Consider the following 119120-nt stretch of genomic DNA (forward strand, 5'->3'; position numbering starts at 1 on the left):
AGGTGTGGGGCTGATAATGGCTGCTCCTGGTGCAAGAGGAACCTAGAAGCTTGTACTCTGGCAGGCAGCGGACTCAAGTACACGGTGCATTGTGACGAGGCTACATTGATTAATGCCACAGTATTTCTTTTTTTTTTTTTAGTATAAATACCAAAATTGCAAGATTTCTCGTGAGGAGCTCACAAGCTCACCACCTTCTTCAACGACTATCACGCATTTCACTCCCTCTCAATTTGACTTTTCCTTCCACACCCAGATTCTTATATAGCTCGCTGATCACTCCGAGCTATCGCAGTTTTGGTGGGTTAGATCTTCAGATCACCTTTCTTCTTGTTTGTTGTTCTTGTTCTTTTTCTTTCTACTGTCAAAACTTGGTCTGGGTGCTAAGAATTTCCTTAGCATTCTCGTGGGCTTCCCGGATTAAGATTAGTTTTGATTCTGAAAGTTCATTGTAAGGTTGCTTAGTTTAACGTTTTTTTTCTATATAGGAGTATTTATTCTTAGTGTAACTTTGAACGTCTGCCACAACTGTCTTTCTGGTGTACCTTTATGTGATCTATACTTTACTTGGATTTAGAGTTCTACTTTACTTGAACCAGATCTTTAAAAAAATTAAAAAAAAAATATTTGTACTTTACTGAGATTTGGGTTCAGTATTTTGTGAGAGCGTCATTTCTCTGATCCACCATTCCATCTGGGGTTACTGATTTTCTGGGTCAGTCTTATCAGTGAGGCAACTGTAATGGATTCTTGCTGTTTGACCTTGAAACCCAATACTCATTTGGGAAAAGCAAGCAAAGGTTGTCTCAGTCTTGGAAATAATGGCTTTTGGGGGGAGAGGATCACAGGGAGCCTGAATAACAACGCTTGGGTTAATCAGTTGGCAAAAAGTTGTAGAACTGAGAAGAAGGTCACGACGCTCAAACCTGGTGTTGCTTTTGCTATTCTTACTTCAAATAATGCCAAAGAGGCTATGGTAAGTTAATTCCATTCTGTGATTTATTTCTAGACCTCCTTCAAATACTTGTAAATACTGTATGATCTTGGTCATTGTGTATGTCAGTTGAATTGAAAATTTAGTTCCATTGTCTTTGTAATTTCAATATGATGGAATAGTTTTATGAATGCTATCATTAATAATCTTGGGCTTGATCTCAGACCATACAAGCACCAACCTTTTATAGACGAAAGGTAGACCCAAAAAATGTCGCTTCAATCATATTGGGAGGAGGTGCAGGGGCTCAACTCTTTCCTCTTACCAGAAGAACAGCAACACCCGCTGTAAGAAAATAGATATACGTGTATACTTGATTAATTCAATGATGATTAAACTAATTGAGTTGTTTTTGTTGAGGAAGAGCCCTTTGCCTTTGTTTAATTATCCGCCCTGTCTAGTTTTTGCTATCATTATGTGATCATATGGCATGATCTGTAGGTTCCAGTGGGAGGGTGCTATAGGCTTATAGACATCCCTATGAGCAATTGCATCAATAGCGGCATAAACAAGATTTGTGTACTTACCCAGTTTAACTCTGCTTCCCTGAATCGACACATTTCGCGCACATATTTTGGAAATGGTATTAACTTTGGGGATGGATTTATAGAGGTAAGGAACCTGCCAAATGAATATTTAGACGTCATTTCTTTGATTTTTTTTTTTTTTCTGTTCTTTTTGTACTTAAAGCAACATGGATAACTTGCCAATTAAACCAGAGGAAAACAACTCGGGTCTGCTTGATTTCTTCCCTGATAACTATTTACCAAGCATTGGAAAGAATCTGCATTATTGGCAGCTAAGTCTGATGGGGAAGCCTAATGATCTCATCAGTGCCAAATAAAGTATTTGGTTATCAAGAGAGTGAGAGAGGTCTCAAAAACAATTGTCATGTGTTATCAGGGATTGGACCAAATTAATATGTGCCTTTGATATTAATATTGCAAGCCCTTGATTGTTGATGACTCAAAATGAACCGAACTTGGCAAATAGGTTCTGGCAGCCACTCAGACGCCTGGGGAATCCGGAATGAAGTGGTTCCAGGGAACAGCAGATGCTGTGAGGCAATTCATATGGGTATTTGAGGTGGGTATGAAAATTTATATTCCATATGTAATCCAAACACTGCCAGATATGAATAGATGGACCTTGCACCTTTTTTATTCGTCTGAATTGAAATGGTGTCTGATATTTTGCACTGATTATTGTAGGAAGCCAGGAACAGACACATTGAGAATATATTGATATTGTCAGGGGATCATCTCTACCGAATGGATTATATGGACTTCGTGCAGGTTTGCAACAAATTCCCTAATGAAATGGATGGATTTAATTTTTCTCATCTTTAAAAAAAAAAAAAAAACTAGCTTGTCTATCTTCAATGAATTAACAGAACCATATGGATCGAAATGCTGATATTACATTATCATGTGTAGCAGTGGATGACAGGTATTTTCACTCTTCTTTTTGTCTTGATCGTTTCATCCTTAAAAGTTTATCTTTATTGGTTTTTTTACTTTGGTCATATAGTGATTATAATATTTTCCCTGTATAATAACACAAATTTCTTCTGCTGAGGAAGTGGTAAAAAAAAAATCCTTATATTTTCTGAATTTATAGATTTCATCTAAAATTTAGTGGGTACTTTCCAGCCGTGCATCAGATTATGGATTGGTGAAGATAGACAGTAGAGGTCGTATTGTCCAGTTTGTTGAGAAACCAAAGGGAAATCATCTGAAAGCAATGGTAAGCACTAAGTAGATCCAATGTGTAGAATTGATTTGCATTTCCTATCCTCTGGATTTTTTTTTTTTTTTTTTACTGATAAGTTCCTCTAAATAATTACTATAGTTTATCACACCTAGGGAAAGATTAAAGCTCTGCTTTACTAATGATTTTATCCCAATAAAGCTCAAAAGAATTGCTCTTGCTTTGAACCTTTTGTAAGCTAACTGCAGATATCAAAACTATCTATCTCGAAGGTTTACCTTTGAACCTTAATTAACTTTAAGCATGCTTTATATACCTCGGATTCTTGTTTTCTCTTTTACCTACGACTGTACTTTTTAGCTGTGTAATTGGACTATCATGATCCCAAAAAGTACCAAAATTTTACTTCAGTTTAATCACTAGTTCTTATTTAATTCTATGCAGCAAGTAGATACGACTCTTCTGGGGTTGTCCCTGCAAGACTCCATAAAATCCCCTTATATTGCATCAATGGGAGTCTATGTCTTTAAGACAGATATTTTACTGAAGCTTTTAAAGTGGAGATATACTACAGCAAATGACTTTGGATCTGAAATCATTCCCGCAGCTGTGAAGGAGCACAATGTCCAAGTAAGAGAACCGTTAAAGTTGGGGGAAAAAAATGTCTTCAACCATTTCCCCCCCCCCCCCCAAACCCATTTTCTCAACTCTGTAGATCATAGATAGTAAAACGTTTTATTAGAGACAAGTACCATATGATTTCAGCCATTTGTTCATTCATATCTCATTCTTCATATTTTCTACCTACCCTGTGCATCTACTTACTAATAAATGCTTGTGAAGAAAAGGTAGTGTTATGTGACAGATGTCTCTTATTTTGACAGGCATACATATTTAGAGACTATTGGGAGGACATTGGAACAATAAAGTCCTTTTTTGATGCTAATTTGGCCCTTACTGAAGAGGTTTGTTTAATAGCTTTAAGACTGACATCTTTGGATTTCATATTCCTGTAGCCTCCATTCATAATTTATGAAAGGCACATTAATTTCATCCAAGAACTCAATAAGCTTTAACTCAAATGGCATTTCTTTCCTCCATAAGAATGGGGTAGAGGACAAGGTCCGCGTTTCAAGACCCATTGTTTAAAACAAAAAAGTTCTGTCTTATACAGGCCTGCCTTTTCACACCCTATTGTGGGCAACCTGTAATGCAAATCATACATGGAATCTGTATGTAATAAATCTGTATTATTGTAGTGAGTTCTAACACATTAAAAACCTTTGGAGTTTCAACTTTAAGCAACTTGTTCATATCCCATTACTACCATAAATCAAATCTTCCTTCCATCATATGAAACTTTCAAATTTGTCTTATTTCCTTGTAAATAGATTAATATATGTGTAGTGACATCTCATATTGGCAGATTCCAAAGTTCGAATTTTATGATCCAAAGACACCTTTTTACACATCTCCTCGATTCTTACCTCCAACCAAGATTGATAAATGCCGGGTATGCTAACAGACTCTGGCTCTTGTTTCTGGCTTCATTGAGGTACTTGCCATTCATGCTTCTATTGGGTTTTGCAGGTTGTGGATGCAATAATCTCACATGGATGTTTCTTGCGAGAATGTAGCATTGATCACTCAATAGTTGGCGAACGATCACGATTAGATTATGGTGTTGAGCTCAAAGTAAACTATTGTGATTTCTGGATTTTATCCTCAAGTACAAAGGAGCCTAATTGACTAGAGCATTTTGTTTCGGTTTTCTCTGATGACTTATTTGAGTGGCTATTTCTTTTTTCAGGACACTGTGATGATGGGAGCAGACTATTACCAAACTGAATCTGAAATTGCATCTCTCTTGGCAGAAGGGAAGGTCCCAATTGGGGTAGGACGGAATACAAAAATTAGGTAACTGGTGTTGAAAATTGAGAATTCTTAGATTTAGATGGAATTTTAGAATGTCTAGTCTGACTGTGTCATTATTTTCCTTTGAAGGAATTGTATAATCGACAAGAATGTGAAGATTGGGAAAGATGTTATCATCATGAATAAAGATGTAAGCAAAAGCCTTTTCAGCTAAAGTGCATAGACTTCCTTTTCCCTTTAGAGATAATAAACTTTTGATAGAAGTAGAGTTTATATTAGCATTTTTCATCCTAAGTATCCATCTGAATGCTCTGTGTTCATAGGGTGTTCAAGAAGCAGATAGGCCAGAAGATGGATTTTACATTCGGTCAGGAATCACCATTATCCTGGAGAAGGCAACAATAGAAGATGGCACAGTTATATAAGTGTATCTCAAGTACTTTCACAGGCTGTTTAGGCGTTGGCCGTTGGGAAAGGAATACTGCAAACCAAATTGCCAGTGCTACTGGGGCAAATGAGAGGAAATGCATGTGCGGCATTTTCTCACAGAAAGAAGCAAGCAGCAGCTTTTTTTACTGTATGTAAACTAGAAGTTCCTTGCATGTATAAAAAGAGAGTTTATTAGCCTTATAGCCTATAAGAGTTCACAGATGCGAGAAGGTCATAAATAATCAGAGGGCTGGCGGGCGGGTGGGCGGGCTGGCGGCCTTTTTTCTTTGTATTATTGCCTTTGTATTGGGTTTTCATGAATACCAGACAGATACTTTCTATGTCAATATTGGTTAAGAATAATGGTAACGAGTTGGACTCGTACTTGGATGAAAATCTATTCTCTAGGATTAGAAAGATTCATTGGTGATACTGTTTGTTTGTTTGTTTTGTTGGTTTGTCTTTTTTTCAAGGAAAGGGTTACAAGCGACGTTTGTTTTTCCCTTAAATCTCTTGTTTGCAGATTCTGAACTCATGACCATTATTGTTTGCTTAGAAAGTTTAAGCCTATACAAGACAAATTTGGGTACTGATCGATGTAAGACGGAACCGAAGCACCGGTCGAGCGGTGCCTGAAGAATGGTCAAGCAGTGCCCCACATTCAGAGCAACAGCTCACACTGCTCGAGCGCCACTTAATGGGCACTCGAGTTGTGGCTCAAAATAGGGCTGGCAGTGTGCTCCGCTTGAGCGCCCCTCGAGCAGAGTCACCTAGAACAAACCTCGAGCGGTTGCTGCAGATGGTCAACATGGAGATCCAGTCTTTGATTCTCATGGACAAACATGGAAACTCAGCCTTCAAAACATGGAAAAATCAATCTTTGAGTCTTGTGTTTATTGACATTTTTCATTTCAGTATTTCCTTTCCTATGTTAGCTTGCAATTTACCTTTGTATTGCATACTTTTCTTTTTAAGACGTTAGTTTCCTATTTTTTTAAGTCAAGTCATGTAATAAGTACCGGAGAACTAGGTTTGTTTAGGCCGTTTTTAAATGAGGAATACAATTGAAATTTTATACTCTTTAGATTTTTGTCAAATACACGTATAGCTCCTTGTGATTATCCTCTCATTATATAACTTATGTTACTTAACTGTTAAAATATTAATTAAATGATTAAATTTATTATTTTTTATTAATTTAAATTTTTGGAATAATTACTTAATTTTTGGAATAGCAGCTCCATGGATAATTTTGATACTTAATTATTCATTCTTCTCGAAAATGGATGACCTTTTAAGAAATGTATTAATTACTCGAACTATTAACAGTCATCTAATGTTTCAAAAACAGAACATTTGTAAATGGAACTGATTCCCTAACATCCCTATTAGATAAGAATGCATGTTGTTAACCCAATAAGGAGCTTGGACATACGAGAAATGCTACATGTATTTAAATTTTTACAAATGAAACTTTACTAATTGATGTGGAGCTTATTCATTGGAGCTGATCAAAACAATTAATAAAAATAAATACTACGGATATCAATGAATAAGCTTTACGTCATCTTAGTAAGGTTTATTTTATAAAAGTTTAAGTAAATGTAGTTTTTCTCTAAACATAATTAGTGTATTTATTCATGAATTATACACTACCCATTCTGATTTCCCTTTTCTGGAGATTGTGAAATTGTCAAGAGGAAGCCCACTAAGGAGGTCTGGTAATATATAAAAGTAGAAGCCTAGACAATGTAAAGTGTAAACCCATGTGTCTAAAATTGTGACAAGTAATTCTAAAAATTTTATTTTTATTTCACAATGCCAATTTGACAGTTTTAAACAAGCCTTGAATTAGTCCTTAAAAAGAGAAAAAAGAAAATCCAAAAGTTTGTCAAAACTAACACATCAATATTGTGAGATAATTATGAGATAAAAATGTTATATATAACATTCCTCGTAATAATAATAATAAAAAAAAATAAAAAACTCAGTGTCCTCAGTTAGTAATACACAATACTCAAACAGAAGCTTTGTTGGATAAAACTTTTTCTTTTTTTCTTTTCTTTTCTTTCTTTAATACAAAATATTAGCAAACAACTCAAAATAGTACACTCAAAACTATGTTCGCCTTTATATCACATCAAAATACTTTTCAAACAAAAACACACCTTCGAATAAGGACTAACAAGCTCTACATCTCTCTAATCACAATCATACATACAAGTTTGTCTTTGTGTATTTTCGTGTGCGCCAGCAGCATGCCAGATGCTTTCAAATTTATCATGACAGCAATTATGGCTGCCTCTCTAATCCTCCCTTCCAAGTTGCCATGTTCAAGAAACAAATACTCTGGAGTTCTTCCCACTGCACGTCAAGAAAACCCTTTCCTTTTAAGAGAAGTAAAAGTCACAGATAACCCAAAAAGAAAAACACTCCACGTCTCTTCCCTCTGATTTGATTGTGATGAATGGCCTAGGCATTTCTTTCCCTTTTCAATATCTGGAATGGGCGCACTATTCCATGGGTCTGTTTGCTTCTCATAATGAACACATATTACTCAGAAAGAGTTATCTCGAGACCCCTTTGGTATCCCAAACTACAAAGGACCCTCCTTTCTTAAATTCACATGGATGGAAACCACACATGGCCTTCCCCATCAGTGCCATAGCAGCAATGCTTGGAAATTGCTTCTTTTGAAACTCATCTACTGCTTTTGAACTCTGTGGCTCACAAACCACCACTGCTTCAGGATTCTTTTGTGGAGATGCAGACTGATTATGACACCACCTCCGAATCCAAGGATGTGAGAGCGTTACACATTGGCTTTTCTTCACTGATTCAATAGAAGAGGACTCTTTGTTCCTTAACAACATTTCCTTTTGATCTTCCATCTGTTCTTTACCATGGGATCTACCCTCTGTGGGTTCTGAACTGGTTATGCCACACCTCAAAAATTTGCTGAAGAACTTATTGACTTTTTCATGGGAAGACGCTCGTCCCATTTTTGAGCTCTTGGTACCATGAGCAGAATTTGAACCACTCAACTTGAGGCGTTTAACCCATCTGCTGCTTGGGTCTGGTCCCAGAGAGTTATCAGGACAACCATTGGGTTTGAGAATAATGGCTTGCTCAGCATGGGAAAGAAGGTGTTCAACATCCAAACTCTGCGTTCTTGATGTGCTTGTCTCCCCACATCCCAATGGGCTTGCCAAAGCAGGAAGATCAGGAAGCGCTTGATTCATATCACACAACTCCCTATTCAGGAGTCTGCCCCACATTTCTTCACTAGCTGAAGCATCTGCATCTTGAGACGTTGGTGACATCCACTTGAGGTACTAGGAAATTCAAAAGAGATAATAATGGCTTCAGTATAGCACCAAATCAAGTTTAAAATGCTAGCAGATTCATTCTAGTATAGAATGATTACTACAAGCCCAATTTACTCCGAAGATAAATAGGAGCATGGTCTAGTCAATTCAAAAAAAAAAATAAGAGGACACTATCCAAAAGATCAAAACACAGCAAGAGTCACCTTATTAGATGGGGATGAAGCAACACCTGCAACAGACAGGTAGCACCGTCAGCCTAAAAAGGGAACAGAATAGCTTACGTACAAAATGCCATTCAATTAAAACCAGAATATCCAAGATCGAGGATACACATACCTGAATGATAGTTCTCCTGGAAAGCATCCATGTCCATAGAATAAGTTTCAGCGGATGATTCATTCTTCAATCCAACAGAAACGTTTACATCTCTAAAATTTTCTTTTCTGTCACTGTCTGTGGAGCTTTCTAGAGGATGCAGTTTCACTCCTTGCTGAACATGGAACTGAAGATCTGGAGATAAACCAAGAAGCTCACTGAAAGGTTTTGCTTTGAATTTGGTTGATACTGTTGACTCTCGACATCCATCAGATAAGTCAACATCAGTCTTTTTCGTGATCAGAAAATGGCGAGTTGTTTGGGAGAACTTGGAAGGAACTCTAGATGGTCCTTCCATGGAGTCGACGGTGGTGTATATTCTCATAGTCTCCACATCATGAACTGAACATGGCAGTCTCGGCACTGCATAGCATCCGTGATGTAATTTTCCTGACTTGCTCACCTCTGGTGGGCTACTCTGGCTTGGAAACAATTCCATACCAGAATGATTTTGCATATTCAGGCACTTTTTGCCAGCAAAATCTGCTTGCTGATGACTGCTTGTCGAGGGATCATGTGGTAACAGAGCTGCATCTTTCTGCACCAACAATGACTTCCCATGTGTCCTGGAGTCTAATAATTTACTGGTTTTATTCTCATGAACCAAAAAACGGGAATGAAGATAATTAGTATCCTGAACACGTTCTTTGGATGCTATAACGCAGTTTGATTGATTTCTTTCTTCTTGTCTAGACATGAAGGACTGGAATGGAGTCCTACTGCTGTTAAACACATATGGCACAATTTTTAAACTTGATCTCTTTAAATCATCCTGAAGAGATGTTGAAACAGGTAAGCTGTTCGTTTCAAGATTTTTATGAGATTTCACCTGCTGCTCTGAGTACGGTAAGATGTGTCCAGGCTGAAAACAACATTCAAGAGTATCTGTTTCAGGAGGAGCCTGTGCACATTTCAAAGGTAAATGGCTCTCGCTTCTATAGAGAGAAACAGTATTGCGTCCAGACTTGGAATCATTTCGACAACTTGGTACTTCCCCATGAAAACTGGCTTTGGCATTCTTTGAAGCCAGAACCCCCTCTTTTTTTTGAGAAAGACTAAACATTGGAAAGGGCTGGCAATCTAATCTTTCTCTCCTTAATCTTGTTGAACTCGTTGTGTGACTCTCGCTGATAGTATCAACTGCCTTCACTTTGGTTACCTCTCTGAACCCTTTAGCATAAATGTCTGTTGCTATCTCTGACCCAAAAGGCTTGGGGGGCTGCTTAGCATCATGAACTTCTTCCTTGGATTCGTATCGAACTGATAAGTTACTGCAACCCTGAGTAGCTGACTTACAGCTGGTGCTCATCCAATGAGCCATCCAAACAGATTCGCAACGATGCACTGGTTCAGCAGCCATTGTGCCACTACCATGATAGGATTGTGTAACATGATCAGACATGGTACTTAATTATGTTTCCCAATCAATAAATATCCCTCAGCAGCTCGTCAAAAGCCACCTGAACATACAATTCAGTAAAAGGTGTTTAGAGACTCCATGTTGTTATGACATATATGATTGCTCCACTTCAATAATATTACACAAACGAATGAAGAGATCTAAAGCTCAAAAGAGTATACATGCCTAGAGCATAAAATCTACAGGAAATGAAGGATATATGAAAAATTCCGTAATGGGTGGTTTTGTTTCGTGATTATGCAAAGCAGGCACCAATTGCAAATTTCTCTTGTTTCATCAAAATTTAGCTCGGAATCACTGAGCCTCCAACTCATTTCCAAAAACTCCTTTCACTAACAATAATCTGCAAAACCCAAAAGTATTTTGGTCAATTGCAGGACTCATGGTTGTGCGTTTCTAGAAAGTTCTTGCGAAAGCGAGACTTCTTATGATTTTTTAGATTCACCCTCTACACAGAAAGTTCTTCTTTTGTCAACAATACAATTAAGTATCAAGAAAATATAGAAATATATAATTTGCTAGACAAGCAAAATAGTCTCTTATCTCCCCAACATCTCTCACCTCGCCTCACCTTCACAAACCCAGATATCTGGCATACAAATTCTACAACAGAAGTCTTCTGGGTCTTACCAAATATTATTTGTTATGTATCAAACAAGGCGCAGTCGAAGCTAATTCTTTGAGATTAAGAGTTCCTTCCATTTCCACACTATCGATTCGGAAACACGTACAAATTCTTCAAAACTGTAATAAAAACTAGTAAATAAACAGAAAAATGAATAACTTACTCGCGGGTGACAAAGGCAGCGAAGACAGAGGTATAAAAGTTCAGAAGCGGCAGTAGATCCAGAGGGAGAGATCGAAGCCAGAGCCCAGATAGAAAGAGAGGAATTTTTGCACATAAAGAAAGATGGGAATTTTGTGGACTGGGGGTGATTGGAAGTGCACAAATAGGATTGGAGGATGAAGAGAAAAGTGTAAAAGGAAACAGGGGAATATGAAGCCGAGCTTGGCTTTGCTTTGGTTTGCTTTCCGCTCAGCCACGTACAGCCGGCGAGAGAAAGCGACAGCCGAGAGATGTGGTGTGGGGCCTGTGGGCCGACCCCACCCACCTGCACTTTTCCAATTGGTCGTTTCTCTTTCTTGTCTTTTTTGCGTTCCCCTGTGTCGTCGGATCAGGATACACAATACATGTGTTTTATTTATTTATACCTACGAGAGGGAAAAAGTTAAACAAAACTGGCGTGACCTGATTAAATTATTATTCAAATGCATGTGTTTTTCCTTTTTCTTTTTTTTCTTTTTTTCTTTTTTTTTAATGAAAAAGTTTCACTTATTACTTCGAATCTTTCATCACTTTTATAATTATACTCATAAACTTTAAAAATTGTCAATATAAAATATTTATCTTTCAATTTTTTTCAATTTCATCCATACATTATAGGCTTATTTGGTAAAAGAAATAAAATTCTCCCTCCCCCTCTTCACTTTTCTCAAAAACAATCAACTTCAAAACATTCTAACTTTATATCACATTAATAATTTTTTATTACTATTTAAATAAAAAAAAATTTACTTCGATACAAAACTTTTTCACTTTTCCATACAAATTATTTTTACTTTATATTACATCTAAAAAAGAGTGTCAAAATTTCTAAAATATTCCTCAATTTTTTTAGAACAAAAAAAAAAAAAAAATTGCAAGGATTTAGGCGTAGATTAAAATTTAACGGAATTTACAAAAATATTCATACTTAAATCTTTGAATTATTTTATATTTTTTAAACAAAAAATATGGTATTTTATTAATTTTGACAGAATTTAATGAAAAATTCTAACGAAATTTGTGAAATTGCAAAAAAATGATTCAAGTGACGTCTAAATTATTGAAAGAATCTGCAACCATTGGTATGCTGCTAGGGCTTCTTCTTTTTCTTTTTTCTTTTTGTGATTCCTCATTTTATATCTTTTTTTATTTTCTTTTTTTTAGGTCTCTCTTTATATCTTCAATACACCAATATTGTGAAATTGGTTTTAGTTTGAAAAGGCATTGTGGCGTGACATAAAAGTGAGAAGTCCTATTAATATCGGCGACATTATAGTCCTTGAAAATTAGGATAAAACAATACCATTGACGACTTTGACCGTTGATAACACGTCACCTTTAAATACAATGAATATATGCAATCTCTCCACACATATATATATATATATATATATATATATATATATATATATATATATATGGAGTAATGTTTTTTAAATTTGAGAATATGATTATAAAAGTGATAAAATATCAAGGGTGATAAATAAAGTTTTTCTAAATAAAAAATATGAATTGCAAGTAATTAATACTAGGAATTTTTCGTTGCTCTCTCTCTCCCAAAAAAGCCACTCCCTGAAAATATCCTTTATGTCCTAAGCTAGGGAGGAGGGAACCATTATTCACTTCTCTCCTCCTCCCAACACGATGTCTCCACCATCGACTTCCTTAGACTGGTGTTTATCTTTTATTGTTTTTATCTTTTTTGGCTTTTTATTTAGGGTTTTGAAAGTTATATGTACATCAATCCATTTACCTCTACCTTCCACGGACCTCTCCACCACCTTTACTGGTCTGCTCTCTTCTACCCTATGACCTTTATCCTCACGTGTGTACTATACTCGCTACCATGGCGCAAGTGGGCTACACGCGCCATCGTTACCATGAATCTTTTACAGCAAATCTATGGCCTCCTGACTCTTCTCCGAAGAGCTCTTTTGATCATTCAAATTTCTCATACCTAGATCTTAGTTTTAACAAAATATGTTATTGATGGGCTTCTGACTCACCGCTCTAAAAGAAGCCCATCAATAACATATTTTGCTCTTATCTCTTGAAAAATATCTTTGCCCTCCACCTCCGGGCATCCACTTCTGTTTGTGCTGCTTATCTCGTATACTATGAACGGATAGCAAGTCTAATTTTCATATAGTTAAATAATATATATTTAATTTTATATATATATAATAATTGAAGCACAACATGACAAATATTTAATTAAACAAGGGATAGGAACTTATTATAGCACTAGTAGCATATACCTTATAGGGTGATTTTATTTCCTAATTATAAGAAAAATGTCAAAAAAAATCACAAAAAATCACCTACAGCAAATTTGTTATAGGTTTTATAAACTCAATTCTCTTTCATCTCACTTCTCTCCTCTCTTCTCCTCGTAATAATAAAATAAAAATAAAAAATAAAGTAACAGTTAAAAAAAAGTATATTTTTTAATAGTTTAGGAAAAAAAATTAAGGAAAGCTATATATTATTAAGTGTTTTTAAGTAAAGCAAAAAGTAGTTTTGTTCCTTAAATTTAAAGAAGATAGTTGGTATTTGCTGCTAATGCTTAAGCCTAAATTTGAATTTAGGGTCTTCAAGGAGTAGTTCAAATTTTCAATGGGCTGGAGACTATGCCTTATGAAGCGGAGATCACTAGTTCCAATACTCTTCCTTTTTTGTATGGACATGTAAAAAAAAAAAAAAAAAAATTGAATTTAGGACATCTGTAATTATTCTAAAAACTTGGGTTAATTGTTAACTGTACACAAAACCTTAGCTGTGGTGCGGTGGTTTCGGCTGGTGCTTGAGTCGAGCTGAGTAAGCAAAGGCTGAGGGCGAGCCGGATGGAAGATGAACGATCCATAGCTAGGCCACGAAACTCTTGAATTTTTTGTTGGCTACTGCGATGGCCACGCACCGTGTTTCCAGCACAAACACGTTCGGTTTTGGTCGTCGTTTTTCCACGTCATTTTATCCGTACCGAATGAAACAGTTCTAGCATAGTTGCAACTTGGACAGTTGGACTTTCATGAATTTAGTATTTTTTTATTTTTTATTTTTAACAAAATAACCATCTTCATTACTAAAAAAATAGACCCCAAAAGTTTACATAAATCTAAAACACCAGGTACAAGAACAAAGTAACGAAGGCCGCTACAAATGCTCATTGGCGAATAACAACAACGCCCGAAAGCCATAGGAGTGATTAGAGAAAAAGATTATTTACCCACAAAGCTAGGAAAACCTAGCTTTGAAGCAGCTACCAAATTGGTAGACTGTGAATCAAGATAAAAATATACAAACAAAAAACCCAAAAATATAGGCTCTAAAAAAAAACCATTGGAACCGGCGCTTGTAGAGTACTCGCCTTCTCTGGGAGCCCCCCAACAATAGCCGACCTTCCAGATCCCAGATCGACACCTTCCGAAACTGGAAAAGCAAGCCGTGACTCACATGCGCGAGAGTAGAAAGAGAAACCCCCGGCGCGTGCAGGTTACGTACCGAACAGGAATGCACCATACAGTCTCATCAGGCATCCATCGTGACCGAAGAGGGTCGAAGACCGCGATATGAGGGTTCATGTTGAAGAAAAATTAGCCGAGTTTACAAGATCTAGCTTTGAACAACGTCTCTACCATAAATCCTCCAACACCCGCTGTTCTCCACAAACCAGTACTTGAAGTCCTTTGCTTGCCCAAGAAAAACAAACATAACAACAAACCTCCACCGGTACAAACCCGAGATGACCAAAACTCCACCAGCCCTAAAGGCTTGGAGAAGACAACCACCACTGGAAACTAGTCAGGGGAAACAAAAACCTTAGCCCAAAAGGCCAAGGGGACAAAAAAAATAAGAACAGCACCGAGAGGAGAAGGCATGAGGCCTCCCCACCCACCCCCCCCCCCCCCCCCCCCAGCGAACGAAAATATCATACTTTTTTCTCTCTCCAAAACTCTTAAGACGTTCTCTCTCTAGAACTTTCTGTATCATGAACATTGTATTGAGAAGTGAGAACATTATTTGGAAAGGATGAGAGGTGATACACAGAGGATGGGAAACCATCCCCTAAAAATCATTTTCTAGAAAGGATATTCAGAGTTTGTGACATCGTTTGAAAAGGAAACTTAGACTTTGGAACTTCGTGTGGGAGATAATTAACGTGTTGTCGTGTTTATTTCTTGAAAAAATTGTATATAATGTTTGGAGTATTATAGTTTTTATTATAAACATTGATAAACTCACGTGATGGAAATGAAATGAACAGTTTATATTTTAGTGGCTAATGTAGTAAGTGTCACGTGAATTGTCAGGTTAGTTTGTAAACTTGATAAATGTTATGTGTATTAATTACCATGTAACAATCCATGTTTTAGTTATTAACGTAATAAGTGTCATGTCAACTACTACGTCAATTTATAAGGGATTTTTGATAAAAAAAAAAAAAAAAAAAAAACCTATAGTACCCACGTCATTGTCAACACTTTGTTATTGGTCGATTTATAAGAAACTTATAATAAGTCACTCTACAAAATCATACATGAGATTTTCACCTCATACAACTTATTGTTCGATTCTTTTGATTCGTCGAAGGTGTTGGATCATTTTCCTCGTTCGAGAATCTCCTCACACTTAACAATTTTAATCCTCCCATATAACAGTCCTATCTTTTACATAATCTTTTTAGACCATACCATGCACATTTGTTCATGGAATTTTTTGTAGATACAAGTATTGATTTTTTGCATGGTATGATCTTCGATTTGTCAACATGAAGTAGAAGTTTTACCAATGGTGTTGATATAGTGACTGCACACAAGCACCAGAGGAAGGCTGCAAACAGAACAATTAGTGAGAGAGGTCCATCAAGGGTTCGATAGAACCACATTCAATGATTAAGTTAAAATGGGTAAGTAGAAAGGAAAGCAAATTGAGAGAGTGATGATGTAAGAAATGACGACATACCTGATGAAGGGCCTTACGTTTTTTATATAGATTGGACCTGGCTGATCGTTCTCCCCTTCTTTCATTAGAGTTTTGAGGCTTTCAGCTAGTATTTTTTTTGTTGGTTAAGGGAATCTCAGTCTGGTTAGGTCACGCAATCAAGGTGTGAATATTCACTTATGCAAACATTGAGAGAAATTTTATGGTGAGGGAATGTCGTTGTTTGACTTAGCGAGAGGGAAGATCGGCTGTGGTGGGCTTCATCAGGATGCAAGTGCATTCGAGTCTCGGAGTAGGACTAACCTTGGGCCTTCTCCTGGCCCTTTGAACTTGGTCCAAGATGACAACTCTTCAAGCTATTTAGCAAACGAGCCCTATGAGATCTCCGTAAACGAAGACTTTGGCTATATATTGGGTTGTGTTTGGGCCTAAGAAACCTTGGGCTAGGCAAGTCTTATAAACCTATTGGAGCAGGGTACAACTGTAGCCCCCAATTACATGGGCCAACTTGTTTATAACTTGGCCCATGAAAATCCTAAGTAGGTCAGGGGATGACTTTATTAATATTTGGGCCTTTAAGACTTGTTGGGCTGAAGTGTGACCCATAGAGACTGGGTACACCAAATGGTAATATCAGTAATAAGAAGAATTAAGATAGTAGAAAACAAAGTTAATTTACAAAAGCAGAGGTGTACATTTACTGTATTTTCTAGTTTTGCCTTGGGTGTTAAATGTTGTTTTAATATTCATTTATTTGAGGACAATGGGAAAAGTAAAACCAATATACACACACACACACACACAAAAGATGGTTGTAATTTATTTATTTTTTATATGTAATAAGATGGTTGTGTTAGCTATCTTCAAGAAATGTTTTAAGTATGTATTAAGGTGTAATATGCTATTCCATTCAAGAAATACCAGTTTTTACGTAATGCAGTATATTATAGAAAATGTTTAGAGTACTACATTTTTTATTATAATATTTTTTATAAACTGACATGATAATTTATAATTGATGAAATGAAAAGTATAAATTGATAAGTCTAATTTTTTAGACAAAATAATTAAATATAACTCAGTCTATTAAAGTAATATTTATCCTTAAAAAATTTAAATACCTGATTCTTAGATATATTTTTAAATCCTCAAAAAAAAATTTCACTTGTCATTTTAGCAATAATTATTTCATAATGTTTTGTCAAAATATCTTAAGATGCATACGACAAATTTAGGAGAGAAAGATAAATTAACACATTTTTTTTTCGAGAAATGCTTGAGATCCTAACATTTTTTTCTAGAATTTGGTTTTAACCTGATTTATTACAATCCTATGAGACTATGGCATATTTTTCAAAATGATAGATCTCATGTAATTGTGACACATCAGGTTAGAACCAAATTCTGGAAAAAAAAAAAAAAAAAAAAAAAAGTTTGGATGTCTAGCATTCTTCTTTTTTTTCTTATTTCCTTTTGGTGCCTCGTTTTACCATTGCAAGATTATCTCTACTGTTTTTTTTTTTTTGAACAACAACGAGAACCTTCATTGCAAAGAAAGAAACCCCAGAGGGGATTACACAAGGTCAATACAAATACTGAAATATAGAAGGTGAACTCATTGCTCGAAGGCTAAATCAATGCCCGTAGGCCAATTTAGTGAATAGAAATGAAGAACCTCTAACCACTAAATCATGAAAGATCCTGGCTTGAAGCAGCTACTACAAGGTAGACTATGATACAAAGAGCAAGAATGAACAAAACAAACAGAAGAACACAGAAAACTCAAGCTCCGGAAAAACAGCCACCAAAGCCCAGCTCTAGTGGAGCATGCGCCTACTTCGGGAACCAATCCAGCATCAGACGACCTCCATGAGCCCCAGAACGACACTAACCGAGACCGGATATACAAGCTGTGACCCTCACGCGCGAGCCTAGGGAGGAAGCTCCCCAGCGCGTGCTGGCCACGCACCACGCAAGAACAAGCCACACAGCCCCGTCAAGTGACAACCATGACCGAAGGAGGCCGGTGACCACTGAAGAAAGGCTCCTGTTGACGAACACCCAGCCGAGGCTTGTAGATCTAGCGTCAAAGAACATCTCCACCGGAGACCTACCAACATCCACCATTCCCCACAAGCCAAAGCCTGAAAATCCTTATGCTTGCACAAAAAACAGAAAAACAAAGACAAAACAACTAAAGAAAACAAACTCAACCGGATCAAACACCGGAAGGGACCAAAAGCTCCACAACCTAAAGGCTAGGAGAAACACAGCACCAACCACTGGAGACCAGTGAGGTGAACAAAAGCCACCCTAGCCTGAGGACTAGGGAGAAGACCAACGCCGAGAGGGGAGGCATAAAGCCTACCCCCGACGAACAAACTGTCAGAAAGGCTCTCTCTCTCTATAAATTTAAGATGTAGTTTTTGAGTGATTGAAAATTAATTGGGACCCGCAAGATTATCTCTATTGTTATAATTTAATGGTAATTTTTAGCCGATGAAATGATGAAAGTTGTTTTACTTTTACCACTGCAAGATGACCGCCTCCCTCTCCCTCTCTCAAAGGCAGAAAGTTATTCTTCACCGACATTAGACAATCCCCTCAATTGATGAATTTGTTTGCTAAAAAAAGACATCATCATTCTGCTAAGACATTGAATTTCTTTCTTTCTCTTATCACTCAATTTAAAAGTTTAATGCCATGAAAAATAAAAAATAAAAGTATATTTAATGATTTAATTAATATTTTAACACGTTTCATTGTCAAATAAAGTCTAACACATGAAATAGTTAATTGAAATATAAGTTAATCATATAGTCAGAATTCGAACTCATGACTTTTGCCCTTATATAATGTTAAATCATTGCTCATCTTAAAAATTTAATTAAACTGATAAAAAAAAATTAATAATTTAATTAATATTTTAACACCAAACTCTTTCCACAATGAGGAAAAATAGTTGCATGTATCTAAGAAAATTGTTTACTTGGCAAAAAAAAATGAGAAAAATCAAATGTAGTACTTAGGTTTTCATGTGATTATAATTTAATCCCTAGGTTTTTAATTTTAAAAATTAGGTCTTTAGGTTTTTCTCTATTGTGACATCAGAGCCAACTTTTTAATAAAAAACATTTTTTTTGAGTAATGCTACACATCATCCCCTTGTCCTCCTTTTGTCCTCCCAAATTTGATGTGGTTCATTTTGTCATTCCAAATTGAGTAATGCTACACATCATCCCTTGTCCTCCTTTTGTCACCCCAAAATTGATGTGGCTCTTAAAATCGCCATTGGATCATCATAAATCCAATGGTAATTTTAAGAGCCACATCAATTTTGGGGTGACAAAAGGAGGACAAGGGGATGATGTGTAGCATTACTCTCCCAAATTTGATGTGGCTTGTAAAATCACTATTGAATTTATGATAGATCATTATTGAATTTTGATCTAATGGTGATTTTAAGAGCCACATCAATTTTGGAGGGATAAAAGGTGGACAAGAGGATGATGTGTAGCATTACTAAGATAAGTTTGTATACTTTTTCGAGTTGTTCTATACATGAACCCATCCACCGTCCCTCTTCCGTCTTTTTTCCACGTGTTATTTTTTATTTTTTTTAAAAAAAAGGTTGAAAACGCGGGGTCGACATTGAGATTCATTTCCCCCCATTTCCCAAATCACCCCTTCTCCACCGTCCCCTCCCCCGCCGACCGACTGCCGCCCAACGGCCGACATCGTCCGGCCCTCTCAGACCACCGCAGGCCACCAATCTCGACCCGCGACCAAGCAGACCGTCGACCCCAGACGAACGGCGCCCACGACCCATCTCCATCTCTACCGACCGACAGCGTCCCGGCGAGACTCTCTCTCGGACCGGCAACCTCAGATCTGGTTTTCACCCAAAAATCCTTCTCGCCATCTCCATCTTCCGCCGCCATACGCCGGCCACAAACGGCGCGGACCACTGTCGCCCACGACCACGCCGACCAACCCGAGCAGGCCGCCGTTCCCGAATATCTCTACGGTCTGTCTCTCTCGCCGGATCTCTCTCTCTCTCTCTCTCTCTCTCGTTGCTTTCTGGGTCTGTGTTATTTTGGGTTCTGAGGTTGGCGGTTTTGTTAATTTATAACGGGTTTTTGTTGCTGTGTTACTCAGAGAGAGATTGTACAAAGTGTTTGTTGTAATGCTTATGTTAATTTTGCTATGACCTTGGTTTTTGTGTTGGTTTTTGGCATTGGAGATGGAGGTTTAGAGAGGTGAAAAATGCAGAGAAGGTGTTTAGTTAAATGCAGCTATAACGTGGGTTTTGGTATAGATGGGTTTGATGAAGTGCAGCTATAAAGTGGATTTTGGTAACGATGATGCAGTTTGGGTTATTTGAGTACTGACAAATTATGATGTCCCATGGATGGGCTAGACGTGTTCCATTCTAGACGAACACACACACACTTATGTATAACAGAGCAAATTTATGTAAATTAAAGGTAAGTTGAGTGATGTCTTAGTTTACAAGTTTCAGTGAGAGGTGTATTTCATTTTGCTTGAGATACTTGTATTCTGGCTGGTATTATGAACTTTCAGTTTCAGAAATTGTTGCCAATTTTTACAAACAGAGTATGCCTAATGTCATAATCGTTTGTCCTTTTGTTTTTATGAGAAAGAGTGTGTCTAATGATTTTCTTGTTGTTGCTATTCTCTCTGTTCTTCTTGTTACCATTACATGAACTCGGTCTTAATTAAGAGAGTTTTAACAAATAGAACTATAAGAGTGGTGCAAGAAAGGCGGTAATTGGCTTTCCATTTCAGTAATAACCAGAATTAGCATTTAATAATTTCAAGGGGTATAGAGAGGCGCTTGAATTTTTTGATATATCTACAAAGCTTTAGGAGAAAGAAACAGCCTACTAATTTTTCCACTGTGATTCATTACAAAAGGCATTTAACTGTGGTTCTGTGTTATTCCCTTGATTTGTAATGGAATTCTTCTAAATTCTAATTTATTGTTTGTTTATATTGCCTTTGTTTGGACACATAAATTCAAAAAATTTATGTTTTTCATCCTTTTGGTTCTCACAGCAGCTAGAGGGAGAATAATTGCATGGAAGAAGAGGCTTACGGCTGCTTGGCTTGTTGAGGCCTAACTGAACAAATTGGTAATTTTCACACGATATAAACTTTGCTTTTTAAGTTCCTTTCATATTTGTGGATATGATAATTTGTTGCTTAAAAATTCGGATGTCCTAGATATGGAATCATCTTAATTGACATATTGCTCTTTTTGACTGATGATTGATCTTGATGGCCTGTGGATTTTGGTGCAAGTAGATCAATGAAGTGCATATAATCGAACTATATATAAGAGTAAAGAATTAGAAGGAAAGAAAAGATGAGCGTTGTGCCAAAGGAGGCAATTGAGGTCGTTGCACAGAGCATTGGAATCACAAATTTGTCCCCAGATGTTGCTCTCGCTCTTGCTCCTGACGTCGAGTACCGGGTCCGCGAGATCATGCAGGTATGGTATTTGATGCTTGTTCTCCTAAATTTGTGCTCAATTTTGGTACAATTGTGAGTGTTATAGTGTATAGCATGGTGGTACTGGTTGGACATTGAAGTAGTCAAAAAATGCAAGAGCTAGTAGTTCACTTGCTGGTTCTTCAACCCAGGTCTTAAAACTTTAGTTTGTTTAATGCTAACACTTATATCTAACACCCGATTGCATTTTACACACACAGACACAAACAAAAATATGTAGACATGTTAAGTTGATTAGTACATAAAAAGGGTAAAATTGAAGGTGAGCAATTGAAGTGCATTCTATCATTGAAGATGGAAGTAGAGTAGTTAAGATGGTCTTACTGTTCCGATAGCAAGAATTGAGGTTGTAGTTATGCTTTCTATGCTTAGTAACGGGGGGAGAGTTTATTGGTAATGTAGCTTACATAATGTGGGTAACGAAATACATTGGAGGGATTTTGAGACTTTGAAGGAAACTGAAAAAGTCTGTGTTTTCTGAAAATGCAGGAGGCAATTAAATGCATGCGCCACTCGAGGCGGACTAGTCTGACATCCGATGATGTGGATAGTGCTCTTAAGTTAAGAAATGTGGATGTAAGTTAAGAGTATTATTATTCAGCTGGCATTTCTTTTGATGTGTCTGTTTTTGGTTCTCCCCTTGTTTCTTTTTACCCTCTTAGAACATTAAAAATGTTGTTCCTAAATAATTTAATCTTTTGTTGCTCTGTTATATTTTATATATCTCCATTAATTTGTGTTACTTGAGCTAGGGCTTTTTGGGCCATTTTGTAGAGGTGATCTTACTTATGTGGCGCCATACAGGTGATCTTGCTGACACTTGAGTGATCCAGTAAACATGTGGGATATTTTGAAATTTAGATGTTAATTTCTGTTTACGAGTCTCCCTTGTTATACACCCCATGTACTGGGGTTGCTTTTCTAATGAAATTCGTTCTTATCAAAAAAATCTATTGAACATGTGCGCATTCTCTCTAGCTGCCACGTGTTATACAAAATTGACCACCAAAAATGCTCTAGTTAAATTCAAAGAGGTTTATCTGTAATTTGCCACTTAGGTTTCCATTTTCTTACTTATGTCTTTTCTGCTTCAGCCAATATATGGCTTTACATCTGGAGATTCCCTGAGGTTCAAAAGGGCTGCTGGACACAAGGATTTATTCTATATTGATGACAAGGATGTGGAACTTAAAACCGTAAGAACGTTTTTACAAATAACATTGACTTTACTATTATAACTACAGTATTTAAATTACTTAATATCTCATAACTTTCCTGATTTATGCAGGTGATTGAAGCACCTTTGCCTAAAGCACCACTTGATACATCAGTTACTGCTCACTGGCTGGCAATTGAAGGTGTTCAGCCTGCAATTCCAGAAAATGCTCCAGTTGAAGGTGGCTAGCTAAACTTAGGTGCAATATAATTGATGAAATGAGGGATTTGTTCTGTAACAATCCACTCCCACATTGGGAAGATGAATAGCCCATATAGAGTGAGCCGATTATAAAAGGCGCTCATGGGTACTAAGTCCCATATTGGTTCCTTACCAAGTGAAATTAGGTTTTATAAGTGATTTGAGGGAGCTCTAAATTGACTAGTCATTTTGGAGTAATAGCGTGTAGATGTGACAAGAGCTTTCTCTGGGTCGTTACAAATGATATCAAAGCAACCTAGTAACGTCATGTGGTACCGGTGCACTGTATAAAGTGGCTCTATCGAGGATATCAGAGATTTAAGAGAGGAGACTATAACACTCCAGTCCTACATTAGGAAGATTAATAGCCCACATAAAGTGGGTGAATTATAAAAGGCACTCATGAGTGCTAAGTCTTACATTAGTTCCTTATTAGGTAAACTGAGCTTTATAAGTGATTTTAGAGAGTTCCAAATTGACTAATCTTTTTGGAGTAATAGCGCAAATATGGCCAACGTTTTCCCTGGGTCGTTACATATTCTCTACTAGATTGGTGTTGTTTAACCATAGAATCTCCTAGTCATTATCATGTTGAGGTAGGCATACACAGAGGCAATGAAAGGAATATCTCATGTTATGTCATATTAAACCTGCTAATCACACGTTTTGCTTGTATGTCATTTAACTTCTGATTGGAAAGCATTCGCTACCAAGAACATTATCTTTGATTGATTTCCCCATCCTTGGTGCTTTAGATTGACATTATGTTTGTTTGGTGTAGCACTTGCAGTGCCATCTGATGGCAAAAAATCTGAGAACACAGAAGATAGACTTCCCATTGACCTTAAATTACCTGTTAAGCATGTTCTATCCAGGGAGCTTCAGGTAGATTCCATATCTCTTACTACATGCATATCTTCTTTGTATTTCCATTCAAGGAACATTCTTATTCCAAGATTCTTTTGCTATTGCCTCTACAGCTATATTATGAAAAAATCAAAGAGTTGACTGTGAATAAGTCTGGTTCCGTCCTCTTCAAACAAGCATTAGTGAGCTTGGCAACAGATTCAGGACTGCATCCCTTAGTTCCTTACTTCACATACTTCGTCGCTGATGAGGTGATCTTGCAGCTATATCTTTCTTATTGTCTATTCTTAGCGTACTTCTGTTGAGATCACTTTTTTATTGCTAATTTTGAATTGATGTTTTTCCAAATTCCTCACAGGTTACACGTAATTTAAATAATTTCCCTCTCCTATTTGCTTTGATGCGTGTTGTTCGAAGGCTTCTTCAAAATCCACACATTCATATCGAACCTTATGTAAGTATAGAGTCACTTTATTGGCACAACTGTTAATTCATGTACATGCATAACCATCACAAACTTTGATACTGAACTATCAGTCCTCAACATAACGATCATAAGGATTTAGTAGTCATTTTTGTCTCATTTTAAATATGATCTAAAGCTGTGGGCTTACCACTAGAAAGTTTTAAGAGATAGGAAACCCCATAATGTTCTAGTTGGATGGTGATAACAAAGGATTTAGTAGACCTTTGATCTTGAATACATGACTAGATGAAAAAAATGGGATGGAAAGGAATTTCTTAATGGTTGATGTCTAACGAATTATCACGTTGTTGGGCCTTGTTAGGTCCTAAGCCATGGGCTTGGTAGTGGTGCTGCAATTTAACACTGCTGGTTTTGGAGAAGACCTAATCTGATATATATTATTTCAAGGGTTTATTTGCTGTCTATCTAATATTATGTTAATTTTATTCAGCTACAACAATTGATGCCATCTGTTATTACATGCCTTGTCGCAAAAAGATTAGGGAATAGATCTTCTGACAATCATTGGGAGCTTAGGAACTTCACAGCAAACCTAGTTGCTTCAATATGCAAAAGGTGATAATTTTCTTGCTGTTTATATTAATAATACAAAACTCATTGGGAGATTTGCTTGACCTAGAAATTTCAGCATTCCAGGGTCAACGATCCATCTTACAACACAATTATAGAAATTCAGAATGAACTTCTACCATTTTCTTTATTCAGTTGTTTGGAAGTTACTCGGCATGTTAGTTGAAATTTCACTATATAATGTGCTTTCTACATAAAATCATGTCCATAATGCCCTTATATTGTGATACATGTACTTTTGCTACTGTAGAATATAAGCAAGGGCACCTTTTTGTCTTTGAATTAAAAGCCATCTTTAAGCTAACCTAGCCTCTGTCCTTGGGACCTAGAATTATGTGCTCATGTTTTGAAATTGCATTGACTGCTCATTTTAAAAGACCTTTTAGTTTGCTTGACACATAAGTTATATTTGAAGAGATAGAGTAGTAGAAGATATGGAGCCTCTTTAATTTGTCTTCTCATTCGAGATAATATTTACATTCCTTGTAAAGCTTTTTCAGATATGGGCATGTTTATCACAATCTTCAGCCACGTGTCACAAGGACTCTGCTTCATGCATTCTTAGACCCGACCAAAGCATTGCCTCAACATTTTGGTGCTATTCAGGGACTAGCAGCCCTTGGACCCAATGTGGTAACCTCATATCTTTGCTTTTTTATGGCAAAATGAGATGCTAAATGTTTTGTGGGATAAAGTTGCAGTTTTTGAAATTGGAAATATTGTATAGTTCTTTCAAATCATTCTATAACTCAAGAAGAGAGTTTATAACTGACTTTTTTACTTTTGTGGTATTTTACTTTATTTGGTGTTCCCTCTTTCACACTGAACCACGTAAAGCATGTTATGCATTAAATTGCAGTTGTTGCCGTCATTATTGTGCTTTGGTTTGTAAAATCCTCTGTTATGGTGGTTTTGAGAAATTTGTTATACTCTTAAACTCTGAGCAGGTTCGTCTGCTCATATTACCAAATCTTGAGCCATATTTGCAACTGTTGGCACCAGAAATGCTACTTGAGAAGCAAAAGAACGAAATGAAGAGGCTTGAAGCTTGGCGTGTTTATGGGGCCTTGCTGGTGACTTCATATTTCAATATGATACTTTTTAATTTCAACTGATGGATATTTTTTTTTTATTCGACTTGGATGTGCTATGGAACTAACAAAGCCATCAACTTTCTAGTTTGCGGCTGGCCAATGCATGTACGATCGGCTCAAGATGTTCCGCAGTTTGTTCTTTCCACCAACTCGTGCCATCTGGAAGATCAATGGAAAAGTTGCAACTACCATGCTAAGTATGACTTGTCTCATCAAGATTTAGTATGCAATAGATACATAATGCATATTTGTGTGTTCTGCAGAGAACATCTCCATATTATGAGTTTAAAACTATTTGAATGAAGGAAGGCTAGCTTTAAGGGTATATTGCAAAGAAATTTCTAAGATTGAATTAAATGGAAAGTTGAATGGATTCTGGTGGATTGTTCTAAACATTTTTCTTTTAATTTTTTATTAATAAGTTACTCATGCACTCCATGGGACTTGAACCCAAGACCTCACCGACCACCCCATACTTATGGGGGTTCGAAGCAAGCACGTAAGGTGCCTGAGTCATTCAAGACCAGCTCTTAGGGTTGGTGGCAACTGGCAAGTTCAATGAAGAGAGAATTCTACTGGCCAAAGAATGAATTTTAATGGTTGGTTTTAAATATCATTGAGGGGGGGTCATATGCAAAATGGGTACCCAAACAGCCTGAATGTCATAAGGTCAAGTTTTAGGGTGTCTTTTGGAAGAAATTTTAATGGCCAGTATAAGCTTTTAGTTAATTGGATTTTTATGGCCAATTTAAGCTTTTTAGTAATTGGATTTTTATGTTCCTTCCTGGAGATGATTAAGAGGGAAAAAAAAAATGGGGTTACCTATGTTGTTTTGAAAGGAAATGTGGAATTGTAAAAGTGTTTAAATTTAATTCAATAAATTACATATATTCTCATGAATGGAACTTCTTAGAAGCGTCTCTGTTGTGTGCGCTTGTGTGTTGCTTGAATCTTTAGAATTGGAATATAATTAAATAATAATCTGACATATAGATTGATTGGAAGCCTGTCTTTTTCAAATCTTCTTTGAGATGTAACCACATTAATTATTTGCATGACTTGTTTTCAGATACAAATAACATCTTTTAACTGAAAGTTTTCAACCCTAGCCAAGGGGAAAAACCTTTTATTACCCCTTGGAGTTAAGGTTTACCTGATTTTTACAATAATGCTCTACCTCTACTTGTTCCTCTTTATCCACTCTGCTTCCTTATCAATCTAGATAAACGCAAGGCGAGCACGGACAACTTGATGCAGCAACCACCACACAAAAAAATAGCAACAGACGGCACAATGGGTGTAATACCAACGAACTCCATTCAAACTGACAGGCAAGGGGCTGCAGGTGGGTATTCAACTGCTGTAGGGGGCTCCAATGTTGGTTTATCATCAATGTCACGGCCGTTACCAACTGAAAACATGTCTGGAAAGGAGGTTGGTGGTAGAGTGGCAAAAGCGTCCACTGTTGTCTCTCAGGCTTGGAAGGAGGACATGGATGCAGGACATTTGTTGGCATCTTCGTCTGAATTTTTTGGTGAAAGTTTGTACTCCTTTGCCCCAAAACCTGAGTTGTCCTTCTTCTTGTGATTAATTCAATATCAACAGGAGTAATCATTCTCTAGAATGTGTAAATTATCTGTTAAATTCTTGTTTTGACATGAGGGTATAGATACTGAGCAAATATGTAAAATCTGTTGATAAATGTCGATTAGTCTAAAATTGGAAGTTGAACGCCAACTTTGTAGGAACCTCTCTTCTAATGATAATTTGTTTACAATAGTGTGATTCTTTATAGCCGTCTTCAAGCTTGTTTCGAGGTATACGCAACTCGCCTCCCCATTGACCCCGTAATGATTTCTCAAGCCCAATTTTATCAAAATTATCCCTAAAATGAATATTTAGTGCATGGTGGGCAACCTTTTGAACATTTGTTCTGATTGAACGGGCAAGTGTTGCCTGCCATACATCTTGACTTATCCGGTTCAACTACTCTTGTAACAATGGGTGATGGCCATTCCTATGCATGTCAATGGCATGAGGCGAGCTGAGATTGGAGGGCGATTTGACAGTTTGTGACCATTTTGACAGTTCAATGGTGCAATTAGTAATATGCTTTCTGTTTGCTTGTATATACTCTTCAGCAGACTTGCTGTTCAACATGTGAATGTTATACAACATAAAATATTTTGGGGATATAACAGATTGTATAAACATAACATGTACTAAAAAAATTAGTTTTTTTTTTTAGAAGTAATTCAATCTCATTAGAAAAGCGGAGGAACGCATCCCTAGTACATAGAAAGTATACAAGAGAACCCTCTAATCAGGAGAAAAAATGAACAAAAGTTCAAAAAATCATAATAAGAGTACTCCAATAATGTTATCTACATAAAAATTGAGCAACCCCTAAAACAAAATGACATTCTCATACATTTAGCTTCGAGATCATTACAGAGCCAAATAGCACGAGTTAAAGAAAAAAGAAAAAAGAAAAAAAAGAAGGCATTAGAAGAAAAATGTCATGGGTATATTAGTTAAATGGGCCTTTTGACCTTAATAGTTTAATGGGCTTTGAATGTAATAGGAACATTAGGCTAATGGGTTTATGGCCTTAATAGCTTAATGGGTTATGAGTAGGTTAGTAGTCTATATAAACAAGAGTTGTAATAGGTATTAGGTATGAAAATTGTAATCCAGGCCCCTTTAGCAACTCCCTCCTCGATCTCCCCCTTTCCTTATATTCATTTTTTTCAAAAAAGCATCGACTTCAAAACATTCTTAATTTTTGTACTTTTTATATCACATCAATAATTTTATATTATTATTTAAATAAAAAAATTCACTACAATACAAATTTTTTCCACTTTTCTATATAAATTATTTTCACTTTATATCACATCAATTATTTTTTACTACCACTCAAAAAGAATTCCCTCCATACTCGAGAGGAAGGAGGTTGCCAAACATGCCCCAGTCTTTAGACTAAATGGAAGGAGAACTCCTTGAAATGCTCATAAAGGTAGGCACCCTTGAAGTTGCCATATTTGTAATTTTCCATTGATTCAGTGTTTATTCCATTTCCAGATTCATCATCTATCTTTTTTTCCGTTACTTTCCTCAATTCATCATCAATTCAATCCCATTCCAATTTCATTTTACAATTCTGAAAGATAAACCCTAAATTCCTAAACAGATAATAAATCTGTTACACTTTTGTTGTGCCTTTCTTTGAAATTTTTGCTTAATAGTCTGTTTGGTTGATGGAGATATGTATTGTAGTGTTAGTTTATTGATTTTTCTTTCGTTTTCTTTGAATTTTCTCAGCAATCGAACAGAGTTTGCTTCTGTTCTGTTTCCCTTCAGGTGAACTTGCGATTTGACTGTTGGTTTCTGAAATTCAGTCACAACAAGCAACAAAAAATGTACATTGTGGTTTACATTTAACAAATTGGTGTCGTTTGTGTGCCTCTTAAGCGTCACTAATTTGCGTTGTTTGTGCAAGCGTCGCCAATTACAAACAACGCCAATTAGTGACGCTTGTTCAAGCGTCGCGAAAACGTTAGCGTAATTTCAACCTTAAGCGATGCCAATTCGCGTCGCTTTTATCAAAAGCGCCGCTAATTAATTTTCTCGACCACAATATAGCGGCAGAACACAAGCATCGCTAATTAATTAGCGACGTTTCATTCGAATAATAGATTGTGTCCCTAACCCTAACCCTAGCCCTACCTCCCTCCCTAGTCCCACACATGCACACACAAGGAATATTGTCTATATATAAGTAGAGAGAGAGCCACAATGCAGTAAATCATCCTTCACTTAGACACATAATTTATCATCTTAGAGTTTGTTTCCCTATTACATCGTCTCCAATCGTCTTCATTGTTAACAAAAATTGGGTTACTCCAAGACTTTTCTTCTCCTCGGCCTTATCTTTGCTGTTGTTCTCCTCATCTCCTCCGATGTCTCGGCTCGTGAGCTTGCTGATGCCGCTAAAATCAGTGAGTTTCTTACTTTCTTGAGTTACTATCTTCTGCATTTTGGTGGTGATCAAGTGCCCTCGTATTCTAGACAACGTGTAAATTCCTCATATAAATTGATAATATTAATATGTATTCCTCGGACAAACAAAACAAAGTACTTCGAAGTACACAACGTGCGAGATGCCTTAGCTTGCATCTCTACATTTGTTTTACAAAATTAGGGAACATCATTTTCATGTGTTTCACAGGATTTATTTTAAGTACTTTATGTTTTTTGAAATGCACAACTTAATTTCCAATATAATTATAGTTTACCTTAGCCATGTGCATATGATATATTTAACTTCTTTGATCAACTGATCATTTATGTCCAAACTGGTGCTAGCTGTATGTACGTGGAGGAGGCCAATTACTTCCATGCCCATGCCTATATATGGTCACCATAGCTGGCCTCCTCCCCAACGTTATAGAAGAAGATCGATGTCTACTGTCTCTAAAGGATAGTTCAATCGGTTAGAGACCACGCCTCATAAAGCGGAGGTCACTAGTTCGAATCCCCCCTCCCCCTCTTGTGTGGACATGTAAAAAAAAAAAAAAAAAAGATCGATGTCTACCTATCGATGAAAGCTAATATATATATATATATACTAGTTGGAATGGCACTTGCAATGCACGTGCTTGGTTCCAGATATTATGTATCACTATAATATATTATATATATATACAGTGACTTTATTTGATGGGGCGGAATTATGAATTTGTAAACAAGTCAAAGCTCCTATTCAATCACTACTCAAAACTAAGTCTTGACCTAAGAATTTAAACTCATCTTCAACACGTACACCCCCCTCAAATATTTTGATTTCTTTGGATCTTTAATGTATTCACAACAACGTACTATTGAAGTTTGAGTCGAACTCGATCTGCTGTCCTTAATTGTACTTTATCTTCAACACGTACACACTCCCCTCAATTAAGTTCAATGGCAACGAAGGAACGTTGAGTTTGGAGCTAGCATATATATATATATAACGTAGCAATATTTATTAATCAGCGAGCTCTAAAAAAATCTTTGCTTAGATCGAAGTTGGTGAAAATTGCCCTATATTTAATTTAGCCATTCCTTTTTTATATCTATTCTTTATTATGTTCAAATTTATTCATCCAAAAAAAATTAAATAAATAAAATAAAAATTGCTTATATATATTAGAAGTATATACGTTGGTGAAAATTGCACTATTAGTTGTATGAATACAACTATATATATATATATATATATATATATATATTTAATTTAGTAATTCCTTCTTTGTGTCTATATTTATAAGTATGTTAAAATATTAATTTAAATAATCAAATTTATTATTTTTTTTATCTGCTTAAATCTTTTAGACAATATTTGATTATTTAACGCGGTATATATATATATACTTAAATGTATTGGAAGAAAGCTTTCAATACAGAGAAGATCTTGTCGAAAAAGAGAAGATCATCAAATTCAATAAAGAGATTCGCATTCAAAGGAAAAAAGAAAGAAATAAAGCAATGAGATCGATCTCTTTCTCTTTCCGTTCTTTTTTTTTCTTCTTTTTTTCATTTCCTTACTTTTCAGGTCCACTTTATTATAGTTAATGAATTATAAACCTTATTACAGCAGAAAGTTTAACCTTTGCCATTGTACTTTCTTCACGTGTCTTCCACTTTATTAATTAGATACAAGTCATAGTATAAGACTAACTGGAAAAATAAAATAAAAAACTACTTCTAATGTGATAACATTCTATCTCTAAGTTACTAAATTATATATAATCCTAAAATTCCTCCTACTAGACCCGTAACACGTCACTACCCGTCCGTCTGATCAAAAGCTTGTATTAACAATATATACGATCTAATGTTAAAGTTCAAGCTTATATGAAGATATAAATTTAATTATTTAATCAATACTTTAACATTTTCCCTCACGTGTGGATTCAAACTCATTTTTAATAGATAACGCCCAACACGTAAAATATTTAATTGAAATGAGAGGTAAATGAAGGAGACGTGGTTCGAACTCAGGTTCTCTGCTCTAATACCATGTTAAATAATCATTTATCTCAAAAGTTTAAGCTGATAGAAAGAGATTAATTTAATAATTTAATCAATACTTTAACAGTTGACATATCCTATACTCTAGCTATAACATAGCATCACTTTTTTAATGACCACCTCTTTTGCTTGATGGATCAGAGCGAACCAACATGTTGCATTGCTTAAAAGTCACGTATTAAGTTGACATTATGTTAATACGTGATTTTTAGTGTCACGTCAAAAAGTATACACTTGAGAGTGTGAAAGCGAAAGTGTGTATAACATTTCTCACTTGTCTTATTATAAGGAATACCCACAAGATTTTATGAAACGGCTAGATTGAAAACCAAAACAATGAGGTTTTTTATTCGATCCGTCTCCGTCTCCGTCTCATATGTACCAATGAAAGAAAAGATATAATTGTACTAACTAAAAAATAGAACCCAAAAACTAGAGGCCTGAAGTGTCTGGTGAGTTTCTTCTCTTCTAGATCTCCTACTTCATATATAATTTTTGTTTGGTGAGTTACATTCTTTCTCAATAGGCCACATCAATAGCTAAACAATTGAATTTGTATGGTACTATTGATGCTACAACTTTTACTACAAAATTAGACTGTCACGGGAATTTACAAAGAGATCGTAGTAAAGACCTCGAGCATTTTTAGGCGGCACACACCACTAGAGCAAGACTTGAACAAATTCTGAGCAAATTCTTCAGATTGGCTGTCCAAAAAGCGCTAAGGGCCTGTAGTTTTAGCTTTAGCTTCTTCTTTTTGTGCTCTTTTATTTTCATGTATCTACCAACCCAAAAAAAAAAAAAAAAAAAAAAAAAAAACTTCCACCTCGATTCTCGAAGCCCAAATTTCGTAAGGCTTGAAAAACTAGGCATTACAAGCCAAAGAGCAAAATTCACAAGACGGACCGTGGAAAAAATGAAGTGTGAAGTGTTATAATTTATAAACGATGAAATTAACTTATTTTCTAAAATTTTCATGTACTGTGAACATTTAAACTATATTGAAATAAGATGTTTGAAAGTTTCAATCAAACAATTGTTGCTGAGGCTTTTTAACCAAAAGGTTAAAAAAAAAAAAAAAAAAAACAGTGAGGAAAGGGGTAACTCATCCCATAATTAGATTAGATGAACATCCTACACCAATTTTTCCGCCGGAGATTAAAAGAAATTGTGAATATCTTTAATGTAGAAAGATAAAACAAAGAGGAATTTCTTTTTCTTTCTTTCTTTCTTTTTTTTTTTTTTTTTTTGTTAGGCCAAGCTAGCATCAGAATCTGAAATCAGGATCCACATCCATTGCCCAACAGAACTTCGCCAGAAGAGACTTGTTGAATATCTGTTGAAGTTCAGGAAAAAAAAAAAAAGAAGAAAAAGCAATTAAGTCATAAGAAACAATTACACCTGTAGGTGTAACAAAATGAATGCAATTGCTTCAAAATCATACTCTCTTTTTTTTTTTTTTTTTTTAAGTATTGCTTCGGCTGTGGTGTGTGTTAGTACACATTAACACCAAGCCTACGACACCTGTTCTACCTTTGTAGCCCTGGCTGGAGAACGTAACTTTCAGTTTTTTAAGTATTGCTTCCAGTGAAACTGAAGCATGCATGCATGCTTGTCAGTAAGATATTTCATCTAAAATGGAAGAAGTTATGTTCACCTTCTCAATGGGAACTTCATGCCGTTTGCACCATGCAACTGTGATCCGAGGATCAAGGTAGTTGATCTTGGACGTGCCTAATGCCACAGTTTTCAGATCTTCTTTGGTCTGCATATCCCGTTCCATCTTCTCGATCTTTACATTGGTTTGAGCGATCTTTTTCTCTATACTGTGCAACATAGTTCCAAAAACGGATCAAGTGAAACAGCATATTCAAACAGGACAAATAATTGGCTTAAAAAAAAGCAAACAGGTGATATTACGCTTCCGGAGCCAAGTTTCTTCGTTTTCCATCAGCACTCTTTAATGGGGGCTTCCCTTTCTTTGCTCTGTCCAAATCTGTCTTCAACTCTTTCAGCAAGCCCTACCAAAAAAAGAAAAAGAAAAGATCAGCTACACGACTTAACAAACACCACAAGGCCCATGCAAATGCATGCACACACGTACATATTTTGCATCCCTGATAGAGATCGAAACAATAAGGAGTATTTTATACTGCCTTATCTAGCAAAATTCATCTTCCAAAACTGTTCAATCGGATAAAATTAAGTAGTGAAGCCCTCTGACACACCAACATTGATTAATCTATTGATAACTTTGTTCATTGGACCTTCGATATGATGGCCAATATTCATATTTTATTCCTTTAAACACATACAAACAGCATCACTGATAAGTCCATCAAGCAAGAACGTCACTCCCAAAGCCCAAAGTAGACCATCACTCTATACTTCATCTATGACCACCTATGCCTTTCAATAACATAAAGGTCATTACCTGAAGCTCACTAATCTTCTCAGTTAACCTTGACATTTGTTGACTGTGAGATTTTGAAACAGTGCGTTGATGATTACAAATGATCGCGACCTGCAACCAGAAAAGCCAGATTGTAGATGCCACAAGTAACTCAAAAGAAACAAAACATTAAATAAGGCAAAACATTTCACGAGGAACAGTCTTTACCTCCTTGTTTGCGTGCTGATAAACTACAATTTTCTCTGCAATATCTCCATCTTTGGTTCCCCTATTCAACTGTCATAACAAAATGAACCAATTTAGAGAGAGGGGGGGTTGGTCTTAACAGGAAGTTAAGACAAAAAAATCCCCTTGAACCAAAAATAAAACATTATAAGAAAATCAAACAAAGGACCAGTTAATTAAACGTTCATACAAGCAAAGGAATCATCTCATTTAATGCTGTTAATGCTAAACAATAAAGTTGAGGGTCCTCGTGCCTTGCATCAGTGCCTTGGCAAGCACCCTGCTTGCCTTCATATCAATGGCAAAAATACAAAGACACTGAGGTCCATATGGTATCTTACCATCTCATCCAACGTGATGGACGCATTATACGTTCGGAAAACTTTCGCAGTAAGGCCAGGCATGAGTTCCTTCAGATGAGCATTCAATTTACTGGTGTCCAGCTGATCAAAAAGATCATCAGAGCCAGATTTTCCTGGAGCAAACAGAGAATACATACTCATTGGCTCCACTCACAAACTACATATATGTGTAGAAAACCAAAAACCTAAAATGATGGGCCGAATTACTCACCATTTTGGAACTGCATAATTGCCTTGTAAACAGGAAGCTCAACTTCAACTGTATTTTCATATCTAATTGAATCTTTACCAAGGAAGTTAAACTGAATTTATCAAAAACAAAGTTCACTGGTTATCATTGGTAATAAATCTTAAGTTAGGAACAATGTGTGATAGTTTAAAAAGTTATAAAACTAGTTCCACGATACCTCCAACATGTTTGGGGTTACTGGTTTTACATTCTCTACTTTCAACGTGCAGCAACCAACAGTATCAGCCTCATCATCATCCTGCAGGAAAGCAACCAATAATATGATTATGAAGAAAACAATGATTTTTTGCTCGATAACAAATGCAAACAAGCAATTGAACAGCTGATTGCTACTCGGAATTTTAAGCTGCATAAAGCAAATAAAAAAGTAAAATGCATGCAAGACAGTCACCTTTGCAAGCCTGTTTAGAAACAAAAATAAAAAGGCAATTACTAGCGTAAAGGGAAACTAAAAGATGGTCCTGCCAATGCTTCCAATCCAAAGAGAAACCCAATTAAGTCATCAAAATGCCAGTCATCTTCTAAGCTAAAGATCTTTCATTGCTTTTTGCAGTGCCAAATATACGGCCTAGCATGGGATAAAAGAACTCAACTGAGCTTAAAAGCCTTATCCATAAACTTATGGCAGCTACACAGTTTCTTCTGTTTTGGTAACTCTGCTCTACACAGTGCTTATTGACAAACAGACAAATACCTATACCCATATCTGTGTGCGTGCACATGAGGAAGGCTGGATGTTTACAGAATATTAAATAGGCACAGCTGAAGTACATCTATACAAAATATACCTTCTCATTGCCAGCCCTCAGAGCTAGCTTATCAATAAGATAGGTAGCAACTGCAATTTGCCGCTTCGTTACATCTTTACTTGTAAAATTCTTTGTGTATGCAGCCCTGATGTTTTCTATGTAGTCCTGCGCTCAAAATAGCAGAGCTTTAGTAAAAAATGACAAGATCCTTAATATCATCGGAATCTACCAAAATGACAATTACTGAAAGCTTATTGGCAAAAATGGATGAAAAGAGCCTTAAGCATCATGATCAGTAATTTATTTCATGTAAAGAACCTTTAGCATCCTTGCTTTCTCATATTTTTCCTTGTCACTTTGCCCCTTCAAGGTACTACTAGCTGCTAGGAACACATACTTGAATTCCTTTGGATTGATTGGATCATTCCAGAAAGCTAACCATGTAACAGTATTATCGTGTCTTACTTCCTTCCAGCTGCCAAATATCACAAATTTCAAAATTTAAAATAGACGAAAAAATGAATAAAATATACTTTTCCTTTTTGGCCTAAATATAATACAATATATTTGACATCACAAACATAGACATATAATCATATACATTACAATAACCAAAGACAAAATAGTACTTCTATATCTTGCCCTTAAAAAATTCCTAATGACTTTTTTTCTTCCCAAGGAGATTGTGAAGAACAAAACCTTTCACCAGGGATAGGGCATTCTGGAACTGGAGCATCCTTTGCAATATTAATTGTAATGTCGCGAGGACGAATGCGCTTTTTCAGCTTTCCCATCTGACACCATATGAACAAATAATCAATGGAAAAATCAAATAATAAGCTCTAGAATTAAAGAAAACACTCCCACAAATAGCCACAGCAAATCCTAATATACAATTGCATACAAATCTAAATGATCGTAAGTACAAAAATGTCAACAGAACCTTTGGATGCTCTCCACGGCCTCGGAATAATCCAGGTGGTTCGACTCTGAAGTTTCCAACCTGAGATTGAGATTGTAATAAGAAATTAAATGCACACTTTAAGGATACCAACAAGATACATTGAGGCCCGAGAAAAGAAAATGAGATGGTATTTATCATCTAGAACTTATTTGTAATCAATGACAGAGATCCATATAATGAAAATAAACAACAACATAAATAGCAGTATAGGAAAACAGACACCGATATCTAAACATTGCAAAATAAGAGAAGAAATAAAGGCCAAAACTAACAAATTGAAAACTCATCCATTACTCTTAGGCATCATCAAGTTGATAAACCAATTACGAGGCACTATAATGGTGTACAGAGAATGAGCTTGAAATTGCGAACAGCAAACTCCAAGTGGAGTTGAGGGAGCTTTAAATCCAAGCACAGTTGAAGGAGCTTTCATCCTTCATATCCACTAAACAAGAGATACTTAGTGATATCACCTTTGCGGAATACCATTGGGGGTTATGAATGGTAGGGAGACAACCATACACAACTTTTCACAAAGGAACAGAATCCGGCAATATAACCACACGCATTGCCAATACAAGTTCTAACATCTTTCTAAACCGCCATACAGTATTCAATGCACCTAGGTAAGCAGTAAATCAAAAGGTGAACGTGATACTATCAGAAAATCCAACAAGTTCAAAGCTTGAAATGGTTTGTTTATTTTCTATTTACAAGTTAAAGCAATATGAAACAATAGGGGGTGATTGTATGAAGAATGAAAGAATTATCTATTCTGAAAGTGAACAACCAAAAAATCCCTTTCAAAGATTGAAGAAGAAAAAATTCACGGTAATTTTGAAGTGATCAAGAAAGGGTGATCGCAAATAAATGTAACACAATTGCTCTGCATAGTCATTTTAAGGTAAAAGGCCTTTACTATATGGTACGGTTAAAAGACTGAAATTTCTGATCCAATTTCAATATATGGAAAGTTTCACTAGTTACATGACTCATCACAGAAAATATCTTCTATAAAGTAGACACCATGGGTAACAGAATCATATTCAGATCCCTAAAGCTTGTTACTATAACGGTCTAATGCAATCTATTTTATAAGATAAGTTAGGAAATTGGAAAGAAGGGATAGCATCCACAATCCTCAAAAACATTACCAAACCACACCCTCCCCCCGCACCCCCCAAAGAAAAAAATAATAATATTACTAGAAGTAACCTTTTCTTTAACTCCATCCACAATGGCCCACATATACTTCTCCTCCTGTTTCAATTTCTCTTCCTTCAAGGCCTTCTTCTCCTGCATGAATAGAAAATCCTAAGTCAACATTTTTTATGCAGAAAGATATCAACTAGCATTCAAACTGGAGCATGTAACGCAAATTGACATATTGTCTTCACTGTAAAAGCACAGACAAAAACAGTTATGTGAGAAGCAATTGATCACATTCACATAATGCTTCGCGAGAACTTGTCTTCCATACCAGGAAGGGAATATAGTTCGAGATAAACACCATGATTAAAAATGGAATGCCTATTAATTTCAGTGCCATTTATAAGATCACTTGGCTCTTACTAACAATTGGGAATTGAAGTTCTAATCTAAACTGCGCTTAGACAGACACATGTGCTGAGGGAGTGATGTGGATAAAGGACAAAGACAACCATTGTGCAATAGAAGTTATTGAAAAATGTCTTTTAAATCATGTAAAATAATTTCTTAGCACAAATGTGGGTCAAAAGTTAATGGATCAAACATACGCTCAAATGCCTTTTAGGTACATCAAGTGTCTTTAGTGAGAAGTTTTCACGTGAACCAGTTGGAAGCCTTAATGAACTCCATAGAAGTTGTTTCTAATCATCCACAAAAGGCCCTCAATTAATGGGCAAGTCAGAAAAATGTCATAAGCATAACAAAAAAAATACTATTATTGGACACTACAGGAATCACACACCAAAGTATATTATGTTGAAAAAATGTCAAGTAGGCAAAGAAACCATAGTCTCTCGTTACTGGCATTGCTTATGATAAAAACTAGTCAATAAAATGCAGAACAAATTTGGAAGCGAAATCAACAAAAAGATGGAAAGGATGATTTGAATTCTAATCAAGCTCATCAAGTAAACTTCATTGTTTATCAAACCCAGAGCTACCAACTTACTTGTGCACTCAATTGCTTCTTCTTCTCCTTTTCCTGTTGGTACCAGTCATATATTGGGGTGAAATCACATTTCTCCAAGCTCTGAATCACATGGTTTCTCCCGAGTAACTTTCGCCAATCATTCCAGAAATTGTCTTTGAACTTATCCTTTTGCATGTAATCTGTATCTTTCATCACTGCAAACATTGTGGCAACCTGCAAAAAGAATTTGAAACTCATAGGAAATAATACGTGGAAAATGTTTCTCAATAAAACCTAATACAGAAAAAAAAAATATATATATATATATATATATATATATATATATATATATATATATATATATATATATATATATTCAAAAGATGATCGGAATAGAGAAGAAACAAAGTAGATCTACGAGAGAGAGAGAGAGAGAGAGAGAGAGAGAGAGAGAGACCCACCTCCTCTTGTTCAGGAGTCAAACCAACTGGCTTCCCATTATAAAGAATCTTCACACCGTGAGGCGTATATGAAGGTGGAAAAATGACACCACTGTGAACCAGGGTAGTCCATTTCTTCTGTCCATCACCAGAGCTAGGTGTCATTTTTGTCGACTTTATATATTTTGAATTTTTTGCTGCTTTCTTGGACATGATAGCTTTTTTCTTGAAAGCAGAAGAAACAATTTTTACTGGTTTTTGTTTTGTGGCAGAAGATTTATTATCTGAGGCGAATGACTTCTTCATTCTCTGGGAAATTGGAATATGGTCATCATCATCTGCCTTTGGATCTGCTTTGACTGATACTTGCTTAATCTTCATTGCTGCAGATGCTTCTGAGAGCTTCATCTTTTTAACTAAAGACTGTTCGGAGGAATTGGCCTTATCTAAGGGTCTCTTACTCGTTACCATGGAAGATTTCTGCTGTTTATCCCTCGAGGTGGAACCATTTTGCTGAATTTTTGAAGCCAAGGGTTTCTTTTCATCAGAACCATAAGCCTTGCTACCGGACGTACCCACATTGGATTTCAATGGGAATCTTGAAGACAAAGGAACTTCATCATCTGAATCTTCAGGAGATTTTTTTATAGTGATTTTTGACATTGGTGGTGGTGATGTATTGGGAACAGGTTTGCTGAACCCCTTGTGGGCATGATTGGAGTTCCCCTTGAGTCTAGCACTTAATGGTTTATCATCTTCAGAATCACTATTTTCTACAGAAGAATATTTGACAGAATTCTTTTCCACTTTAACAGAAGTTGGCATGTTCTGTTCAGATGAATGTTTTGCATGACCATCGAACGCGGTCAATGCTTTTGAATTTGCTACTGGTGACTTCGCAGTTGATGCCTTGATGGATGATGTCGACGCTTTTGGGCTGGGTGCAACAGATTTAACTGATGATGCCTTGTTAGATGTAACCATCTTACCCTTCTGCGAACTGGAGTTTTGACCATTGGATTGTCCATCGTGCCTTTCGGATAATGACTTCTTTACTTCCGAGTTTAATTGATTCTGCCTAGCCATTGGTTTACTCCTTTTGAAAATTGTAGGCCCATCTTCATCCTCAAAATCATCATCATATACAGATTTACTAGAAGTCTGAACAGCCATTATTCAACTATGTACTGTAACATCAGTTTCTGGCAAAAAGAAAAAGAAATTCTTCAGAAACGAAGGAATGGGGCCTCAAACAACAGTTAAAATCCAAAGCTTTGAGCCTTACATATTAACTATCAATAAAGATGTAGAAAAATAATATTTTTAGAATAAAGTTATGATTAAAATAGATGGTCAGCAAGAATCAGTTCGAAGGCAGGGATTACGATGAAGTCAGATTCTATTAGATAGCAATACCACTGGTGGAAGCATATACAAAACAAGAAACCAAACAGTAGAACACATTTTCCCATGGAATCCAAATCTGAAATGATACTTTTCTCAACTAGGATATTCAATACACCATAGAAAGATGAGAAAAGGGAAAGCACTCTTGGAACCTCCAGTCAGAGGTGGCAAAAACCTAACATAAATTCAACCAAATAGAAACTAAAGCTAACGTCAATACACAGACATAAAGACACACAACGGCCAAATCATTCTTCTACTAAAACAGGATTAATGCATGGTTCTGTTCATTCCATACTAAGTTCTTACAATTAGATTTAGCTTTCTCAACCCATTTATGCTAAATTTGAATTTTGATCATGCACCCTTAACCTAGCAAGTAGCTAGTTGCTATTCCTACCAAAGGACATGCATAGGCTTCTAATTCATCCAAATTTATTATGTAGCAGTACTATCCTTTCAGAACTGTTTCTTTGAACTCATAGTCCTATCCATGCTCAATTCAAATACAATTACGCAATCTAAACTCTTTCATAACCTCAACCTAGCTTCATCATTGACCTAATAATCCAAAGTTTACTTCTCTGTTACGCACAAAGATTTACATCTACCACAAATCCCATAGCCAACTGAATTCCTTACAATCCAGTAGCCAATTTTCCCTGAAACTTCTTATTATATTGTGCACAAAAGCATGTCTTAACCATTCATAGACCTGATCAAGTCAAGCCCAGCATTGATCAAGCAACCCAATACAAAACCTAACTGGAATTGAAACTTTAAGCTTGGCTCGTTGATTGCTCAACTTGGCTGAGCTCCCTCTAGCTTTCACCAAAGAGTAAAACTTCTTCGACCCTTTAATTACCATAAAAGGAATACAAATTATAAAGTCTTACATCTTCCAAGTCCCATTTCCTCAAACCCAAAAATAACCAATCGAATTCGGTTAATTAAGAGCATTCCTAGTGAACTAGTCAAAGTTCAAGCAAATTTTAGCTAGAAAATTCACTTTTGTTCTTTTAGCTGGCTACTTTTCAAAAGCTCTAAATACCAAACTCTCTAAATATTCTCTACTTTAAATAAATACTATTTTTTATTGGTTTTAAAGTAATCACTTCCAACCACTTTCAACTATAATGAAACCAAAATTAAATATCAACATCAACCACTTCAACATCTCAAAAAATTGAATACAAGTCGCCCATTAAATCGACTTCAACTGAGTACAAGTCACCCTTTTTTTTTTTGATAAGTAGCAAGTCACCCATTAAATTGAATACAAGTCGCCTATTTACTTCAACTTACAATAAATGGAAGCTATCAATTGAATACTTGAAGTCTGAATCGAAAAATGAAAGCTATCAATTGAATCTATCAACACTATCAGCAACCACTTTCACTATTTTAATGAAAGCTAAAGCATTTAATGAAAGCTATCAATTGAAGTCTGAACATGACTGGTTATAACAGAACAACTATTTCAAACGAACTTATTTCTGCCTTTTAAGTCAGGATTTCAAAGAAGTAAAACTATAAGAGGCAACCCGAAAACCATAACTGAAGAAGGCATAGTTACAAACTATTCAGTGAAATATCTAGATTTTACTATGAAAAATAGGCCAAAAAGATTATTTACTCCTTGGAGAAATTAAACATACCCCAAAGACATAAACAACTCCATGAGAACAGCAAGCTGAGTGCCCCCATCTCTCAGAAGGATGGGATCCCAAAACCTTTGGATAGAGCCACATTGCCGCCTTCTTTGTGGTGAAAAGAACATTTTTTTCCATAGTAAATTGTTCTTATAATATTCATTACAAAAGGGTTCTAAGATGTGTTAAAACAGTAGAAACATAACCTATGTCTCCTTTTTAAAAGCATGGGTTAGAGATATACAATGGGTCGTGGGAAATGATGGAGTGTGGGGGCATTGGGTCGTGGGAAATGATGAAGAAGGTGCTTGGGGTTTTGAGGTTTTTGACAGCATGGGTTAGAGGGTGAGGTTGCTTTCCTCTTTCTCCTTTTTAATACCATTGCAACAATTGCTGCAAAACCACAATGTTGAACTCTAAGGCAATTGCTGCTCTAATTGATTCAACTTTCAATTAGTTGAACAAGATACAAGATGTAGCCACAAAATTGGTTGGCTTTCTGCTTCTACCAGAACGTTATATCCTCTTTAGAATATAGTTCGGTTTTTACCCAAAATTCCCAAATAGACAGAAAATTGACAAATCATTCCATGGGTCTATCGATTGAACCACAAATTCCATGGGTATTACTACAAATCGAAAATCATCAACTATATTATCAACCAATCACAGATTAATCCAAAACCAGTATCAAAAGCCAACCAATTTCGTGAAGATTCAAGGGGTTTTCGGTTTTCACTCCAAGTTTCCAACATCAGCAGAAAATATATAGAATGGTCCTATGGGTGCATCAAATAAGCTACAAACTTCATGATTATCATCCAAAAATTCGAAACTAAGGAACCCCACAGCATCACTAGTCAATTCTTGAAGCAAGACGAGAGGAAGAAATTGAAAATAACATGAGAGATTGACGAGAGAGGGAGAGGAGAATTACCTCAATCTTCCTCCTCCTGATGAGCGCTGGCTTTGAGGAACCCACAAACTAAATCCAACACAAAGCAGAGACACGAGAAAAGAGAAACTCACAAACTAAATCTACAGAGAGCAACCCAAATCAAACCCACAAACCAAATCCAAACCAAATCAAATCAAACCCACAAACCAAATCATGTGCAAACCCAAAAACCAAATCAATCCTGGGATTTGGGCGGTGCTGCGCTGCGCGGACGAGGCAGTGCTGGAGAAGGAGAACGCAGGAGGCTGTGCGGCAGTGCTGTGCTGTGCTCCGGTTCTTGACAGGCAGTGCTGTGCTAGGAGAACGCGGGAGAACACGATTTTGATGAAACTCAGCTGATTTTGACGATTCCTCACTTTGACGAGCTCATTACCAATGCTCTAACTATCCAAACTTAGCATACCTAACGTGAACCCCAAAACAAAATTCCAAACTAGAAAATCTTTGTGTTCACCCACTTTCTCAGCTACCAAACAGAACGTACACACCGACAAAACCAAATAAAAAAAAATTTGCGCGAAAATCTAAGTCACCAGAAGTGGATACAGAAACCCTAATCCAAACTTTTCATTAATACACACAGAAACACCAATCAGAGACAAAACAAAGAACCTATAACAACATGCATAATGATCAATCCGAAGAAAAAGCATAGAGATTTTCACATACTTGTTGCGAACCAAAATAAATAAATTGCTCTCTGATCTGAAATTATCAACCTTCCTTGCAAATCTGAAAGTTACGGGAGCTGATTGGAAACAAATATTGGGAAAGAGGAAAATCAAAGAGTCTCACAGTTTGTGTGCCTTCGAGAGAAGGGTTTTGTTCTGTTATTTTTCTGATATGTAGGTGAGAATTGCTTGCCCTTGTTGGCTTCTGGTTCAAATGGGCTTTTCTGGTAATAAGAGAAAAGTGGATAATTCAAAAAGTGGCCCTGAAGTTAGAAAAAATTGTCATCTCTTTCGGATATATAAACGAAGCAACGGCCGATATTTAAGACACGTCATCAGGTACCGAACGAACAGTGTCCTTGTTCTCAGTTGGCCTTTCGGCTAAGATCTAGCTATGTTTTCAGACTTCAGTAGCGAAACGATGTCGGTTTACCGCGTCTGTGTCGGATTGGGAGGCTCCTAACTCCTAAGCCATGAAGGAGTGGCACCTTTTTGTATTTTAATGAATTAAAGAAAATTGGGGTGTGGATGTGCTCGAAGTATCAAACCCTAGCCTTTCTTTGTGGCAAAGATTCTTTTTGGCGTTAAAGGGTGTGATCTTTGAAGCTTTTAAACTCCATTCTTAATTTTTTTTTTTTTTTTTTTTTCTTATATATATATTTTGTTGAGCTAGCCTACAATAACGAACTCCTTGAATTAAGTCAGGTAAGCCTTCAAAAAATCAAAAACAAAACTTAAAAAAATAAAAAGTAAAGGAGTTACCGAACCACCCATTGAGTTAATTGACTATTTTTTTAGGAGTGATCAACCATCGTTTTACTCTTTGAGGGGGTAGTCAGTCACTTCAAGTGAGTATCTGACCACCTCCTCAAATGGTGAGTGGGTGAACAATCATCTTATGAGTATGATTATGATAGGCTGACCATCTACAAAAAAGTGATAAACTATCGAAAAGTAGTTACACCACCTTCTCGAGCCTTCGGGAGTGGTCCCTTTGGATTGCCGACCAACCCCCTAAGGGTGAGGGCTTAATCGAAAAGTAGTAAAAATGTAATGAGAAGTGTAAAAATTAGGGGTGTATAAGTAGTTATAACCGACGGTTATTAGCTAAAATCACTAATCGTTAACCGCTTATACGGTTATTACATTTTTACCAACCGCAGCCACTAACCGCCTAGGTGGAGGCAATTATTTTTATAATCACTGGTTAGCGATTATTGTGCTTATAACCGACGATTTTAAAACCGCTTTTCAATTTTGAGTTTTGGGCTGACTTTTGTGCAGGTTTAAATATTTTCAAAAAAGAATTTAATAATTTTTTGACTCTTTGCATTTTGGTACAAAATTAACAAATCTAAATACATATCCAAATCATTACAAATTCAAAATGAAACGTGAGATCGAATCCTCCATTTTATATATATATATATATATATATATATATATATATATATATAAGCGGTTAGCAGTCATTAACTGCTTTCCGCAAATCTTATAACTGCTTTCAAAAGCGGCTATAAACGATTAGCAGTTGTAAAGCGGTTATAACCGCTCCGTTTGTACACCCAAAGTAAAAATTAAAAACTTTAAAACATGTTGTTGGAGATAAATCCCACTCAACCCGATCCAAAGAGGGAATTCAAAAGTCATATAAGTTCCAAACAGATAAGAATAATGATCATATCAGAAGTCTAAGAAGATATCAGATCAGAAATCTAAGAATATATCAAATTAGAAGTTTAATAAAGGATTAAAAGTCAAATTAGAACTCTGACAGCAGCTCTAGATCAACAAGGAGTAGGAGTCCTAATCCAGGTTTGACTCCACCTCTTTGCCTATAAATAAGCACATACCTAGGTATAAACTAAGTCTCAGAATTTTATGCACAGAGCATTATTTTCTTACAGAAGCTAATTTAGGCATCGGAGAGGACTCCCAGAAGGGTCTCTTAGTTTTGTTGTTTTGCAGAGAAGCGTGAAGAACACCAGGAGAACGTGCAGATTCACACCATACCGAAAACTGTACCAACACATGCAAATATAACGGGGAGCAAGATATAATATTTTGCTTATCAAGATCTCAACAAGTTAAATTATTCATATAGGCATAGCTGGTTTTCATAGAAACCGCATAATTAAGTTACCATATATATCAAACTAAGATCAATTTTGTATACAAAGTTAAGTAATCTCCTATTATCAAATTAATGATATTTCTATTGTAAAGTTGAAGACTTTCACAATGTCGACATAATCACTGTATGAGTCAAGGTTTCTCTCATAAAAGCTGGACAAAGACTTAGAAAAAATAAATAAATAATCAACAAAAAGCAAAGGATCGACCCTTCACACTATACAACGACTTCCCCTATAAAAGTAGAAAGTAACACCTGTTATATAACACTTAATGATATAGCTAGAGCCAATATTTTAAACATTGTTACAATAAAGCCCACATAAAAATATATGACAATCTTTGTATAGATCATTGGATGGAAAGAAAAGAGATTGTCTTTAGATAAAACGTGCCTATTATCAGTTAATAACCATATACACAAATAATAATAACCTTTTTCAGATGTGATATTTTCCTATCTTGTATTATTCATATCCAATCAATTGGCCATCTGGAGCAAACAACTAAATAAATAGGAATCCATCTTATTTATTATCTAGAAGAACTATACAGTTGGAATAATTGGAAAACGAGTGCTTCTTGTCTCAACTGTCTCATAATGACTAGGAGCAAGAGCAAAATTATTCTTTTAGGCTTTGGTTTGTGTCATGCGGCGATTCTGGCAAAGCCTTAACTTTCTTATCACTTATCGACATTGCATGATTTAAGGTATTTTTATTGCTCTACGGTCTTTCCTTTTTTTTATAAACTATAGCTGATTCTAACAAAAAGGCATTTTTTTTTCTTTTTTTCTTTTTTTATTTATATTTTATGGGTGTTCCCAAACGGCGAAGCTTTAACTCAAAAGATAAAAACCAAGAAGCGATATGTAAACTTTAAGTGTAGAGGACACAAACTGTAAATATTATGTATCCTCAATTACTAATGTCACGCTTCTTATTTGCGTCGTCCTATGCACACAAAATGCAAGCCATATTCTTGCTTATAAGGATCATAATTTTCTCTTCAGGTCATCAAATGCATTGTATCTTCAAATTTGTTACTTAGAAAAAAGCAAATAAGAATCCATGTTGTGCACATGCATTTAAAAATTACAAAACAAATAAAAAATAAATAAAAGTAGGTCCATTACATCTTCCATTTTTCTCTTACAAAAACATCACAACTGTCTTCAAATGGTAGCTTAATCGACTAGGAACCACACCTCATAAAGCAGAGGTTACTAGTTAAAATCCCTCATTCCCCTCTTATATGGACATGTCAAAAAAATAAAAGAAAAAAAGAAAAAGGAAACTTCATCACAACCATACATTCCAAAATAGCCCTAGCATCCTCGTTGTTCCTCATCAATGGTGCAAATTAATAACAATCATTGATTCATTAGACAAAATGGATGTGGAGGAATTTGATGTATTTCGTGATTTGTGACTTTTGCCTTTTAATGGAAGGGTTAGCTATATATATATATATATCATTCCTTGATTCGAAAGTTATAGAATTCGTTTTATATATTAGTACTTATGCTTCAAAGAAAATAGAGAATCTATCGTTTATACGTAAAGGTTGGGGAAGCAAAAATGATTGCTACTTTCTTTTCTAACAAGTTGTGACCACTTCCTTCTAAAGTGCATAAAAAATTTGCATATCATAAAATACAAAATAACGTGCAAACAAAGAAAAATGCTATATACCATAGATTTATGTCAAAAAAAAAAAAAAACGTGTTATAGTTTATTTAACGGATCATATTTAATTTTACTCTCTTTATTTTTTCTAAAACCTTGATATTAATCTATACTATTGAAAAAACTAAAACACATATATTGTAATTTTTTTTTTTACAGCACCTAAACCAAATTCATATATCATATAAATATCTCACTTTTATCCCATTACAGAGTATAGTAATACGTGGTACAAATACCCTTTTTATCTAATAACAACTAAACTCTATCACGTTATCATAGTAAAATAAAAATGTGATAAAAATGATGACTATATCATTAATCTTTAAAGAATAACAAGTTACAACTTATGAAAGAGTAGGTTAGCTTTGACAAAATCAACCATAATTGGGTATTCCTGAATGGCCTTCTCATGCACACCATTCTTAATTATTTGTGGGAAGAACAGCCAAACGCCGGTCACCACCACGAACCCAACCGTCAACGGCCTTGAAATGGCCCGGTGCAACTGCCACCTATCAGTCACAGCCTTCTTCACCACAATCTCTATGGCCACGCACACGCCTTGTAGGACAAAGAACCACGTGACCTCCCACGTGGGATGAGCACAAGTGAAGTAATAAAAAATCACTTCGTGCATTAAACCAGAGACCAAGAAGGCCACGATCACCGCTGGCAGTAGGGCCCAGCGTGGCCCAATTACGTGCGTAGAGATACGGCGTACGGGTTTGTATACGATCAGGCATAGAATACTCGTTATCATGAGGTTCCACCTCCACCCCCAAAAGTCTTGTAGCGAGGTAGCGAGATAGGGCTCGTACTGTGGCTCGAGCTCAAACCCAAAGGCTCGAGCCGGAGCAGTAGACAGGGCTAGGCCGATCTCCACACCAAGGTAGAGATGTAAACAATAGAGAGCAAACTTATGGGTGCATATTTGGTCTATTTTCATATGATCGGATTATCATAGCAAGAAGCAAGGCTTTTATAACCAAGAAAATGGATTTGGAAACTTTTGTGGCATTTTGGGGAGATGGGTTTTGATTGATCTTGATGGGAAGGGAAGCTATGGATACGAAGTGAAAGAGCTTCAGCGGGAGTGGTGTTAAAGGGCCTTGATCAAAGGCGAAGAGGAGGAGCTTGAAGTTGCCAAGCCAAACCAGGAAGAAGATTATAAGGCCGCCGAAATGGAAGGAGTTGAGGTTCAAGGGGAGGATTATGAAGAGGTCAAAGATTGGGCAGAAGAGAGAGAAGCCGCATCATGCCTGGCCGGATTCGTGCAACTACGTAGTAACAATAACAGAGAGATGCAATGACTGTGATCCATACCTTGATGTATTAGAAACATTTAAGAAGATATAGAAAAAAAAAAAAAAAAATCTTACCCGCACCTTATCCCAGTCCTTCAACTTAGAATAAGCTCATACTTAATTGTCTGAAGTCAAATATGGCAATCAACATCAACAAAACATTGATTGTGAGCAGTCTCACCCAACAAAATTAAATAGGAAATAAAAGTATAACGATCAAATTGTAGTCCAAAAGTGTAATGACCAGACTTGAACCTCTACAACCACGGCCTTCTTTTTTCCTGTTTTTGGTAAATGAGATAATTTTATGCAAAAGAAACAAGTTTAATAAGCATAGAATTGCTGACTCACTTGAGAACCCACATGACAACAATGTCATTCCTGCTTTTGTGTAAAAACCACATGGGTGGCACTTCTAAGAACCCCATGTACATGCTTGTATAATTTGACATGCCTACATGGGTCTGTAATACTTGATAAATTGCGCTGACGATGAGAGTATTTCCAGAATTTTTCTATGAAGGTGTGCATTTTGTGCCTTGTTGACCTCCACAAGATATCAAGCACAGACGTTTAGGTCTGAATGTGACCGAAATAGAAGCAATCTAACAAAACAAATTTAAACAAAGAAAAGAAAAAAAAAATCTGAAACCGCAATGGAACATGGTTAAATCTTCATGGAAAACTTACAGCATTGAACAACTTGACCACTGAAACTCCAGCAATGCACATGGTAAATGTGAACTAAGTTAGCAATTTAGCATTACTGTAACGTAGGCAAAACAATCTGATAAAACCAGTGCCCTTGTGACATAAATCTCAAGTAACAAACATAAACGCATTGCCTCCTTTTGTAGCAACGCCTATTAGAAGCTTTTCATGCGAATTCAATAATTAGCATGTTTCACATCCTACAGCTAGTTTCTGACACCCAATCCATGATTAGAAGAATATCAACAAATGGGTACGGTTCAAGCAAGCCACGATAACAAAGAAAAGGTAAAGCAAAGGGCACAAAGCTAACAAAAACAAAAAACACAACACAATACACAAAGTCCATACAGAGATGTCTTCACTAATGTTAGAGAACTCTACGTTTGCTTTCTTTGTAATCCTTGTGCCTGAAAAAAAAACTTTCATGTCTGATAAGAAAACCGCAAAATTCATCAATTTTGTCATTTGAATCACATGGTTCCTAAAAACACAACCTGGCCATCACCAGTCAATTCCAAACCCAGCAGCCCTAAATCAAAAAATCGCAGCGGAAAATCATCAAACATATTGGCTACACAACGTGGAACACATCTCCCAGAAAGAGACCCACAAATCCAAACCAACAATCATTGTACAGAATTAAATCAAACGGAAAAAAGGAGAAAGAAAGAAACAAATCAAAAGGAAAGAGCTCTCATTTACCGGAAGTCTTAATACCGTGAAAAAAAAGGTGAGGTACGAGACCGGGTATTTTCTTCCGTTGACGTTGTTGTTTCTCAGCAACTATCCCACTCGATAGCGTGCGGTGGTTGTGAGCGAACGTCGATGGAGAACGGCCGGTGGTGTTGTGGTGGGTGAACCCAAGCAAAACCCAGATGAGTGAACCAAAAAAAAACAAAGAATCAAAACAAAAACAGACAGGTGGTGTCGTGGTGGGTGGGCGGAGGCGACCAAACCGCGTGAGGTTGAGAGAGATCGGCCGGATGGTGGGCGGCGGCACTGCTTGGTGGTGGGCGGAGGAACTGGACAGTGGCGGCGGCGGCGGCGGCTACGACACTGCTTGGTGGGAGAGGAGGGAGGGACAGAATTTTGGAGAGAGAGAAATGTGGGGGAAAATGAAAATTTGGGAGAGTTCAAAGTTCAAACGCTGTTATCTTTAATTTTTTAATTTTTTAGGTTAACCAGCAAAAATTCGAAAAAAGCTATTAAAATATGAAATGTTCCTCGATAAGACAAAAGACAACCGGAGCTTTTTAAACCTTTGGATGTAATCAACGGCCGCGATTTTTTAAAATCTGAGAAATTCAGATTTAGGGGAGCCGAATCCGTGATCCATACCCTGGTGTGTTGGAAATTACATAAATGGCCCTAATGGCACATCTGTAAATATGACTTAAGCTGATATTGTGCTGATTTTTCTCTTATTATTTACCTTGTTTTGCATTAATATTATTGTTTCTTTTATACATGAACTTAGGAATATATTTAATTTGTTAAATAAATTGCTTGATGCATAGACCTAAGAATAATTAATCGGCTGAGAACCACACCTTATGAAGCGGAGGTCACTAGTTCGAATCTCCCCTACCCCCATCTTGTGTGGACATGTCAAAATAATAATAATAATAATAATTAATATTACCAATACCGTATATGTTGATGTATGTTTACAATACTATCCAATAATATAATGTCTAAAAAAGTTTGTCTATTAAAGTTTTGAGATTTAACAGTGTCTTTGTCACACCCCTCATTTTTCTAGGAACTCATCTGGTTGTACCTTGGAGAATACTGTCTACCATATTATCATATTGGTTTGTTTTATTTCTGGCGCCATTTTTTGGACATTTATAAAGTGATTAGATGTTAATGAAATAGTAATTATTATAATAATTTTGAAAGAGCCACAACATCGAAATTTTAGAATAATAATTGCATCAAGATTATACACATGAACTTCATAAAGAAAAATCAACGTCGATTATGTAATTAATTCATAAATTTAATTACTTATTCTCATAGGGAGGTTTTTATTTTTATGACTTAATTAGAATAAGAAGACAAATTTATGATTAAAAGTAAAATTTCTCTTAAGCCCACAGGTACGGAGAATTTTATTTATTAATATTTAAATTTATTAGTCTTATTAATAAAGAGTAAATTTCATGCGTAATGTAACATTTGCCCACAGGGAGGTTGAAATTTACTATTAAATTAGCATTGATTAATTTAAAATAAAGTTAATTTCATAGCATTAAATTTTTTTTCTTTGATTATTGCAATATATTTCTACTACTACTGTTCTTGAAAGTACTATTCCAATGTTAAATAGAAATAATTTTTCTTAGTAGAAATAAAATTTACTTTTATATTTAGAGTGCATGGAACTTGATTTGGCACTCTGTGTGGACAAACTACCCGCTCTCACAGATACAAGTACACCATTAGAGATTACGAAACATGAGAGCTGAGAGCGATCTAATCGCTTAAGTCTTATATTTATGAAGTCTCACGTAACTAAGGACATTATTTTCAATGCTCATCACAATGCCCGAAAAATATCTCTACTCACAGTGTAATTTAATATTATTAATATTTTCATTATCTCTATTATTTTTAAGACTATAACGCTTATAGTTGAAAAATTAGTATTATTTAAGAATGTCTTTAATATTATTGATTCTCTTATTTAATACTATCAATTTTTTAAAGCTTATTTTAATAATGAAACATTGGAGAATTAAATGATATTAATGCCTTTTAATTGGTTATTACTATAATTAGGGGATTTAAGTCAAGAATATTGCCTATAATTAAACCTTCAAATATATATATATTTTTTTTAAAAAAAAATCTTATTAGTATTCATTAATTATGGACCTTAAGCTACCACCTAATTTTCATATGCTAGAGCCGGCACTGGTATTATGTATACTAATAGTCTAATACAAGGCTGTTACCAAAACATTGCCATTGCTAGTGTATGGTATATAATGAAGCAATTTTATAATCAAGCAAGCAATTGCGGGCTCATATGCATAATAGAAAACGTTGCTAATTTTTGGCCAAGGGGTGGCCGAGGTTTTTTTGTTGTGTTTTTTTTTTGGTTTTACTCTTTCTTTCTATATATATATATATATATATATATATATATATATATATATATAGGGGTATTTTTGTCTTATTGAAATAATTTTCGGGTTATTTTGTTTTTTTGCTAGTCTTGGTAAGAGCATTAACAATCTTTTGGTAGTTTGGAGGAGATACTGTCAATTAGACAATAAGGGAGTATAATTATTGACCTTTTTTTTTTCGTCAAACTCAAAATCATTATGAAATTATACATTTACACTTAGAAATATATATATATATATATATATATATATATAAACAAGAGCGTGGGGCGAAACAATGGTGGTTTGACCAAACCACCCCAAAAGCCATGGGGTCGCCACTCCCACTTGCCAAATTTGGAAGTAGCCAAACCACATTCAATGCCATAGGGTAGTCACCCTTGGTCAAATCTAGGGGTGCCAATCAACGCCTAAGCCCGCCCTTGGGGGTGGTAGAACCCCCCAAGTAGACAAAAAACAATGATCTAGGCTTACTTCTAGTCATATTTGTTCAAGCGTTTTCACGAAGATCTAAATAACAAAAAATATTATTTGAGGGATCTTTTAACCTATGTATTACTGTATTACCGTATTGATGGTGTACACAAGCTGTTTATTTATAGGTTATATCAGGGACCCTCAAATACGATAAATACCGTATTGTTCCTTACGCCAAATAAACAATATTATTAATTGATTTTAAATTCAATTAAACGATTCCATTACGATAATTTAAATTAATTGAAATTACCATAACCGTAATACCGTATATTATATTTATTAATTCAAATATAATAAATGCCATATATGTGGCATATAGGCCATGTATAGAGATAATATCTTACACTGTAAATAAGCAGAGGAATAAGAGAGTTGCTAGGCTTTGAAGATTCTGGTTATTGGCGGAGAAACAAAAGAGATGAGGATGATTCCTCTGGTTTTTCTGAACTGCTGAAGATGAAGAGGAGTTGCAGAGAATTTCTTTAAGCTTTAGAGAGAGCTTTTGGTTCGTGATTCACAATAGTTTACCTTTATTGGAACGAGCATGTAACCCGTGCAATGCACGGATTGTTTATTAATTGTTTATTATTATTATTATTATTATTATTATTATTTTCATATTTTATTAACAAAAAACAATTACTTAATAATAACCAACCTTTTTTCTAAATTATTAAGCAAATTAGACCATGATAAAATATTTGCATAGAATATTATATGGTTTCCCAAATCTTTTGTATGAGACTAAGAAATCTTTAAATGATTGTACATATGTTAAATTCTATGGTACCAAATTATTGTAAATGGATGATATGATTAATTTCATGAAGAACTTCCAAAGGTTTGGCATGGTGTCGGATAAAAAATTTCGAAGAATAAGACTTTAATAGAAATAAGCCTTATAGGTCTATTAGGTGGGTTTATGAATGTCATATAGCCTTAGGATTTTGGGAACTAAATAGCTTTGAGAGGAATTAGATTCTGAAAGTGTAAAGCCTCTAATTTGGTCTAAATTAAGATAAAACTCTATGTATTTTTACTTTTTAAACAATAATAAAATACAATATAATCACTTTATTTTAAACTATCACCATCATTTCCTAAATTCAGTGTAAATTAAACAAAAACAAAAAAAATGAAAAATAAGCAAGTTGAATTAAAAATAGTACATAAATTAAATGAGAAAATAAGGATAGAAAAGTAAATAGAAGAACAACATAACCACATAAAATAAAGACAAACAAAAAAAGAAAAAAACTAATATTATAAAAAAGAAATGCATTTTCTAATGAAATATTGAAAGCTAATGTCATTCGTCAATTAAGCACGTAAACAATTTGCATTACACAAAGTGAAAAAAAAAAAAAAAAAAACAAAAAATTACTCAATAAACAGTGTAAACTAAAAAATTATCATACCTCGTACAAAAAACAGCCATAAAAAACTCTCTCAACATCATTTTTCTGAATTTAGTTTAAAATTCACAAAAGGTTAAATAAGCAATTTGAATGAAAAATAATATATGAATTACATAAAAAAAAAAGAAAAAAGAAAAAGGAAGGACACAAAGCAGATAAAGAAGAGAGAATCATAGAAAATATAAAAAAAAAATGAAAAATACTAATATAATATAATAGAGTTATATTTTCTGTATACTTTTTTCTGGTTCACATGAAACCTTGAAAGTCAATGTTGTTTATCAATTAAGTACGTTAACAATGTGCATTACACAAGGGGAAAAAAAAAAAAAAAAACAATTCAATAAACAACATAAAATAAAGAATCGTCATACCTCGTACCAAAAACAACAATTAATATAAACGCTCTCTCACCATGGTTTCCTGGAATTCAATGTGAAATGTAGAAAAAAAAAAAGGAAAAAGGAAAAAAAGCAATTTGAACAAAATAAACTAATATAAATTAAGAAATATGGACAAAAAAAATGCAAACTAAAGAACAAAATCACAGGAAATAAAGTAAAAAAAAAAAATGCAAAATGATAACCACTAATTTTCCCAGTTCCAATGAAATTTATCGGTATAAGAAGAAGTCTGGTTAAATATAAAATTTTTCTTTCGGCCATCCTTCTTATCGATGATACTTTTTTAGTTAGGGATAATAATAGGGACAGTAGCGTAAAAGAAACTATTTTTTTGAAGATAAATTTAAATAATATATAAATTATCAATGTAAAAATAAGGACAAAAAATCGAATAAATAAAAACAAAGCACATAAAATAAATACAAACAAACATATTATTTACAATTATATTATTCGGTGCTTGAACACAGCCTCTGCAAACTTAAAAGCCAAACTGTAAAAGCAAATGCTACAGAAAATTTATATCTTTAAAAAAATAAAAGTTTTAATTCACACAGTTATATACACACACACACAAAAGTAGCTACTTTTAAAATAAAAATAAAAATTATATATAAATTAGAACTGAAAATTAGAACAAAGAGAAGAAACAAAGTAACAGAACCACGGTTAATAAAAGACAAATTGAAAATGAAAAAAATACTAATACAATAAAAAAAATTTGTCTTTTTGTATACTTTCTTCTATTTCAATAAAATTCATAGTATTTTTGAGATATGATTATATTGTGGGCATTGCCTATTCGATACATATATAATCCAATGCAATGCGAACCAAAGCAAACAAAAAACATCACATATGCGTGTATGGGTACCACAATTTTCGCTGTCGATCGGCACAAACAAAAACCACTATATGTTCATCAGAGTTGCAGATCAATTGCTGATTCATTGTTTCATGCATCATTTTAAGATTGAAATAAGATCAAGTAAAGTCAAAAATCAACACTTAAATACGTGAATTTTGAAAAATTGCAGAAATACATTCATTAACCTCTATTTTCTTTGGTTTCTACAGATGGTGCATAATATTTATTTAGAAACTGCTATTATTTTCTTGTTTGTAGACTTGCCTTAAAAATGGGATGCTAATATATCCGAGCCACAAAAAATTAATAAAAATAAAATAAAATGTACAAACGGTTATTTTGTTGTTTGCTAAAAATTGATTTCAACTTTTCATTAATGGCTTCAACGTTTCAATAAGAGCGACACATGGGAGGAGGGGAAAATGCCACGTGTGAAACAAAGTGTTTTTTCCTTAAAAAAAAAAACTTAATGTATACTTTTCAATTTTTTAAGCAGCCACTTGTCACAGTTACAGGCACTACTCTTATTGATTCGTCTCGTGAGCTAATTTGATGAAAACACTAAAAAATCATTCCGAGCAGTCTCACCACTTTAACCAAAAAGTTTTGGTGAGTAAAAATACTCACCAATTTTGATGAGTAATATTCACTCACCAACTCTCTCATCAATTTTGATTATCCTTTCTCTCTCATAAGACCAACACATTTTTTTTTTCTTCCTTTTTTTCTCCCATTTCACACAATGATGTCCTTATTTCATAGACATGAAGGTTTATTTGTCCATGACATAAACTTTGTGGTTATTTCATTTATTTATTTATTTTTCTTTTTTGAATTTGGTTGCGAAGCAAATGAAAACTTATGTGAATTTCTTAGCAATGATCTAATCTTAATATGAAGGTATATGGTAACTTGTTGTATAAAAAGATTAAATAGAGAAATAATAAAGAATTTTGAAAAAATATTATTTAAATGGAATAGTGATAGTGAATAGTTAAAATGGTGAGGTTATTGGGATAATTTTAAAAAAGTGGCTCACCAAAATAGAGAAAAGTGATTTTTAGTTACTTTGGTGAGTAAAATTTGATGAAGCTATTAAGAATGCTAAATGTTATTAAACGCACATTTTAACTTTAAAATGATACTTGGCTGCATTTTAAAAGACCACTTATCACAATATTATGTAATGCTCTAAGTGATTATCCTATTATATATATATATATATATATATATATATATATATATGATATGCTGCACATGTCGGGGCGGAGCGGGTGTGCGGATTGAGAAAAATCCGCCCCATTAGTCACGGGTATATATTTTGAAGACTTGCACAGTACCATGTCAATACAATATCCGTAAATTTCGGTGCAGAGCGGTGCGGGGCAGATCTGTGGGTGCGGACGGGTTTTATCCACCCCTACTTGAATGACCTTCTTTAATTTGTTTAAGGATATAAATTTTTTACAAACTGGTTTGTAGGAAATTTCTTAGAACCCATATATAAGATTAACCTGTATCCATTGTCATGTGAGAAACATATGTTATTTAAATAGCTGGTGCTTCTTACATGTTTTTTTTATAGCATTAATAAAAAAATATGTGCCTCTCACATATTTAAAGGACATGAATCATTTTTATATGTTTTTACAACCTAGCTTGTATGAAATTTTTGTCAATTTTTTTAAAGTAAAAATAAAATACAAACAAAGAAAAATAAAATAAAAAAGAAAAGAAAAAGAAAAAAAAACATTAGCCTCTCCCTCGCTGATCTGCTCGCTTTTTTCGCCTTCTCACATCAAATTCCTGTATTCACTCGCACCGCTCAAAAACAGTCATCCAAGGTCAGCTCTCTCCAACCTTCCCAACTATTTTTCTTACCAAAATGCCCTCTATTCGTGTCTGATAATCAATCTCTGGCCTCCTTTATGGCTGATAATTTTCGATTTTATTTCGGTCTATTTTTTTTTACCTTGCATTTAATCTCTCACTTTGAAACCTAGGATTTACTTTCTTTTTTGCTTGTGATATGTTTCCTTATAGATCTTGAAGAACATTGCCTGTTTATGTATGCGGAACCCTAACCCTAATCCTATGTTTGGTTTCCGAGAAAATGGTGGGGAAAATAATATGAAAGAATGGATCCTACCCCTTTTGTTGTTATGGGTTTTCGTTTTTGTGGGTTAATGAGAGCCGATTCGTTGCATTTGGCTAAGTTTGTTTGAGGTTACTGGGTTACCCTAGATTCCAAATTGTACATTCTGTACTTACATTTCTCACTAATTTAATTCAACATTAGGGTATTTTTTCTTCTTCTTCCTGTTTTGTATTTCAGCTTGGATCAGTCAAAATGGGAATTATGTGTTCCTCCATTTAAGTCCTGTTATCGTGGAAACACTAGTTGTAGCTGACATAGATGCATATGTATGTATATATATATGTGATGTACGTGTACACACAAAGGCACAAGCTTAATGATTGTATATTCATCGTAGTTCATGGTGTTTGCTTGATTTGATTGGAGCTTACTGCTACATTGTGAAGGTTGAATTGAATGGAGGGAGTTGGAGGAGATGGTGGGGCGGCAGCACCCATGAACCAATTTTGGCACGATGTGTGGAGGCAGTACCAGTATTTTCTGGATAAGACCACTCCACACGCGGTCTATAGATGGATTGGGAGTGTTGTCGTAGTGTTGATTTATGTTTTGCGGGTTTATTATCGTCAAGGGTTTTACATTGTCTCGTATGGTGTGGGCATTTATCTGCTGAATTTGTTGATTGGATTCTTGTCGCCTTTGGTTGATCCGGAGATGGAAGTTTCGGATGGGCCTTTGCTGCCGACAAAAGGTTCAGACGAATTTAAGCCGTTCATTCGCCGGCTTCCAGAGTTTAAGTTCTGGTAAGTGAAGATTTTTCTCGTTGCCTGGTTTTTGGTTGTTTTTTCGGCATTATTTGCTTAATTGCTTTGTGGTTTCTTTTATCAAAATGATCTAGTTCCAGCATTTTAAAGAGGATTGTGTGATTCTCATCCTCTTATACCTTCATAGGCTAGCTTGACTTAGTTAGGGTTTGTATATATATATATATATATATATTTAGTTTTATATCTTATGTTTGATTGGTTACTGCAGAAAACATGTTTTTACTTCCGTTGGTAAAAAAGGTATATCAGAAGGAACGAAAGACAATAAACTTTGGTATGAAAATTTTGAGAAAATATGGTTGTGCATAAACTATTTAATTGCTAAAAGTTCTAATTATGCTTGAAACTATATTCTCCATCTGTTGAAGAAATAATAATATCAATGAATTGTCAATGAGCTCTAGTTCAAATCCCCTTCCCCCGTTTTCCCTTATAAGGATGGGGTGGAGGGTAAGGTCTTGGTTCAAAGCTATTGGGTACGTTTGTAAAACTTGCTGATAAAAAAAATTAATAATTAATAATATCAGTGAATTTCAATTGATTAAGTTTGTTGTATGCCGTTGTTAATTCCTCATTAATGCTCCAGAGCTTGTGAGAAGTTGAAGCACTTATGCATCTGGTTCATCAGTATGCATGGCTAAAGATTTTTTCCTGAACAGGGTTCCTTTACTTCATTCATGATTGTGCTCTTCAAATTTTATGCATCTCCTTTCATTTTGCAAGTATAGAGATATCCTCTTTGTCTCACTACTGCGAAATTGCTGGTTGCCTTCTCTCACACTCTCTGATTTTCCTTGAAGAAGTGAGATGATATTTTGTGCCTTATCGTTCATTTCTACATCTTTACAATAGAGAAAATTATAAAAGAACTGGACAAAAGTTACTTACCTGTGTCAGACCTTGCTTCCGATCCTCATTTATTTCTTTAAAATGTCGTGTCCAGCAGAAAGAGATGTTGGATAGGTTAGTGCTATACAAGGGTTTATACATCCTTTTACCTCCGGGATCTTCCAATTTACTAGGATACAAGGGGTATGTTGGAATTTTAACTTTTACAGCGCATTATCCCTTATGTCAAGTCTGCAAACAGTTGTCAAGTCATAAGACCTGAAGTGTCATAGGTCACATGCTTAATATTGGGCCAGCTGATAATAATTTAATGCACAATTAGCAAGCATCACCTATGGTTAGGGTTAATTCTCTCTTCTGATTGTATACTTGGGTCTAAGCAACTCCATTCTATCTTCATTCGCCTGACTCACTTGTCAATTATGGCATGCCCTATTTCTATTTGCACCTAGATATACATTCTCTTCCTGTATTTTTGTTTTGGAAAGCCTTAATTTGATCAATCTGCTATGTTTATTAACAAGCTGGTCATGTTTCTAATCTATTTATGTTCAGAAACTCAACCTGTTATCTCTCTCTAGGTACTCAATCTCTAATCACCCAAACTGCTTTGATTCATTGTATCAGTCAAAATTTTCCTTTCACTTTTGTGGTTAATATGTTATTTTAAGATCCCTTTGGAAACTCAGTCATTCATGAATGTTCTCAAATTTGTTCATACCACTTCCTTTCGACTCATCAACCAGCTCTTTGACTTAAAGTATAAGAAGTCAATCTGCTGAATGATCAGAGTACAATGATTTATATTTATTACCTGAAGTTCATACTTTCCAGCTAGTTATTCTGGTAATCAATGCTTTCTTTTATTGTTATATGGTTACTTCCTAAATTTCGAGGTTGGTATATAAATGATGATTCAGTTTTCATTAAGGTTAAGTTCTTCCCCCTCTTTCTCTTATTTTGATGTTGTTATATTAGCTTTACCAATGATGGTGTTACATGATGGCTTTTCTGGTTACTTTTCCATGCAGAGTGCACACCCTGGAAAAGATAAAATTAGTGAGGGTGCCAAACTTAATGGGCAATTAGAATTTGAGCGTAGAATTGAATGAAAACTACTAAATAGATGAAGTTTATTGGATGTATGTCATTCCTACTTTCTTGGAAGTTGCAAAAGCTTGCAATTTGCATGAGTCATTCCTTTACGTGGCGTTTGGTTTGCGGAATCTGACATTCCCCTCAGCGTCTTCATTCCCAAGAATGTGATGCTTGGGAATCTGGATTTCTAGGAATTTGACAATTCCCACGTTTGGTTTACTCTAGGCATCTTATAGGAATTATTTATTCTTTCCAAAATATCCATATGTTTCTTCCTTCAAGTACATAAGGCTGTTTGGTAAAAAAATATTTAAAAAAAAAAAAACAAAAAATGTCAGGTAAGAAAAACTATGTATAAACCGCGATTTTTCTTTCATTTCGCAAATATATAAGTTGTCTATACTATTTGATCTATTTTCTTTATTTTTCATCTATAACCAAATAAAATATGTTCATTTCCATTTTTTTTTGTGGAATAAAATAGTTTCCTCACTTTTATATACATATTTTTACATTTGTTTTTTGTTTTTTGTGGAATAAAATAGTTCATCACTTTTCTATATAAATTTTACAAATGGTCATAATCAAACCCAATAAAAAAAATTACTATAACAAAATTATCACATAGTCTGACTTTTCTTTCTTTTTATTTTTATTTTTTATTTTTGATAAGGGAGCAAAATATCATTAAAAAACGCAAAGTGTAGTCAAGTACACAGGGAGTATACAAGAGGAGCGTCTAAGATGGAGAAGCAAAAAAACAAGAAAATCATGAAAGCTAATCACTAAGGGAGCTAGGAACGCAGCAATCCAAGGGAACAAAGAATAAGAAAAGAAAGTTCTGAGCTCCTCAAACGTTCTTTCTTTGTCATCGAAGTTTCTATCATTTCGTTCCCTCTAGTGTCTATAACCATAACATTATCCAATAAAAAACAAAAAACAAAAAGTAGCATAAAAAAAGTTTAGCGTCTTATTAATAAAAACGTATGGGATGTGGGCATGCTTGTCATATAAAAGAAAGAAACCATTCTCAATGCCAAGGGAATGTGGACTTCCATTTCTCTAGAAGGGAATCCCCATTCCCAGCCAAAGAGGTTGAGAGGGATTTCACATTCCTTTGGGTATCTAAATTCCCTTCATTCAAGTGCAACCAAATGGGGTAATCTGGGAATCCTAAAAGATTACTCCCATCCAAATGCCCGTTACTTCTTTAGCACTGGAATCATGTGAACTTGCTTGCTAGATTGATATGCATATATCTCAAGTTACCAAAACCTTTCCGGATGACCTCACAAATTTTTTCTTGATATGTACTCATGGGATGGTATTTTCTGTTTACTGACGTCGTTTCAGGTACTCCTTCACCAAAGCTTTTTGTATCGCATTTGTCATGACATTCTTTCCTGTGTTTGATGTTCCTGTCTTCTGGCCTATTTTACTTTGTTACTGGGTTGTTCTGTTTGTCCTGACAATGAGGCGCCAAATCGCACACATGATCAAATTCAAATATATTCCTTTCAACATCGGGAAGCAGGTGAGACTCGTATATTTCTTATTATCTTTGTGCATTTAGCAACAACTTCCAGAAGCAACTTTGTTTATGTTGTTAACTAGTGTTGCCATAGGAGCGACTTTTCCTGTAATTGATTTCTGGAGTTTGAAAAGTTGACTATTTATCTTTTGCAGAGGTATGGTGGCAAGAAATCTTCTGCAAGTAGCAGTGGTTCCCGTGGGGACTGAAGCTCGTCTAATTTCATTATTAGAGCAAATATAAATTTACCAGAAAAAAATTGGCTTTGTAGATTTAGGATAGTAGAATTTTTTGCTTTGGACATGTATCATGTTATGCATTTTAGTAGGCAGTCACAAGTGCAAAGTTCAATTGTCCTGTCTTTTTACGATGCCAGAAGAAGTGCTGATGTTGCAGGGAAACTTTGTTTATACACATTAAGATTCAATTCTGCCTTTGAAATTACTGTCAATGTATCTGCATGATGCAGAATATTTCACTCGCATGGTCTCCTATGTTATTGAGATTAGACTGCTGTGCCAATAAATGTTTTGCAAGTGAAAAGTTTCTCTTATGAAGTTTATCAATGGCAGCATATTGTCATCATTCCTGTGGCAGTTGCAAGAGTATGACATGGCATTTTGTCATCATTCCTGTGGAATGAACAATGTCAATGTGGTTTGCTGGTAGCTTAGACAGCTATCCTTAAAAGATTGCAAAGATAACTATCACTTATGCAGTTATGCTACGTTGAGGCCTTTGCTGAGCTTTGTACACTGCTGGACTTCAGGTTTGAAATTTGATTCTGTGTTATGATCTAATGAATGAAACTTGAGCTGGAGCAGAGAGTTGTTTACAAGAGTAATGTTATTCACTACACTTTTTATCTTATTTTTATCTATAGTTGGTTGAATTGCACGTAATTTAAGCATTTTATAGAGAGGAAGCTCGGTGGGCTTCACACTTCGAGCACCATAAGGCAAGTGGATGCTGTATCTCTCTCTCTCTATGAGCAAGTGATTGTACCCTATAAACGCATTTTTCTTTTTGTGCTCAACCTAAAGAACACAACCAAACAAGTAAAAAAAAAACGATATGTTTAAGCTGGTCCAGACGTAGTATTCCTCGAATCCATCAACACTGGTTATCAAATAAAATTGTTTAATTTAAACATTTAAACAGAAAAATGGTAGAAAGTGCAATTAAGAAATATATGTGATGGTGCAAATACTTAATATATATATTTTATTGAGTTTTCCTCTTAGCCTATCTATAAAATTGTCTTGTGTTATTATGTGTCTCTAAGCATATGAAAAATACATGTTTTTTTAATAGCATTAAAAAAGTTAGCAAAAAATTCTATTAAAAAAACATGTGTTTTTTTTTTTTACGTGCTATTAAAAAATTATACTTATATGTTAATAAGGAACACGGGCAGAATTATAATTTTAAGTGTGGACAAAACTAAAAAAAAAAAAAAGGACCTTTTAGAGATAAAAAATTAATTTTGGAGGGTCCATCACTATAGAGGAAATTTTAAAATTTGAGGCAATATAACTAATTTTGCCTACAGAATAATAGGGGATAATTTTATAAACTGAATTGAAAGAATTCTCTCTGATCCAGAATTCCAGATAAAAAAAAGAAAGCCCTGTCAATATTTTTTACTTGAACAATATTGTGTAATAAATACATTTTGTGCTTTTAATCCAATTAAATGAAAAAATGAAAAAAGCAAAACCCTTATAACTCGGCCCAGTCTCTCTTTTGTCTCTCCCTGGAGGCTGGAGTGGAGTCGGAGAGAGATTTGTCGTTAGTCGGAAGGGTGAACCTAAACAAACGAAAAACCCCTCAACAAAAACCCTAAACACCAAAAACTGAAAGAAAAGCATAACAGAAGGCAATGGGAAAGGTAAAGGGAAAGCACCGCTTGGACAAGTACTACCGCCTAGCCAAAGAGCATGGCTACCGCTCGCGTGCCTCATGGAAGCTGGTCCAGCTCGACTCCAAGTTCTCCATCCTACGCTCCGCCCACGCCGTCCTCGACCTCTGCGCCGCCCCCGGCGGATGGATGCAGGTCGCCGTCCAGCGCGTTCCTGTCAGCAGCCTCGTACTCGGCGTCGACCTCGTCCCCATCGCCCCCATCCGCGGCGCCCTCGCCATCGAGCAGGACATCACCAAGCCTGAGTGCCGCTCTCGCATCAAGCACATCATGGCCGAGCGCGGCTGCCCCGCCTTCGACCTGGTCCTGCACGACGGCTCGCCCAACGTCGGCGGAGCCTGGTCCCAGGAGGCCATGAGCCAGAATGCGCTTGTCATCGATGCGGTCAAGTTGGCCACGCAGTTCTTGGCTCCCAAAGGCACTTTTGTCACCAAAGTAATGATTTTGATCCTTTTTCTTTGGGGTGTTTGTTTTGGGTTGTTGGATTGGGTATTGGGTTTGATTGGGTTTTGGATAAATTTTTGATTTGTTGAAAATGTGGTTGCTTTTGTTTATGTTTGGTCTACAACTACAAGTAGGGGACTTCGATAATTGTGTGATTGGTTTGGTTGTCTTTATTGGATGAACATGTAATTAGAGTGTTTACTTGTCTGTTCTATATGGAATGCTTTATATATCTATCTTTGTTCCAGTCCTGTATTGGGTGAATGCTGAACGCTTATATGTTGTCCTGTGTTAGGTTTTCAGGTCACAAGACTACAGTTCCGTCGTATACTGCCTCAAGCAGGTGATCTTCTACTTCTTTATTGAGATATCTTTCTCATATTCGTATAGAAGGCTGAATTTGTTTTATCTGATATTGGCATTTGCTTTGCAGTTATTTGAAAAGGTTGAGGTGGATAAGCCAGCAGCTAGCCGTTCCGCGTCTGCAGAGATATATGTTTTGGGTCTTAAGTACAAGGCCCCTGCAAAGATTGATCCACGTCTTCTTGATGTGAAGTATTTATTTCAGGGATCCATAGAACCACAGCGGAAGGTAAATCAATATGGAGCTAATGGCAAAATGACTTCTCTCCATTTACATTTTCATTTTGCTAACTTCGAGTAATTTCATTGCGTCTGATTATTTTTCTCATTTGATGAATCCTTGATGTAGGTGGTGGATGTACTTAGAGGAACGAAGCAAAAGAGACACCGTGATGGGTAAGCCTTCTTTGTATTATGGTTCAATTTAATTTGCCATTTTATTATACATCCACATTAGCCATATCCTGGCACTGTTGGCTGTTGGCAAGTATCTCATTCATGTGCGGACATTGTTGGTTGTTTTTATGGGTGGAAATACATTTAAAGTGTCTCATAGAAAGAGCAGAAGTATAATTGCGGATTTGTGTTATAGTTGTTGCTAATTAGGTTCTAATTACAGGTACGAGGATGGAGATACAACTTTGAGGAAAGTGTCCTCAGCTGCAGATTTCATTTGGTCTGATACTCCTCTTGAGATCCTTGGTTCTGTTACTTCCATAACCTTTGATGATCCAGCTTGTTTGCCGATTAAGGATCATGAGTTAACAACGGAAGAGGTAATCTTTTTCTTGTCTTGTGATTCTATAAAAGCTTCAATGTAAAGGAATGCCGAATGCTCTTAGAAGTTTCAACAACGATGTAGAGCACTATCTGTAGTTTCAACTGTTTAAATGCTATTGTCTGGCAGGTTAAAACTCTTTGTGATGATCTGCGTGTTCTGGGGAAGCAAGACTTCAAGCATCTATTGAAGTAAGCTGTGCCCTTTATCTTTACTCATAAATTTATTCTTACTGATTATCTGCACGTTCTGCAGAATCTTGTTTTTAAGTTGGGCAAAACACACATAAAAGTAGTTTCTTCCTTACATTTTAAATTTGTAGCATATCTATATATGCTTTGCTAACATTGTTCCTGATGTGATTGGTTTTTATGGTTGTAGTCTAGTTTTGTTGTTTCAGAAAGCATTATTACCCTACATTGAATAGCATGTTGTCATGTTTGTTTCCTACTGTAGGTGGCGGCTGCAGATAAGAAAGGCCCTATCTCCTACACAAAAGGCTAATTCTACAACTACCACAAATATTGAAAATGAGAATAAGGAGGATGAAGATGATAGAATGCTTAATGAAATGGAGGAGCTGACATATGCTATGGAGCGTAAGAAGAAAAGAACAAAGAAGCTTCTTGCGAAAAGACGAGCTAAGGTCTGGTTTGAAGTTATCATTACTACTTTGGCAGTTATACCATGCTCTTAAAGCATCATGGTTGTAATATTTATTGTGATAATATGATATGTATATAAATCTATGCATTTCTCATTGCTTAACTTGTTGAAGAGATGGATATAGTAATCAGAGATTGATTTTACAGGTTCAATCTATTGTTGGAAATTAGTTTAAACGACATCAATTACAAAAGAAGTTAAATTTGATCTTGTTTGGTCGAGACCTGTTTTGGAATAAATTTTATCTTCTTAAGAACAAAAGACTATGTTTGGAGGTTGTTTGACAGCCTCTATCCGCTCTAGAATACTTCCATCTTGTCTTTTTTTCTTTCATTTGTCTTTTTTTTTTTTTTTTTCCCCTTCATTTTCTGAAGTTCATGAACTAGAAATCCCTACATGTGTTGTTCAAAATTCATCGATTAGTCTAATTATGCAATGTTAATATTTCATATTTCCATAGCCATTTTATTTTGGTTTGGAAAGATAACTAAGATTTTTGTGTTACAATTTTAAATTTCGAGTCATGGAATGCTCGGTCTTTTGCTTGTAGGCAATTTTCTAGCTGAGTTCTTGCTTCACTATTTTTGAATGTTGCAGGACAAGGCACGGAAGTCAACTGGGATGCAAATAGATGCAACGGAAGATGGTTATATTGATCATGAGTTGTTTTCTCTTTCTTCCATCAAGGTATGCTATCACTTTGAAACACCTCCTCTGCCCCTTCCTTCCTTTCTCTTCTTCTTTCCTTCTATTGTTTTAGAAGCAGGGAGTTAAATTCTGGTTTATTGACCATGAAAAAATTAATGAACATGAAATAAATAAAACTGAATACACAAACCTTAAAACTTGTCATTCTTCCCTAGTTTCTTTATTGTGGTTGTTCGATGGTTCTCAGGGTAAGAAAGATCTGGTAGCAGTAGACTCCACTGATTATGATGATGCAAATGGTGGCTTGAAGGATCGTGAAAAGGAAGATACCCATGATGCGGCACAAGAGCATTCATCCACCGATATTGACACTGATGAAGAACGCAGAAGGTTCTTTCTCGTATCCATTGCAACTGATATGTAGTTGAGGAATACAGTCAGGGATATTGTAATTATCTTTTTACTAAATGATGTATTCTGATGTTAGATATGATGAACAAATGGAAGAGTTTCTTGATCAGGCTTATGACCGATTTGTGGCAAGAAAGGAGGGAAGCACAAAGCAGCGTAAGCGTGCAAAACAAGCCTATTCCGAAAATTTGGAGGTATGGACCTCTCATATTGTGTGTAGATACAGTTGAGAATGCATTATTATGACTTGGTTTTGTCTGTTTCAGTTTCTGATTTCTGCAAGATCTTGTTCCCATCAAGTAGTCACAAATGTTGTTCAGTTGTGGAAGTGCAGATATTGGAGCATAGAGCCAGCTTTTGTTGCATGATTGTTTATGCTCATAGATTTAGTTCTCTTTTTGGCTGTGCAGGATGGTGATGGTGATGGTGATGATATTATTCAGTCTGATTATGATTCAGACAGAGATCAGGATGATCAGGAGAAGAACCCTCTCATGGTACCAATTGATGAAGAAGTACAAACACGAGAGGAAATTACAAACAAGTGGTTCAGTCAGGATATCTTTGCTGAAGCTGTAGAAGAGGGAGATTTGGGGGATGATAGTGATAATGAAATGAAGGTAGATAGGCAGGAGGAAAAACTTTCTATCCCACAAAAGTCCAAGGAAAAGGCAGCTAACCCCACTGCAGGGTCTGATCGCCCTAAACTAAAAGCTTCTAAGGCAGATGACGATTTTGAGGTAGTCCCTGCCCCGGATACAGATTCAAGTGACTCCTCCTCCTCAGATGAATCAGAGGATGAAGATGTTGGTAGAAAAGCCGAGATCTTGGCTTGTGCAAAGAAGATGCTGCGGAAAAAGCAAAGGGAGCAGTTACTGGATGATGCCTACAATAAGTACATGTTCCATGACGACAACATGTTGCCGAAATGGTTTTTGGATGAGGAAAGGAGGCACCGCCAACCAATTAAGCCTGTGACCAAGGAGGAGGTTGCTGCAATCAAAGCACAGTTCAAAGAAATTGATGCCCGGCCTGCAAAGAAAGTCGCGCAGGCCAAAGCCCGGAAGAAGCGTGTTGCTCAGAGGAAACTTGAGGGGGTTCGTAAGAAGGCAAACGTAATATCAGACCAAGCAGACATCAATGATCGCTCGAAGAGGAAGCAAATTGAACAATTATATAAGAAAGCTATGCCCAAAAGACCAAAAAAGGAAGTTGTGGTTGCGAAGAAAGGCGTTCAAGTGAAGGTTGGCAAGGGGAAAGTCATGGTTGATCCACGGATGAAAAAGGATGCGAGAACCCGCGGCATGGGTGGGAAGCCTGGAAAAGGCAGGAAGGGAAAGAACGTCAAAGCTCAGAAAGGTAAAGGAGCTCAGAAAGGTAAAGGTGCTCAGAAAGCGTCAGCGACGAAGGGTAAAAAGGGAAACAGAGGAAAAAAGATGGGCATGCATGACTGAGATTGCTAAATTCACAAAGAAGTCGGTTGCTGCACCTTACTGTTTTTTTTTTTTTAAAAAATTATTGTGATTCAGTTGGCAAAGGGCTTTCTTAGAGCTGTGGCAGGCTATGTTTCTTTAATAGAAATTGGGAATAATATTAATTTTTGGTTACTTTTTGCTCAGCTGTTAATCGTCCAACAATCGGTAATTGATTTAGATTTGAAGCATGTTTGGTTTTCTTAGTATTGCTGAGCTCCTCTTGCAGAAGTCTAAACAATTAATTGCTTTCAGTAGTTTGGACTTTGGGAGATGCTGAGATCTAATCCAGGTTTCTGTATAATATTATTGGCTCATTAACTGGCACCGGATTTTTGACAAAACTCCATAGGAAACAACGTTAACACAGGAGGAGACATAAGAACCCTTTACAAAAGCTGAGTGACGGATTGAAACATACGACGGTGACATACATCTAAAGTACATTAATTTTTATATGCATTTTTAAAAAACAACACATTAATGAGGTTTCTGCAAGTTCGGTTTAAAAGCAACCAATGTTGAGCTCTTCACATCCATGCCATCGTTCCGGGGATAATTAAGCTTTTTATAAGGTTCCAAGTTATGCAACTCAGTGAAGAAATGGCTAGATATCATTCAAAATTGAAAATTGTAATGGTTTATATTCAAACTCGAGAATAAAAAGACTTTTTGCAGTGTCTTCTGAGAAAAAAGAAAAAAGAAAAAAAAAAGGGAACATAATTCAAACACAATGTTTTCAAACCATAAACTCTAAAAAAGTTATTTTGGGTTCAAAACCACCGTTTGTTTTTTGCATTATACATGGATCGAAATATAACATGCAGGCTGGCCAAAGCTACGAGTCCATAAGATAAACTGTGATGACTTCACTCAAGATTGGAGCTCATTTGAATAGAAGGTACAGCACTATAGCTCTACATACTTGGAAGATGATAAATAATTTCATTGCTTTCAAGCTACAACTTATTGAACAACAATTTTGGAGCTTCTTACAGTAGGGTGTCTAGATATTCGCTGATTGTAGTGTATTTCAGTTGTGGATACAGTTTTGTCCCGTCAACACCACCTGAAGACTCGATATCAAAGTATGTTTGATCCCCCTTTATGAAAGCAGAATATATGAAAATCATCTTCAAGTTGTCAGGATATGGAGTCTCTGCAATGTAACAAATTAGTTTTGGTACAAAACTCTGAGCAATTAACTAAAGCAGAATCAATGTAAACCAGAAAACAGTTCAAGTAAATGAGTGATAAGGAAAATTTCATCTTACAATATCTGTCTAGAAATATCATTTATCTTCTAGATATGGTGATTTTATGGTAGTTTTCTATCTCGGATCTCACAAAGTAGCCAGTTACATGCCAAAGACATCCCGTACATGATAAATCTCTGATTTATGGGGATTTGACAGATCAAAATTAGTTTTTTCATCGCATTCCTATGATTTTCTCTCTCAACTTAGCATTACAATAATGGAAAATAGTATTTCAGGAATAATTTTTGCCAGTTATTTTTAGATCATTTTGGTAACATGATCTCTCTTGTTGAAGTGATTAGCAATTTATATAGATATCTTTCCTTTCTAATTCTCTTCAATTTTTTCTTCGTTCCACTTCTATCTCACTTTTTAGTAGGTTTTAGACGCCTCATGGAAGCCCATCAACTGTGGAAATTAGCACCCACCTAGAGCACAAAGAATTTTTTTGAATACTACTGAAGTACCTTTAATTTTCCTAAGAAGTTCTTCTTCTGGTACATATATCTTCTCGAGTTTCTTCCCAATCTTAGTCTCCCAAATCTCAATCAGCTCACTCAAGGAGTATACATTTCCTGGGGGCCTTAAATACAACACCTTATTCAACGTGCGTGGATCGTCCACTGCACTAATTGTGAAGGCAGCAACATCGCTTTCCTTCACAAAGACACCTTCAGAGAAGCCAAATAACAAAGCAGTAAATCAACAGAAGTCAGAGGTTATAGACAACAATTGCAATTAAGTGTCTGGCCAAAACCACATTTTGATCAACATACCTTTAGTATTTCCATCACCAAATATGGTCACCTTGTCCCTTGGAGGAGTCTCTAAGTCTAGTTGAACAAGTGAAGGAATAAGAAAGCTCATAAAAAAATTGCAGGAGATGCAAGTGTAGGGAATGCCTTCAGCTTCGACAAGACGTCGAATTTCAGCTTTACGTGAATAGAAATTGTAGTCCATGTCTGATATTTGAACCTTATCCGGGTCTAATCCAAATTCTGATGGAATGAATCTCTGGACCAGTCAACACTCATCAGTGATTCAATATCGTGTTAAAGTATTAATTAAATAATTAAATTCACATTTTTTTGTCAGCTTAAGCTTTTGGATTAATAGGTGATTTAACATATCGTATGAGAAATAAAATATGAGACTGTACATGTTCTGCATGATTGTAAAAGACCAACACACAGTTTACATAGAATGCAAGAGAATCAAGATAAGAAAATGAAATACAAAATCAGACTGGAAGATATACTAATATCATATGCCAAATAAATCCTACAGATATTATCTCTAAGATTGTGATGAAATACACAGGTAATGGAATGCACCTCATCCATCTAATTGCAATGCCTTGCCTCATCTAACAAAACCATGGGGGACCTGGGTATTTTTAGTTTTAATTTTTTGGTTACCTAGAAACAAATATGTACATTGAGAATAAAGAAACATTTCACAATTTTCTTTTGAACTTAACGAAAAAAAATGGTTCATATTTAATTATGAACGAAAATTGTTGTAGTTCTACAGTACATTATCAATGTTGCTGTCCAGAAAAGAATGGAAGTAAGCGTTTGTTTAGTTTAGCGGTTTCAAAACGTGCGATTGAGTGTTTAGTAAAATCGTGCATTTTTAAAAACGCACGTCCTTACCTGTGATACGTTTTCAAACCGCCATCTTTTTAAAAATGCACTTGCAAATGGGACACTTTCTGCAATTTTATTTAAAACACACTTTTGGCATGCTAAATAGGCTAAACGGACTCTAAATGTAAAAATAATTACTTTAATTCCTAAAAACCGTTTCTCCTGAAATTGTTCGATACATGGGATAATAAGTAGATTCATATTATTGATATCTTCAGTCTTGTTCAGTATTCAATCTCATCAGACTAATGTCTTCATTTTACCTAAAGAAAGTCATTCGAGTTTTAGAGCAAATTTTTAGTCGTTTTTTGTGGAATGGGGGGAGTGATGGTCCTGCTAGGGCTAAGGTGTCCTGGGAATCTATTTGTGTGCCTAAGTAAGAAGGAGGCTTGGGGCTGAGGAGGATTGAAGATTGGAATATAGCTGCTATCTTGAAGTTTATTTGGAATTTGTATACTAAGGCCGGTTCTTTGTAAGTGGCTTGGGTTAAGGCTAATTTGTTGAAGGGGAGATGCTTTTGGCAGGTTAAAGTTCCCCAAAGTTGTTCTTGGTGTTGGCAAATTTTTTTGAAGAGTAAGGATGTTGCCAAAAAATTCATTCGGTTTATGGTGGGGGATGGGCCTTCTATCTTTTTTTGGCTACCGTCTTATATATGATTGTGGCAGCTTTCTTGAAGCCAAGCTAGCTTCAGTTATACGGGGTAGAGGGTGGAATTGGAGCCCTGCTAGGTCTGAAGACCTGGTTCATATTCAGAGCCAACTTCCGAATTCAAATATTGGAGATGCAAATAAAGCCATTTGGGTTACTTCAAAAAAAAAAAAACCCAAAAGAAAAGAAGAGATGAAGACCTTGATGCAGCCAGCTTGTTTAATAGCTGGGATAAGAAGCTTCTGATCGAGAACTTGATTGGAAGAAACAGCACAGATAACCACATCCACTTGCTTTAACGCCTCCACCAGGCTCGCTTCATCTTGCAGCGAACCCTGCCATTCAAGAAAATGCACATATATATATATAACCTTAAAAAAAAAAACCCAAAAGACAAAAGACAAAAATGACGGAAACTCATAATGTGTGTGTGTGTGTGTGTGAGAGAGAGAGTGAGAGAGAGAGAGACCTTGAGAAGTGTGGCTCCGGCAGTGGAGAGGGAGTGAAGCTTGTGAGATTTTCTGGGGTCAGAGAAGGCGGAGTCTCTGACGAGAGCGAACGTTGGGTGGGAGAAATCGAGGCTGGCAATGGCCAAATGGTAACCCAGTTTTCCGGTCACTCCGATTATCAGTATTCTGCTCTTCCCCATCTCTCCGATTGACACTACTCGATCACAACTGCCAAACCTTAATAAAAAAAGTGCCTTTTGACACTAAATTTGTTTGGCACGATTTTAAATTCAGAAATGCTACCATCACATTTTTATTTTCAGTAATATTACATGTGCTCTCATTTTTCCGTATTTTTTTTTTTAAGTTACTTTTAAAATAATCATTGAATTAAAATTTAATAAAGATCCATATCAAAGCTAATTGTGATTTTAAAAGTTACTGGTGTGAAGAAAATGAGTGTAAAAAAAATGAGAGTGTGTGTAGCATTACTCTTTTATTTTTGGTAAAAATGTAAAAATAGTCATATTATTGGCTTCATTTATAAATTGCTCTTTACAGTGTAAAAAATAATTTTAAAATTCTTGAAATAGACCAAAATGATAATTCATTCCTACGGAATAAGGGTGAGTCGAAGGCCACCTCCTCTCCTAAAAGGGAAGTGTGCATCGTGCCCAACGACAATGCTGAAAAGAAGTAGTACGTCATTTGGTCGATTGCAATATTTTTTTAAAAATTAAAAATTAAAAATTAAAAATTTAGTTTTTAATTTTTATAAACAAAAATAATATTTTTTTTTTAAATTTTTTTTTGATTTTTTAATTGAAAAAATGACACATGACAGGAGTATTATGGGGATATTTCGCTAAAATGTGCATTTTTTTAAAGGTTTTAGTAGTTTGGGGAACTAGAATGCAAGCCTTGATAGTTTGGAAGGTCATTTGGAGAAAGAGTGGTAATTTAGAAGGTTAAATTGTATTTTTTCTTAAAAAATATTTAAAGGTAGGTTAGAACTGTCACACCAATGAAGTGAAGTAAAAGTGTGTGATGTACAACATTAGTAAATCTAAACAAAATGCGAAAAGTGTTGGCTGTTATCCTTTGTAATTTCTTTGTGATTTTGATTTCATATCTCTCTCTCTCTTTGATTGCCTAAAAAGTTTAGCGAAATAATAGAATTAAGAGTTTTCAAACCTATTTTGTTGTCAAATTTTGGTTTTGTTGTGGTTGAGAGTGAACCTTGCGATTTTGCTTTCATATACTTAACCTGTGTTTGATTGATAGGAAAATCCAAAACCGGATAAACAGGTTGAGCATAAAGGCCTACTGATTCACTGAACCAGAAGGTCTAAAAACCCTGAAATCAGATAAATGGGGCATATGATATCATGATCAAGGGCTCAAATCAGTAAATACAAAATCCAAAAACTTGGCTCGAATCTAATGCTCATTTTTTACAATTAACCACATAGGTTTGGCTATTAGAATTCAGTGACACTACTACACTAATAGGTTATCACCCCTAATTATTAAAGAAAAGACAGAGATAGAGAAAGAAAGGAGCGGGGTTTCCTCCGCGCCATCTATGTGGGGTGGGAACAGGTTGTCGGAGAATCCCGCTACTACCCACAAAGTGATATGAATCTTCAGCAATTTGTTGTCCAAATTATTAGCAATCCGGACATCAAATGTGATAGAACCCTTATGGGTCTCACTTAATCACTTATTCTAGTAAGGAGTAGCCTGCTCGATAACTATTCAGACAAGTGAATTTCATAGGAGATTTCTCATATTAGCTCTTAAAATTGCTAAAAATTCAAATAACAAAATTGTTGGAATCTCTATCCCCCCACAGATGGGATTTTTCCTCTTTTTTTTGTTTTGTTTTGTTTTGTTTTTTTTTTTTTTGTTTTGTTTTTTTTTTGTTTTTTTTTTAAATTTAAGAAATATGCTGATATGACAAAGATGTCAACGTAACAACATTTGATAGGCCTTGCATATTATTATTATTATTATTTTGTACAAATGAAAACAGGCTTGACGACATATGGACAGTAGAACCAATTTGATCACTTACAAAACCCAAAGAGGCAAAGAGCATTTTCATAAACATTTATGAATTTAACCCATAAATTAATAAAGAGGGAGTTAATAATTTCATGTTGCAACAATGTAAAATTTGGACATATGTATGATTAAGATCCGAGTTAGGTCAAGTGACATGACCCCTAATCTAATAATCCAATCCACCTAGTCAAGAGTACAAAAAAAAAAAAAAAAAAAAATCCAAATTGATCAATTTGGTTTGGACTTTTATACCCAACCACGGAGTTGGACTTGGACTGGACCTAGGGCCATCTAAAAGAGACAAGCACTGTTAAAAGGTAAACGGACCACAAGTACAACCTTACACGAAACGAAACGAAACGAAACGACATGATTTGAGATTCAAACTTTTAACGGCTCTTTAAGAAAATGCCTTGAAATTTCAAATTTTGAAAGCAGAAATTTCAAAACGTAACGGAAGCCATAGAAGGCATTGATGATGGTCTTTGTTTTAGGGGCATATATGTAAGCTGCAAAAGGCTTCAAAGATCTCACAAATCTTTTACTTGAATTTTCAAATCCTAAGGCACATTCCCAGAGAAAAAGATTCAAGCGCTTGAGCCTCTCTCCCTTCTTAGCATCGACTTCTTCTTCGAGGTTTTGTATTTTGTTTTTCATATTCATTATTGTTATTCCTGAATTTTGTATGTTGTATGAATCATTGCACTTTGGAAAAGATAGTCTTCTAGAATGGGAGATTGTACATCATTGAGGTCCTTGTTCATTTTCTTCAATTTGAATTACATAGGCTCTGTTTTGTTTGGTCGCTGAGAGAGCTTCTAAGTAAAAAAAGAGAAAAGAAACAACGAGATTGAACAACTCTGTATAATCTCTCAGTTAATAATTTTTCTGGGAATATAAGAGAATCCAATTTAGATAACATTGTACAGTTTTTTCCAGTTGAGTTTTTGTATTTGTCCCGGAACCAGAGCATTTTTATTTTCCTCTGTTTTCTCAGTAATCAAACAGTCGGCAAGTTTTACATCTTCTTATGATCCATTCTAAATTCATTTCAGATTTCTTGTTGGAGAGATAAGAATCCTGAGAAAGATAAGTTGATAGTTATCACAGCCTTATTTCTCACAGGATCATCCACTTTTTAAGGTTTGTAAATTTTTAGCTTTGTTTTCCTAATTGCTTTCTTAATCATAATTTTTTATGGATTCTTCTTTTCTTTTGGACCTTTGAGATTTTAATTTACTGGGACTTGTGGGTTTTGAACACCTACATTTCTCATTCTTGCTCATGGTTCTGTTGGGTTTTTGAGAAAATTGAGTGGAGAAAGAAAAGGAAGTAGCTTGAAAACTTTTAACTTCTATCTTTGGCTCAAACGAAAGAAGTTGGTTAATCTAATAAACATAATTTTACAGGTCCAGTGGAATGGAATTTTCCCATTTTCATGGAACCAAAGCAGACTCTTTTACTCAGTTTTCTCTTCTTTTTTTCTCTCTCTCTTTTGACCCAACCAATCTTTTCTTCTTCATTGTATTTGAGAAAACATTTTATTTATTTATTTATATAATATCATACTATTTTTCTTCTAATTTGAAGTTTTTCTTTCAGGTGGGTCTTTGATCGTCCCAAAGATGAATGATCTTATGACGAAGTCCTTTCTCAGTTACGTGGACCTCAAGAAACAGGCCATGAAAGATCTTGAAGCTGAGCCAGATATCGAGATGGGAAAACTCGACCCTGCTGATGAACAGAACCTCTCACAGTTTTTCGAAGAAGTGGCTGGAATCAAGGCTGACATGGAAGAGGTCACCAATCTTCTTCTCAACCTTCAAGACCTGAATGAAGAGACCAAGTCTGCTCACAGTGCTAAAGTTCTTCGAGGGCTAAGGGATAGGATTAACTCAGACATGGTCTCCGTTCTTCGAAAAGCAAAAAATATCAAAGCAAGATTGGAGTCGCTTGATCGGTCTAATATTGTTAATCGCAAGTTATCTGAGGAATACAAAGAAGGAAGTCCGGTAGATCGAACGAGGATTTCGGTGACAAATGGTTTGAGACTTAAATTGAGGGATATGATGAATGATTTTCAGTCCTTGAGAGAACATATTGTTAAAGATCACAAAGAGGGTCTAAAGAGGAGATATTATGCTGCCACAGGAGAGGAACCAAGCGAGGAAGATATTCAGAAGATGATTTTGGGAGGTGGGCAGGTCAATGTTTTTGAAGGGAGGGAAGATTTGCTAATAGAGAATAAGGAGCGGCATGAGGCGTTGAAGGATATACAGAGGAGCTTGACAGAGCTCCATCAAGTCTTTCTAGACATGGCTGTGTTAGTGGAAACACAAGGCGAAAAGATCAATGATATTGAGGAGAATGTGGCTAGCGCTGGGGCTTACATAAATGGTGGAACCAATGGACTCTTCCATGCTAAGCAGATGAAGAACAGGAGAGGAAAATGGGCTTGTTGGATAGGTGGTTTGGTGATACTTCTGTTGTTGATATGCCTAATTTCCATCTTAGCCTCTTGAAGTTTCTGAGTTCGATCATAGCTGTGGTTTTGATTGCTGCTATATAATGTGGGGGAGGTTTGGTTTGTTGGACTGGAGCTTTTTTCATGAAGGAGTTTCATACTGGCTGTTGGATTTCTAATGTCATTCGGGAGAGGGTAATCTGTGATGATATCTCTTCATCTTCGACTGTTTTGGTTCTTTGTAATTCAAATTCTATGAACAGAGTTTTTCTATTGAGCTTTCTAAGATTGTTACTTGCGTTTCTTCCCCCCTCCTTTCTTTTGCTATAATGAAAAGCACCTTTTGAATCTGCTAGAGTAATGCAAATCAAGGCCCCTTCATTAAAGGTTGATATTTTACTTGTCTTCCTTTTTTCTGTGATAGCAATTTTTAACAGTTAGATCCATGTAGTCTGTTGTTATCATCATTTAGAATGCAAATCAAGGCCCCAAAATTTAAGTAGGAAGCAGTGAGTAGTGCCATAGGTTTGTGCTTGAGACTTAATTTTTCATATCCTCTGGCCGGTTAGAATTGCATAACTTAGGGTACGTTTGGTACACCAAAGTGATAATTACCGAAGTTTTAATTAATATTATAAATGTCAAGGCCGAGGGGTTGTGTAATGGCCTTGCTGAGTCTTGTAGGTCTTAGTTGAATCATATTTTTGTTGAAATAGTTACTGTCTTGCCGAATTATTTTATAGTCGAGATTTTATTTTGTTTCATTTAACGGTGTATATGATGATGCTATTATTATCTGAGTTAAAAGAAAGAAAGCAAGAATTTTTCGTTTGACTCGAATTTAACAGTGTAATGACAAATTCTCAATATATAACTGTAAATTCATGAAGTATCACATAAAAATATAAATGCCATGTTGAATTCAGAAGATCTTGTGTGTTCTTGAAGTATCGGAAAAACAAATTTATGAGAAGTATTTTGTTATCCTAGTTGTTTCCATTAGCATTCGCTGGGATAATGGTAGAGCCTCTCTTGAAGTGAGTTGGTGTAGGTCTAAGCCAACTTGGCCCACCAATCATGTCCATAGTCAAGAGGGGTGCAACCTCCTCATTCGATAGACTCTTTGACCATTGAACCCTCTTGGTTACATTGGCTCCAGGACCATAACACTGGGACTCACCGAAGTACACAGTGCTGTTGTACCCCAAAAAAATGAACATAAAGAAAGAGAAAAAGAAGAGTGAAATATGTTAGAATAGTTTAAACAGATAAAAAAAAAAGGTGAATTTAATTATTTACATGGTTTGAAAGAAGAAGATGAGTTATTTGATGGGGTTAAAAAAGATCAACCGTGAATTGCCATGCCTTTTTCAATGTTACCCTTAAATTACGAAAATTTACAAAGTGGTTATCTGATGTATCAGCTCTTTTTAATCAGTCTCCTTTATTAAGGCTTTCGTTAACTCCCAACATAAGAAACAAAAATGATAAAAATATTACGTTTCCTAAAATTTATTTATTTATTTTTTTAAAAAAGGAAACAGAAAAAAAAGTGAAAAAAAAAACTGACTAATAGCCAAATCATTTCGCGGAATAGACCCATGAAATAGTCATTCTTTTGTTTGGTAGGGGTTTATTCCTTGGAATAGGTATTTCCATTGGAATACCTATTCCTTTACGAAGAGGAATACCTATTCCTCTAAAAAATGAAATGAATAGTTATTCTTTGGGGTAAATGTAATATTTTCCAAAAAAAATCATTTATTTTATATTTTATTTAATAATAATAAAAAAATACCAAACCCTTTGGGTGGCCGGCCAGTCAGTATATGGAGCCGGGGGTGGTCGCGCCACCCCCGATTCGCGGCCACCCCCGACAAGTATTTTGGGGGTGGCCGCGAGACCACTCCGGGGGTGGTTGCGGCCACCCCCGAAGCGAATCGGTGGGTGGGGTGGTCGGCCACCCATGGGTTTTCTTCTTCTTCTTTTTTATTTTTTTATTTTTATTTTTTTTATTTTAATAATTTGATTTTCTTTTCAATTTTTTTTTTTAAAAATAATGTGGGGTTTTTTTTAGTAATTTTGATTGAATTCCAATTAAAATCTATGTATTATTACCAAACTAAAGATTATGAATAGTCATTTTATTCTGTCACCTTCTATTCCTAGGAATGATTATTCATTTTCCTAATGGAATAGCCATTCTGCAAACCAAACGAGGCCTGAGTACGTAGGCGGTGATTAAAAGGGATTGACAAATTAACCATTTTTATTGCAAATTTTGATAGTTTGAGAGTGACAAACCGCATTGCAATTTTGGGAAAGTAAGTGAAGTTTTTATACCTGTGCTTGCTTTGATCTCCCCAGTCATCCCAGCCCTGCGGCACTATCACACTGGACATGTAAGTTAGGGAAAACACCACTCTAGAGTAAGCACCCCACGCTCTTCCAAGAAGAGCAGTTCCAACACCAGTGATCTTGCAACGCAAGAAGGTAAAGCCAGTGTCCTCCGATGGTGAATTCCTATGTTGAGCAGTAATGGCTCCATCTACTTTTGAAAGTGAATGCAAATGGCACCTCTACAAGGACACAAGCAAATTTAAATTGAAAGATGTTATATATGCCATCAGTTTTTTCTGTGTGACTCAAGGGAAATACTCACTTCAAATAGAGAAGCAGCATTTCCACATATGAAATCAGTGGCTCCTTCGATATAGCAGCGGCTGTAATAATGCCTCCCAGTGTCATCAAAGAGAGTATCTTGATAAGAAAGAATCCTGCAACCATAGAATGCAGCTCTGTCTCCTACTACCCTTAGAGCAACAGCTTTGCCTGATGTCCCAAACGTATTCTAGAAAAAAAAACATGATACACAGAAAAGTTATACACTAAACTGATTACCATGCAGAATAAATGCCAAGTTCATTGAGTTCACTTAGACAAAGGCATGTAGACATATAAGGCTAGGCATATACCTGAATTGTGAGAAATCTTCCAACAAAGTCGGAAGCAAATACAGAAAGTGTTGCAGAATCAATGATCTCCCCGGTGTCTCCCCATGTTATGATGGTGTTAGAGGTCTTTGTTCCACTCAAAGTTATGAAGGGCTTATCCGCAGGCACCACAACTTTTTCCCTGCTTAAGCATAAGAGAAGAGTCTAATTAAACATACATAGACAAACCAATAAAATTAAAACCATCACAATTAAGAATGAATTAATAGTTCTAACTAAATTCGAACAGCATAACCCCAAGAGTGAAAAGTCACTAGGCCTCGGTGCCTAATGAAACATCAGGTCTCCATGTACGGGTGAAAGCCCAAGCTTTATCCGACCCGTATAAAGAGAGCGCTTTGTATGGTGTCTAAAATATAGTAGGGTGAACCTCCAAATACCCGGTTATTAAAAGCAAAAAACAAAATCAAATAGCAAATATATTGCTAAGATTCTCCCTCTCTCTCACTCTCAAACACATACCTGTATGTCCCTGGTTTAACCCAAATGAAAACCAATTCTGAGTTATTAGATGGAACAGAATCGATGGCATCTTGTATCTTTTTGAAATCTCCATTGCCCGATGGATCCACCCTTACGAGAAGGGAGGTTGACATGTCCAGGAGGCCTGTGGCAGTTCTCACAGCCATGAAAGAACCAAACACAACTATTTCAACCAAGAGAAGTACTGCAAAACCATTATAAATCTTCATAGCTCCTGTACCCATGTGCGCATGTGATCAAATTTTTTTCCGTCTCGGTGGTGCCGCAGAGAATAAAAATTTCTATTAAGCTATGGTTTAGTGATGGAATGTCCAAGCAATGGTCTTATTATATATATATATGGCCATCCCATATTGAAGGTCAACACATAGGTGGCCAGCCCTGCGCCGATTTCTTACAGTTGAAGTTCAAACATCAAGATCTTCACGTAAACGTGTGTGTGTGTGTGTATATATATATATATATGTATATATGTATGTATATGTATGTATATGTATCTAACCAACCTGCCTTAGATTGTGCTTCAGACGTATGAATCAAGTGTTTGAGGAAGCACTCTACCTTTGAATTTCTCAAACTACGTTAAGTGAGCAGTAAACCGACCGCCGCCGGTGGCTCATATTATATTGCAGGGTTTCTTTCAGTTACACGGATTACGTGCAGAGTTTTGTGGTGCATTGCATACTATATATATATTAATTAGCTAGTAGCGTAAAAAGCTTCAATCTGACTCATTGCCACACTGTACGTTCGATCAAATAAAGAAAGCTAGAGTACGAATGCACGATAGCTTGAGTCAATGATTTTCTGATCGACATGGATACTAGTAAACAGGTAAGGAAGGCAAACCTAATCGACCAAATTCACTAATTCTGCGTTTGGTGTACGATTAATTAATTACCGGTTGATTTTACTATATATTCTTATGGAGTGGAAGGAGAATAAGGGCTATTAAACAAAGAGTATTGGTAAGGTTGTTTTTTTTTTTTTTTTCTAATTAAATAAGAGAAAGGGCTATAAGGGAGGATCTTTGCCACTCCTGATCCGGATGGAAGAGAGAATAGGGATCCTATGGAAATGCTTCCAAACACTTGATTGGAAGCGGCCCACTTAGTTAACACATGTGCACGATAGTTTGCACTTTTAGAAACTTTCGAAGCATACCAACTTTGAAAGGAAATTAAATCTAAACTAATATCCGAAATTACATTAGCAAAAGACCAAGAAGTAAAGAGGGAAGGCTGATTTATGGCCAGGATCACAAGAAGGGCGTCACCCTCAAGAAACAAGCTAGAAACACCCACTGAAAATGCAAGGCGTATGGCCAATTACTACGTGCTTTTACTACAAGTTTATTACAGATTAACATAATAGTGCATGGCAATTACCATGTCAAATACGTGAGTTTTAAGAGAGTTGTAATAAAAGTAGTAAGGTTAATTTGTTTGTTAATGTGTTTTGGAAGATTTTTTTAGTTTAAAAAAACATTATTTTGATGTGACATAAATGTGAATCATGTTTTGTGTTGTGATGTTTGTTCTTTTTTTTTTTTTGAGAAAAAAAAAAAAAAATATTAACAAACAATTATATCAACATTTATCACTTTTAAAATGAGATGAAATATAATAAGTACTATAATAAGTACTGTGGTGGCAAATGCTAAATTGATAAAAAAGACAAACGCTATGGTAATTAATGTCATAGGATCGATCTATTTCATAGTTTAAATATAATTTTACAAATCTAATGGTGTCTATGTTGACAGGTCATTTAAAATTAAATGATGTGGCACTACGTGCAGGTCCATAAATGCAACAAAAAAAAAAATTTGACCGTAAAATAAATCCTCACCATTTTACTTGAAATTGATAGGATTCTATTTTGTTATTTGTCGTAGCTATTGATGAAATTGATGATTTTTAAGATTTATTTTTTCACGTAATGTTACTTTTCACACAAATTAATGTGACGTGATTTAAATGGTTTTTTATGTCAAATATTTCAAAAAAAATAAATCACTTATAATACGCCATATTAATCACTGTAAAATTTGTGTAATAAATATGTGCGAAGAATATCATTATAATTTTTATTTTTATTTTTTGTGCGCCATAGTTGATAGAGGCTGATTGGCCCTTGGGCTGCTCAACATGGAATAAACCCTCTTCCTTGCTGTAGAGGTTGTGGACAAATGGATAAACTGGGCCAACAAATTAAATTGGGCCGAAAAGGGGTTGTATGCTTGGGCTCGCGTTAGCTTTTCGAAAGGGTATTCCCGTAGTTAGAAGATCGTCTTGGCTATAAATAACAGAGAGCAAACCCTAACCCTCAATCTCGTCGGCTCTCTCTCTCTCTCTCTCTTACATACACAAACACACGGAGGCCGGAGCGTTTGTTGATATACGAAATATGAAGGAGAAGGTGCGATGATGATGAGTTTACATAAGATCTCGTTAATCTGAATCTAACGTGAGGATTTTTGTCTCATCCATTCATACAAGATTCTGAGTACCTTCTCCGTCTTTGACACAGCGATTGATCTAATTTTTTTTTTGGCTTTGATTTTTTCCCTTTTTTTTTTTATTAATTGATTGTTTAGATTTTCAATATTAGTGCTTCTTTTGTGTGAAAGAAAAAGTTGAAATTTCAAATGTTCGGTAGAACGCACTAGATTAATAGTAAGGTAGTACCTGTCACATGTTCTTTGAAAACTGTGGGGCTTTTGAGTTTTGAGGACTTTGTTTTGAAAATTGTTTGCTCTGCTAGGTTACGATTTTTAGAGGTTCTTCTTTTCTTTAAAAGGTGTTTTGATGTAATAATTTTGAGTGCATTGTGTTTTAGGTTGATTATTAAAATATGTGTTGAAAACAAAATAAATTTTGAAAGGTTTTTATAATTAAATTTGATTTTGATAGATGGAATAAAATCAAGTCAACGATTAAATTTGATGATAGCAAAGTTATTCATATGTCCATTTTTTCTCATCACAAGGTTATTGGTGGGTTTGAGGTTAGGCAGAGTGTTGATATGTGATTGGAGATAAATTAGCTACTAAAAATACCTAATTTTAACTTTCTTCATTTTCATTTCCTAAAATTCAAATTTTACTTCCTCCCTCGAAGAATATAGGGATGCGTTATTCTTAAATCAAATTATCCTATATCAATCTTTTTACACTAAAGCATATCGGGTGTGAGATTTATGTATATGGAATTCACATGCATGTTTTTCACGTCCTATGTGTCTTGGTGTAAGATTGATGTATGGTAATGCGTAATGTAATAGAACATTAGGAACTTAAAAGTAATGCTATATGTAGTACATTTTAAATTTAAAAAAGAATAAAAAGAAAATAAGAATATTACCTATGTCATTAATCCAACTGATATGATATGTGATTTAGTTTATGAGACCTCAGGGTGTTGCGACCCTTCATTTGGAAAGAGATAAAAACATAAACATGGCACAAATAAGGGTTCGTTTGAGTTTGCGATTTCAAAAAGTGCGATTTAAAATAACGATTTTAAAATGTGCGATTTGAAAAAAGTGATTTTTAAAAATGCAGTTAAGCGTTTGGTAAAATCGCAGTTTAGCCTTTAAAATCGCGAATTTACCTTTAAAATTCTGCGTTTTCAAAAAAGCACTATCTTATCTGTGATTTAAAAAAGCAGATTTTCTGCGTTTTCAAATCGTAATTTTTAAAAACGCAGTTCCCAAACGATATATGTTCTGCGATTTAGTTTAAAATCGCACTTATTGTCTACGAAATCGCAATTTCAAACGCACCCTAAGCCCATAGGCTCATTCCTAGCCCGAAATGATACACTATTCAAAAAACTTTTCTAAAATTGGTCGCCCAACTTTGATATGATATGATGGTTGGAAGTCAAAAAAATAAGGGAGATATTTTTTTTTAAAAAAAATTGAGCTAGTGAAAATTATTTTACTTCAGTTTATTAGACTCGCATTTATCTATTGAATTTACTTGTTATATTAAAAATATATGTAGAATTCAAGGTCTCATACGAAAAGAAAGACATGGAGGTTGTAGATCTTGTGAGTTGTGATTGGCAAACTAGTATTTTTTTTTTTTTTTTGGCCTAAGCAATAAGAGGGGAAGGTGGGAAGTGACGATTACATCAAAATAAAACACAGAAAAAGGGTTGAGTGAACCAACAATAAACCTCCGTACAACAAAAGCAATGCAAAAAAATATAAATTAAAAGGGAATGTGTCAAATGAATGACACACATAAATTCTTGGCACAAATGCCTAGAAAATTGGCTGCCAGTTAAGGTGTTTTGAAATAGCGTACCATATACGCACAATCAAGAGGCGCAAGAAGGGGTACGAACCTCGAAAGATCTCTCAACTCTTTCCGAACCCCCACATGAAAATTGCAACAACCACAATAAAGAAGTTGTTGCGGAGGAGACACTTCCAACAATTGATCAAGATTCAAGACCCGTTGACAAGGAGTGATAAACTCCAATTGATAAAGTCTTTTTTAACTACTAGATGAAACCACGTTCCAACATGGAGACTAAAACCCACAAAAAAGAACAATAACAAAAAAAACCCAAAAAAGCAGCAACATCGACAGAGGAAGCAGCGAGGGGTGGCACTTGGAGATTATTGATGGACGTGTGAGATCCATGAGTCGGTGCGTGAGAACCACGCTTTGGTGCGTGGGAGACACAAGGAGGCGCGGAAGATAGTGGATAAGAGCGGAGAGCCGAAGGAATAAGATGGTGTATGCATCGGTGGATGAGACTGCTGGAGAGGGAATATATTTGGCTTGGAGGGAGAATAGATTTGGCTTGGAAAGGCAACAATCTGAGTTCCAATCTATCTTGAGTGTAGGCCACTTAAAGGGAGCAGAGTGGAGGTCGGAGGGGGTGGAGGGGCTGATGTTGCGATTTTTGGGAGAAGATGAGTAAAAAAAAATAGAAAATGCACAAAGAAAGAACACATAAAGAGGACTACAAAGGGGAGAAGTGAGAAGGGAGGGAGTATGATCTATCCCTCCTCCCTTGGAACACCCGCCAGAGGTGGTGGAAAACCTCACAAGGTGGATAAAAAGCTTATACTTTCTAGATAGAAGGAAGAGCTTCTCTTCCTCTAGAGAAACGGCTATGGTAAACTAACAATTGGAATAGGCACTGATTTGAAATATTAGCAACCATTTTACCTATGTATAGACAAGAGTATGTAGTCTTATACTAGACGGGAAATACCCTCTCTCCCAAAATTCTCTTCCTCAACAAAGCCTCCCTTGATCTCCTCCATAGATGAGGGAAGAACTCTCATATGCACCACCCCCACCTGAATAATTATTGTCCAACATCTTTTTATTTTCTCCTTTCCCTATATATATATATATATATATATATATATATATATATATATATATATTGCTCTTTGGTTTTGGTATTTGGAGGCTTGTTATGGGCTTAATTTCTCAAGCATATAACGGATAGATTAAGGGTAATTCGAGAAATTCTAACACTTTCCAAATCAACTCTAGAGTTGAATAATATTAATCTTTGCTTAATTTTTATTGATCAGGTTCCTCCTTATATATATTGAATACACATATTAGAGAAATGAAATAATACTGCTACTAAAATAGAGTCCTACTGAGATAACATGACTCTTATCCACCAGAACATACGTCCCTTAATACAATCCTATGAGAATCATACTAGAAGTGCAAGACTTTTATTCTACTACTAAAATAATTATGGGCAATAAGTCCTTATCTAATAAGTGCCTCGATCTCTTCTCTATAAAGTATTCTTATTCAACATAAAATCCTCATTCCATATAACTGTGGACCCATAACAATGCCATATTTACTACACTCCCTCCACCTACACTAGCCACACACCTCTCCTCAACCACACGATCACCCTTAGTCCCTCCGCCGGACCCCAACGCACGCCACACGCTGTAGTGGTTCTCATGGGTTTTACATGCGTTGTCGCTCATTTTGGTTCCATCCGGTAGATCTAGAAGTTTTCTATCCCTGCCTCTTTGACTCTCTCCTAGTGGAGCCATTTTGGTGCAAAGAAATTTCAATCCAAATCCTAATTATAAAATATATTATCCTTGTTTTTTTTGGTCTTAGAGTCCTCTAGAAGGAATAGAATTCATCTCTTAATTTCAAATTAAATAGATTTTATTAGCATGATTAAAATTAAATAATAAATACTATTTATTTTATAGTTAAAATTTAAAATTAGTATATTTAACGCAGTAAATTATGTTACGTTATTTATTGTTTTTAAATAAATACTTTAAAAAACAGTCAACAGACCAAGAGCCAAAGAAGAGGAAAAAAAAGGCAGTTTGCGCGGAATTTGAACACGGAACGGAAGTGCTTTGGCAGGTGGCACAAAAGCAATAGCCCACCACCAATCATTTCAACTTTCTCGAAGACCGGGAAGATTTAACAAAAACAAAAACAAGAAAAAAAAAAAAATAATCCGATTTTTTCTGAAACAAAAAACAGCCACCTTGTTGTACCGAGCTCTTTGGGTTTCGTTGGTAATGGAAACGGTTGTGGAGGATCGGGAAGAGTACGGCTGGAGAGACGTCAAGCTGCCTGTTTTGATACCGATAGTGCCAGAGGCGGAGCCAGAGCTGGAAAGAGAGACAGGGGAGAGGAGGCGAGGCCGGGACATACTGATAGCCGTGGATCACGGGCCCAAAAGCAAGCACGCCTTTGATTGGGCCATCATCCACCTCTGCAGGCTCGCTGATACCGTCCATCTCCTCCATGCTGTTTCCAGTTAGTTGATCTCTTTCTCCGATATTTATCTTCGAGATTGTAAAATTTTCAGGGATAATTTTTGTGGGCTTTGCTTTGTTTAGGCGTGAACAACGATGCCGTTTACAACACGAGCCAGGTGCTTATGGAGAAGCTTGCGGTTGAGGCTTTTGAAGTTGCCATGGTGAGTCGTCTTCTTTCGTTCATTTATTTTCTGCAATTAACTTTTCTAATTGAAGAAAAATAGAGAGCAACGATATCTATGTAAGGCTATTCTTTGGTTCAAGAAAAAATGGATATTATCAATTTGAATTTATGAAACAAGTAATGCATAAAGCATGTTAGAGTTCTCTTGAATATATCTAGGTACCGCTTTTTAATGATATTTCGATTACTTATAAAATAAAAAAGGATGTTAGAGTATTGATCAAGTGATTAAACTTATTATTTCCCATCAGCTTAGGTTTTTGGAGACGAGTAGTATGGGAATTTGAATTTGAATCTTACCTCCCCTCTACCTTCTGTTTTAAGTTAACAATTCCAACGCTGAACCAACACATGAGGATTCTGGCCCACAATTGAATTATGTGATGAAATTAACTTTGGCTTTATACTTGAGGGGAGAGGGTTAAAATGTTGATTAAGTGATCAAATTCACTATTTCTCATCAGCTTTGCGTTCTTAGACAAGTGGTAATTTATCTTGAGATACAATCGAAAAAAATCACAGAAAATAATCGTTCCCATTGTTTAAGGTCCATGTCATACACTCTGATTTCAGTATATTGCTGTGATGGCCGTATAACCTTAATCATCTTGCTTTGTTAATTAAATGAGGTTCATATTTTTATAATTAAGGTCATGCACCATCAAACTTGTTTTATTGGTTCATTTAGGATCCCTTCTTGGCATCCCTTGCTGTAGCGTGGGAGTTGGGACTCATGTGCAAGCTACTCAAAACTCAAACTGGATGCAGTTTCTAGTTTCAATCTAGAGGGTTTAAGTGGGACAGTTGTGTTAATGTGCTCAATTTGAGTCAAGAATATTGGATACTAAAAATTTGATTCTTTACATAACACTTAACATATTAGATTTATGCATTAGCAATTACTTGATATACACCGAAATCCACTGTTGTTGATTATATTGTTTCACAGAGCCTGCCTAAAATTATAATTATCTTTATTTGCTGTGCAATGGATCACAATCACAGTAAATAACACTAAACAAAAATACGCAAGATCAAAGGAAATTTATGTGATTCCCCCAATGTGAGACACATTAACGGGTAGAGACAATTAGGAAAAAATATGCTAACCAAAGGGAGTACAAAATAATGGTAAGAAAAATGCTCAAACCCAAAATCCCAATGCACTCAAATCTGACTATCCAATTCAAGGAAAAAAATTTTCTTTTGCTGTTGAATTCTCTAGTTGAGATATACAAAGAGAAAATTATATTTTTCTTCTGTAGGGCTGCCTCCCCTATCTTTGTTGATACGCTCCAAATCTCTCTTCTTTCCCTTGTGCGGCACACTCCAAAATTCAAAAAAGAGAATGCTTCGTCTGCCAAATTCCTTGTTGCGCACATCACATGCTCTAGGGCAACAACAAAATAATTGGTCCTATGTTATAATAGTGGAAAATCAGCTAACCATAAGATTGAGGTCGGTTTGGTCTTTTGTTGAGAAAAGGTGATGCATTAAATGTAGGGTTGTAAATGAACATAGTTGCTTGTTAGACAAGCTTGGGCTCGGATCGTATAAGCTTGTATAACTTCATTTTTTTTGAAATATTATTTTTAACTTTGTAATGAGAACATGTTAAGTATTTAAAAAGATAAAAATGAATTCTCTTCATAATATAATAGATATAGCTTGAATTATTGTAATTGTGAGTCTTGATATATATATATGTGTGTGTGTGTGTGTGTGTGTGTGTGTGTGTGTGTGTGTGTGTGTGTGTGTGTGTGTGTGTGTGTGTGTGTGTGTGTGTGTGTGTGTTTATGTATATATGGCTCAAGTGGTAAGGGCCTTGGTATTGGCGGCATTTCTATCAGGTTTAAGATTTGAATCCCTTTTTTGGGGCCAACCTGTGGGCGAAGTCGGAGTATTACCTAGTCCGTATGGAGGGGGCGCTTTGCATGGGTTTGAATTACCTAATTGAGTTGGGTATACGAAGTGGCCCTGCCTAGGAAGGGATCCTCGTCATAAAAAAAAAAAATGTTGTGTAATGAATATTATAAGATAAACATATAAATTTGAGATTAGATTGTTTAAGATTTGAGTTAATTTATCTAATCACTCAAATAACAAAACTTAACAATAATTAAATAACTTATAATCAATATGAATTGACAAAAAGATAAAAATAAAAAATCACGACATTTACTTTATATATGAAATGAATAAGTTAATTGAGTAGCTCGTGAACAAGCTCGAACTCGTTTGAAAAATAATGAATCAAACTTGAACAGATTATTTAGCTCGGTGATAAGCTTGAGTTAGAAAAAAAATTAAATGAACCGAGCTTAAACATTCAATATTCGGGTCGGCTTGGTTCGGCTCGATTACAACCCTAATTTAAATGCAACTTAGTGTCCATGAAGGAAAGGAAAACAATCCCTCTAAGGTAAGGTTTAATTGAGTGTGGTACATGAGTCTCGCCCCCTTTCTTATTATTGTTGAGATAGGTTGCCCCTGTTTGTTCATGTTCTCCTCAAATTCAAGCGACACATCAAGATGTTAATAATTGTTAAAATTTTATGTGTGATTTTCTTTGAAGCTTAAATTTATAGTTAATGCCTTAGTGACCTACATTCCTTGTTTCAGCTAATTTATTAAGTGGCACTTCTCTCTGCTCTACCAATATGATATGTTGTGACACTTTCACAGGAAGTTATTCACGTACTCAAGCTAAATGTTGCAGTTTAATTCACTCTTTTCTTCTATCTTCAAACAAGTTGTATCCAACCAGTTTGTAATTCAGCTTTTATATAATATATGAACAAGTGGGAACCTTGTATAAGCAGACTCTTCCATCCCCAATGTTTTTCTCTGTTTCTTGAGCACTTCATTTATCAAGTATGTAATTTCCTTAACTTCAGTTATCACTACGCTTAACCTAATGGGATATACTGTTGCCAAGTAAATATATGAATGCCCCCCCTTCCTTTTTCCCTCTATTTCCCAGATATATATATACCTCAACTTATCAGAAACTGGTTTTATAGATAAATTTTCCACTTTAAAAATCTGACCATTGCCCACTGTTGTTGCTTTAAGTATTTTTATCATCAAATTTAAATGGTCTATGTGGAATAGGTGAGGACTGTGGCTCGGATTGTGGAAGGGGATCCTCGTAAGGTAATTTGCAAGGAAGCAGAAAAGTTGAAGCCTGCAGCGGTGGTCATGGGTACCCGAGGCAGAGGCATTGTTCAAAGGTTCATTCCTCACCCCACCCCACCCCATCCACCCCCCTCTCTGCCTCTTTCTTTGCTGATTTCATTGTTGTTGGGACTTCAGTGTACTGCAGGGAAGTGTGAGTGAGTATTGCTTCCACCACTGTAAATCAGCACCTGTTATAATTGTTCCCGGGAAAGGTATAATTTCTTACTAATGAAATCATTTAATTTTCCTTTTAGTAAGTGATAGTTCTTAACGATTTGTATCTTGGATTGGCAGAAGCTGGAGATGAGTCGTTGATCTAGTGAATGGCACTGAAGATAGTCACAGGTTTTCTGTAAGTCCTGATTGTTGTGGTTTTCAATAATAGCTTGCTTGGTTGTAGATAGTTGCAGGTTTTCTTTGTGTGAAAGGTAGTGATTTTGTAATGAGAAGGAGCATTATATAATAGTGTGACCAATTTATATAGTTTATTAATGTTTTATTTGAATTAGCTGTTGTTATGCATATGCAATTTTTTGAGGTGATGGATTTGGTCTACATTATAGCAATATTTGTAGGGTATCATCCCAAAGCTCTCAAGCATGGAATTGTATGAGCTTTAATTTTTCCCTTTTTGTCACTACTACTTCTTAGTCTCTCCTTAACACCAACAGCTTGAAGAGCACTCTTCTAGAACCAAAGAAAATAGAAGAGCAACTCTTAAACCTCTGCTCTAGGTGGATCAGATCAAGCTTGAACATAAATGCACTCTTGTCTAGCTTATCCCGTGCAGTAGTCCATGTTATCTTTTATTCCAGTGAGCTTGGCCATCTAAAGTCCTTGCTTGATATTTGAAGTTTAAGATGCATAGACCAATACATATGCCCTCTCTGTTAGAATTGGTGAGAAAATAGGACGACAGTAGCATAAGAAACAATTTGGGAAAACTAAAAATATAATCCTAATGGAATGCTCATTTTAAAAAGCCCTACCATTTTAGCTTATCTATGATATTGCTTTTAGCTTTGTGAGGTTGGTAATTCATAATTTGCAACTATATTCTCCCTTTTTCTCTTGTCCATTATATGGATATCAATGTAATCCGAGTCATTCAGTTTATAAATTCTGCCCATGGGTTGGGGGTGTTTTCCCTTGTCTCATACTCCCATCCTCTCACCTCAATCAGTAGATCAAAATGAATAATAGATTCTGCTACTATAAAGTAGCCGTCCCAACTTTGCAGATACTGGAACTTGATCCTCACCCTCTTTCTCTCTATTTTTTTGGATGATGTGGAACATCACCGAGGCAAGGCCCTTTGGACCCATCCCTGAAGAGTAAACCCTGGATATACGACCTCACCCTCTAGAACCGTGTATCAGGTATGGGAACTCCTAGTGCAGAATCGTACTCAGAATATCTGAGTCTACAGCTCATTTCAAGCCTGCCCTTGAGTCGTTGACCACTAAGCTGCACCTTGATGGGTTTACGATCCTCACCCTCTCAATTGTATACATTCACGACATGAATACACCGATCTTAGCCCACGTTGGTTTCATTTGAATTGTTTCAGCACCATGATGTTCTTAGCAGAAGAACATCTGAAATTAGAGGAGAATGAATATTCCGCTTCAGTATGAGTGCAGGACTTTGCAGAAGAATGACATTCTTTAGCCTGAGAAAAGTGATCTCTGAAATCAAAGTTACCTGCCATATTTGCAATGGATGCATTTTTATGAAATAAATAAGCATTAAAAATCTTTCAAAAATGCCCGTAGGTTGGCCAAAAACATGCATTTTCTTCTTCTTCTTCTTCTTCTTCTTCTAAGCCAATAGGGAAAAGGTTACAAAGGGGGAAAAACATGCATTCTATTTATCACTATTTTGTTGGCATTGTTGTTGGGAAAGGAAAATAATGTAGGTTTAAAATTCGAAAATATGGTTTAAAATTTAAAGGTAAAACCTAATTGGGTAAATGTTTTCATTTTTGTGAGTATGTAAAAACAATCCAAAAATAGTACACTACATCTATTAATTATACTACCAATTAGAGGAAATTTCTCTAACTCAGTCTATTAAATTGACATGAGCATGTGATTTTCTCATGCATTTTTAAAACTATCCATTAATTTGGAGAGGAGAATAACTTCTATAAGGACCAGACATAAACCAAATCCTTTGAGCCATCTAATAATAGTAGGCCATGTAAGTTTGGAACACCATAACAATTTGAGACAAATACACTGAATCAACCAAGGAAAAGATATGAAACCCACCTAATCCTCTGTTCCTCGGTCTCTCTCCCACTCTCTCTTAATCTAATTATTTGCAGAAACCAAACATAGCAAATTACTTTACTCTTTCTGCATCCTTCATCCTCTTTCTAGGCCAAGAAAGTGGATCTACAAGCCCATCATCTTTAGGCCTTTTATCCTTCCTCTTTTTCTTCATCTTCTTAGGACTTCCAGTTGCATCTTCATTCGGCTTCTGTGCCTTTTTTTGGTTCAGAATTTCTTCTTATTCTTCTTCAATATTTATTTATTTAATGAAGAGGGTTTTTCTTCAACATCATTAATTATTTCTTTCGTTTGAGTAGTTTTTCTGGAAGAACTCTTTTTTGGAATGGAGGAGTGGGTGGGTTTCATCTCTTGATTCATGTTTTCGACTTTTCGGCTAAACTTGTTATGGTGAAATAGGCTGATGTGGCCTATTGTTATCGGAGGGCACAAAAAAACCTAGTTTATGCCATGTCTTTATAAAAGTTAATATCTTTTTAGAGTATGATTTTTACATTCATTTTTAAAATGCATATTAGAATTATATGCTTAATAAATTGGGTTGAAAGAAATTTTGCCCAACCAATTAAATCAAATATTAGCCTCCTAAGATTTTAATTGAGCCTGGCTGGCCTACGCTTGACAATGAAATTTAGGACCTAGCACGAGTCCTTGTACCAAGGCTTGGTGGGGCCTGGAATTCCAAGTTAGAAAAATCTATTTCAGATTGCCTAACCACAATGACTTGGAATTATTCTCCCACCCTAAATAATTCTTAAAATCTGCATTAGCTGAGAAATATAAACTATAGTACTATTCTGTTACTTATGAGTCCCGTGCATAGATATATAAGACGGGCAGAGCAAGAAGGGGTTGAATGCTTGAGTGGTTGAAAGAGTCAGTCTTTAAAATTTCAATTCTTCATGCACTTTCGCCTAGAGTTTGAAGACCACTAGAGGAAATCTCGTACTCTTTCTACTGAATATTTATCAAGAATCACCTTTAAATTCGAATGCCTAATGGGAAAGCAAAGAAAGAAAAAAAAAAAAAACCCAAAACACATTCACAAAAAAAAAACCCTTATCTTTTCTGCGGCTATTTAGAACCATAGAAAGATCTAACTCCTAGGGTTGCATAGATTATTTGTAGGATTCTCTCCTACAAGAAAGGGACACAACTTGAGGGGTCACTTGCAAGGAACAAATCTTGGGGAGTGACCCTTAACACATACACATTGCCAAGAGAATCTTTTTGTGGGTTTTAGCTTCCTATTCCTTAAAACTTGTACCTTGTGAGTGGAAGGTGGAGAGGAAAAAAAGAAAAACCCTAAAAGATTAGAAGAGAAAATTTAGACACAAAGCTGAAATGGACCCAAGAAAGGGAGATGACAATATCACAATCTAACAGGAACAAAGAGAATCAAAGAGATCTTGCCTATGAATGAGGCCAGGCCAGACCCACACCTCTCGCTATTACCTATGGCTTGAAAGTGAGGGAAAGCTGAGGCTCCTCTTCACTCCAAAAGCAAGAAGATGCAATGAACGTGTAGGCAACCTTTTTAGTGGTCCCTCAACCATTGCAGCAACCTAACCCTCTTTCCCTGTATACTGAAATTAAGATATAAGTTCCATAATTTTATGGAGTCTCTCCAACTGGTTGTCTGAATTGCGTGCACTGCAATTAATTGTTCAAATTGCGTGCAATTTCGGCAGCCCGATAGAGAGAACATGTGTCGGGCTCACCTGTTTCGGCTAGCTAGGTCTTGCATAGGAGTGGCAATTCATGTTCATGCTTTAGGTTCGAGTCTTGTTGAGGTTTGAGTATAAGATTATACAGTTTAATCTTAGCTCGACTTATTTATTTAAACGGGTCGGACCCTTTAATCCTAACCTATTAATTTTGTGTTGGGTTTACGAGTCATGTAGAAAATTGTCAGTCCTAAATGTTGAATATCGGGTTCTAGTCGTGTCGAAGCATGGGTATAATATTGGTTAATTCTAACCCGATTCATTTCATTAAATGGGTTAGACTCCTAAATTTTAACCCGCTAATTTCGTGTCGGATTCGCGAATCGTGTAAAAAATTGTCAATCTTAAAGTCCGACTTTTGCACCTCAAACTACTTAAGACAAGTGAACTCTATACATGCAATTCGGACAAGCGATTACGAATATCCTTATACTAAAAGTAAGGGAGGATGAAACTATTATTGGAGTCAAATTAAGGAATAGAGGTCCATCATTTCAGACTTTTTTGATTAAGATCTTTCCAGTTTAATTAAAGACTAATCATAGGAGCTATTATTGTTCTCTTTACTTGACCTGAAAAACGTGTATCTTCTGGAATCATAGACGAATGCAGAGGAGGTGTGAATGCATGATCTTTTGTACAAAAATGGGTCATACTTTTCTGAGTACTACCACTTTTTTTCTTCCCTTTTACTTGGGTTCTAAGAATCCTTTTGAAACAAGATAGAGACCACAAAACACTTTTGGATATTTCTATTTCTAAACCTAAATTAGTTCTTAATTAATATATATTCATATCTGCATAACATTCTTGTCGGAATTAACCTTGCTAGAATAAAGCGAGGTTAATTGCTCGTTTGGGTGTGTGATTTTTTTGAAAAATATTCAAAATTGCAAATACCGAGAGAATTTGCTTTTTGAAATTATGTTTAGATGGTTTAAAAAATCTGAGACAAAATTAGATAAAATCTGAGTAGAATTTGAACTTTGAAAAATAGTATTTGAAAAATACTTTTCACCCAAACATGCCATAAAACTTTCCACCAACCTTCATAGTCATGTCTTCACATATATATATATATATATATATATATATATTAACAAAAAAAGTTAAAAATAACACATTATTATTATTTTTTGGGGGGCAAGGGCCATTATTTCAATTTAGGGTTGATTACCTTTAGCCTCCTTTCAACTATCACTCATTTATACATTGACCCCACGAAATACCAACAGTCACACTCAAGCTCCTTAAACTACAATTTTTTTAGGCAAAAACTCTCATTCCATGAGTTAAGATTGTTAAATCTAACAAACAAAATCACACGTGACATTTATGTGCTCTTTTTGGCGAAATAACGAAAAGTCTATCAGGAGAGGATGTGGTGTGGTGGTAAACCCCGCAACTTCATCTAGAGTCGTAACAAACTACGCGAACCTCCCGACGAAGCCAACATAAGTCCTATCCGAAACATGGGAGGGGTGGCCAAGCACCCAGCCACATTTTGCTTCTTTGTTTTTGTTTTTGTTTTTGTATTTTGTATTTTTAAATTTGAGTTATTATTATTATCATTTTATTTTTTTATAACTTTGAGGCTAGCTAAGTAAATTTAGTTTTTCAATTCGGATTATTTTAGTATTTCACGTTTAAAAAAATCACGTGTATGACATATTCCGTCCCTTTTAACGATTTTGATTAATAGACCCTTTATTTATTTTTTTTTGTAAAGATAATATGTAAATGAGTGGTAGTTAAAATGAGCTAAATGTTATTAATCCTTCAGTTTACTATTGCTGAATTCATCACCACTTCGTCATATGGCTGGAAGCAAATGGTTAAATTAGTCTCAATGAGGGTCACTATCAATAGCTTAACCAGCATGATACACTACCAAAGTTCATATATATAATGACTAATGAGCAGAATTACATTTTTTAAAATTTGATATTTAACAAATTAATTTGGAAATATCTTAGATATTACTTTATATATATTATAATAAGCTAATTAGGATAGTACCTTGCATTTACTTGATTAGAAAAAGCAGAGCTTTACCTTCTATTTACCACTTAAATTTGAGATTTAATGTTGGTTAGTTAAATGTACAACACAATTACGAGAGACCATTTCAATAACTTAGTAGCAATTTTAATTTGTTTAGGGTCTTAATTAAGATTAAGCAAGTAATGTCAGTCCTAATTAAGCATTCAGTTTACCCTTTTTCTTTGAAACACTTCAAGTTCAAGGTATCCCTTCCTGGCCTTGCCACAAAAGAAAGGCAGTGACGTTTGAACCCTTTACTTAGGCAATCACAATTACCAAATCAAATAATTATTTCCTGAAGGAACCATTCAACCCCTATCTAATATGATACGGCAATGAGGTAACTCATTACTCACATACCGCCCCGTAATTCCCAACCAAACTAACATGACAATCTACATTTTATGAGCATCACGTGGACTACCACATAACAGTTCACATTTTAATTGTTGGAGGAGTAAGTATTACATGAACTATCTTGTTAGTTTGTAAACGTAGTAAGTGTCATATGAGTTGCCACGTGACAGCCTACATTTTAGTAGATAACACGAATACACGATAAGTGCTACGTAGATTGTCATATTAGTTTGTAAAAAACTTGTAGTAAAAACTATAATATCCATATAGCACTTAATAAGAATGCGAGATCATTATAACAAATTGACTGTATCTCTCTCTCTCTCTGTGTAATGGGTAGTGTATTCATTCTGCTGCATAATTATCAGCGTCTCAATCAACATTTGACACTGTCCAAAAGGGAACTCAGAAGGTCCACCAGTAGGCTCATGTCATCTGTCCTTCACAAGAGTGCTTGAAGTTGTCTCTCAGGATCATCCAACGGAGGGACAACTTGTACCACTGGATTACAGCGACGTATTGCCTTTTGATTTGTCAAAAATATATATAAAATACATAGTGAAGTACAGTTGACAGTTCTTCCATCCCAATCACAGCTTGGAGCACGATTTGCTTTTGAACTGTTTTCTCCTTCAATCGGAATGAAGGTTAATTAATTTACTTAATTAAGTTTAAACATGGGTGTCATCTTTATAGTGTTTTAATTAATCAGAATATCAAACAGTTGTAATTGCAGAGGATATGTAAGCCAGATGGGCCAAGTCTTTTTCTTTATTCGTGTCTGCCCCACCCTTGGCCCTTTCATCTATCGCCATCAACTTTTCTTAGTACCCTTAGCGTTATTAAATCTATTTATGTTATGATTACTACAGAAAGCAAACGAAGGAAGATTGCTGAAGTCAATAGGTGTTGATCTTATTCATACTATGGCACAAGTATACATACAAAATATATACGTTATGTAATTAAACTGGAAAAAAAAAAAAAGAAAAAAAAAAAGAAAAAGAAAAAAGAATATGGCTCAAAGGCATGTGGAGTAAACTTATCCAAGAAATTGTATGATGGATACTTTGATTCAGATCTCCATCTTTAGGTTGCTAGCTTCAACTGAACCTGCAAAAACAATTTAGGGGTTTAAGGGTCAACACTTAAAAGAGTAGCAAATGTGTTACTGTTTGCATGAGGGATGAGAAATGATGTTTCATGAAGCTTGGGAAAATTGATAGTGAAAGACGATTGAAGCCCATTTGGTGCTTTTGATTAAACAATCAAAAAAAGGCGTCATATCCTGGGTTTCGTTGACATAGAGTTTGTTTGGCACTGCAATTTCGTAGACCCAAAAGTACAATTTTAAACCAATCATTTTTAACGTAGAAAAGTCGGCGCTTTCAAATCCCAAGTTTTAAAATCGCAAACCCAAGCGAAATCTTAGCTCATCTAAGTAGGGAGACCCAATTCACTTTGAGCAAGTCTCTGTATGGTGTGTATTCACCACTAAATGGTGTGATAGCAATTTTGTGGTATGGAGTCAAAGCGCGCCACAACATTGATTGCCTCCTCTTTCTATCAGAACAGTTGTGGGTGTTATTGTGGTCACTGAATCAATATGTGGATTTAATCATTTTGGACGAAAAAGATTGAGAGATCCTTATAGGCAGCTTTTTCTCATTTCAATAAAAAGGGATACAATACTTTCTGACCAAAATCATTAACAGGGCACTATATGGTCTCTGTCATAGGTCAAAAATACCCACTTTACTTCATTTCCACCATAAACTGATGGAGAGATGAAAGCAAGCAAGAAAAATAAAAATTGAGATGCTAGCAAGCCCTATCTACCTGTAAATGGTTGGGATGGAAAGGATATCGATCTTCCTTGATGGAACTCCAGATCGAAAAGGTTTTGTGCATCAGCATCCCAGGTCGAAGAAGGCTGGAGTTGCTGCAGGCAAGTTTGATATAGTTTATATAAACTGACAGAGTTTGAAGAGACAGAGAGTAATGCATTGAAACAAGTGTAGAAGCAATTACAGCGAAGCAGGATGTATCAAGATATGTTTCTGGGATCGATGCAGGTGTACTGATGGTTCGTCTAAGTGCCATATCAGGTGTATTCATCCCCATATCCAACCCACAACATGCAACCACCTGCTGTACCGGATTAAACTGAAGATAGGCAGGATTAGTCATTTCAGATGACATTCCAATTGTTGGAAAACCAGTTGAGCAAGCAGGAAACATCTGTTGATATCAAATGAGAAATGTTAAAAGTATAAACGACATAATTAAATTATAATTTTTTTTTGACAGACAATGATTTAACACTGTATTAGAATATGTGTCTTGAATTCGAACTCTGACTCCACATTTTTCTCTCGCTTTAGTTATTTGAGCTCGCGCAAGGAAGAATGCTTTTGAGACAACTAGTGATTGAACAAACACCAGAAAATAGACACCTAAAGCTACACGAGGGAATGGAAGGATAGGAAAATCACTTTAAAAAAAAATTGACCGTTTCAAAATGAGTCAATTTCAGTCATTTTTACTCGTTCTTTATCAAAACCAAGTGGATGGTTAACATATTAATAGTGGATCTAAATTTTCAGCAATTTGCTGTTAGGATTGCCTATGGAGCCCACTCTTCCAAGTAAGTAGGCGCTAGGTGGGCAGCCCAAAACTTGCTTGGACAAGTAGACCCTATCAGCTTTCTCATATTTGTTATCCGAATTGCTACATGTCTTGACAACAAAATTGCTGAATCTCTATTCATGAATAGTGCATGGTTTGTTTTACTAAGTGAATGTTTCATTACCTCTTTTGCAAAGAAGTCTTCAATGTTAAAGTCAAGCCTCGGATTCACAGCAGCTAGTTTCATGGACAGGAACTGCATATTGCAATGATAAGAGGAAACGATTCAGAACACATTGAAATATTGAACATTTGAAGAATTATGAACAAAAGCAAAAAGACTATGAAGACTAGCGAGTAGGTGAAGCTTTACCTCTACTTGACGTTGAAGGGATTGCACATAGTTGATGATTTCATCGAGCATTCCAGCTTTCCCCGTGATCTTGTTACAACCTGGTACCAAATCTTGTAGATACTTCATTCTCTCACTGATCTTTTCCCTCCTCACCTGAATATCACATACATACAAACACCACTTAAATCACACAATTTGCAGAAAAGTTGTTTACCATGTCAGATGGTGCGCGCGCCTAAAGAAAGAAAACATCAGAGAACTCCCCCCACTCACTCTCTCGGCTAAGCTGTGGCTGTCAGTGGCCTGGCCGCGGCGTGCCCGGACGTGAATATAATCGAGCTTCTGAGCCTCAGAAGCTTTTGAATTCTCCTTTGAAGTATCAGCAGAAGTCTCTCTGTTGTTGTCTTTGACGCTGGTTTGCTCTGCGATCTTTGATTCCCCCTCTTCTGCGCATAATTTGCTCCTCTTGTCTTTGGAATCGTCTAAATCCCCAACAATCTAGAAATAAACAGAAGAGATCTTCATCACTAATTTCACCATAACTTGTCAAAAGGTCTCTAATTTGCAGGCCATAACTACTTATCTCAACAAAGTAGTGAAATAATTTCTACTGCAACAGAGCATTCTGTTGAAAACATAGGGAAATCAAGTGCCACGAATTACCCATGCAAAATCGCGAGAGTCAAGAGACAATAAAAGAATGGGCGCATTGAAAAACAAACGAGGCTTTTTCTTTTGTTTCTTTGCATAGTTTGACAGTCTCCATCGTAAAAGCTTCACACAATTACAATCCTGACAATAAAACACACAAACACACACACACACTCACCCACCTTGGCGTTCTGCATCTTATCTGCCTTCCTCTTCTTGAAGCTCTCTCTCCCAACCGCAGAACTCATCTTCTCCGCCGGCGCTGGCACTTTGCCTTTGGCTTCCGGCGCCGGTGGGCCCACCGTGGGTGGGCAGCTAGAAGTCCTTGAAATGGCACAATTCATCTCAAACTCTGTAAACCCCATATTGACCAACTGAGGCCACCCATTTTCCGAACCCGGGTCGGGTTTCACCGACCGGGTCACCACCTCCCCGAGCACCGTGTCACCACCACCCACCAAACCCTGAAAGCTCCCAACTTGACCCGGCTCCAAAAACAAACCACCAAACTCACTCCCCCCAAAATACCCCTGCTGCTCTTGGTGCTGCCACTTCATGCGAGCCCTCTGCCTCTCCAGCACCGTCACGTCCGTACCGTTCCCCGGCCCATTTAGACAGTGCAACATCTCCGGTGAGGCCCTGTTCATCACCCCCTGACCAAAACGAAACTACCCTTTTGAGAAACAAAGAAAGAGAAGCCAAAAAAAAAAAGGCACTGGTTTTCGCTCTGGTGCTCTTGGTGGATAAGAAGGCAGTGCGCAAGTACCGCAGATATTAAGGATTAGGCAAACTTGCACTTTCTCATGCCTAACACACACACCCACACACACGAGGCCTTTCAACTTTGTGACCAAGGCACTGTGTTGCTGACTATTGCTTAGTACGTGCGCGTAATGTATGTGTAATGTGTTTGCTGTACGTCGTATATAAGGTGAGGAGCAGGAGAGTGTAGGGTATATAAAGTGAAAAAAGGTGGTCGGGAAAGTCTGACGAGGAGCGCCGGAGTCTGACACTAACTGGCCGGGATTATAATGAGAGAGAGAGAGAGAGAATAGTGAGGCAACTGGGGCAGAGAGCCATCGAATGTATCCATAACCAGAGGCCGTGGGCGCTGGGCCCTACTGACATGACCTCCACGTGGGACTGTCCGAAGCAAAACGGAACTACAGATGATGTTCAAACGGGGTCAGCGGGATTTCGCAGCACAACAACGCTGTTATCACCTTCATTTTTTTTTTTCCCCCATTTTCATGTCTACGACGTCGTCGCAGCAAAATTCGAAACGAGTTTAACCTATCATCTTCATCAAAGTGCTTAATTGATTCATGTTTAATGATTATTATTACGTTTAGAGTATTACTATTATTAATTCACACTAATTTCACATGATTATTATGTGTTTTAAGTAACTTTTATAATAATTACTTGAAAGCTATATAAAAATAAATTACTTAAAACAAGATAAATATAATAATTAAATTAAATATAAAAAGTAGCTAGCATTGCTCTTACGTTAAAGTCAAAAATATCGGAGTAAGACTAAATAAATTTACATTACAGAAATTGATTGGTCATTTTCTTGCAAAAAATGGTCAAAAGAAACACATCACCCCTCATGTCCACGACTAGTGACATCTCCTATACATGTTACCGTGTCATGTTCACATTGATAATAAGATTATGACTAATATTAATATTTATAATAAATTCCTTAAAAACGGACATAATAATCCAAGTGACATTTTTCTTGTCAAACCCATATTCAACCGGCCGCACACCCACGTCTCTATATATAACGATTTACGATTTGATCGTTGGTCTTTTCAGATAAGTCGTAAACATTATCCAAACAAAATAAAACAGAAGATAAAGTGATTAACGTCGTTACTACGAAGACAATGACATAAAAGCACGTGAATTGTCACATGAATTGTAATGTTAGCATATTAGCGGAAGATCAAAAATTTCAAAACTCTAATTTTAAATTATAACAAGAAGTGGGGGTGTCGTTTGAAGAGACCAGTGGAGTTGGACTGACACACTTCTAAAGGATTTTGACAGACACCGATATTTCTGAAGATTTTTGTTGTTGTTGTTGTTTTTTTTTTTTTTTTTTTTATTATTATTTTTCAGGCAAATTATGAGGGGAGATGTAGGACAGTTATCGAAGTGGGTTTTTAATAGTAATTCCGTTTAGTTTTTTTGGGGCACCGTGAAGGATGGAGGGAAGCTCGGCCATGGTTACGTATTGACCCACATGGATTCCTACACGTGGCAAGCTCTGGTGCTTTCGATCAGACATGTCAGAACGGTGACGTGGGGACGAAACGGGTATTTGGTCATGTAATTGGTACTTGGTACCTGGGAATTTGTTAAGTGATATTAAAGACCAGAACGGCCGCAGAAGATATCTTCACCCCACTCTCACATATGGAGCGTGAGAAGCACCGGATTTCCGGATTGGTTCTTTGCATGCTTTTTAGCTGGAGATTCTGCGGGTGTTAAGGGGCTTGTCCCAATGCCCACTCCCTTCTAAAAATAGCAAAGACTCTCTTAAATAAGCTCTTCATTTGCCATTAATAGCATGGTTATGAAGCTAAACTTTCTAATTAAAGTCTCATGTCTCTCTTAAACAATCATTATTTTATGTGAAAAGAGGGGGAGAAAATTAGCCATCAATCAATTCTAGCTCTGTTTTGATTTTCATTTGGTTCTCAATTAGCAAAGCTCTTGTCTCCCTTTTGTCGTTAAAGAGTCTATTTCATCAAGTGATATGCTTGTTTAAGGCAATACAAACCATACAAGGTCTTAATTTGAGTTTACACCTCGAAAGTGATTGATGGATTATCAAATTTGTATAATCAAGAAAGGCAGTTAAAGCGACAACTAATGATCAGTTAGAAAATTTACCAACTTAAAATAATTCAGTTCCGAAGTTTTCCTTTGTATAGAGTTGGAAAATTTTTCACATCCAACCCAATTTATTAAATTAACATTTATCTTTAGGAGCGCATGGTTCTCACGTAATAAATATTAATCCGCCTTTAGATCAGTTCATGTTTAAAAGGAAAAAAGAAAAGAAAAGATTTATAGGCTAATTGCAAGTGCTGCATCAGCAAAGCGGGATAAAAGTGTGGTGTATATTATTACTCTTTTAATAATTCATGTGAGAATCACATGCTCTAAGAACAAATGTTAGTTTAATAGACCGAGTTGAAAGAATTTCCTCCTACCCAATTTAAACATGGAAATAAAAAGATATATATGTTTGTTGGCTAATTGTCACAACCCTAGATCTCCTTCCTCCTAGATATGTTTGAGGCTTTGCAGGTGAATCCCAACATAACTTTTGCATATTTATGCAGCGACTAGACATTACAGTCTATTGTCCAAATCATGCTTTGCTTGCAAAATTATAGAGCTATTTGAAGCTTGAAGCAATGGTGGATGGGGGTTGCATATATAATTTGGATTGGTGGGAACACATCCAGAGAGGATGAAGGCTACTTCCATTATCAATTTATCACCTACTGGGCCCTCTCAGCCCCCCCTTTTGCATCCCCCACACTACTGTTTAAGCCACTCTCTCTCTCTCTCTCTCTCTCTCTCTCATCCAGTTGCACACACACACTTACACATGACCTTATACCATGGCGAAAGGCAAATGGGGCCTCTCTTTCTCTATCTCATTTCTTCTGTCACTTTCTTTGGGTCTTTTTCAACATTGAACTAACCTGCTGCCTCTTGTATTTGTCTTTCTTTTTGCTCAAGTGCTTGCCATCTTTATACTTGGCTAGGCTACACCCCCAAAGTACATCCTTTTGTTGGGTAGACCATAGATTGTATATGCTCATCTAGTCCCTCTAGATAAATAAAAAGGCATCAAATTGAAAAGAGTGATGCTACTACTCTTCACACAGACAGACATGAAGTGTTCTAAGTGGTTGAAATCGAAAACCATTTAAAACACGTAACGTTAATTAATATAAAATAAGTGTGATAAATAGGTGTGAAGCAGAATATTACTCAATTGACAATATGAAAATAGGGCAAAATTAACAAGTTGAAATTTATTTTTCTTGTATTTTTGAGTTATAGCGCTATGTTTGTTTATGTTTTTGTTTTCTGTTATGAAGAAAAGTACATTAACAAACAACTCAAAACAAAAAATCTCATTTCAAAACATATTAACAAATATACCCTTCTAAAACAAATGTCTTCACAAACAAATACATGCCTACATGGATAGTATGAGTATGTTGAATAGTAAGATGATGTTAATTAGGGAAGCAATTCGTGTTCACGTGTCGGGATATGGATATAAAACTATGTAGGTCAACTCTAATCTGATCTATTTGATTAAACGGATCAGACTCCTCAACTTCAATCCGTCAATTAATCTTGTATTGGTTCATGTTCAATTCACAAATCGTGTCAAAAATTGTCAACCATAAATATTATCTCATTGGATGATTTTTCTCATAATAACAAACTAGCAACACTGCAAGCCAATCACACATGGAATGAGACAACCATAACCTGTTGTGTTGATCATATGCGTCGTGACGACTATATATGTGGTCCAATCAAATTCCGTGGTGACAAACAAGCTTCCATGGACAACGATATCGCAGCCAATCAGAAAAAAGAAAGAAAAAAACAGAGTTGCCAAAGGTTTGTGCCACAATTGATACACGTCCTTTTGTGATTGGTCCTTGTTTCTTCCAAAGTTTTATCACCTTATTGTAACTCATGAGAAAGCCTCGGATTATGATATCCGGGTCGGTAACGGTGAGAGAGTTCATATAAAATTCATCATTTGTCCGTATCGGTGGCTGGACGGACGGATTTCTTATAAAATCTCCCACAATTGTTGCAGAAAATCAAAATCCGAAGGCTGTGCTCATTGATATAATAAAATTTGTCAAAGGGTCCTCTTATCTTATCTATAGTGGATAAATGAATGAATATATTATATATTATATATATATATATATTTATATACTGATACAGGGGGAGGTATATGGGTGAGGGGGCAAAGAGATAAAGCAGCAGATCCGATATGTATGGGGAATCCTAGTTCTTGGAGGCCCGCTCTATTATAATGGCGAGAGAGGGAGAGAAGGAGAAGATCAAAGAAGTTGGGGGGGGGGGGTCTTTGGTGGCTCTGTTCTGTCTCTGGCTCCATTCATCTTACAGCTACTATTTCTAATCATATTCAGACGAATACTATGGGCTTCCTTCTCTTCTTTATTGCACCAAAGCGCCCTACTGTTCCCCCTATTTATTGAGAGTGATCTCTTTTTTTTTTTTTTTTTTTTTCATGTTTTACACGACTTCCAATGATACACTTACGACCCGTTTGGTATATTAAAATGATGGTTATTTAAAAATAAGAATTAACGTCTTAAAAAATTCATTTTTTCTTTTATCAAGCTATTTTCATTCACCCAGCCAGAATCTACAATCCTTGGCCCCATCCCCAACTCCACTTTAGGAACGGAGTCTTGAAACACGGACTATGCTCGGATGACTAACCCTAAACAAGAGGTAGCACCAGCCTAATGAGTTTTGAACTCGAGACCTCAAGAGAAAATCATTATTTTTGCAATAAAACACATTGCGAAGAAGTGTCTTAATACTATCATTTTTAGGGTGATTCAGTAGAGGCTGTTTCTTCCTTTATTAACTAGAATCTTCCTCTTGGTTAGAAGTTGGAACCCGTTATCTTTAAAACTTGCTAGCTTTTGAATCTTATCCCAATTTGATCTTTATGTAAAATTCATCGCAATAGGAACTGGCCTATTCATAATCTAACTAGCTAGATAGACTGCTTCAATTCTGGAAAAAAAAAAGAAAAGACAAGAAAAGTAGAAGCATTCCTATTTTGTTCCTGCATTGATTGTTTGTTGTCCTTAGGATTCCCCCTTTTCATTTTTTTCTTCTCCTTTGTTTGTTTATTTTTGTTTTCTTTGTTGGTGTTTTTCTGTTATGTTTGTGTCTTGTTTTGATGTCTTTGTACTATTTGCTCTGAAAAAGAAGAAGCAAGATTGACAATAAGAATTTTCTGGAAGTTTTTTTGTCATCAAATTGAACCACTCAAAAGAGACTAACGTCTTTGGTCCCGAGTTAGTTAAAAAAGCTACATTTCCACCCACCCCACCCCCATTTTTTTCCTCCTCTTTCAAATTTTTACAATTTCACCCCTCCTATTAGGGTTTGGGGTTAAATCAGACGGTTAAAGAGTAAAATAACCCTTATACCCCTATAAACTTTTTAAATTACAAACTTATCCTTAAATAACAATTAATTTTTTTAAAAAGAAAAAATGAGGGTATTATGAGAATTTCTCACTTTCTTCGTTAGGATTTAACGGAAAATCTCAATTAATGAATGAAATCGCAATTTTTTTAAAGTTTGATACATTAAATTGAGAGTTTTTAAACTTTGAGTGAGATATTACAAAAATAATAAAAATTCAAGGAGATTAAATGTAGTTTCACTTATTATTATTATTATTGTCATTATTGCAAATATATGTATCTCACAGTTTCTTAACGTGCAAGGTATCTTGGTGTCATGCACCGAACACTGCGTGGACATTATGAAAAATTAGCTTGTACGTACATTGTCGAATTATGTAAATTTTTGATATATTATTATTAATTTTCTCTTTCTTTCCTTTTTACTTAACAATCCTCAATAAAGTGTAAATCATGCACGCATCTGGTCTCTGAGTTAGGTAAAAAAGCATTCATTTTTTTTCCCCTTTTTGCCTTTAAGTTGGCAAAGGTACTCTTGAAGCTAGTCACCTTTTGGGGGGATATGAAAAAGAAGCTATAAACTCCACACTCATGTATGTGCTTTTCTGTATATATGAACGAACTTTGATATATGATGTTCCACCCATCTGACGTTTGATACCACCTTGTACAGAAACCTCCCCTTTGATATATATATATATATATATATATATATATATATATATATGGGTTTAATTAGTTTGCTTTCCAAAATTTTCAAGGCACAGTTGAGTTCAGTGTACTTTATTTATATTTTAACATTTAAAGATTATAATATCAAACAAGCTAGCAGCTTAAAATGTAATTTTTCCCAAATTATTCTCTTATTATATCGATTTACTTAATTTAACAAACCTTGTATATATAAAGATAGTAATTAAAATGAATTATATATATTTCACAAAAAAGAAGAAGCCTAATATTCTTAACAACACCTTCACCTCAACATTTTCTTCGATCCCATTCGATCTCTTTCATAAGTAAATTAACGAAGTATCAAGAAAGCAAGGCAAAGACGCTACCTAATTAAAGATAGTGGAAGCATGTAAAGATAAATATACTTAAGCTTTTATTATAAATTAATGTAATGCTTACACGTACGTAACAGTTTACATCATACTTAACAAATTTACAAACCAATTAACGTGAGAGCTAGTTAACATGCATAATTAACACTAATTTTTCGTAAAATATGAAATGACATGTGATTTGTAAGGAGTTGTAATAAAAGTGGGAACGTTTTTCTTGAATTAAATCATTCCTGGCCTGCACATCTGAATCAATGGGGAACAACCTAATTCAATGATTCAATCATTATCCTTAACACCCTAAATCTCTGTTTGGAGGTCCCTACAACAAATGAAAGGGAAAGTTTTGATTAAGAGAGCTGGGGGAGTTCTTTAAACAATAAACACGCAGGCCTCCATTCCTATATCCCCTGTTTCTCGATCGGCCCGTTACAGCTAGGGCTTGCTAGGGTTGAAGTGGGTCTCACTGGCGTTGGGGAATTTCCGAAAAGAAAGAAGCTCCAAACAGTAGCAGCCATTCGTACATACGAGCGTGGCGGAAAGGCGATGTGGGCATCTTTTTTATAATGGTAAACTGTTGAGCAAAAACAAAAGGAAAGCAACTCATCATCAAATCCAGCTTGCTTGTGTTGAAATTCTTCAGGTTGTTGGCCCATTTCGCGTAGATTGTCAAAAAGTATCAAAATCTCCACGTTTTCTTTTCCCTGAGAAATCAAAATCTCGATGTTATATACTCATATGCATTTATTTATGTCCCAAAGCAGTCACAGCTGTTGTTGCAGGTTTTTTAAAGCTGCAATATTCTCGATCATGTCTTTTTTTTTTTTTTTTTTTTTTTGAGAGAACATTAATTCTCATAATCTCATGTTATTTGTCGATAAGTTGTAACCTCAAATTTGAATTTAGCTAGTAATCAAACATGGAATAAAAACATTATGTGATAAACCGAATATGATATTGGGGGGTGAAGGGTCATAGAACATCACATGAATACAATGCATCAGCCCTTATGAGGCAACTCAATCGGCTGGGGGCCACGCCTAATGAAGCGGAGGTCACTAGCTCGAATTCTTCCTCTCCCTCTTGAGTGGACATGTCAAAAAAAAAAAAAAAAAATACAATGCATCAAATAAGGCAACGCAATCTACGTACGTACCATTTATTATCTTGCTAGTTTAGGGTTGGTTTTGTGGCCGGGGAAACTTACTGTTAATTGGGAAACCCTATAAAGTAAAAATCAATCACTTAGTGTGCTAATTTCTTGCCTTCGATACTCGCCAAATTGGCGCTCCGAATCCTTAATTCTACCACTTTTAGAAGAAGCCAGAATGGTAAGTTTATAAATGGAGGAAGGTAGTTTAATTTTTTTTCAAGTATGCTCACTTTTCGTTCTCTTTATCTATACTCCGCTAATTTATCTTCTTCGTTTTTCCTAACCTATTGACTTAGGCAATGGAGCCAAAGTGGTTTCGCTGCTATTTCCGACGAGCTACTCTGACCTTTTTTATTTTTCTTGTGAGTCTCCTCTTCTGAACATTAGGTGTGCGGTCACTATATATTTTAATCATATATTAACATTTTCTTTTTCCTTTTTTTTTAAACTCCTTTCCTCTTGTCATTTTCCTAGCTAAGAGGAGTAGCAAGATGTTGGTCGTGCAACAAGACCTTATTTTAAACATACCATTGCGATGTCTTGTCTGGAATTGAGTTCTATCGTTTGTTCCGCATCATGCAGCAAAGGGTAAAGATAGGTGGATCATCATGGATGCATGCTAGTTTTAAAGCCCAAACTTTTGCCAATCGGCTACCGTTCTTGGAAGTTTACAGGGAAACAATTAAACCCATGTGTTCAACTGAAAAGTATGCAGTAATATATATGAAAGCTTTCTTTAATTATAAGGAGAAATATATATATATATAATACATCGATGAACAGTGTGAGGATAAGAAGAGACATGGAGGGAAGGGGCTCTTGCTTTTCTTAAAGGCCATTTGCATGGATGCATGCATTGTGCATTGGATGAGTCAAAACTTAAAATCTTGGTCAAAGACAACATAGGCCAGCTGCAGTATCAAAGACAGCAATAAAGACAAGTTCCATAATGGCCAACACAACATGGCTCTGAGCCTCTGATACAAATAATTCCAACAGTCTTGTAGCAGAGGCTATTTCTCTTATTAATTGATGATCAGTCAATTCCAGTAATTAAGGATTCTTCTATTGTTTCTTAAAAAAACGTGTCATTCACAATCTCTGTTGATCCTTTTTTAACTCGATAGGGGATGAAGATATTACTATATATATAACACTATGGATTGGACTCAGAATTCTCCCAAAAAAACCTGCAGCTAAGTTTCTTCACCTATTTCTCTTCCTAGATATTGTACCTACATGCACCATTTGCTCATGTATATATGTTAATTTATAAATTCAATAAATTTTGAGTGTTTTGATGCGATAGAAAAGTATAACTAGTTTTGAGTATTTTGTGATTTGAGTTGTTTGTTAATATTTTTGTTTTGAAAAGAAAAAACAAAAGGAAGAAATAAAAAGTATTATCAAACAAAGCCTAATTACATGAATTATTTTAAAAAGGTCAACTCTAAGTCTCTAATGAGAATAACCAGTTATTCCAAAAAACCATTCATATAATTGGAAAGTTAAATGAATTGGTCTATGTCCCACCTAGCACCTCCTATGGTCATTATATAGCTTGATGGGTGTGGAAGATAAGGAATATTTGACTTAAAACAAAGATTTCCATTGGCTTATCTTAGTCAACAAATCACCCCTTGTTGTGACTAAGTGTTGCAAGCTGTATATAGATTATATCTGTCAATACAGATTCACCCAATAGGCCCTACGAGAAACCGTGTTAACTGTTAATGGGTGCTACCAAGACCCGAGACACAAAAACAAAAAGAAAGGAAACCCATTAATATTATTCGATCTTCTGAAAAATTAATCAGATTTGGGTGATATTTTAAAAGAAAATACCAAGGAATGAATGGGCGAGACATTATCACATGAAGGTTTTGGTATGGCCACTAGGAACAAAGACATGAAAAGGCCAAAGTGATCTCGTGTGGTTGAAAAAGAAGATTTTGTAGTGAAGAAATGGAGCAGTCTTTAATTAGGAATATATGCAGGTTAGGAGGATAAAGTAACTGTGGGGAGGCTGGGAAACAAATTAATGTTATAAGTCTCTCTTATGTTCGGCTCTTCAATATGTTGTAGTTTTTAAAATTACAACTGTGCTTGTGATTGGAAGACATTTATAGTAGTATTTTTGGCATTGTAAGCAAGGAATTTGTTGTCCCTAGACCCTGATTCTCGGATCATCTTTTTCCTCTTCGTTAATAAGATTGAATGAAATGTTTCAAAAGAAAAAAAAAATTTGGCTTATGTTTGATCATTATTGAATTTTGATCAAATAATGATTTTAAAAGTCATCTCATTGTTTGAGGGACACGAGAGAGACACAAGAAATTTGTAAAATTACTCAAAAAGCCATGGATTTGCAGAATGGTTTGGAGAGCTCTGCCACAAGCCCACATGCTTGTGTTCCCATTTCTTCTGGACAGAAACCATGCACCAAATATTTCTTTCTTTGCTTGTGTTCCCCTCCAAACCCCTTCTACCTAGCTAGTTATAGGGGTGGGCAAATTATCCGATTACCGCCTACCGATCGCTTACTGAACCGCAACCGATCCGACATCGATTGCCTATCGACTCTACCGACAAAGTTGACTTAACCGACTTAATCGAACCGACTTTACCGACTTAACAGAATCGACTTAACCGCCTACCGAACGTTTTGTAGGCAAATTATTAGACTACCGCCTACCAACTGCTTACCGAACCGCAACGGAACTAATATCGATTGCCTACTGACTCTACCGACAAAGTTGACTTAACCGAACCGACTTTACTGACTTAACCGTCTAATGAACCGACGCCCACCCTTAACTAGCTACTAGAGCCCTCTATAGGCTTCATTTCTTTTCGGTACAGTTTCTTAGTTTTTGTTAGAATATTTAAGATATTTTTCGTGTTAAGCCGCTTGATATACTATTTCTTTTCTTTTTTTTTTGATCTAAAATCTTTATAGAACAAACTCAATCCGTTACATCTCTCCAGTAAAAACTGGATACAATCTCCTTACAGAAAGCACAACAATCCAACCAAAACCAAGAAGGAATCTATACAGCGCGCAAGCAACCAATTAAAAGAACTACAAAACAGACTGTACATTCCACCTAGAAGCAAAAGCTTCATTTACAACCGACCATTAATTAAACCTCCCAAAATGCATGATTCTCATCCGAACTTGCCGGCCACCTAATTTGAGCAATGGTGCGTTCCTCTGATCTTGGAGTGTTTTCAGGACATAAGTCATTCCTTTTTTTCCACACATGATATGATACACAGTAGCAGCAAGGAACAGCTTACACAGGGTAGTCTTCAAACCTTTGCCTTTAAGAGAACCAATGCTCCATATATTCCATAATCTGATCCCAACAAACACACGAGTCAGAGATCGATCAAGCAATCTGCAACTTGATATATTATTTCTATAGGCCTATATAATCTTTTCCATCCTTTGTCACCTCCCACATCTTCCTCATAAATTGAGAAGGTAAAAGAGCTCTCACACTAGCTTTATGTATTTTAGAGTTATATGTAAAATGACTAACCAAAAGCCTGAAAAACGTGTTCATTCATTTCTCTAAGCTAAATGCATTTTTTTACTTTTCATTTCCCAGGCTCTCTTTTTTAATTATTTCTCTTTCTCTTTCTCTTTCTCTCTTTCTCATCAAAGAGAAAGTAAGTCTGAAAAATAAAAAAATATTTAAATAATCATATTGAAAAATAATAGATAATTCGACCGTATAGTGCATGCAATTGAAAAGTCATTATCTAAATTAGGAAATTAGTAACTTTAATTGTTATTTTAGATAAAAATATAGGGAAACCAATTATATGACTACTCTAACACTATATATATATATATATTTGGATGAATGAGTGAATTATATATACTTTGACTCATTATTTTTCAAGTTGGAAATTAATGGGTGAATATCTTTCGGCCTATATAGGTCCCACTTGATATCCAAGACCAAATGATTGATTAGTTGACCACTAAACCTATTTCCTAATCCTATTTAATGGCTTTTTAAAGCACTAGTTATAGTAAAGACACAGTAGATAGATGCCTTAACGCCCTCCGGCCAATAGGTATCTTCTTCGTTTTATTTGGAATAGAAATGAAATTATTTTATGGTCAATATTTTATTTTGTTGTGCTTTATATAAGAAGAATTTTACTTATAATTTTTGATTGATTTTTCATTAATTTTAAAAAAAGGTAGCTAAACTTTAAAAAGTGTCAATTTAAGGTATTTATCTTTTAATTTTTTCTTAATTTCAACATTCCGTTAGAATTTTTCGTTAAATCATGTCAAAATTCTCAAAAACCTTTTTTTAAGAAAACAAAAAAGAAAAAAATTGATAGGATTTAGGTGTTGATCAGAATTTAACGGAATTTGCAAAAATACTCATGCCTAAATTTTTGAAAAAATTTCTAATTTTTTTTAAAAAAAAATAAACACAAGAGTATTTTGAAATTTTTTATAGGATTTAACAGAAAGTTCTAATGGATGGTTGAAATTGAAAAACATTGAAAGATGGATAACCTAAATTGACACTTTTTAAAGTTTGGGTAATTTTTTTTCAAAAGTGATGAAAAATCATGAGTTATAACTTATATGTGAAGTTTTCCCTTTTATATATGTTTTGCATGGTGCCTTTAAACTTATTATCTAAGCAAATACAATGAAAACTGGGGAAGGGAGGAATATATTATTGGATAGAAAAAAAATTGGGTGAGACAACCCAATAAAGACCGGACAAATATTTTCTTCAAACTGGGTCGTTGAATAAACTTCTTCTAACTTAATCTATAAAAATAACATGTATTCATTAGCATGCTTTTTTAATAGCATGTGAGATGCATATTTTTTTTAATAAAATTTCTTTCAACTTTACCTTTACTATTAAAAAAATATGTGATTTTCATATGCACAACGGACAAATGTTATTTTTATAAATTGGGTTGTTGGAACTCCCTCTAACCCGATTTGGAGGAAAACTGATATGTCCATAAAAACCCTTCTACAATCAATTCAGAGTAAATAAATAAATAAAAACTATTAATAATAGGCCTAAAAGATAGCACGGCCCATGGGATTCTTGACTCACTAGCCAAGAAAGGGGTTGCCTGAAACGACAATTATAGAAGTAGTCTCGAGACGGATCTGCCTAAGACATCACCTATTGCAGCAACAATCAAACTTGAAAACCACCGCTGGGAAGGAGGGGAGCACTGATAATGACTGGACCGGAACCACTGAAGCGGAGCACTACTGCAATGTTCGGCAAGAAAGTACCTAGCTATGAAGACACAGAGAACACCACATCTAGATCTGTAATTGTAGATTCACCTCGAGAACTTAGGCTAATTGGATAATAATATCGGTATACATGAAACCAAGACATCCATTTATGTGACCATGATGAAGTATCATCTCCTTTTATAATTCCCTTCGGACTTCATTCATTATAAGATTATTGCCGGTTGTGACCAGGAAAAAAGTAGTGTGTTCATTACTTTGGGTTTCATAGAAGAAAGTCCTTGGGAATTTGATTGGACAGCAGACAATATTCAGATGTGGGTACCTCCAACTGTAAAGATGGTGGGGGGAATTAATCCTTGAAGATCATGATGGTGCTTGGTTGGATGTAAGGAAAGTCAATATGATTTTGAGAGAGCCAGCTGTAGTCATGAGTTATATAATTGTAATATGATACTCATACTAGTTTTAGAGATGGTCGATTTTCTTGTCCTTTTAGCCACTGATCTAGAGAAAGTAGGCTTCAGAGAGATGTTCACTCATATATATATAATGATTTCAAAGGACAGGTGAAAAAGAATAAGGATCAAAAGTGTTGGATCAAACTCGCAATCTTTCAAAGCCAGAATGAGAAACTTTGGTGACATATGATGGAGGAATTATGTTGCTTTGATTCTCCTCCGTTGTACCTTAAAAATGCCAATAAGGACCAATGTCCTAAATCATAGTCAACAACAACCATTATCAATTGAGCCCTAGAGTCTAGAGAGTAGAGGCTAGTAGGCTACACTCCTTTTCCCCGTAGTAAAAGGACAAAAAAGACTCTTCAAGACTAGGTTTAATTGAGACTTTGTACAACTCGAACACCCCCACCCCCCAAAAAAAAAAATAGATTTTCTCTTGTTCAAATAAATCGAAAAGTATTTAGTTTCTTCTAACTAATGAGTATTTTTGTCTTTTTACATTTTTTTTTGACTAAAATATCCATACACTACAAAGAATTGAATACTCTCCGCGCGGTTCAAATGATCTTACCCCCATAAAACGAAGATTATGGGCGTTTGTTTGAAAGTTTTGTCATTACTTAATTAGCTTACTTTTATTTCATGAACAAAAAGACTCTTAAAGAGTCTGGATCGAAATCCCATATAATTAAAATTCTAGAATTGCATGCAATTTGAAAACCACCCAAAAAAAAAAAAAAAAAGAAAAAAAGAAAGAAAGTTGCGAGGACTATTTATTAGAATTACATACAATTTAAACACCTCAATTGTGAAGAATCTACACTCTAAAAGTTCATTTATTATTATTATTAAAGTAGTAAGTAACATGCCCCATATTTTCATACTTGACCAATTCCCACTAAAGCAACCATTTATGAAACCCACCATCTTCTACTGACGACCCCATTAAAGCCTAGCCCAGGTTGGGTTTGAGGACGGAACTTTGGAGGGCTTAGACTAAAGAGGCTAAACAAGTTTGACACTTGGGAAAAAAAAGAAAAAGTTTAGCCCACTAAAAGAATAGGGCCATAAAGGTAGATTGGATGCTACTGAAATACTATATGGACGAGTAAATTGGGCTAGCTTAGCATACTATTACCTAAACCTTCATGGTTGGCCTTCAAATTTGTGTTCCATTTTGCCAGATTTTTTTTATTTTTTTATTTTTTAAAGATGACTATTAGGGTTGTTACTATATATATTACTACAAATTGATGTGACGACATGACACTTATCATCTCCGCTACAAAATAACTAAGGAAAATACTTGGGGTATTACATTTAATCCTTCTTACAAATTAAACTTTTATGAAAGTCTACGTGTCATTTACCACGTCAGCCACTAACTAATTAGCGGCTGAAAAAAATTAAGCAACAATAATTAACAAGTAAATTTAATTGTTTAGTGATTGACGTGGTTAATTATTAGTATATACCACGTAGATTGTTACTTCAATTTGTTAAAAAATAAAATTATAGTAAACTATGCAGTACCCCTAGTAGCACCCAATAATATATATTAAATTTACGTTTAAAATTTTGTTGCTTATTATTATTATTATTATTATTTTTCACCCATGTTAATTATGTCGTTTTGCAAGATCTTTTTATAAAGAGGATTGCTAGGGTTATCTTTTGAAATCAACTAAAGCCATAAATCCATTATCGACTTGTACGTTGCGCCTTTGATATCTCTTTTTGTGCTTCATAATTCACCATTTTTTCTTGTCACACAATATTAGAAATCCACAAAATATATATATATATATATATATATATATATATATATATCACCTATGAATTGAAGGGAATGTATATGATTCCCATTGGTTGGTACTCGATCAAAGACTTGTACGTCTATATATCTGCTTATCCTCAAAACACTTTTTTTTCTCAGAAAAATATAAATTATTCCCTAATCCCCTCTCTCACTTTCTTTCTCAAATCAGAGATTCCCTTTATACGTATCTTATGCTTTTTAGGCTCTTAAAAAGTCACAGTTTTCCTTTTTTCGATCCCTTGCTTTCTGGACCCATCGACATGGCCGGGGATTGGTTCTTGTTTCTTTGAAAAGCTAGCCATATATATGGTTCCATGACTCGATCGACCATGGTGATATATGATATATCATCGCTCATCCAAAACTTTTCAACTTTTTGAGGATCGGACCTTCCAACTTGTTGGGAAGGACCACTAGCTAGCTCTTGAAAAGGGAGTATGTATATATGGCCAATGAATCATTGAACTCTTCCGAGATTGGTCTAAGAAGTTGACGTCTTTGGATCGATCATATCAAAGTTGGACGAATTTGCTTCACCCAAGCTCTTCTAATTGATTGATCCACCATCAGATCTTTTCTCATCAATGTCTAATAATATAATGGACTATCTATATATAGTCCATTATATTTCGCATGCATGCATGATTGTCCTTCATTGGAATCTGATTTCAATACTTTCCAACAAAGCCCTCCAAATTATTAGGGTGGCAATTCGTTGTCGTGTCGGATTCGAGTCATGACAAGACAAGGGTACGTACGTATAAGAATATATATGTTAACTCTAACACAACCCATTTATTTAAACGGATTATACTACCCTTCAACTTTAATCTACTAATTTCGTGTTGGGTTCGCGACTTATGTAAAAAATTGTCACCCGTAGACGTCGGGTTCGGGCTCGGGTCATGTCAAAACATGGGTACAAAACTATATAAGTCAAACCTAATCCGACCAATTTATTTAAACGGGTTATACCTCTTGACCATAACCTGTTAATTAATACATTTTAGATTCGTGCTAGGTTTGTTCGTTGTGTAAAAAATTACTAGTCCTATAAATTAGGTTGGATTGAGAAAATTCTTTGACTCTAATTTGAAGGAAAATTTTGTCCACAGAATTCAATGGACAAAATATGTCAATCCTAGAACGTACAGTATGCCTAGCTTGCACCTCAGGACATCAAGGCATGATGTAAACGGATAGCATTTCTGAGAACAGCTCGATCTTGTCGGTTCAAAAGCAATTAATTGATGGATCGATCAAGGAAGAAAAGGAAGAGATAAGCACAAAATGATTCTAGTACATATCATTGGCTAGCTCCTTCACTAATCTATACAAATATTGCTTTTTCGGCCACTAAAATAATTAAAAAAAGAAAGAAATATTATTTAATCTACTTTTATGCGATTGTTATATAACTAGAATGACGTGACAACCA

General features: G+C 35.6%; 11 protein-coding genes, 1 long non-coding RNA gene, 1 other non-coding gene and 1 pseudogene across 21 annotated transcripts; 7 read left to right on the forward strand and 7 right to left on the reverse strand.

Annotated features, from left to right (window-relative positions):
* The first annotated feature begins 148 nt into the window (after positions 1–148).
* On the forward strand, positions 149–5404 carry LOC133882125 (glucose-1-phosphate adenylyltransferase large subunit 1-like). Of its 3 annotated transcripts, none has more exons than XM_062321234.1 (15): positions 149–300; positions 730–976; positions 1159–1281; positions 1436–1606; positions 1988–2080; positions 2206–2289; positions 2388–2443; positions 2647–2740; positions 3149–3334; positions 3589–3669; positions 4131–4217; positions 4295–4399; positions 4515–4621; positions 4709–4769; positions 4903–5404. In XM_062321234.1, exons 2-15 carry the CDS (start codon positions 743–745, stop codon positions 5002–5004), a joined length of 1584 nt encoding a protein of 527 aa, XP_062177218.1. In that variant the 5' UTR covers positions 149–300; positions 730–742; the 3' UTR covers positions 5005–5404. The 3 variants fall into 3 exon arrangements, with proteins under 3 accessions (XP_062177218.1, XP_062177217.1, XP_062177216.1); XM_062321233.1 differs by having other exon boundaries at positions 160–300; positions 721–976; XM_062321232.1 differs by having other exon boundaries at positions 173–976.
* Positions 5405–7112: 1708 nt separating this feature from the next.
* On the reverse strand, positions 7113–11101 carry LOC133881654 (uncharacterized). Of its 2 annotated transcripts, XM_062320632.1 has the most exons (5): positions 10921–11101; positions 10298–10475; positions 8674–10172; positions 8541–8566; positions 7113–8343 (listed from the first exon to the last, which is right to left on the reverse strand). In XM_062320632.1, the coding sequence occupies exons 3-5, from the start codon at positions 10112–10114 to the stop codon at positions 7576–7578; spliced, it is 2235 nt and encodes a 744-aa protein (XP_062176616.1). In that variant the 5' UTR covers positions 10115–10172; positions 10298–10475; positions 10921–11101; the 3' UTR covers positions 7113–7575. The 2 variants fall into 2 exon arrangements, with proteins under 2 accessions (XP_062176616.1, XP_062176617.1); XM_062320633.1 differs by lacking the exon at positions 10298–10475.
* An 8449-nt stretch (positions 11102–19550) lies between these two features.
* LOC133882363 (transcription initiation factor TFIID subunit 6-like) lies at positions 19551–27648 on the forward strand. Of its 3 annotated transcripts, none has more exons than XM_062321511.1 (14): positions 19551–19926; positions 20979–21055; positions 21228–21414; positions 21924–22010; positions 22529–22630; positions 22723–22831; positions 23633–23736; positions 23832–23969; positions 24077–24172; positions 24636–24760; positions 25267–25408; positions 25723–25848; positions 25955–26066; positions 27092–27648. In XM_062321511.1, the coding sequence occupies exons 3-14, from the start codon at positions 21289–21291 to the stop codon at positions 27454–27456; spliced, it is 1632 nt and encodes a 543-aa protein (XP_062177495.1). In that variant the 5' UTR covers positions 19551–19926; positions 20979–21055; positions 21228–21288; the 3' UTR covers positions 27457–27648. The 3 variants fall into 3 exon arrangements, with proteins under 3 accessions (XP_062177495.1, XP_062177497.1, XP_062177496.1); XM_062321513.1 differs by having other exon boundaries at positions 19553–19926; positions 25276–25408; XM_062321512.1 differs by lacking the exon at positions 19551–19926 and adding an exon at positions 20001–20386.
* Positions 27649–33153: 5505 nt separating this feature from the next.
* LOC133881569 (DNA topoisomerase 1 alpha-like) lies at positions 33154–44426 on the reverse strand. Of its 2 annotated transcripts, none has more exons than XM_062320520.1 (16): positions 44153–44426; positions 39488–40668; positions 39066–39260; positions 38123–38203; positions 36887–36946; positions 36643–36737; positions 36262–36418; positions 35983–36108; positions 35352–35432; positions 35156–35246; positions 34924–35057; positions 34565–34633; positions 34379–34468; positions 33865–33965; positions 33602–33770; positions 33154–33280 (listed from the first exon to the last, which is right to left on the reverse strand). In XM_062320520.1, exons 2-16 carry the CDS (start codon positions 40637–40639, stop codon positions 33212–33214), a joined length of 2670 nt encoding a protein of 889 aa, XP_062176504.1. In that variant the 5' UTR covers positions 40640–40668; positions 44153–44426; the 3' UTR covers positions 33154–33211. The 2 variants fall into 2 exon arrangements, with proteins under 2 accessions (XP_062176504.1, XP_062176505.1); XM_062320521.1 differs by lacking the exon at positions 44153–44426 and adding an exon at positions 43463–44067.
* Positions 44427–48270: 3844 nt separating this feature from the next.
* On the reverse strand, positions 48271–49307 carry LOC133881975 (long-chain-alcohol O-fatty-acyltransferase-like; annotated as a pseudogene).
* A 975-nt stretch (positions 49308–50282) lies between these two features.
* On the reverse strand, positions 50283–51151 carry LOC133881399 (uncharacterized). The gene is made up of 2 exons (XR_009902504.1): positions 50699–51151; positions 50283–50525 (listed from the first exon to the last, which is right to left on the reverse strand). It is a non-coding gene; the product is annotated as an uncharacterized LOC133881399 (long non-coding RNA).
* Positions 51152–58034: 6883 nt separating this feature from the next.
* LOC133882387 (protein RER1A-like) lies at positions 58035–63256 on the forward strand. Its single transcript, XM_062321542.1, has 4 exons — positions 58035–58144; positions 58845–59201; positions 62526–62706; positions 62859–63256. Exons 2-4 carry the CDS (start codon positions 58855–58857, stop codon positions 62910–62912), a joined length of 582 nt encoding a protein of 193 aa, XP_062177526.1. The 5' UTR covers positions 58035–58144; positions 58845–58854; the 3' UTR covers positions 62913–63256.
* Positions 63257–64433: 1177 nt separating this feature from the next.
* Positions 64434–69615, forward strand: LOC133881866 (adoMet-dependent rRNA methyltransferase spb1). Its single transcript, XM_062320917.1, has 11 exons — positions 64434–65059; positions 65364–65411; positions 65502–65660; positions 65781–65827; positions 66051–66207; positions 66339–66400; positions 66666–66855; positions 67473–67562; positions 67771–67913; positions 68011–68128; positions 68345–69615. The coding sequence occupies exons 1-11, from the start codon at positions 64586–64588 to the stop codon at positions 69386–69388; spliced, it is 2532 nt and encodes an 843-aa protein (XP_062176901.1). The 5' UTR covers positions 64434–64585; the 3' UTR covers positions 69389–69615.
* Positions 69616–70274: 659 nt separating this feature from the next.
* On the reverse strand, positions 70275–73666 carry LOC133882173 (probable pinoresinol-lariciresinol reductase 3). The gene is made up of 5 exons (XM_062321288.1): positions 73432–73666; positions 73163–73297; positions 71442–71679; positions 71133–71336; positions 70275–70565 (listed from the first exon to the last, which is right to left on the reverse strand). The coding sequence occupies exons 1-5, from the start codon at positions 73609–73611 to the stop codon at positions 70399–70401; spliced, it is 924 nt and encodes a 307-aa protein (XP_062177272.1). The 5' UTR covers positions 73612–73666; the 3' UTR covers positions 70275–70398.
* Positions 73667–75837: 2171 nt separating this feature from the next.
* Positions 75838–78238, forward strand: LOC133882213 (syntaxin-112-like). 2 transcript variants are annotated; one of them, XM_062321329.1, is made up of 3 exons: positions 75838–76114; positions 76534–76621; positions 77081–78238. In XM_062321329.1, the coding sequence occupies exon 3, from the start codon at positions 77104–77106 to the stop codon at positions 77998–78000; it is 897 nt and encodes a 298-aa protein (XP_062177313.1). In that variant the 5' UTR covers positions 75838–76114; positions 76534–76621; positions 77081–77103; the 3' UTR covers positions 78001–78238. The 2 variants fall into 2 exon arrangements, with proteins under 2 accessions (XP_062177313.1, XP_062177314.1); XM_062321330.1 differs by lacking the exon at positions 76534–76621.
* Positions 78239–78782: 544 nt separating this feature from the next.
* On the reverse strand, positions 78783–81739 carry LOC133882132 (putative pectinesterase 11). Its single transcript, XM_062321241.1, has 5 exons — positions 81419–81739; positions 80918–81077; positions 80605–80793; positions 80286–80521; positions 78783–79136 (listed from the first exon to the last, which is right to left on the reverse strand). The coding sequence occupies exons 1-5, from the start codon at positions 81661–81663 to the stop codon at positions 78929–78931; spliced, it is 1038 nt and encodes a 345-aa protein (XP_062177225.1). The 5' UTR covers positions 81664–81739; the 3' UTR covers positions 78783–78928.
* Positions 81740–83861: 2122 nt separating this feature from the next.
* LOC133882986 (small nucleolar RNA U30) lies at positions 83862–83949 on the forward strand. Its single transcript, XR_009902799.1, has one exon. It is a non-coding gene; the product is annotated as a small nucleolar RNA U30 (small nucleolar RNA).
* Positions 83950–87850: 3901 nt separating this feature from the next.
* LOC133882824 (universal stress protein PHOS32) lies at positions 87851–92106 on the forward strand. Its single transcript, XM_062322046.1, has 5 exons — positions 87851–88232; positions 88316–88395; positions 91533–91651; positions 91734–91810; positions 91893–92106. Exons 1-5 carry the CDS (start codon positions 87992–87994, stop codon positions 91916–91918), a joined length of 543 nt encoding a protein of 180 aa, XP_062178030.1. The 5' UTR covers positions 87851–87991; the 3' UTR covers positions 91919–92106.
* A 6803-nt stretch (positions 92107–98909) lies between these two features.
* LOC133881961 (transcription factor bHLH63-like) lies at positions 98910–102704 on the reverse strand. Of its 2 annotated transcripts, XM_062321037.1 has the most exons (8): positions 102420–102704; positions 101836–102306; positions 101276–101500; positions 101021–101155; positions 100832–100903; positions 100051–100260; positions 99859–99961; positions 98910–99132 (listed from the first exon to the last, which is right to left on the reverse strand). In XM_062321037.1, the coding sequence occupies exons 2-8, from the start codon at positions 102298–102300 to the stop codon at positions 99095–99097; spliced, it is 1248 nt and encodes a 415-aa protein (XP_062177021.1). In that variant the 5' UTR covers positions 102301–102306; positions 102420–102704; the 3' UTR covers positions 98910–99094. The 2 variants fall into 2 exon arrangements, with proteins under 2 accessions (XP_062177021.1, XP_062177020.1); XM_062321036.1 differs by having other exon boundaries at positions 101836–102704.
* Between the last annotated feature and the right edge of the window lie 16416 nt (positions 102705–119120).

Source organism: Alnus glutinosa, chromosome 11 (assembly GCF_958979055.1).
Source record: "Alnus glutinosa chromosome 11, dhAlnGlut1.1, whole genome shotgun sequence".
NCBI lineage: Eukaryota > Viridiplantae > Streptophyta > Magnoliopsida > Fagales > Betulaceae > Alnus > Alnus glutinosa.

Bases quoted from the DNA above. Each gene is read 5' to 3' on its own strand.
- LOC133881654 (XM_062320633.1), bottom strand. From the start codon at position 10,114: ATGTCTGATCATGTTACACAATCCTATCATGGTAGTGGCACAATGGCT. The intron at 8,567-8,673 runs GTATGTGTATCC...TGTCTGTTGCAG, and splicing joins CCAGGAGAACTATCATTCAG to GTGTTGCTTCATCCCCATCT. The intron at 8,344-8,540 runs GTGACTCTTGCT...TGAATTTCCTAG, and splicing joins CTTCATCCCCATCTAATAAG to TACCTCAAGTGGATGTCACC.
- LOC133882173 (XM_062321288.1), bottom strand. From the start codon at position 73,611: ATGGGGAAGAGCAGAATACTGATAATCGGAGTGACCGGAAAACTGGGT. The intron at 71,680-73,162 runs GTCTTCATCTCT...TGACTGGTCCAG, and splicing joins AACAAGCTGGCTGCATCAAG to AGATTCATTCCATCAGAATT. The intron at 70,566-71,132 runs GTACTTCAGTAG...GTTACATTGCAG, and splicing joins ACTTCTTAGGAAAATTAAAG to AGACTCCATATCCTGACAAC.
- LOC133881569 (XM_062320520.1), bottom strand. From the start codon at position 40,639: ATGGCTGTTCAGACTTCTAGTAAATCTGTATATGATGATGATTTTGAG. The intron at 38,204-39,065 runs GTAAGTTGGTAG...CTATTCATGCAG, and splicing joins AGAAGCAATTGAGTGCACAA to GAGAAGAAGGCCTTGAAGGA. The intron at 34,469-34,564 runs GTAAAGACTGTT...TTCTGGTTGCAG, and splicing joins ATCAGCACGCAAACAAGGAG to GTCGCGATCATTTGTAATCA.
- LOC133881866 (XM_062320917.1), top strand. From the start codon at position 64,586: ATGGGAAAGGTAAAGGGAAAGCACCGCTTGGACAAGTACTACCGCCTA. The intron at 66,401-66,665 runs GTAAGCTGTGCC...TTCCTACTGTAG, and splicing joins GACTTCAAGCATCTATTGAA to GTGGCGGCTGCAGATAAGAA. The intron at 67,914-68,010 runs GTTCTTTCTCGT...TTCTGATGTTAG, and splicing joins ACTGATGAAGAACGCAGAAG to ATATGATGAACAAATGGAAG.
- LOC133882132 (XM_062321241.1), bottom strand. From the start codon at position 81,663: ATGGGTACAGGAGCTATGAAGATTTATAATGGTTTTGCAGTACTTCTC. The intron at 81,078-81,418 runs GTATGTGTTTGA...ATGCTTAAGCAG, and splicing joins GTTAAACCAGGGACATACAG to GGAAAAAGTTGTGGTGCCTG. The intron at 80,522-80,604 runs GTGAGTATTTCC...GTGTCCTTGTAG, and splicing joins ATGCTGCTTCTCTATTTGAA to AGGTGCCATTTGCATTCACT.
- LOC133881961 (XM_062321037.1), bottom strand. From the start codon at position 102,300: ATGAACAGGGCCTCACCGGAGATGTTGCACTGTCTAAATGGGCCGGGG. The intron at 100,904-101,020 runs GTAAAGCTTCAC...TGCAATATGCAG, and splicing joins CCCTTCAACGTCAAGTAGAG to TTCCTGTCCATGAAACTAGC. The intron at 99,962-100,050 runs GTAATTGCTTCT...ACTTGCCTGCAG, and splicing joins TTGATACATCCTGCTTCGCT to CAACTCCAGCCTTCTTCGAC.
- LOC133882125 (XM_062321234.1), top strand. From the start codon at position 743: ATGGATTCTTGCTGTTTGACCTTGAAACCCAATACTCATTTGGGAAAA. The intron at 4,622-4,708 runs GTAACTGGTGTT...TTTCCTTTGAAG, and splicing joins GGACGGAATACAAAAATTAG to GAATTGTATAATCGACAAGA. The intron at 4,770-4,902 runs GTAAGCAAAAGC...CTGTGTTCATAG, and splicing joins TTATCATCATGAATAAAGAT to GGTGTTCAAGAAGCAGATAG.
- LOC133882387 (XM_062321542.1), top strand. From the start codon at position 58,855: ATGGAGGGAGTTGGAGGAGATGGTGGGGCGGCAGCACCCATGAACCAA. The intron at 59,202-62,525 runs GTAAGTGAAGAT...ACGTCGTTTCAG, and splicing joins CTTCCAGAGTTTAAGTTCTG to GTACTCCTTCACCAAAGCTT. The intron at 62,707-62,858 runs GTGAGACTCGTA...TATCTTTTGCAG, and splicing joins CTTTCAACATCGGGAAGCAG to AGGTATGGTGGCAAGAAATC.
- LOC133882213 (XM_062321329.1), top strand. From the start codon at position 77,104: ATGAATGATCTTATGACGAAGTCCTTTCTCAGTTACGTGGACCTCAAG.
- LOC133882824 (XM_062322046.1), top strand. From the start codon at position 87,992: ATGGAAACGGTTGTGGAGGATCGGGAAGAGTACGGCTGGAGAGACGTC. The intron at 88,396-91,532 runs GTGAGTCGTCTT...TATGTGGAATAG, and splicing joins AGGCTTTTGAAGTTGCCATG to GTGAGGACTGTGGCTCGGAT. The intron at 91,652-91,733 runs GTTCATTCCTCA...TTGGGACTTCAG, and splicing joins GGCAGAGGCATTGTTCAAAG to TGTACTGCAGGGAAGTGTGA.
- LOC133882363 (XM_062321511.1), top strand. From the start codon at position 21,289: ATGAGCGTTGTGCCAAAGGAGGCAATTGAGGTCGTTGCACAGAGCATT. The intron at 23,970-24,076 runs GTGATCTTGCAG...AATTCCTCACAG, and splicing joins CATACTTCGTCGCTGATGAG to GTTACACGTAATTTAAATAA. The intron at 25,409-25,722 runs GTAACCTCATAT...AACTCTGAGCAG, and splicing joins CAGCCCTTGGACCCAATGTG to GTTCGTCTGCTCATATTACC.